Genomic DNA, 105,000 nt, shown 5'->3' with positions numbered 1-105,000 from the left:
TGTTATATTCTAATACTACCTCATAACTGTATGGTATATTATAATACTACCTCATAACTTTATGTTATAGTCTATAACCACCTCATAACTATATGTTATATTCTAATACTACCTCATAACTGTATGTAATATTCTAATACGACCTCATAACTGTATGTTATATTCTAATACTACCTCATAACTGTATGTTATATTCTAATACCACCTCATAACTCTATGTTATATTCTAATACGACCTCATTACTGTATGTTATATTCTAATACGACCTCATAACTGTATGTTATATTCTAATACTACCTCATAACTGTATGTTATATTCTAATACGACCTCATAACTGTATGTTATATTCTAATACGACCTCATAGCTGTATGTTATATTCTAATGCGACCTCATAACTGTATGTTATATTCTAATACTACCTCATAACTGTATGTTATATTCTATAACTACCTCATAACTGTATGTTATATTGTAATACTACCTCATATCTGTATGTTATAGTCTATAACCACCTCATAACTGTATGTTATATTCTAATACTACCTCATAACTGTATGTTATATTCTAATACTACCTCATAACTGTATGTTATATTCTAATACTACCTCATAACTATATGTTATATTCTAATATTACCTCATAACTGTATGATATATCATAATACTACCTCATAACTGTATGTTATAGTCTATAACCACCTCATAACTGTATGGAATATTCTAATACTACCTCATAACTGTATGTTATATTCTAATACTACCTCATAACTGTATGTTATGTTCTAATACTACCTCATAACTGTATGTTATATTCTAATACTACCTCATAACTGTATGTTATATTCTAATACTACCTCATAACTGTATGTTATATTCTAATACTACCTCATAACTGTATATCATAATACTACCTCATAACTGTATGTTATATTCTATCTGCTAAATACACAGATGATGGTCAGAAGGTGACACTGTATGTCAATCTCTTCTTAACTGCTAATTACACAGATGATGGTCAGGTCACACTGTATGTTAATCTCTTGTTAACTGCTAAATACACAAATGGCGGTCAGAAGGTGATACTGCATGTTAATCTCTTATTAACTGTTAAATACACAGATGATGGTCAGAAGGTGATACTGCATGTTAATCTCTTATTAACCGTTAAATACACAGATGATGGTCAGAAGGTGATGCTGCATGTTAATCTCTTATCAACTGTTAAATACACAGATGATGGTCAGAAGGTGATACTGCATGTTAATCTCTTATTAACTGTTAAATACACAGATGATGGTAAGAAGGTGACACTGCATGTTAATCTCTTGTTAACTGCTAAATAAACAAATGGTGGTAAGAAGGTGACACTGCATGTTAATCTCTTAATAACTGCTTAATATGCAGACGATGGTCAGAACGTGACACTCTATGTTAACCTCTTGTTAACTGCTAAACACACAGATGATGGTCAGAAGGTGACAAAAACCTTAACCTCTTGTTAAATGGAAAATGCACAGTTGATGGTCAGAAGGTGACACTGCATTTAATCTCTTGTTAACTGTTAAATACACAGATGATGGTCAGAAGGTGATACTACGTTAACCTCTTGTTAACTGCTAAATACACGGATGATGGTCAGAAGGTGGCATATATGTTAACCTCTTGTTAACGCTAATACACAGATGATAGAAGGTAGCACTGCATGTTAATCTCTTGTTAACTGCTAACTACACAGATGATGGTCAGAAGGTGACACTACGTTAATCTCTTGTTAACTGCTAAATACACGGATGATGGTCAGAAGGTGACATATATGTTAGCCTCTTGTTAACTGCTAATACACAGATGATAGTCAGAAGGTGACACTGTTTGTTAATCTCTTGTTAACTGCTAAATACACAGATGTTGGTTAGAAGGTGACACTGTTTGTTAATCTCTTGTTAACTGCTAAATACACAGATGATGGTCAGAAGGTGACACTGTATGTAAATCTCTTGTACTGCTAAGTACACAGATAATGGTCAGAAGGTGACGCTTCATGTTAATCTGTTGTTAACTGCTAAATACATATATGATGGTCAGAAGGTGACACAGTATGTTAATCTCTTGTTAACCGCTAAATACACAGATGATGGTCAGAAGCTGACACTGAATGTTAATCTCTTGTTAACCGCTAAATACACAGATGATGGTCAGAAGCTGACACTGAATGTTAATCTCTTGTTAACTGCTAAATAAACAGAAGATGGTCGGGTGACACTGCATGTTAATATCTTGTTAACTGCTAAATACACAGATGATGGCCAGAAGGTGACACAGTATGTTAATCTCTTGTTAACCGCTAAATACACAGATGATGGTCAAAAGATGACACTGTATGTTAATCTCTTGTTAACTGCTAAATACTCAGATGACCGTCAGAAGATGTAACTGTATGTTAATCTCATCTTAATTGCTAAATACACAGATGATGGTCGGAAGGTGACACTGTATGTTAATCTCTTGTTAACGGCTAAATACATAGATGATGGTCAGAAGGTGACACCACATGTTTGTCTCTTGTTAACCGCTAAATACAGAGATGGAGGTCAGAAGGTGACACTGTATGTTAATCTATTGTTAACTGATAAATACAGAGTTGAGAGTCAGAAGGTGACACTGGATGTTAATCTCTCGTTAACTGCTAAATACAATGATGGTCGTCAGAAGGTGACACTGTATGTTAATCTCAGTTAACTGCTAAATACACAGGTGGTGGACAGAAGGTGAAACTGCATGTTGATCTCTTGTTAACTACAAAATACACAGATGGTGGTCAGAGGGTGACACTGCATATTAATGTATCGTTTACTGTTAAATACACAGATGACGGTCAGAAGGTGACACTGAATTTAATCTCTTGTTAACTGCTAAATATACAGATGATGGTCAGAAGGTGATGCTGAATGTTAATCTCTTGTTAACTGCTAAGTAGACAGATGATGGTCAGAAGGTCACAGTGTATGTGCAGACCTCAGGTACAGACCTCAGGTGCAGACCTCAGGTACAGACCTCAGGTACAGACCTCAGGTGCAGACCTCAGGTGCAGACCTCAGGTACAGACCCCAGGTACAGACCTCAGGTGCAGACCCCAGGTACAGACCTCAGGTACAGACCCCAGGTGCAGACCTCAGGTGCAGACCTCAGGTGCAGACCTCAGGTACAGACCCCAGGTACAGACCTCAGGTGCAGACCCCAGGTACAGACCTCAGGTACAGACCCCAGGTACAGACCCCAGGTACAGACCCAGGTACAGACCTCAGGTGCAGACCCCAGGTACAGACCTCAGGTACAGACCCCAGGTGCAGACCCCAGGTACAGACCTCAGGTACAGACCCCAGGTACAGACCCCAGGTACAGACCCCAGGTGCAGACCCCAGGTACAGACCCCAGGTACAGACCACAGGTACAGACCCAGGTACAGACCCCAGGTGCAGACCCCAAGTACAGACCCCAGGTACAGACCCAGGTACAGACCCCAGGTGCAGACCTCAGGTACAGACCCCAGGTACAGACCACAGGTACAGACCCCAGGTGCAGACCCCAGGTGCAGACCCCAGGTACAGACCCCAGGTACAGACCACAGGTACAGACCCAGGTACAGACCCCAGGTACAGACCCCAGGTACAGACCCCAGGTGCAGACCCCAGGTACAGACCCCAGGTACAGACCCCAGGTGCAGACCCCAGGTACAGACCCCAGGTACAGACCCCAGGTACAGACCCCAGGTACAAACCCCAGGTACAGACCCCAGGTGCAGACCCCAGGTACAGACCCCAGGTACAGACCCCAGGTACAGACCCCAGGTACAGACCCAGGTACAGACCCCAGGTGCAGACCCCAGGTTCGGACCCCAGGCTCGGACCCCAGGTTTGTGGTTAGTGCATGATTCGTAATTTTTCGTCTTGTCTCACATGCTTTTGTATTGTTTCATTTCACATTTCTTAGTCTTGAGTTCAATGTATCGTGTTTAGTGAACCACTGATCATTTATTTAGCATTTAGTGAAACACTGATCATTCATTTAGCGTTGAGAATCTTTTATGATAGTAATGAAGTTATAATGAATGGGAAATAAACATGATATGTTTACACTCGCAAGGGAGTGAGCGATTTGATAACATGGAGGCTTTTGCGATCCCAGGACGGTGAGGCAACGGCCACGACCAGGACACGTTCGTCCTGCGCTACGAACCGAAGGAATGGAGCTGAGTGGACGATGGTATGTGAGGCCCGTGTGTGTGTGTGTGTGTGTGTGTGTGTGTGTGCGTGTGTGTGTGTGTGTGTGTGTGTGTGTGTGTGTCCTTGCTCACCAGGCCAAGGGTAAAGTAATTTACTTGTGGTCAGAAACAAGAAGTGATTCCACCTGTACGTTCTCCACACCAGAGTGGATGACGCAAAACCAAAATTGGATAAACGTATGATCAAGTTGGACATAACCAGATCAATATTGAATTTAACATGTGGACGAGATATTAAACCAGTTATGTGGACTGAGAATATTGACCGGTCATCAATATGTTGAATATCCCAATGTACAAACTACAGTTGTGGCCAGGTTTCTGGGTTAATGGTGCTTAAGCCACATATGTAGGGAAACGAAAGGTTCATTGAAAGTCATCTCTTAATTAATGTTAATTCATTTATCATTGTCTTTATACATTTAATGTTCTCGTTAAACTTATTGTTTACCTTCTCTGTGGAATCATTCATCAGAGGTTCACATAACGTGTATCCTTGGATGAATAACTCATGATTCATCTGTATTCATACTCACGACAGACTTTCCATCTCTCACCTCTGGTCATGTCCACATCCATGTTATCTTCCAGATCAATGACAACACTTTTGAAATGAGCAGGACAACTGGAAGGTACACTATGAGCAGGACAACTGGAAGATACACTATGAGCAGGACAACTGGAAGGTACACTATGAGCAGGACAACTGGAAGGTACACTATGAGCAGGACAACTGGAAGGTACACTATGAGCAGGACAACTGGAAGGTACACCATGAGCAGGACAACTGGAAGGTACACTATGAGCAGGACAACTGGAAGGTACACTATGAGCAGGACAACTGGAAGGTACACTATGAGCAGGACAACTGGAAGGTACACTATGAGCAGGACAACTGGAAGGTACACTATGAGCAGGACAACTGGAAGGTACACTATGAGCAGGACAACTGGAAGGTACACTATGAGCAGGACAACTGGAAGGTACACTATGAGCAGGACAACTGGAAGGTACACTATGAGCAGGACAACTGGAAGGTACACTATGAGCAGGACAACTGGAAGGTACACTATGAGCAGGACAACTGGAAGGTACACTATGAGCAGGACAACTGGAAGGTACACTATGAGCAGGACAACTGGAAGGTACACTATGAGCAGGACAACTGGAAGGTACACTATGAGCAGGACAACTGGAAGGTACACTATGAGCGGACAACTGGAAGTACACTATGAGCAGGACAACTGGAAGGTACACTATGAGCAGGACAACTGGAAGGTACACTATGAGCAGGACAACTGGAAGGTACACTATGAGCAGTAACTGGAACACTAAGAGACACTGGAAGGTACATATGAGAGAAACTGGAAGTAACATGAGCAGGACAACTGGAAGGTACACTATGAGCAGGACAACTGGAAGGTACACTATGAGCAGGACAACTGGAAGGTACACTATGAGCAGGACAACTGGAAGGTACACTATGAGCAGGACAACTGGAAGGTACACTATGAGCAGGACAACTGGAAGGTACACTATGAGCAGGACAACTGGAAGGTACACTATGAGCAGGACAACTGGAAGGTACACTATGAGCAGGACAACTGGAAGGTACACTATGAGCAGGACAACTGGAAGGTACACTATGAGCAGGACAACTGGAAGGTACACTATGAGCAGGACAACTGGAAGGTACACTATGAGCAGGACAACTGGAAGGTACACTATGAGCAGGACAACTGGAAGGTACACTATGAGCAGGACAACTGGAAGGTACACTATGAGCAGGACAACTGGAAGGTACACTATGAGCAGGACAACTGGAAGGTACACTATGAGCAGGACAACTGGAAGGTACACTATGAGCAGGACAACTGGAAGGTACACTATGAGCAGGACAACTGGAAGGTACACTATGAGCAGGACAACTGGAAGGTACACTATGAGCAGGACAACTGGAAGGTACACTATGAGCAGGACAACTGGAAGGTACACTATGAGCAGGACAACTGGAAGGTACACTATGAGCAGGACAACTGGAAGGTACACTATGAGCAGGACAACTGGAAGGTACACTATGAGCAGGACAACTGGAAGGTACACTATGAGCAGGACAACTGGAAGGTACACTATGAGCAGGACAACTGGAAGGTACACTATGAGCAGGACAACTGGAAGGTACACTATGAGCAGGACAACTGGAAGGTACACTATGAGCAGGACAACTGGAAGGTACACTATGAGCAGGACAACTGGAAGGTACACTATGAGCAGGACAACTGGAAGGTACACTATGAGCAGGACAACTGGAAGGTACACTATGAGCAGGACAACTGGAAGGTACACTATGAGCAGGACAACTGGAAGGTACACTATGAGCAGGACAACTGGAAGGTACACTATGAGCAGGACAACTGGAAGGTACACTATGAGCAGGACAACTGGAAGGTACACTATGAGCAGGACAACTGGAAGGTACACTATGAGCAGGACAACTGGAAGGTACACTATGAGCAGGACAACTGGAAGGTACACTATGAGCAGGACAACTGGAAGGTACACTATGAGCAGGACAACTGGAAGGTACACTATGAGCAGGACAACTGGAAGGTACACTATGAGCAGGACAACTGGAAGGTACACTATGAGCAGGACAACTGGAAGGTACACTATGAGCAGGACAACTGGAAGGTACACTATGAGCAGGACAACTGGAAGGTACACTATGAGCAGGACAACTGGAAGGTACACTATGAGCAGGACAACTGGAAGGTACACTATGAGCAGGACAACTGGAAGGTACACTATGAGCAGGACAACTGGAAGGTACACTATGAGCAGGACAACTGGAAGGTACACTATGAGCAGGACAACTGGAAGGTACACTATGAGCAGGACAACTGGAAGGTACACTATGAGCAGGACAACTGGAAGGTACACTATGAGCAGGACAACTGGAAGGTACACTATGAGCAGGACAACTGGAAGGTACACTATGAGCAGGACAACTGGAAGGTACACTATGAGCAGGACAACTGGAAGGTACACTATGAGCAGGACAACTGGAAGGTACACTATGAGCAGGACAACTGGAAGGTACACTATGAGCAGGACAACTGGAAGGTACACTATGAGCAGGACAACTGGAAGGTACACTATGAGCAGGACAACTGGAAGGTACACTATGAGCAGGACAACTGGAAGGTACACTATGAGCAGGACAACTGGAAGGTACACTATGAGCAGGACAACTGGAAGGTACACTATGAGCAGGACAACTGGAAGGTACACTATGAGCAGGACAACTGGAAGGTACACTATGAGCAGGACAACTGGAAGGTACACTATGAGCAGGACAACTGGAAGGTACACTATGAGCAGGACAACTGGAAGGTACACTATGAGCAGGACAACTGGAAGGTACACTATGAGCAGGACAACTGGAAGGTACACTATGAGCAGGACAACTGGAAGGTACACTATGAGCAGGACAACTGGAAGGTACACTATGAGCAGGACAACTGGAAGGTACACTATGAGCAGGACAACTGGAAGGTACACTATGAGCAGGACAACTGGAAGGTATACTATGAGCAGGACAACTGGAAGGTATACTATGAGCAGGACAACTGGAAGGTACACTATGAGCAGGACAACTGGAAGGTACACTATGAGCAGGACAACTGGAAGGTACACTGTGAGCAGGACAACTGGAACGTACACTATGAGCAGGACAACTGGAAGGTACACTATGAGCAGGACAACTGGAAGGTATACTATGAGCAGGACAACTGGAAGGTACACTATGAGCAGGACAACTGGAAGGTATACTATGAGCAGGACAACTGGAAGGTATACTATGAGCAGGACAACTGGAAGGTATACTATGCACTTGCAGTTTATTCAACGTTATTAAGACCATTCAAGCTAGCAGCAAAGTTTACATCATGCGCTAAAGCTGTAGCGACAGGTTTACTAAGTGGTTTTTTCCTGAATGTTTACCACAAAGTCAGTGTTAGCAAGTTTCGAGCAGACATTGTGGTCAATGATTCATTATACGAAAGCGCTTCATGTTTACTTCTGTTAGAGTCCTGCTCCCTTCTAAAGGCTACTGCAGTCCAAACCGGCGCTACGGGCAGTGGCAGGGAAATGAAGACTCCCTTTTCACTTTTCACTCATAATGTAACCAGGTGCAGGCGAAGGCCAGACACACACACACAGACACACACACACAACCACACACACACACACACACACACACACACACACACACACATATGGCACAAGATCTTAATACCAGTGCGTTCTCTGTGTACAATTACTGGCACAGGTCAGATGTGTGTGCGCGGAGTCCCATTATTGGCACAGGTCGTATTCCCTGCGTGTCGGTGAAGGCGACTAAAAGGGGATTGATCTGGGGGGGGGGGGGGGGGGGGGGGGGGGCTGGATCTTTCATTGGTAAATCCCTTAAGTTAGTAAAGAAATCATTTTATAGAGTTGAGAACAAACCTCCCATTGACACCAAGAATCTTTTAGTTCTCCCTTTTAATAATAATTTCACTTTGCTTCCCATGTTGCTTAAATTCTTTAATGTAAATGTTGCCTTTAGCAACAATAATACTATAAAGAATATCTTAATCAGGAATTCACCAGAAAATTCTCTTGGCTGCATCTATAAAGTGCCTTGTGGAAACTGTGATAAGTTTTATGTTGGTCAGACTGGTAAGGATCTTTCTGTTAGACTTAAGCAACATAAATATAGTATAAGAACGGGACAAGAATCAAATGCCTTGTTTAATCATGTTAAAAACTATGATCATTGTATTGACTGGAGTAACGCCATCTTAGTTGTTAACTCTAACTCTATTACCAAGAGAAATATCATTGAATCTTCTATTATTAAATACACAAAGAATTATAATCTTAATATTAGTGATGGTCTATACAAATTAGATAACTTTATTGTTGATAAAATTTGTAAAATGATAAGTTTATGAAGGCTCGTTGTATGTTTTGGACAATCACATGTTTACCAAATGGCGTCCTAGCTTCGTCTCTTCGATGTATATCAACTGACTGTTATATTTCTCTCTTGTGTCTCCCCTGATGATGTGATTATTACACGAAAGTGCACTTGGGAACTTTTCGTGTTTCATTTTCCCCGTGGACTCATAGGAATGTGTATGTATATGCATCTGTATGTATACATGTAGAATACCGGTGAAGACAATTATCCATGCAGAAGAGCAGGTCGTAATGATGTGGTCAATACGAGGGGCAGACGACTTTGGTCGTAATGATGTGGTCAATACGAAGAGCAGACTACGTTGGTCATCATGATGTGATCAATACGAGGGGCAGACTACGTTGGTCGTCACGATGTGGTCAATACGAGGCACAGACTACGTTGGTCGTCATGAAGTGGTCAATACGAAGAGCAGACTACGTTGGTCATCATGATGTGGTCAATACGAGGGGTAGACTACGTTGGTCGTCATGATGTGGTCAATACGAGGGGCAGACTACGTTGGTCGTCATGATGTGGTCAATACGAGGGTCAGACTACGTTGGTCATGGTGTGATCAATATGAGGGGTAGACTACTTTGGTCATCATGATGTGGTGGACACACACGGGAGGACACACACAGGAGGACACACACGGGAGGACACACACGGGTGGACACACACGGGAGGACACACACGGGAGGACACACACGGGAGGACACACACGGGTGGACACACACGGGTGGACACACAAGGGTGGACACACACGGGAGGACACACACGGGTGGACACACACGGGAGGACACACACGGGAGGACACACACGGGAGGACACACACGGGTGGACACACACGGGAGGACACACACGGGAGGACACACACGGGTGGACACACACGGGAGGACACACACGAGTGGACACACACGGGAGGACACACACGGGTGGACACACACGGGAGGACACACACGGGTGGACACACACGGGAGGACACACACGGGTGGACACACACGGGAGGACACACACTGGTGGACACACACGGGAGGACACACACGGGTGGACACACACGGGAGGACACACACGGGTGGACACACACGGGAGGACACACACGGGTGGACACACACGGGAGGACACACACGGGTGGACACACACGGGAGGACACACACGGGTGGACACACACTGGAGGACACACTGGTGGACACACACGGGAGGACACACACGGGAGGACACACACGGGTTGACACACACGGGTTGACACACACGAGAGAACACACACAGGAGAAAACACACCGTTAGACACACACGGGAGGACACACACGGGTGGACACACACGGGAGGACACACACGGGAGGACACACACGGGAGGACACACACGGGAGGACACACACGGGTTGACACACGAGAGAACACACACGGGAGAAAACACACCGGTAGACACACACGGGTGGACACACACGGGTGGACACACACGGGAGGACACACACGGGTGGACACACACGGGAGGACACACACGGGTGGACGCACACGGGAGGACACACACGGGTGGACACACACGGGTTGACACACACGGGTTGACACACGAGAGAACACACACGGGAGAAAACACACCGGTAGACACACACGGGTGGACACACACGGAAGGACACACACGGGTGGACACACACAGGAGGAAACACGGGTGGACACACACGGAAGGACACACACGTGAGAACACAGAATGGTGGATACAAGCGGGAGGACACACATGGGAGGACACAAGAAAGAGGAAAAGGACAAAAGTACACAGACGGGAGGACACAGATGAGTAAACACAGATCAGAAGACACCTTGTGTAAGCGAACACGGCATCGAACCGAGAACAATGTGTGGTAATACGTACACGAGACCAGGATGTGTACATGTAGACACACAAACACACATGAACATGTACGTACATGAGACCAGGATGTGTACATGTAGACACACAAACACACATGAACATGTACGTACATGAGACCAGGATGTGTACATGTAGACACACAAACACACATGAACATGTACGTACATGAGACCAGGATGTGTACATGTAGACACACAAACACACATGACCATGCACGTACATGAGACCAGGATGTGTACATGTAGACACACACACACATGACCATGTACGTACATGAGACCAGGATGTGTACATGTAGACACACAAACACACATGAACATGTACGTACATGAGACCAGGATGTGTACATGTAGACACATAAACACAAATGAACATGTACGTACATGAGACCAGGATATGTACATGTGGACACACAAACACACATGACCATGTACGTACATGAGACCAGGATGTGTACATGTAGACACAAAAACACACATGAACATATACATACATGAGACCAGGATGTGTACATGTAGACACACAAACACACATGAACAGGTACATACATGAGACCAGGATGTGTGCGTGTAGACACACAAACACACATGAACATGTACGTACATGAGACCAGGATGTGTACATGTAGACACACAAAAGCACATGAACATGTACGTACATGAGACCAGGATGTGTACATGTAGACACACAAAAGCACATGAACATGTACGTACATGAGACCAGGATGTGTACATGTAGACACAAAAACGCGCATGAACATGTACGTACATGAGATCAGGATGTGTACATGTAGACACAAAAACACACATGAACATGTACGTACATGAGACCAGGATGTGTACATGTAGACACACAAACACACATGAACATGTACGTACATGAGACCAGGATGTGTACATGTAGACACACAAACACACATGAACATGTACGTACATGAGACCAGGATGTGTACATGTAGACACACAAACACACATGAACAAGTACGTACATGAGACCAGGATGTGTACATGTAGACACACAAACACACATGAACATGTACGTACATGAGACCAGGATGTGTACGTGTAGACACACAAACACACATAAACATGTACGTACATGAGACCAGGATGTGTACATGTAGACACACAAACACACATGAACATGTACGTACATGTAAACATTCCTCCAGGCATAGCGCAAGTAGGTAACCACACACACACACACACACACACGGGATATCACACGGAAAGTTTCCCACTGTGGGAAGGACAATGACATTTCCTGGAACGCGCGCCCCGTATGATCTTCGAGGAACGCTTGGAGCGAGGAGGGTGGTGTGTGGGTGTGGGGGTGGGGGATACCTGACCTGGTGGGTGAGGTATGCAGCGAGGAGGGTGGTGTGTGGGGGTGGGGGTGGGGGATACCTGACCTGGTGGGTGAGGTATGCAGCGAGGAGGGTGGTGTGTGGGGTGTGGGGGATACCTGACCTGGTGGGTGAGGTATGCAGCGAGGAGGGTGGTGTGTGGGGGTGGGGGATACCTGACCTGGTGGGTGAGGTATGCAACGAGGAGGGTGGTGTGTGGGGGTGGGGGTGGGGGATACCTGACCAGGTGGAGAGGTATGCAGCGAGGAGGGTGGTGTGTGGGGGTGGGGGATACCTGACCTGGTGGGTGAGGTATGCAGCGAGGAGGGTGGTGTGTGGGGGGGGGGGATACCTGACCTGGTGGGTGAGGTATGCAGCGAGGAGGTGGTGTGTGGGGGTGGGGGTGGGGATACCTGACCTGGTGGGTGAGGTATGCAGCGAGGAGGGTGGTGTGTGGGGTGGGGGTGGGGGATACCTGACCTGGTGGGTGAGGTATGCAGCGAGGAGGGTGGTGTGTGGGGGGTGGGGGATACCTGACCTGGTGGGTGAGGTATGCAGCGAGGAGCGGTGGTGTGTGGGGTGTGGGGGTGGGGGATACCTGACCTGGTGGGTGAGGTATGCAACGAGGAGGGTGGTGTGTGGGGGTGGGGGATACCTGACCTGGTGGGTGAGGTATGCAGCGAGGCGGGTGGTGTGTGGGTGGGGGTGGGGATACCTGACCTGGTGGGTGAGGTATGCACGCGGAGGGTGGTGTGCGGGGGTGGGGGGGATACCTGACCTGGTGGGTGAGGTATGCAGCGAGGAGGGTGGTGTGTGGGGGTGTGGGGATACCTGACCTGGTGGGTGAGGTACTGCAGCGAGGAGGGTGGTGTGTGGGGGTGGGGGTGGGGGATACCTGACCTGGTGGGTGAGGTATGCAGCGAGAGGGTGGTGTGTGGTGGGTGGGGGATACCTGACCTGGTGGGTGAGGTATGCAACGAGGAGGGTGGTTAGATTGGGGTGGGGGATACCTGACCTGGTGGGTGAGGTATGCAGCGAGGAGGGTGGTGTGTGGGGGTGGGGGATACCTGACCTGGTGGGTGAGGTATGCAGCGAGGAGTGTGGTGTGTGTGTGGGGGTGGGGGATACCTGACCTGGTGGGTGAGGTATGCAGCGAGGAGGGTGTGTGTGGGGGTGGGGGTGGGGGATACCTGACCTGGTGGGTGAGGTATGCAGCGAGGAGGGTGGTGTGTGGGGGTGGGGGATACCTGACCTGGTGGGTGAGGTATGCAGCGAGGAGGGTGGTGTGTGGGGGTGGGGGTGGGGATACCTGACCTGGTGGGTGAGGTATGCAGCGAGGAGGGTGGTGTGTGGGGTGGGGGTGGGGATACCTGACCTGGTGGGTGAGGTATGCAGCGAGGAGGTGGTGGTGTGTGGGGGTGGGGATACCTGACCTGGTGGGTGAGGTATGCAGCGAGGAGGGTGGTGTGTGGGGTGGGGGTGGGGGATACCTGACCTGGTGGGTGAGGTATGCAGCGAGGAGGGTGGTGTGTGGGGGTGGGGGTGGGGATACCTGACCTGGTGGGTGAGGTATGCAGCGAGGAGGGTGGTGTGTGGGGGTGGGGGATACCTGACCTGGTGGGTGAGGTATGCAGCGAGGAGGGTGGTGTGTGGGTGTGGGGGTGGGGGATACCTGACCTGGTGGGTGAGGTATGCAGCGAGGAGGGTGGTGTGTGGGGGTGGGGATACCTGACCTGGTGGGTGCGGTATGCAGCGAGGAGGGTGGTGTGTGGGGGGTGGGGGATACCTGACCTGGTGGGTGAGGTATGCAGCGAGGAGGGTGGTGTGTGGGGGGTGGGGGATACCTGACCTGGTGGGTGAGGTATGCAGCGAGGAGGGTGGTGTGTGGGGGGGTGGGGGATACCTGACCTGGTGGGTGAGGTATGCAGCGAGGAGGGTGGTGTGTGGGGGGTGGGGGATACCTGACCTGGTGGGTGAGGTATGCAGCGAGGAGGGTGGTGTGTGGGGGTGGGGGATACCTGACCTGGTGGGTGAGGTATGCAGCGAGGAGGGTGGTGTGTGGGGGTGGGGGGATACCTGACCTGGTGGGTGAGGTATGCAGCGAGGAGGGTGGTGTGTGGGGGTGGGGGATACCTGACCTGGTGGGTGAGGTATGCAGCGAGGAGGGTGGTGTGTGGGGGTGGGGGATACCTGACCTGGTGGGTGAGGTATGCAGCGAGGAGGGTGGTGTGTGGGGGTGGGGGATACCTGACCTGGTGGGTGAGGTATGCAGCGAGGAGGGTGGTGTGTGGGGGTGGGGGATACCTGACCTGGTGGGTGAGGTATGCAGCGAGGAGGGTGGTGTGTGGGGGTGGGGGATACCTGACCTGGTGGGTGAGGTATGCAGCGAGGAGGGTGGTGTGTGGGGGGTGGGGGATACCTGACCTGGTGGGTGAGGTATGCAGCGAGGAGGGTGGTGTGTGGGGGTGGGGGATACCTGACCTGGTGGGTGAGGTATGCAGCGAGGAGGGTGGTGTGTGGGGGTGGGGGATACCTGACCTGGTGGGTGAGGTATGCAGCGAGGAGGGTGGTGTGTGGGGGTGGGGGATACCTGACCTGGTGGGTGAGGTATGCAGCGAGGAGGGTGGTGTGTGGGGGTGGGGGATACCTGACCTGGTGGGTGAGGTATGCAGCGAGGAGGGTGGTGTGTGGGGGTGGGGGATACCTGACCTGGTGGGTGAGGTATGCAGCGAGGAGGGTGGTGTGTGGGGGTGGGGGATACCTGACCTGGTGGGTGAGGTATGCAGCGAGGAGGGTGGTGTGTGGGGGTGGGGGATACCTGACCTGGTGGGTGAGGTATGCAGCGAGGAGGGTGGTGTGTGGGGTGGGTGGGGGATACCTGACCTGGTGGGTGAGGTATGCAGCGAGGAGGGTGGTGTGTGGGGGTGGGGGTGGGGGATACCTGACCTGGTGGGTGAGGTATGCAGCGAGGAGGGTGGTGTGTGGGGGTGGGGGATACCTGACCTGGTGGGTGAGGTATGCAGCGAGGAGGGTGGTGTGTGGGGGTGGGGGATACCTGACCTGGTGGGTGAGGTATGCAGCGAGGAGGGTGGTGTGTGGGGGTGGGGGATACCTGACCTGGTGGGTGAGGTATGCAGCGAGGCGGGTGGTGTGTTGGGGTGGGGGATACCTGACCTGGTGGGTGAGGTATGCAGCGAGGAGGGTGGTGTGTGGGGGTGGGGGTGGGGGATACCTGACCTGGTGGGTGAGGTATGCAGCGAGGAGGGTGGTGTGTGGGGGTGGGGGTGGGGGATACCTGACCTGGTGGGTGAGGTATGCAGTGGGGAAGGGAGGTGTGGGGGTGGGGGATACCTGACCTGGTGGGTGAGGTATGCAGCGAGGAGGGTGGTGTGCGGGGGTGGGGGATACCTGACCTGGTGGGTGAGGTATGCAGCGAGGAGGGTGGTGTGTGGGGGTGGGGGTGGGGGATACCTGACCTGGTGGGTGAGGTATGCAGCGAGGAGGGTGGTGTGTGGGGGTGGGGGATACCTGACCTGGTGGGTGAGGTATGCAGCGAGGAGGGTGGTGTGTGGGGTGGGGGTGGGGGATACCTGACCTGGTGGGTGAGGTATGCAGTGGGGAAGGGAGGTGTGGGGGTGGGGGATAGCTGACCTGGTGGGTGAGGTATGCAGTGGTGAAGGGAGGTGTGGGGGTGGGGGATAGCTGACCTGGTAGGTGAAGTATAAGTGAAGCGTTTCATGTCTTCACGTTCAACCCTTGTGGCACGGGTAGAAACGTGCCCCCGTCGTGTACGAGAACACTTGGAGAACAAGAAGAATAATACGATTAGTTCTCACTCTTGCTGTGTCTGTCGACCTGAATGTCATAGTGAAGGAAGGAGGGATAATAACGGTCCATCCTCGTGGGTCGGATCTGCACACACACACCAAGGGAAGCAGCAGCCAGCCACACACCTCCTCCTGTCCCAGCCTTAGTGACAGGGGGACGCACGTAGACAGCTCGGAGGAGGAGCAGGGGAGAGAGAGAGAGAGAGAGAGAGAGAGAGAGAGAGAGAGAGAGAGAGAGAGAGAGAGAGAGAGAGAGAGAGAGAGAGAGAGAGAGAGAGAGAGAGAGAGAGATCAACATGAATACAAACAGATGGTTAAGGAGAGAGAAGGTGCAGAGAGGTGATGGCTGGGTAGTTAATGTGGAAGACAATTTGGGATCCATTGTGGGTAATAGAGAGATGGAGGAAGAGCCACCCACCTCCCTCCCCCAGAGAGGTGAGCAGTACTCTATACAAGTAGGAATATAACCACTGGAGATAGAGCCTGTTTGTGTACCATTGCGCACAGTGTTGGCAGAGGTTAAGGATGCGCACAGTAGTGGCAGAGGTTAAGGACTGCGCTCAGTGTTGGCAGAGGTTAAGGATTGCACAGTGGTGGCAGATGTTAAGGACTGCGCGCAGTGGTAGCAGAGATTAAGGATACAGACAGTGGTGGCAGAGGTTAAGGGTTACGCACAGTGGTGGCAGAGGTTAATTACTGCGCACATTGGTGGCAGAGGTTAAGGACTACACAGTGGTAGCAGAGTTTAAGGACTGCGCACAGTGGTCACAGAGGTTAAGGATGCGCACAGTGGTGGCAGAGGTCAAGGATGCGCACAGTGGTGGCAGAGGTTAAGGATGCGCACAGTGGTGGTAGAGGTTAAGGACTGCGCACAGTGGTGGCAGAGGTTAAGGATGCGCACAGTGGTGGCAGAGGTTAAGGAGAGCACATAGCGGTAGCAAAGGTTAAGAAATATACACAGTGGTGGCAGAGGTTAAGGACTGCGCACAGTGATGGCAGAGGTTAAGGACTGCACACAGTGGTGGCAGAGGTTAAGGACTGCACACAGTGGTGGCAGAGGTTAAGGACTGCACACAGTGGTGGCAGACGTTAAGGACTGCACACAGTGGTGGCAGAGGTTACGGACTGCACACAGTGGTGGCAGACGTTAAGGACTGCACACAGTGGTGGCAGAGGTTAAGGACTGCACAGTAGTGGCAGAGGTTAAGGACTGCACACAGTGGTGGCAGAGGTTAAGGATGCACACAGTGGTGGCAGAGGTTAAGGATGCACACAGTGGTGGCAGAGGTTAAGGACTGCGCACAGTAGTGGCATAGGTTGAGGACTGCGCACAGTGGTGGCAGAGGTTAAGGACTGCACCAGTGATGGCAGAGGTTAAGGACTGCTCAGTGGTGCCAGAGGTTAAGGAATGCACACAATGGTGGCAGAGGTTAAGAACTGCGCATAGTGGTGGCAGGAGTTAAGGACTGCACAGTGGTAACAGACGTTAAGGACTGCACAGTGGTAGCACAGTGTAGGCAGAGGTTAAAGACTGCGCACAGTCGTGGCAGAGGTTAAGGACTGCGCACAGTGATGACAGAAGTTAAGGATTGCACAGTGGTGGCAGATGTTAAGGACTGCGCACAGTGGTAGCAGAGGTTAAGGATACACACAGTGGTGGCAGAGGTTAAGGGTTACGCACAGTGGTGGCAGAGGTTAATTACTGCGCATATTGGTGGCAGAGGCTAAGGACTACACAGTGGTAGCAGAGGTTAAGGACTGCACACAGTGGTAGCAGAGGTTAAGGAATGCACACAGTGGTGGCAGAGGTTAAGAACTGCACACAGTGGTGGCAGAAGTTAAGAACTGCACACAGTGGTGGCAGAGGTTAAGGACTGCACACAGTGATGGCAGAGGTTAAGAACTGCACACAGTGGTGGCAGAGGTTAAGAACTGCACACAGTCTTAGCAGAGATTATGGATGCGAACAGTGGTGGCAGAGGTTAAGGACTGCGCACAGTGGTGGTAAACGTTAAGGAATAGGCAGAGTGGTGGCAGAGGTTAAAGAGTGGGTACAGCGGTGGGAAAGGGTAAGGATTACGCACAGTGGTGGCAGAGGTTAAGGACTGGCAGTGGTGGCAGAGGTTAAGGACTGGCAGTGGTGGCAAAGGTTAAGGAATACGCAGAGTGGTGGCAGAGGTTAAGGACTGGGCACAGTGGTGGCAGATGTTAAGGACTACGCGCAGTGGTGTCAGAAGTTAAATGGAATCCCTTAACTAATAAATACAATTCTCCATACTCATGATGTGTCTCCTCTTTGGGTTAGACCGTCTGGGACACATGACCTGGGGTGACAACACTCGAAACCCGTGTGACAACACTCGAACCCTGTGTATGGCTTTCGTCTTCTGCCCTCGACCCTAGGCGTCTGTCAGCGATGACAGTGTTGCCATCCACATCCTGGACTGTCTCTGTGGTTCACAACCGACGACTCTGGTCCTCTATGTTCTCCTTCCTTCATCCACGGGTTCGAACCCACGTTCGCTCTGTTGCTGTAAGGTTTGGTGTGGCATAATACATCCACCCAGCCAACATTCCTAACCTTCCCCGGCCACACAAGGACATCAAACCCCGCTCACAGTCGTCAACAAATTCGTCCACATTCACCGTCAAATTATTATGGCAATAATAATGATTATTGTTATTATTATTATTATTATTATTATTATTATTATTATTATTATCATTATTATTATTATCATTGTTATTATTATCATGGAGTGAGGTGGTTTATTAGGTACGAAGTCCTGTCCCTGGGCTGCATGTTTATATGAAACAATGTAATGTTTATATGAAACAATGTAATGTTTATATTAAACAATGTAATGTTTATATGAAACAATGTAATGTTTATATTAAACAATGTAATGTTTATATGAAACAATGTAATGTTTATATGAAACAATGTAATGTTTATATGAAACAATGTAATGTTTATATGAAACAATGTAATGTTTATATAAAAAATGTAATGTTTATAGTGATTATATAAGAGACGTGTTGCCGGTGTGGTGCGAATAGGCTCCACCCATTATCATCACACGTCACAAATGTGGTGGTCTGTGCACGCAAGATAAACAATATAGTTTACCACACACACACACACACACACACACACATATATATATATATATATATATATATATATATATATATATATATATATATATATATATATATATATATATATATATATATATATATATATAACCGTTGCTCTCGTATTATAAATGAACCATATCTCAGGTACGACAGTTTGGGCAAGCTAATATTTTGAGGTATCTGGCAACTTGTGTCGGAGGAAGAGGCCATACTTGAAAGATAAATGAATTATCCTTAAATTAGAATTAGCCTTAGAATTGTGAAGGTGATCCAAAGTCTCTCGTTTAGTGATAATAATTTGGTGATAACTGCTTACCAGAAGCCCAGGTAACGAGCCACCTGGTGGAGTGGCAGCGAAGGAGGAGGTGGCTGGCGGTCCCTGGTCACTGGTATATAAGAAAACATGTGTCCTTGAGGCGCTGAGGTGAACAATCTTGTATAGTGAGGATCAGGTGGTGGCTGTGCTCACATCAACCACCTCCTCAGCTCTCCCACACAACTCTTCTGCTAGTTCACAGGCAAGTTGTTTGATGATAGTCTTAACAAGCGTTGTTTACAGTGTATAACAACAAAATTGTCTAGGCGACGTATGATAGTCAGTGATTTCAGGTGTAAACATAAAAGCAATTTTCAGTTCATTTCTGGCGTTTCAAACATGTGTTTACCTCCGTCATCAGCTGATGTTTTCGGTGCGAGCTGAGGTCTTTCGTTAGTTAACTACCCATGTTAACTACCCAGGCAAAGCAGTTGCTACAGGGAGTGCATTAACAACCAGTTAGATCATATCGTCTAACAACCAGTTAGATCATATCGTCTATGCCAGGGACCCTTCCTTAACCCCATGAACACGTCGTCCACTGGTCACACTGTATGAACCATGAACACGTCGTCCACTGGTCACACTGTATGAACCATGAAACGTCGTCCACTGGTCACACTGTATGAACCATGAACACCTCGTCCACTGGTCACACTGTATGAACCATGAACACATCGTCCATTGGCCACATTGTATGAACCATGAACACGTCGTCCACTGGTCACACTGTATGAACCATGAACACATCGTCCATTGGTCACACTGTATGAACCATGAACACGTCGTTCATTGGTCACACTGTATGAACCATGAACACATCGTCCATTGGTCACACTGTATGAACCATGAACACGTCGTTCATTGGTCACAGTGTATGAACCATGAACACGTCGTCCACTTGTCACACTGTGTGAACCATGAACACCTCGTCCACTGGTCACGCTGTATGAACCATGAACAGGTCGTCCACTGGTCACACTGTATGAACCATGAACACGTCGTCCACTGGTCACACTGTATGAACCATGAACACGTCGTCCATTGGTCACATTGTATGAACTATGAACACGTCGTCCACTGGTCACACTGTATGAACCATGAACACCTCGTCCACTGGTCACACTGTATGAACCATGAACACGTCGTCCACTGGTCACACTGTATGAACCATGAACACGACGTCCACTGGTCACATTGTATGAACCATGAACACGTCGTCCACTGCTCACAATGTATGAACCATGAACACGTCGTCCACTGGATCACACTGTATGAACCATGAACACATCGTCCATTGGTCACACTGTATGAACCATGAACACGTCGTTCATTGGTCACACTGTATGAACCATGAACACATCGTCCATTGGTCACTGTATGAACCATGAACACGTCGTCCACTGGTCACACTGTATGAACCATGAACACGTCGTCCACTGGTCACACTGTATGAACCATGAACACGTCGTCCACTGGTCACACTGTATGAACCATGAATACATCGTCCATTGGTCACACTGTATGAACCATGAACACGTCGTCCAGTGGTCACACTGTATGAACCATGAACACGTCGTCCACTGGACACACTGTATGAACCATGAACACGTCGTCCACTGGTCACACTGTATGAACCATGAACACGTCGTCCCCTGGTCACACTGTAAGAACCATGAACACGTCGTCCACTGGTCACACTGTATGAACCATGAACACGTCGTTCATTGGTCACACTGTATGAACCATGAACACATCTTCCATAGGTCACACTGTTTGAACCATGAACACGTCGTCCACTGGTCACACTGTATGAACCATGAACACGTCGTCCACTGGTCACACTGTATGAACCATGAACACGTCGTCCACTGGTCACACTGTATGAACCATGAACACGTAGTCCACTGGTCAAACTGTATGAACCATGAACACATCGTCCACTGGTCACACTGTATGAACCATGAACACGTCGTCCACTGGTCACACTGTATGAACCATGAACACGTCGTCCACTTGTCACACTGAATGAACCATGAACACGTCGTCCACTGGTCACACTGTATGAACCATGAACACGTCGTCCACTGGTCACACTGTATGAACCATGAACACGTCGTCCACTGGTCACACTGTATGAACCATGAACACGTCGTCCACTGGTCACACTGTATGAACCATGAACACGTCGTCCACTGGTCACACTGTATGGACCATGAACACGTCGTCCACTGGTCACACTGTATGAACCATGAACACATCGTCCACTGGTCACACTGTATGAACCATGAACACGTCGTCCACTGGTCACACTGTATGGACCATGAACACGACCATGACTTGTAATGTTTATCATAACGACCATGACTTGTAATGTTTATCATGATGATCATGACTTGTAATGTTTATCCTGATGATCATGACTTGTAATGTTTATCATGACGATCATGACTTGTAATGTTTATCATGACGATCATGACTTGTAATGTTTATCATGACGATCATGACTTGTAATGTTTATCCTGACGATCATGACTTGTAATGTTTATCCTGACGATCATGACTTGTAATGTTTATCTTGATGATGATCATGACTTGTAATGTTTATCATGATGATCATGACTTGTAATGTTTATCCTGATGATCATGACTTGTAATGTTTATCATGACGATCATGACTTGTAATGTTTATCATGACGATCATGACTTGTAATGTTTATCATGACGATCATGACTTGTAATGTTTATCCTGACGATCATGACTTGTAATGTTTATCCTGACGATCATGACTTGTTAATCATGGTGATCATGACTTGTAATGTTTATCATAACGACCATGACTTGTAATGTTTAACATGACGATCATGACTTGTAATGTTTATCATGACGATCATGACTTGTAATGTTTATCATGATGATCATGACTTGTAATGTTTATCCTGACGATCATAACTTGTAATGTTTATCCTGACGATCATGACTTGTTAATCATGGTGATCATGACTTGTAATGTTTATCATAACGACCATGACTTGTAATGTTTAACATGACGATCATGACTTGTAATGTTTATCATGACGATCATGACTTGTTTATCCTGACGATCATGACTTGTAATGTTTATCATAACGACCATGACTTGTAATGTTTAACATGACGATCATGACTTGTAATGTTTATCATGACGATCATGACTTGTTTATCCTGACGATCATGACTTGTAATGTTTATCATGACGACCATGACTTGTAATGTTTATCATGATGATGATCATGACTTGTAATGTTTATCATGATGATCATGACTTGTAATGTTTATCCTGATGATCATGACTTGTAATGTTTATCTTGATGATGATCATGACTTGTAATGTTTATCATGATGATCATGACTTGTAATGTTTATCCTGATGATCATGACTTGTAATGTTTATCATGACGATCATGACTTGTAATGTTTATCATGATGATCATGACTTGTAATGTTTATCATGATGATGATCATGACTTGTAATGCTTATCATGACGACCATGACTTTTAATGTTTATCATGATGATCATGACTTGTAATGTTTATCATGACGATCATGACTTGTAATGTTTATCATGACGATCATGACTTGTGATGTTTATCATGACGATCATGACTTGTAATGTTTATCATGATATCAAGACTTGTAATGTTTATCATAATGATCATGACTTGTAATGTTTATCCTGACGATCATGACTTGTAATGTTTATCATGACGATCATGACTTGTAATGTTTATCATGATGATCATGACTTGTAATGTTTATCATGACGACCATGACTTGTAATGTTTATCATGACGATCATGACTTGTAATGTTTATCATGACGATCATGACTTGTAATGTTTATCATGATGATCATGACTTGTAATGTTTATCATGACGACCATGACTTGTAATGTTTATCATGACGACCATGACTTGTAATGTTTATCATGATGATCATGACTTGTAATGTTTATCATGATGATGATCATGACTTGTAATGCTTATCATGACGACCATGACTTGTAATGTTTATCATGACGATCATGACTTGTAATGTTTATCATGACGATCATGACTTGTAATGTTTATCATGATGATGATCATGACTTGTAATGTTTATCATGATGATCATGACTTGTAATGTTTATCATGATGATCATGACTTGTAATGTTTATCATGACGACCATGACTTGTAATGTTTATCATGACGACCATGACTTGTAATGTTTATCATGATGATCATGACTTGTAATGTTTATCATGATGATGATCATGACTTGTAATGCTTATCATGACGACCATGACTTGTAATGTTTATCATGACGATCATGACTTGTAATGTTTATCATGATGATCATGTCCTGTAATGTTTATCAGAACTTGTAGTTGAAGAGTGCAGGTGGCGTCTGGGATGGGATTACCATTTGTGGTTATTTCCTGCGTTATGGAGAGCGAGGCTTACACTGGGGATGTCCCGCGTCTTAACCTTGTGTATATGTACCATGTCTACACGCACACACACACACACACACACACACACACACACACACACACACCGTTTTTTGTTGGCGTTCCACGACATTAGGAAAAGAAGTTCACTTTCTTCGAGGAAGTGGCGACACCCTCCTCCTGTTTGGTGCGCAGTTATGAGGCTACAGGAGCGTCATAACTGGGTTGTTAGGGTTCTGTGGTTCATCAATAGCACTGAACTGCTCTGTAGCGGGCCTTTCCTTACGACGATCAACCAGGGAAAATGTTCACCGGGGCTGGATAGATTGGATCCTACCCACACTAACCCCAGAAATAGATCTTTCTGTTCTCCTTACTCAAAGTTCTGGTCTCTATTCTTTTTTTTTAGAATTATGTAGAGTCGGTTTCTTATGTTGTTTCAGTGAAATGATTTGTTAAATTTTCCACGATTTAACAAAGGAATTTGGATATATGTTGAACTTGTGTGGCCATCAGTCATATTGTTCACTGAAAGAAAAACACAGAAAGATAAAGTAAAGATAAAGTAAACACAGAAAGATAAAGTAAAGATAAAGTAAACACAGAAATATAAAGTAAAGATAACGTAAACACAGAAAGATAAAGTAAAGATAAAGTAAACACAGAAAGATAAAGTAAAGATAAAGTAAACACAGAAAGATAAAGTAAAGATAAAGTAAACACAGAAAGATAAAGTAAAGTAAACACAGAAATATAAAGTAAAGATAACGTAAACACAGAAAGATAAAGTAAAGATAAAGTAAACACAGAAAGATAAAGTAAAGATAAAGTAAACACAGAAAGATAAAGTAACGATAAAGAAAACACAGAAAGATGAAATAAAGATAATGTAAACACAGAAAGATAAAGTAAAGATAAAGTAAACACAGAAAGATAAAGTAAAGATAAAGTAAACACAGAAATATAAAGTAAAGATAAAGTAAACAGAAAGATAAAGTAAAGATAAAGTAAACACAGAAAGACAAAGTAAAGATAAAGTAAACACAGAAAGATATAGTAACGATAAAGTAAACATGGAAAGATGAAGTAAAGATAATGTAAACACAGAAAGATAAAGTAAAGATAAAGTAAACACAGAAATATAGAATAAAGATAAAGTAAACACAGAAAGATAAAGTAAACAGAATGTGTGGCTTATTGGTTATATAAGTTTCCCAATACCTTCAGGTGGGGTCGAATGACTTAACGCCTTCTTATAACTCAATTTAGTTTGCCTAGACTTACTCTTTATTTATCATTTATGTCTTTTAAAGTCTTTTAAGAAGTCAAATATCAAGCAAACTTAAAACGTATATTCTAGTCTGCTCTTCATCATATAGTATCAATCAAAGTAAGTTCATGATTTAAGACATTTCTCTGATGATGTTAGAGTAAAAGTTCACAAAGGAAACTATATTTTTCCCATTTCTTGGTCATAGTCACTAAACATATTGGCATAAATATATCTTTTATACAAATCTAATTTGTGATGTGGTGATATATAGGTGTTCTGAAAGGGGTTATACTTCAGCGATGAGTAAATTCATGTTCAGAAGGCACACCGTCTGTGAAGAAGCCAACAACAACAAGAAGTATGGACAGATGTGGAGCCACAGTAGGAAAACCAGTTGATCACAGCCACCAAGATAGCAGGACCAAGTTGCTGACCTTGTGGTACCTCACAGGGGACGTGCTGACCCCACCTACGTCGGCTGCCTTCAGACTGAAGGAAGGAGAGGCGGTATGCAGCAGCCCTGAAACCATTATACAGATGGACTCTTGTGTGTGTGAACCATTATACAAATGGACTCTTGTGTGAGTGAACCATTATACAGATGGACTCTTGTGTGTGTGAACCATTATACAGATGAACTCTTGTGTGTGTGAACCATTATACAGATGAACTCTTGTGTGTGTGAACCATTATACAGATGGACTCTTGTGTGTGTGAACCATCATACAGATGGACTCTTGTTTGTGTGAACCATTATACAGATGGACTTTTGTGTGTGTAACCATTATACAGATGGACTGTTGTGTGTGTGAACCATTATACAGATGGACTCTTGTGTGTGTGAACCATTATACAGATGGACTCTTGTGTGTGTGAACCATCATACAGATGGACTCTTGTGTGTGTGAACCATTATACAGATGGACTGTTGTGTGTGTGAACCATTATACAGATGGACTCTTGTGTGTGTGTGAGCCATTATATAGATGGACTCTTGTGTGTGTGAACCATTATACAGATGGACTCTTGTGTGTGTGAACCATTATACAGATGGACTCTTTTGTGTATGAACCATTATACAAATGGACTCTTGTGTGTGTGAACCATTATACAGATGGACTCTTGTGTGTGTGAACCATTATACAGATGGACTCTTGTGTGTGTGTGAACCATTATACAGATGGACTCTTGTGTGTGTGAACCATTATACAGATGGACTCTTGTGTGTGTGAACCATTATACAGATGGACTGTTGTGTGTGTGAACCATTATACAGATGGACTCGTGTGTGTGAACCATTATACAGATGGACTGTTGTGTGTGTGAACCATTATACAGATGGACTGTTGTGTGTGAACCATTATACAGATGGACTCTTGTGTGTGTGAACCATTATACAGATGGACTCGTGTGTGTGAACCATTATACAGATGGACTCTTGTGTATGTGAACCATTATACAGATGGACTCTTGTGTGTGTGAACCATTATACAGATGGACTGTTGTGTGTGTGAACCATTATACAGATGGACTCTTGTGTGTGTGTGAACCATTATACAGATGGACTCTTGTGTGTGTGAACCATTATACAGATGGACTCTTGTGTGTGTGTGAACCATTATACAGATGGACTCTTGTGTGTGTGAACCATTATACAGATGGACTCTTGTGTGTGTGAACCATTATACAGATGGACTCTTGTGTGTGTGTGAACCATTATACAGATGGACTCTTGTGTGTGTGAACCATTATACAGATGGACTCTTGTGTGTGTGAACCATTATACAGATGGACTCTTGTGTGTGTGTGAACCATTATACAGATGGACTCTTGTGTGTGTGTGAACCATTATACAGATGGACTCTTGTGTGTGTGAACCATTATACAGATGGACTCTTGTGTGTGTGTGAACCATTATACAGATGGACTCTTGTGTGTGTGAACCATTATACAGATGGACTCTTGTGTGTGTGTGAACCATTATACAGATGGACTCTTGTGTGTGTGTGAACCATTATACAGATGGACTCTTGTGTGTGTGTGAACCATTATACAGATGGACTCTTGTGTGTGTGAACCATTATACAGATGGACTCTTGTGTGTGTGTGAACCATTATACAGATGGACTCTTGTGTGTGTGAACCATTATACAGATGGACTCTTGTGTGTGTGTGAACCATTATACAGATGGACTCTTGTGTGTGTGTGAACCATTATACAGATGGACTCGTGTGTGTGTGAACCATTATACAGATGGACTCTTGTGTGTGTGAACCATTATACAGATGGACTCTTGTGTGTGTGAACCATTATACAGATGGACTCTTGTGTGTGTGTGAACCATTATACAGATGGACTCTTGTGTGTGTGTGAACCATTATACAGATGGACTCTTGTGTGTGTGAACCATTATACAGATGGACTCTTGTGTGTGTGTGAACCATTATACAGATGGACTCTTGTGTGTGTGTGAACCATTATACAGATGGACTCTTGTGTGTGTGTGAACCATTATACAGATGGACTCTTGTGTGTGTGTGAACCATTATACAGATGGACTCTTGTGTGTGTGTGAACCATTATACAGATGGACTGTTGTGTGTGTGAACCATTATACAGATGGACTCTTGTGTGTGTGTGAACCATTATACAGATGGACTCTTGTGTGTGTGAACCATTATACAGATGGACTCTTGTGTGTGTGTGAACCATTATACAGATGGACTCTTGTGTGTGTGTGAACCATTATACAGATGGACTCTTGTGTGTGTGTGAACCATTATACAGATGGACTCTTGTGTGTGTGTGAACCATTATACAGATGGACTCTTGTGTGTGTGTGAACCATTATACAGATGGACTCTTGTGTGTGTGTGAACCATTATATAGATGGACTCTTGTGTGTGTGAACCATTATACAGATGGACTCTTGTGTGTGTGTGAACCATTATACAGATGGACTCTTGTGTGTGTGTGAACCATTATACAGGTGGACTGTTGTGTGTGTGTGAACCATTATACAGATGGACTCTTGTGTGTGTGTGAACCATTATACAGATGGACTCGTGTGTGTGTGAACCATTATACAGATGGACTCTTGTGTGTGTGTGAACCATTATACAGATGGACTCTTGTGTGTGTGTGAACCATTATACAGATGGACTCTTGTGTGTGTGTGAACCATTATACAGATGGACTCTTGTGTGTGTGAACCATTATACAGATGGACTCTTGTGTGTGTGTGTGTGAACCATTATACAGCTGGACTCTTGTGTGTGTGTGTGAACCATTATACAGCTGGACTCTTGTGTGTGTGTGAACCATTATACAGCTGGACTCTTGTGTGTGTGTGAACCATTATACAGATGGACTCTTGTGTGTGTGAACCATTATACAGATGGACTCTTGTGTGTGTGTGAACCATTATACAGCTGGACTCTTGTGTGTGTGTGAACCATTATACAGATGGACTCTTGTGTGTGTGTGAACCATTATACAGCTGGACTCTTGTGTGTGTGTGAACCATGGTAGAGTGGCATGTGTTTTCTGGGGTTACCCAACCTGTCGTACAGAATTAGGAACGCTTCCTGAGTACATTACCACCCGGGCCCACTGTTCTTAGTGGCTCGTATAATCAACTCCGGATTTCTAACCTGGGACCTCTTTTTGAAAGGCTCCTACGACCAAAGGCTGCGCTGCTTACAGTAGCACGATGATGTATACTCCTTTTGAGTGAAACATTAGTTGACAGACCTTACCTCGAAGTGATGCAACTTCGCACTTGGAAGCGGAGCCTAATTTCACCTTCATCTCCGGATATATATATATATATATATATATATATATATATATATATATATATATATTATATATATATATATATATATATATATATATATATATATATATATATTTTATATTTTATTTATTATACTTTGTCGCTGTCTCCCGCGTTTGCGAGGTAGCGCAAGGAAACAGACGAAAGAAATGGCCCAACCCCGCCCCATACACATGTATACACATACGTCCACACACGCAAATATACATACCTACACAGCTTTCCATAGTTTACCCCAGACGCTTCACATGCCCTGATTCAATCCATTGACAGCACGTCAACCCCGGTATACCATATATATATATATATATATATATATATATATATATATATATATATATATATATATATATATATGTATGTATATATGTATATCATCCCTGGGGATAGGGGTGAAAGAATACTTCCCACGTATTCCTCGCGTGTCGTAGAAAGCGACTAGAGGGGACGGGAGCGGGGGGCCGGAAATCCTCCCCTCCTTGTATTAACTTTCTAAAATGGGAAACAGAAGAAGGAGTCACGCGGGGAGTGCTCATCCTCCTCGAAGGCTCAGAGTGGGGTGCTTAAATGCGTGTGGATGTAACCAAGATGTGAAAAAAGGAGAGATAGGTAGTATGTTTGAGGAAAGGAACCTGGATGTTTTGGCTCTGAGTGAAACGAAGCTCAAGGGTAAAGGGGAAGAGTGGTTTGGGAATGTCTGGGGAGTAAAGTCAGGGGTTACGGAGAGGACAAGAGCAAGGGAAGGAGTAGCAATACTCCTGAAACAGGAGTTGTGGGAGTATGTGATAGAATGTAAGAAAGTAAATTCTCGATTAATATGGGTAAAACTGAAAGTTGATGGAGAGAGGTGGGTGATTATTGGTGCATATGCACCTGGGCATGAGAAGAAAGATCATGAGAGGCAAGTGTTTTGGGAGCAGCTGAATGAGTGTGTTAGTGGTTTTGATGCACGAGACCGGGTTATAGTGATGGGTGATTTGAATGCAAAGGTGAGTAATGTGGCAATTGAGGGAATAATTGGTATACATGGGGTGTTCAGTGTTGTAAATGGAAATGGTGAAGAGCTTGTAGATTTATGTGCTGAAAAAGGACTGATGATTGGGAATACCTGGTTTAAAAAGCGAGATATACATAAGTATACTTATGTAAGTAGGAGAGATGGCCAGAGAGCGTTATTGGATTACGTGTTAATTGACAGGCGTGCGAAAGAGAGACTTTTGGATGTTAATGTGCTGAGAGGTGCAACTGGAGGGATGTCTGATCATTATCTTGTGGAGGCTAAGGTGAAGATTTGTATGGGTTTTCAGAAAAGAAGAGTGAATGTTGGGGTGAAGAGGGTGGTGAGAGTAAGTGAGCTTGGGAAGGAGACCTGTGTGAGGAGGTACCAGGAGAGACTGAGTACAGAATGGAAAAAGGTGAGAACAATGGAAGTAAGGGGAGTGGGGGAGGAATGGGATGTATTTAGGGAATCAGTGATGGATTGCGCAAAAGATGCTTGTGGCATGAGAAGAGTGGGAGGTGGGTTGATTAGAAAGGGTAGTGAGTAGTGGGATGAAGAAGTAAGAGTATTAGTGAAAGAGAAGAGAGAGGCATTTGGACGATTTTTGCAGGGAAAAAATGCAATTGAGTGGGAGATGTATAAAAGAAAGAGACAGGAGGTCAAGAGAAAGGTGCAAGAGGTGAAAAAAAGGGCAAATGAGAGTTGGGGTGAGAGAGTATCATTAAATTTTAGGGAGAATAAAAAGATGTTCTGGAAGGAGGTAAATAAAGTGCGTAAGACAAGGGAGCAAATGGGAACTTCAGTGAAGGGCGCAAATGGGGAGGTGATAACAAGTAGTGGTGATGTGAGAAGGAGATGGAGTGAGTATTTTGAAGGTTTGTTGAATGTGTTTGATGATAGAGTGGCAGATATAGGGTGTTTTGATCGAGGTGGTGTGCAAAGTGAGAGGGTTAGGGAAAATGATTTGGTAAACAGAGAAGAGGTAGTGAAAGCTTTGCGGAAGATGAAAGCCGGCAAGGCAACAGGTTTGGATGGTATTGCAGTGGAATTTATTAAAAAAGGGGGTGACTGTATTGTTGACCGGTTGGTAAGGTTATTTAATGTATGTATGACTCATGGTGAGGTGCCTGAGGATTGGCGGAATGCGTGCATAGTGCCATTGTACAAAGGCAAAGGGGATAAGAGTGGGTGCTCAAATTACAGAGGTATAAGTTTGTTGAGTATTCCTGGTAAATTATATGGGAGGGTATTGATTGAGAGGGTGAAGGCATGTACAGAGCATCAGATTGGGGAAGAGCAGTGTGGTTTCAGAAGTGGTAGAGGATGTATGGATCAGGTGTTTGCTTTGAAGAATGTATGTGAGAAATACTTAGAAAAGCAAATGGATTTGTATGTAGCATTTATCGATCTGGAGAAGGCATATGATAGAGTTGATAGAGATGCTCTGTGGAAGGTATTAAGAATATATGGTGTGGGAGGAAAGTTGTTAGAAGCAGTGAAAAGTTTTTATCGAGGCTGTAAGGCATGTGTACGTGTAGGAAGAGAGGAAAGTGATTGGTTCTCAGTGAATGTAGGTTTGCGGCAGGGGTGTGTGATGTCTCCATGGTTGTTTAATTTGTTTGTGGATGGGGTTGTTAGGGAGGTAAATGCAAGAGTTTTGGAAAGAGGGGCAAGTATGAAGTCTGTTGGGGATGAGAGAGCTTGGGAAGTGAGTCAGTTGTTGTTCGCTGATGATACAGCGCTGGTGGCTGATTCATGTGAGAAACTGCAGAAGCTTGTGACTGAGTTTGGTAAAGTGTGTGGAAGAAGAAAGTTAAGAGTAAATGTGAATAAGAGCAAGGTTATTAGGTACAGTAGGGTTGAGGGTCAAGTCAATTGGGAGGTGAGTTTGAATGGAGAAAAACTGGAGGAAGTGAAGTGTTTTAGATATCTGGGAGTGGATCTGGCAGCGGATGGAACCATGGAAGCGGAAGTGGATCATAGGGTGGGGGAGGGGGCGAAAATTCTGGGGGCCTTGAAGAATGTGTGGAAGTCGAGAACATTATCTCGGAAAGCAAAAATGGGTATGTTTGAAGGAATAGTGGTTTCAACAATGTTGTATGGTTGCGAGGCGTGGGCTATGGATAGAGTTGTGCGCAGGAGGATGGATGTGCTGGAAATGAGATGTTTGAGGACAATGTGTGGTGTGAGGCTGGTTTGATCGAGTAAGTAACGTAAGGGTAAGAGAGATGTGTGGAAATAAAAAGAGCGTGGTTGAGAGAGCAGAAGAGGGTGTTTTGAAGTGGTTTGGGCACATGGAGAGAATGAGTGAGGAAAGATTGACCAAGAGGATATATGTGTCGGAGGTGGAGGGAACGAGGAGAAGAGGGAGACCAAATTGGAGGTGGAAAGATGGAGTGAAAAAGATTTTGTGTGATCGGGGCCTGAACATGCAGGAGCGTGAAAGGAGGGCAAGGAATAGAGTGAATTGGATCGATGTGGTATACCGGGGTTGACGTGCTGTCAGTGGATTGAATCAAGGTATGTGAAGCGTCTGGGGTAAACCATGGAAAGCTGTGTAGGTATGTATATTTGCGTGTGTGGACGTATGTATATACATGTGTATGGGGGGGGGGGGGGTTGGGCCATTTCTTTCGTCTGTTTCCTTGCGCTACCTCGCAAACGCGGGAGACAGCGACAAAGAAAAAAAAAATATATATCGTTACGAAGACGTGTGTGTTTGTATCTATTTCTTATCAGGGCGAGGAGTGATGCCAGAGGCTGGCTCGGAGTTTCTGTCCACCCAGCATTTTACGAGAGTGTAACTACGCTGAGACTCTGCGACCCTCCAACCAATGAGAACCTCTCCTATATTTCTATAGCCAATCGAAATGTAAGGTTTATAGCAGCAAGGGCGAACGCTTGTCTTCTGGTACCCACAACATCCGCTGAGACTTGATTCCTTTCTCTGAAGCCCAGCGAGGTGGGTGGTGTCCCCTGCTGTAGCCTGTAAGCCTGTAAACCTGTAAGCCTGTAAACCTGTAAGCCTGTAAACCTGTAAACCTGTAAGCCTGTAAGCCTGTAAGCCCTGCTGTGCTATAAGCCCATTACCCGAGTGTTGTGCTATAAGTGTTTACTGTGTTACATCAGATTTAGCTAAGTGTTTACTGTGTTACATCAGATTTAGCTAAGTGTTTACTGTGTCACATCAGATTTAGCTAAGTGTTTACTGTGTTACATCAGATTTAGCTAAGTGTTTACTGTGTTACATCAGATTTAGCTAAGTGTTTACTGTGTCACATCAGATTTAGCTAAGTGTTTACTGTGTTACATCAGATTTAGCTAAGTGTTTACTGTGTCACATCAGATTTAGCTAAGTGTTTACTGTGTTACATCAGATTTAGCTAAGTGTTTACTGTGTCACATCAGATTTAGCTAAGTGTTTACTGTGTCACATCAGATTTAGCTAAGTGTTTACTGTGTTACATCAGATTTAGCTAAGTGTTTACTGTGTTACATCAGATTTAGCTAAGTGTTTACTGTGTTACATCAGATTTAGCTAAGTGTTTACTGTGTTACATCAGATTTAGCTAAGTGTTTACTGTGTTACATCGGTTTTAGATAAGTGTAACGATGAAGTTAATTGTGTCACGTCAAGCGTAACTGTCACAAGAAAGAGGTCTCCTGGCTTGAAATCTTCTCTGGAATACTGACTTATGTTCAGTGTTAACGTAATGTTTCATGCTTGATTTATGTGCCTATCTTTGTACACTTGAATTCTTTCATTATAAGTAGATTTAATGTAATGCTGGTCTTTAATTCAATCCCATAACTTTATTATTGTGTTATCCTGAATTGTGCAACTTGACAAATCTATAACGTCCTTGCAAGACAAGGTCAGTAGTATTTGTAACAGATATGTTGCTGGCCACCTGGCCTGAATAAGTATTGAGCTCGTAACAATATATATATATATATATATATATTTTTTTTTTTTTCATACTATTCGCTATTTCCCGCATTAGCGAGGTAGCGTTAAGAACAGAGGACTGGGCCTTTGAGGGAACATCCTCACTTGGCCCCCTTCTCTCTTCCTTCTTTTGGAAAATGAAAAACGAGAGGGGAGGATTTCCAGCCCCCCGCTCCCTTCCCTTTTAGTCGCCTTCTACGACACGCAGGGAATACGTGGGAAGAATTCTTTCTCCCCTGTCCCCAGGGATATATATATATATATATATATATATATATATATATATATATATATATATATATATATATATATATATATATATATATATATATATATATTGGAAAGGATCACAATTTTGCGCGTGATCAAGATATTCCTGAGTCCACAGGGAAAATGAAACACGATAAGCTCCCAAGTGCACTTTCGTGTAATAATCACATCATCAGGGGAGACACAAGAGAGAAATATAACAGTCAGTTGATATACATCGAAGAGACGAAGCTAGGACGCCATTTGGTAAACATGTGATCGTCCAATACGTGTTTTGGACAATCACATGTTTACCAAACATTTCTATGTTATATTAAACAATACATTAAGGGTCTCAGGTTGCCTGGATGAAAGTAAACATTGTGACGGTGTGTTGGTCAAACATCTGAATATCTTGAGGGAAAATTGTCCACCTGTATAATCGTGCAGCCACTGTATGTTGGTCGTCCACCTGTATAATCGTGCAGCCACTGTATGTTGGTCGTCCACCTGTATGATCGTGCAGCCACTGTATGTTGGTCGTCCACCTGTATGATCGTGCAGCCACTGTATGTTGGTCGTCCACCTGTATAATCGTGCAGCCACTGTGTGTTGGTCGTCCACCTGTATGATCGTGCAGCCACTGTGTGTTGGTCGTCCACCTGTATAATCGTGCAGCCACTGTGTGTTGGTCGTCCACCTGTATAATCGTGCAGCCACTGTGTGTTGGTCGTCCACCTGTATAATCGTGCAGCCACTGTGTGTTGGTCGTCCACCTGTATAATCGTGCAGCCACTGTGTGTTGGTCGTCCACCTGTATGATCGTGCAGCCACTGTATGTTGGTCGTCCACCTGTATAATCGTGCAGCCACTGTGTGTTGGTCGTCCACCTGTATAATCGTGCAGCCACTGTATGTTGGTCGTCCACCTGTATAATCGTGCAGCCACTGTATGTTGGTCGTCCACCTGTATGATCGTGCAGCCACTGTATGTTGGTCGTCCACCTGTATAATCGTGCAGCCACTGTATGTTGGTCGTCCAACTGTATAATCGTGCAGCCACTGTGTGTTGGTCGTCCACCTGTATAATCGTGCAGCCACTGTATGTTGGTCGTCCACCTGTATAATCGTGCAGCCAATGTATGTTGGGAGGAGTTCTAAAGTGATTGTTATTTGCAGGATGGCGTCTGGTTGTGTGTCGACCTTGCTGGTGATGGCAATGGTTGTGACTGGCTTGGTTGAGGGATATACCAAGGGTAAACCTCCGGTGCGCAAGCTGGAGGTGCAGCTGAAGCAAGGCCCCATCTTGACCATCAGGGAAGACGCTGGCAACGGGAAGTCCTTCTTCAGTTTTAAAAGCATCCCTTACGCCAGGCCTCCAGTGGGAGACCTTCGGTTTAAGGTAAGACGTGGGTCGCTGGGTCGCACGACGACCTTGTGAGACATCTGGCTTGTCGTACATTTTGCTGAATTATCATAATTCTTGTATCAGAGCGAAGTGTGTTGGAGAGCGCTCCACATGACGTCCCATGTTGCAGGATCCTGTCCCAGCTGGTGACTGGAGGGAACCCAGAGATGGCACCATCGACCCGCCACTCTGCCCACAGCTCTTCCATCGCCAGCCAACTGGAGAAGAGGACTGTCTGTACCTGAACGTGCACATGCCCGACGTAAGGCCAAGAACGTTAGTTAAGACTCACTTGCCGTTCACTGCTAGGATGACGATCATTACCACGGTCATTAATGCCTCTCATGTCTGGCTAACGTCGGGTGTATGGACCAGCGTAGCTGCCACCACCAACATTAGTGATTTCATGTTTATTTCATATATTTTCTTCATCAGTCATGGCTCAAGACTTTAGATTTAGATTCTAATATTGTATTGCCATACTTATGTGTAGTGAAGACAGACGTAGGACACCAAACTTACATGAGGTAGAAGCTGCAGTACCGTCGCATGTAAACACAGATCAATATTACCTTAACCGCCATCATGAACAACCCAGGGATCAACACTACAGTAACCACCTACCTAGACAACCCAGGGGACAACACTACAGTAGCCATCAACCTAGACAACCCAGGGATCAACACTACAGTACCCACCTACCTAGACAACCCAGGGATCAACACTACATAACCACCAACCCAAACAACCCAGGGATCAACACTACCAAAACCACCAACCCAGACAACCCAGGGATCAACACAACAGTAACCATCAACACAGACACCACAGGGATCAACACTACAGTAGCCACCAACCCAAACAACCCAAGGATCAACACTACAGTAGCCATCAACACAGACACCACCGGGATCAACACTACAGTACCCACCAACCCAAACAACCCAGGGATCAACACTACAGTAACCACCAACCCAGACAATCAGGGATCAACACTACAGTAGCCACTGGGATCAACACTACAATAGCCATCAACACAAATAACCCAGGGATCAACACTACAGTAACCACCAACCTAGACAACCCAGGGATCAACACTACAGTAACCACCAACCCAGACAATCAGGGATCAACACTACAGTAGCCACTGGGATCAACACTACAATAGCCATCAACACAAATAACCCAGGGATCAACACTACAGTAACCACCAACCTAGACAACCCAGGGATCAACACTACAGTAGCCACCAACCTAGACAACCCAGGGACCAACACTACAGTAGCCACCAACCCAGTCAACCCAGGGATCAAAACTACAGTAAACACCAACCCAGACAACCCAGGGATCAACACTACAGTAAACACCAACCCAGACAACCCAGGGATCAACACTACAGTAAACACCAACCCAGACAATCAGGGATGAACAGTACAGTAGCTATCAACTCAGACAACCCAGGGTCAACACGACAGTAGCCACCAACCCAGACAACGAAGGGATCATCACTACAGTAACCACCAACACAGACAATCAGGGATCAACACTACAGTAGCTATCAATCCAGAAAACCCAAGGATCAATACTACAATAGCCACCAACCCAGACAACCCAAGGATCAACACTACAGTAGCCTCCAACCCAGTCAAATCAGGGATCAACACTACAGTAGCCACCAACCCAGTCAACCCAGGGATCAACACTACAGCAGCCACAAACACAGACAACCCAGAGATCAACACTACAGTAGCCACCTACCTAGACAACCCAGGGATCAACACTACAGTAACCACCAACCCAGACAACCCAGGGATCAACAGTACATTAGCCACTGGGATCAACACTACAATAGCCATCAACACAAATAACCCAGGGATCAACACTACAGTAACCACCAACCTAGACAACCCAGGGACCAACACTACAGTAGCCACCAACCCAGTCAACCCAGGGATCAACACTACAGTAACCACCAACCCAGACAACCCAGGGATCAACAGTACATTAGCCACTGGGATCAACACTACAATAGCCATCAACACAAATAACCCAGGGATCAACACTACAGTAACCACCAACCTAGACAACCCAGGGATCAACAGTACAGTACCCACTGGGATCACACTACAGTAGCCACCAACCCAGACAACCCATGGATCAACACTACAGTAGCCATCAACCTAAACAACCTAGGGATCGGCACTACAGTAGTCATCAACCTAAACAACCCAGGGATCAACACTACAGTAGCCACCAACCTAGACAACCCAGGGATCAACACTACAGTAGCCACCAACCTAGACAACCCAGGGATCAACACTACAGTGGCCACCAACCCAGACAACCCAGGGATCAACACTACAGTAGCCATTAACCCAGACAACCCAGGGCTCAACACTACAGTAGCCACCAACCCAGACAACCCAGGGATCAACACTACAGTAGACATCAACCCAGACAACCCAGGGATCAACACTACAGTAACCACCAACCTAGACAACCCAAGGGTCAACACTACAGTAGCCACCAACCCAGGCAACCCATGGATCAAGACTACAGTAGCCATCAACGTAAACAACCTAGGGATCAACACTACAGTAGCCACCAACCCAGTCAACCCAGGGGTCAACACTACAGTAGACATCAACCCAGACAACCCAGGTATCAACACTACAGTAGCCACCAACCCAGACAACGCAAGGATCAACACTACAGTAGCCACCAACCCAGACAATCAGGGATCAACACTACAGTAGACATCAACCCAGACAACCCAAGGATCAACATTACAGTAGCCACCAACCCAGACAACCCAGGTATCAACACTACAGTAACCATTAACCAAGACAACCCAGGGATCAACACTATAGTAGACACTAACCCAGAAAATCCAGGGATCAACGCTACAGTAGCCACGAACCTAGAAAACCCAGAGATCAACACTACAGTAGACAATAACCCAGACAACCCAGGGATCAATACTGCATTAACCACCAACCCAGGCAACCGAGGGATCAACACTACAGTAACCATCAACCCAGACAACCCAGGGATCAAAGGACAGTAGACAACAACCCAGCCAACCTAGGGATCAACTCTACGGTAACCAACAAGCCAGGCAACCCAGGGATCAACACTACAGTAGCCAACAAAGGTCAACACAGTCATAATACAGTATCAGTTTCACAAACATTTCAGCACGAGATGTTTTGGCATTGTGGTGTGTGTGTGTGGAAGTGAGTCACAGGGTGGGGGAGGGGGAGGGGGACGAAGGTTCTGGGAGTGTTGAAGAATGTGTGGAAGACAAGAACGTTATCTCGGAGAGCAAAAATGAGTATGTTTGAAGGAATAGTGGTTCCAACAATGCTATATGGTTGCGAGGCACGTGCTATAGATGGTGTTGTGCGGAGGAGGGTGGATGATTTGGAAATGATATGTTTGAGGACAATACGTGGTGTGAGGTGGTTTAATCGTGTAAGTAATGTAAGGGTAAGAGAGATGTGTGGTAATAAAAAGAGTATGGTTGAGAGAACAGAAGAGGGTGTGTTGAAATGGTTTGGTCACATGGAGAGAATGAGAGGAAAGATTGACAAAGAGGATATATGTGGCAGAGGTGGAGGGAACGAGGAGAAGTGGGAGACCGAATTGGAGGTGGAAGGATAGAGTGAAAAAGGTTTTGAGCGACGTGGGCCTGAACATATAGGAGCGTGAAAGTCGTACAAGGAATAGAGTAAATTGGAACTATGTGATATACCGAGGTCAACGTGCTGTCAGTGGATTGAACCAGGGCATGTGAAGCGTCTAGGGTAAACCATGGAAAGTTGTGTTGGGCCTGGATGTGGAAAGGGAGCTGTGGTTTCGGTGCATTACACATGACAGCTGGAGACTGGGTGTCAACGAGTGTGGCCTTTGTTGTCTTTTCCTGGCGCTACCTCGCGCGTGCGCAGGGAAAGGGGGTGCTATTTCATGATTGGTGGTGTGGCAACGTGAATGAATGAAGGCAGCAAATATGAATGTGTATTTATGTATATGTCTGTGTATGTATATGAGTGTATACGTTGAAATGTATAAGTATGTATATGTGCGTGTGTTGTCCTTTATGTATATGCATGTGTATGTGGGTGGGTTGGGCCATTCTTTCATCTGTTTCCTTGCGCTACCTCGCTAACGTGGTAAACAGCGACTGAGTATAATCAATAAGATGAAATACATATATCTATATATCTATCTGCGAAGTGAGAGGGTCAGGGAGAATGGTTTGGTGAACAGAGGAACTAAAAGCTTTGCGGAAGATGAAAGCCGGCAAGGTGGCGGGTTGGGATGGTATTGCTGTGGAATTTATTAAACAATGGGCTGACTGTGCTGTAGACTGGTTGGTGAGGATATTCACTGTATGTATGGTTCATGGTGAGGTGCCTGAGGATTGGCGAAATGCATTCATAGTACCATTGTACAAAGGCAAAGGGGATAAAGGTGAGTGTTCAAATTACAGAGGTGTAGGTTTGTTGAGTATTCCTTTGAAATTGTATGAGAGGGTATCGATTGAGAGGGTGAAGGCATGTACATAGCATCAGATTAGGGAAGAGCAGTGTGGATCAGGTGTTTGCTTTGAAGAATGTATGTGAGAAATACTTAGAAAAACAGATGGATTTGTATGTAGCATTTATGGATCTGGAGAAGGCATATGATAGAGTTGATAGAGATGCTTTGTGGAAGGTATTAAGAATATATGGTGTGGGAGGTAAGATGTTAGAAGCACTGAGAAGTTTTTATCAAGGATGTAAGGCATGTGAACGAGTAGGAAGAGAGGAAAGTGATTGGTTCCCAGTGAATGTCGATTTGCGGCAGTGGCGCGTGATGTCTCCATGGTTGTTTTATTTATTCAATGTTGGGGTTGCTAGGGAGGTGAATGCAAGAGTTTTGGACAGAGGGGCGAGTAAGCCGTCTGTTGTGGATGAGAAAGCTTGGGAAGTGAGTCAGTTGTTGTTGCTGATGATACAGCGCTGGTGGCTAATTCATGTGAGAAACTGCAGAAGTTGGTGACTGAGTGTGGTAAAGTGTGTGGAAGAAGAAAGTTGAGAGTAAATGTGAATAAGAGCAAGGTTATTTGGTTCAGTAGGATTAAGGGACATGTTGATTGGGACGTAAGTTTGAATGTAGAGAAACTGTAAGAAGTGAAGTGTTTTAGATATCTGGAAGTGGACTTAGCAGCGGATGAAAGCATGGAAGCAGAAGTGAGTCACATGGTGGGGGAGGGGACGAAGGTTCTAGGAGCGTTGAGAAATGTATGGAAGACGAGAACGTTATCTCGAAGAGCAGAACTGGGTATGTTTGAAGGAATAGTGGTTCCAACAATGTTATATGGTTGCCAGGCACGGGCTATAGATAGGGTTGTGCGGGAGGGGGGATGTGTTGGAAATGAAATGTTTGAGGACAATATGTGGTGTGAGGTGGTTTGGTCGAGTAGGTAATGAAAGGGTAAGAGAGATGTATGGTAATAAAAAGAGCGTGGTTGAGAGAGCAGAAGAGGGTGTGTTGAAATGGTTAGGACATATGGAGAGAATGAGTGAGGAAAGATTGACAAAGAAGATATATGTGTCAGAGGTGGAGGGAAGGAGAAGCGAGAGACCAAATTGGAGGTGGAAGGATGGAGTGAAAAAGCTTCTGAGTGACCGGGGCCTGAACATGCAGGAGGATGAAAGGCGTGCAAGGAATAAAGTGATTGGGAATGATGTGGTATACCGGGGTCGACGTTTCCGTCAATGGATTGAACCAGGGCATGGGAAGCATCTTGGGTAAACCATGGAAATGTCTGTGGGGCTTTGGTGTGGAAAGGGAGCTGTGTTTTCGGTGCATTACACATGACAGCTAGAGTTTCAGTGTTAACGAGTGTGGCTATTTTTGTCTTTTCTGACGCTACTTCGCTGGAAGGGGTGGGGGAATGATGCCATTTCATGTGTAGCGGGCTGACGACGAGAATGGATGAAGGCAGCAAATATGAATATGTACATATGTATAAATGTACATGTCTGTGTATGTATATGTATGTATACGGTGAAATTTATAAGTATGTATATGTGTGTGTATGGGCGTTTATGTATATACATGTGTATGTGGGTGGGTTAGGCCTTCTTTGTCTGTTTCCTTGCGCTACCTCGCTGACGTGGGAGAGACGATTTGGTATTATGATGATATATATATAAATATATATATATATATATATATATATATATATATATATATATATATATATATATATATATATATAGCTCAACCCACCCACATATACATACACGTACACACAGACATATACATATATACACATGTAGATAATTAATACTGTCTGCCCTTATTCATTTCGGTCGCCACCCCGCCACACATGAATAACAACCTCCTCACCCCACATGTGCGCGAGGCAGCACTAGGAAAAGACAACAGAGGCCACATTCGTTCACACTCAGTCACTAACTGTCATGTATAATGCATCGAAACCACAGCTCCCTTACCACATCCAGGCCCCACAGAACTTTCCATGGTTTACCCCAGACGCTTCACATGTCCTGGTTCAATCCATTGACAGCACGTCGACCCCGGTATACCGCATCGTTCCAATTCACTCTATTCCGTGCACGCCTTTCACCCTCCTGCATGTTCAGGCCCCGATCACTCAAAATCTTTTTCACTCCATCTTTCCACCTCCAATCTGGTCTCCCACTTCTCGTTCCCTCCACCTCCGACACATATATCCTCTTGGTCAATCTTTCCTCACTCATTCCCTCCATGTGACCAAACAATTTCAAAACACCCTCCTCTGCTCTCTCAACTACACTCTTTTTATTACCACAAATCTCTCTTACCCTATTAATACTTACTCGATCAAACCACCTCACACCACAAATTATCCTCAAACATCTCATTTCCAACACATCCATCCTCCTCAGCACAACTCTATCTACAGCCAACGTCTCACAACCTTATAACATTGTCGGAACCACTACTCCTTCAAACATACCCATTTTTGCTTTCCGAGATAACGTTCTCGCCTTCCTCACATTTTTCAACGCTCCCAGAACCTTTGCCCCCTCCCCCACCCTATGACTCACTTCCGCTTCCATGGTTCCATCCGCTGCCAAATCCACTCCTAGATATCTAAAACACTTCACTTCCTCCACTTTTTCTCCATTCAAACTTACCTCCCAATTGACTTGTCCCTCAACCCTACTGTACCTAATAACTTTGCTCTTATTCACATTTACTCTCAGCTTTCTTCTTTCACACACTTTACCAAACTCAGTCACCAGCTTCTGCAGTTTCTCACATGAATCAGCCACCAGCGCTGTATCATCAGCGAACAACAACTGACTCACTTCCCAAGTTCTCTCATCCATCACAGACTGCATACTTGCCCCTCTCTCCAAAACCCTTGCATTCTTCTCCCTAACAATCCCATCCATAAACAAATTAAACAACCATGGAGACATAACGCACCCCTGTCGCAAACCGACATTCACTAAGAACCGATCACTTTCCTCTCTTCCTACTCGTACACATGCCTTACATCCTCGATGAAAACTTTTCACTGCTCGTGACAACTTACCTCCCACACCATATATTCCTAATACCTTCCACAGAGCATCTCTATCAACTCTATCATATGCCTTCTCCAGATCCATAAATGCTACATACAAATCCATTTGCTTTTCTAAGTATTTCTCACATACATTCTGCAAAGAAAACACCTGATCCACACATCCTCTACCACTTCTGAAACCACACTGCTCTTCCCCAATCTGATGCTCTGTACATGCCTTCACCCTCTCAATCAATACCTTTCCATATGATTTCCCAAGAATACTCAACAAACTTATACCTCTGTAATTTGAGTACTCACCTTTATCCCCTTTGCCTTTGTACAATGGCACTATGCACGCATAACCCTCTCACTTTGCACACCACCTCGACCAAAACACCATAAATCTGCCACTCTATCATCAAACACATTCAACAAACTTTCAAAATACTCCCTCCATCTCCTTCTCACATCACCTCTACTTTTATCACCTCCCCATTAGCCCCCTTCACTGATGTTCCCATTTGTTCCCTTGTCTTACGCACTTTATTTACCTCCTTCCAAAACATCTTTTCATTCTCCTTAAATTTCAATGATACTCTCTCACCCCAACTCTCATTTGCCCTATTCATCACCTCTTGCACCTTTCTCTTGACCTCCTGCCTCTTTCTTTTATACATCTCCCAGTCATTTGCATTATTTCCCTGCAAAAATCGTCCAACTGCCTCTCTCTTCCCTTTCACTAATAATCTTACTTCATCCCACCACTCACTACCCTTTCTAATCTGCCCACCTCCCACGCTTCTCATGCCACAAGCATCTTTTACACAAGCCATCACTGCTTCCGTATATACATCCCATTCCTCCCCCACTCCCCTTACGTCCTTTGATCTCACCTTTTTCCATTTTGTACTCAGTCTCTCCTGTTACTTCCTCACACAAGCCTCCTTCCCAAGCTCATTTCCTCTCACCACTCTCCTTACCCCAACATTCTCTCTTCTTTTCTGAAAACCTCTACAAATCTTCACCTTCGCCTCCACAAGATAATGATCAGACATCCTTCCAGTTGCACCTCTCAGCACATTAACATCCAAAAGTCTCTCTTTCACGCGCCTATCAATTGGCACGTAATTCAATAACGCTCTCTGGCCATCTCTCCTACTTACATACGTATACTTATGTATATCTCCCTTTTTAAACCAGGTATTCCCAATCACCAGTCCTTTTTCAGCACATAAATCTACAGGCTCTTCACCATTACCATTTACAACACTGAACACCCCATGTACACTACTTATTCCCTCAACTACCACATTACTCACCTTTCCATTCAAATCACCCATCACTATAACCCGGTCTCGTACATCAAAACTACGAACACACTCACTCAGCTGCTCCCAAAACACTTGCCTCTCATGATTTTTCTTCTCATGCCTAGGTACATATGCACCAGTAATCACCCATCTCTCTCCATCCACTTTCAGTTTTACCCATATCAATCTAGAGTTCACTTTTTTACATTCTATCACATACTCCCACCACTCGTGTTTCAGGAGTAGTGGTACTCCATCCCTTGCTCTTGTCCTCTTACCAACCCCTAACTTTACTCCCAAGACATTCCCAAACCACTCTTCTCCTTTTCCCTTAAGCTTCGTCAATCTTTCCTCACTCATTCTCTCCATGTGACCAAACCATTTCAAAACATCCTCTTCTGCTCTCTCAACCACACTCTTTTTATTACCACACATCTCTCTTACCCTTTCATTGCTTATGTATATATGTATACATTTTTTTTTTCTTTTTTGCTTTGTCGCTGTCTCCCGCATTTGCGAGGTAGCGCAAGGAAACAGACGAAAGAAATGGCCCAACCCACCCCCATACACATGTATATACATACGTCCACACACGCAAATATACATACCTACACAGCTTTCCATGGTTTACCCCAGACGCTTCACATGCCCCGATTCAATCCACTGACAGCACGTCAACCCCGGTATACCACATCGCTCCAATTCACTCTATTCCTTGCCCTCCTTTCACCCTCCTGCATGTTCAGGCCCCGATCACACAAAATCTTTTTCACTCCATCTTTCCACCTCCAATTTGGTCTCCCTCTTCTCCTCGTTCCCTCCACCTCCGACACATATATCCTCTTGGTCAATCTTTCCTCACTCATTCTCTCCATGTGACCAAACCATTTCAAAACACCCTCTTCTGCTCTCTCAACCACGCTCTTTTTATTTCCACACATCTCTCTTACCCTTACGTTACTTACTCGATCAAACCACCTCACACCACACATTGTCCTCAAACATCTCATTTCCAGCACATCCATCCTCCTGCGCACAACTCTATCCATAGTCCACGCCTCGCAACCATACAACATTGTTGGAACCACTATTCCTTCAAACATACCCATTTTTGCTTTCCGAGATAATGTTCTCGACTTCCACACATTCTGCAAGGCTCCCAGAATTTTCGCCCCCTCCCCCACCCTATGATCCAATTCCGCTTCCATGTTTCCATCCGCTGCCAGATCCACTCCCAGATATCTAAAACACTTCACTTCCTCCAGTTTCTCTCCATTCAAACTCACCTCCCAATTGACTTGACCCTCAACCCTACTGTACCTAATAACCTTGCTCTTATTCACATTTACTCTTAACTTTCTTCTTTCACACACTTTACCAAACTCAGTCACCAGCTTCTGCAGTTTCTCACATGAATCAGCCACCAGCGCTGTATCATCAGCGAACAACAACTGACTCACTTCCCAAGCTCTCTCATCCCCAACAGACTTCATCCTTGCCCCTCTTTCCAAAACTCTTGCATTCACCTCCCTAACAACCCCATCCATAAACAAATTAAACAACCATGGAGACATCACACATATACATATATGTATATATTATCCTTGGGGATAGGGGAGAAAGAATACTTCCCACGTATTCCCTGCGTGTTGTAGAAATCCTTCCCTCTCTTTTTTTTTTTTTTTGATTTTCCAAAAGAAGGAACAGAGAAGGGGGCCAAGTGAGGATATTCCCTCAAAGGCCCAATCCTTTGTTCTTAACGCTACCACGCTGACGCGGGAAATGGCGAATAGTATGAAAGATGAAAGATATATATATATATATATATATATATATATATATATATATATATATATATATATATATATATATATATATATATATATATATATATATATATATATATGAAGAATGTATGTTAGAAATACCTAGAAAAGCAAATGGATTTGTATGTAGCATTTATGGATCTGGAGAAGGCATATGATAGAGTTGATAGAGATGCTCTGTGGAAGGTATTAAGAATATATGGTGTTGGAGGAAAGTTGTTAGAAGCAGTGAAAAGTTTTTATCGAGGATGTAAGGCATGTGTACGTGTAGGAAGAGAGGAAAGTGATTGGTTCTCAGTGAATGTAGGTTTGCGGCAGGGGTGTGTGATGTCTCCATGGTTGTTTAATTTGTTTATGGATGGGGTTGTTAGGGAGGTAAATGCAAGAGTTTTGGAAAGAGGGGCAAGTATGAAGTCTGTTGGGGATGAGAGAGCTTGGGAAGTGAGTCAGTTGTTGTTCGCTGATGATACAGCGCTGGTGGCTGATTCATGTGAGAAACTGCAGAAGCTGGTGACTGAGTTTGGTAAAGTGTGTGGAAGAAGAAAGTTAAGAGTAAATGTGAATAAGAGCAAGGTTATTAGGTACAGTAGGGTTTAGGGTCAAGTCAATTGGGAGGTGAGTTTGAATGGAGAAAAACTGGAGGAAGTGAAGTGTTTTAGATATCTGGGAGTGGATCTGGCAGCGGATGGAACCATGGAAGCGGAAGTGGATCATAGGGTGGGGGAGGGGGCGAAAATTCTGGGGGCCTTGAAGAATGTGTGGAAGTCGAGAAAATTATCTCGGAAAGCAAAAATGGGTATGTTTGAAGGAATAGTGGTTCCAACAATGTTGTATGGTTGCGAGGCGTGGGCTATGGATAGAGTTGTGCTGGAAATGAGATGTTTGAGGATAATGTGTGGTGTGAGGTGGTTTGATCGAGTGAGTAACGTAAGGGTAAGAGAGATGTGTGGAAATAAAAAGAGCGTGGTTGAGAAAGCAGAAGAGGGTGTTTTGAAGTGGTTTGGGCACATGGAGAGAATGAGTGAGGAAAGATTGACCAAGAGGATATATGTGTCGGAGGTGGAGGGAACGAGGAGAAGAGGGAGACCAAATTGGAGGTGGAAAGATGGATTGAAAAAGATTTTGTGTGATCGGGGCCTGAACATGCAGGAGGGTGAAAGGAGGGCAAGGAATAGAGTGAATTGGAGCGATGTGGTATACCGGGGTTGACGTGCTGTCAGTGGATTGAATCAAGGCATGTGAAGCGTCTGGGGTAAACCATGGAAAGCTGTGTAGGTATGTATATTTGCGTGTGTGGACGTATGTATATACATGTGTATGGGGGGGGGTTGGGCCATTTCTTTCGTCTGTTTCCTTGCGCTACCTCGCAAACGCGGGAGACAGCGACAAAGTATAATAAAAAAATATAAAATATATATATATATATATATATATATATATATATATATATATATATATATATATATATATATATATATATATATATATGTGTGTGTGTGTGTGTGTGGTTTCAGAAGTGGTAGAGGATGTGTAGATCAGGTGTTTACTTTGAAGAATGTATGTGAGAAATACTTAGAAAAGCAAATGGATTTGTATGTAGCATTTATGGATCTGGAGAAGGCATATGATAGAGTTGATAGAGATGCTCTATGGAAGGTATTAAGAATATATGGTGTGGGAGGCAAGTTGTTAGAAGCAGTGAAAAGTTTTTATCGAGGATGTAAGGCATGTGTACGTGTAGGAAGAGAGGAAATTGATTGGTTCTCAGTGAATGTGGGTTTGCGGCAGGGGTGTGTGATGTCTCCATGGTTGTTTAATTTGTTTATGGATGGGGTTGTTAGGGAGGTGAATGCAAGAGTTTTGGGAAGAGGGGCAAGTATGAAGTCTGTTGGGGATGAGAGAGCTTGGGAAGTGAGTCAGTTGTTGTTCGCTGATGATACAGCGCTGGTGGCTGATTCATGTGAGAAACTGCAGAAGCTGGTGACTGAGTTTGGTAAAATGTGTGAAAGAAGAAAGTTAAGAGTAAATGTGAATAAGAGCAAGGTAATTAGGTACAGTAGGGTTGAGGGTCAAGTCAATTGGGAGGTAAGTTTGAATGGAGAAAAACTGGAGGAAGTGAAGTGTTTTAGATATCTGGGAGTGGATCTGGCAGCGGATGGAACCGTGGAAGCGGAAGTGGATCATAGGGTGGAGGAGGGGGCGAAAATTCTGGGAGCCTTGAAGAATGTGTGGAAGTCGAGAACATTATCTCGGAAAGCAAAAATGGGTATGTTTGAAGGAATAGTGGTTCCAACAATGTTGTATGGTTGTGAGGCGTGGGCTATGGATAGAGTTGTGCGCAGGAGGATGGATGTGCTGGAAATGAGATGTTTGAGGACAATGTGTGGTGTGAGGTGGTTTGATCGAGTAAGTAACGTAAGGGTAAGAGAGATGTGTGGAAATAAAAAGAGCGTGGTTGAGAGAGCAGAAGAGGGTGTTTTGAAATGGTTTGGGCACATGGAGAGAGTGAGTGAGGAAAGATTGACCAAGAGGATATATGTGTCGGAGGTGGAGGGAACGAGGAGAAGTGGGAGACCAAATTGGAGGTGGAAAGATGGAGTGTAAAAGATTTTGTGTGATCGGGGCCTGAACATGCAGGAGGGTGAAAGGAGGGCAAGGAATAGAGTGAATTGGATCGATGTGGTATACCGGGGTTGACGTGCTGTCAGTGGATTGAATCAGGGCATGTGAAGTGTCTGGGGTAAACCATGGAAAGCTGTGTAGGTATGTATATTTGCGTGTGTGGACGTATGTATATACATGTGTATGGGGGGGGGGGTTGGTCCATTTCTTTCGTCTGTTTCCTTGCGCTACCTCGCAAACGCGGGAGACAGCGACTAAGGAAAAAAAATATATATATATATATATATATATATATATATATATATATATATTATCCCTGGGGATAGGGGATTAAGAATACTTCCCACGTATTCCCTGCGTGTCGTAGAAGGCGACTAAAAGGGAGGGAGCGGGGGGCTGGAAATCCTCCCCTCTCGTTTTTTTTTTTTTTTTTTTCAATTTTCCAAAAGAAGGAACAGAGAATGGGCCAGGTGAGGGTATTCCCTCAAAGGCCCAGTCCTCTGTTCTTAACGCTACCTCGCTAATGCGGGAAATGGCGAATAGTTTGAAAGAAAAGAAATATATATATATATATATATATATATATATATATATATATATATATATATATATATATATATATATATATATATATATATATATATATATATATATATATATATATATATATATATATATATATATATATATACATATATATATATATATATATATATATATATATATATATGTATGTATATATATATTATGTATATATAATTATAGTAATTGTATTTGTGCAGGTGAATGAGACAAAGTTGCCTGTGATGGTGTGGTTCCACGGTGGTGCTTACTTGTACGGTGGGATCAAGTACTACCCAGCTCTGCCGCTGCTGACCAAGAATATCGTCCTTGTCGTCGTCCAGTTCCGTCTTGCCACTCTGGGTGAGTACGTAAAGGGTGTCGTGCTCGCTGGTACACCGTCTCGCCACTCTGGGTGAGTACGTAGAGGGTGTCGTGCTCGCTGGTACACCGTCTCGCCACTCTGGGTGAGTACGTAGAGGGTGTCGTGCTCGCTGGTACACCGTCTCGCCACTCTGGGTGAGTACGTAGAGGGTGTCGTGCTCGCTGGTACACCGTCTCGCCACCCTGGGTGAGTACGTAGAGGGTGTCGTGCTCGCTGGTACACAAGGTGGGTCTACAGGATGCTGGGGAGGGAAGTAAGGTGGCTGGGAGATGAGTTAGTTGCTGTTTGCTGATGGCACGGCTCTGGTGGCAGACTCTAGAGTGAAATGCAGAAGCTGGTGTCTGAGTGTGGGAGTGTTGTTCTGGCGTGTAGCATTCACGACAGCAGTCCTGTTGATGTAAGTTGTATGGACGATAAACTTCAGTGTACAGTGAGAGGTATGTTAGTACACAAGTACTCTGGATCATCTTCCGTGCACAGTGAGTAGTACACAAGTACTCTGGATCATCCTCAGTGCACAGTGAGAGGTATGTTAGTACACAAGTACTCTGGATCATCTTCAGTGTACAGTGAGAGGTATGTTAGTACACAAGTACTCTGGATCATATCTCAAAATCAGTATAGTGTAGCATGAAATGTCTAGAGTGAATGGACCCCCAAAATACATTTTTTATATTGATATTTGATGGCCTTCGATTGCCATTTGCATACGTGTTATCAACATGTACATACGTAAGAGAAATTCATAAATATATCTCAATAGGACTATGCCTTTTAACTGTTCGGTGATCTTAACTACCCAGGTAAACATACATCAGTGTCATACATCACATGTTACTGCTCATGTTTGATGTATGTGCTCTGCATCGCGTCTGCCACTGTGGCGAGCCTCCACTTGATCTTACGTAGTACATCACTGACTACACTCTATGTACAGAAAGTCATTTCTCTGTGTATGACACATCACCAGCAGCTAATGATGAGTGGTTGGTTTATTTGGGTTTTAAGCTCACTGACCAACAGGGACATTAACACCATTCCCTTCTTCAGGTTTGGGTTTTAAGCCCACTGACCAACAGGGACATTAACACCATTCCCTTCTTCAGGTTTCCTGTCGTCGGAGGACAGTGTCATGCCGGGGAACCTCGGGCTGAAGGACCAGACGCTGGCGCTCCGCTGGGTGCAAGACAATATCCACGACCTTGGCGGCGACCCACACACAGTCACTGTCTTCGGGGAGAGCGCTGGTGCAGCCTCCGTCCACTTCCAGATGATGAATCCTCAAGCTGAGGGTAAGCAAGTGGTCTTGCTCCACTCCTCCACCACCTCCCTCACGAGTGGTCTGGCTCCACTCCTCCACCACCTCCCTCACGAGTGGTCTGGCTCCACTCCTCCACCACCTCCCTCACGAGTGGTCTGGCTCCACTCCTCCACCACCTCCCTCACGAGTGGTCTGGCTCCACTCCTCTACCACCTCCCTCACGAGTGGTCTGGCTCCACTTCTTCTCCACCTCCCTCACGAGTGGTCTGGCTCCACTCCTCCACCACCTCCCTCACGAGTGGTCTTGCTCCACTCCTCTACCACCTCCCTCACGAGTGGTCTGGCTCCACTCCTCCACCACCTCCCTCACGAGTGGTCTTGCTCCACTCCTCTACCACCTCCCTCACGAGTGGTCTGGCTCCACTCCTCCACCACCTCCCTCACGAGTGGTCTGGCTCCACTCCTCCACCACCTCCCTCACGAGTGGTCTTGCTCCACTCCTCTACCACCTCCCTCACGAGTGGTCTGGCTCCACTCCTCCACCACCTCCCTCACGAGTGGTCTGGCTCCACTTCTTCTCCACCTCCCTCACGAGTGGTCTGGCTCCACTCCTCCACCACCGCCCTCACGAGTGGTCTGGCTCCACTTCTTCTCCACCGCCCTCACGAGTGGTCTGGCTCCATTCCTCCACCACCTCCCTCACGAGTGGTCTTGCTCCACTTCTTCTCCACCTCCCTCACGAGTGGTCTTGCTCCACTTCTTCTCCACCGCCCTCACGAGTGGTCTTGCTCCACTTCTTCTCCACCTCCCTGGTCTTGCTCCACTTCTTCTCCACCGCCCTCACGAGTGGTCTTGCTCCACTTCTTCTCCACCTCCCTCACGAGTGGTCTTGCTCCACTTCTTCTCCACCGCCCTCACGAGTGGTCTTGCTCCACTTCTTCTCCACCTCCCTCACGAGTGGTCTTGCTCCACTTCTTCTCCACCTCCCTCACGAGTGGTCTTGCTCACTTCTTCTCCCACCTCCCTCACGAGTGTCTTGCTCCAACTTCTTCTCCACCGCCCTCACGAGTGGTCTGCTCCACTTCTTCTCCACCGCCCTCACGAGTGGTCTTGCTCCACTTCTTCTCCACCGCCCCTCACGAGTGGTCTTGCTCCACTTCTTCTCCACCGCCCTCACGAGTGGTCTTGCTCCACTTCTTCTCCACCTCCCTCACGAGTGGTCTTGCTCCACTTTTCTCCACCGCCCTCACGAGTGGTCTTGCTCCACTTCTTCTCCACCGCCCTCACGAGTGGTCTGCTCCACTTCTTCTCCACCTCCCTCACGAGTGGTTCTGGCTCCATCTCCTCCACCTCCCTCACGAGTGGTCTTGCTCCACTTCTTCTCCACCCTCCCTCACGAGTGGTCTTGCTCCACTTCTTCTCCACCACCCTCACGAGTGGTCTTGCTCCACTTCTCCACCTCCCTCACGAGTGGTCTTGCTCCACTTCTTCTCCACCTCCCTCACGAGTGGTCTTGCTCCACTCTTTCTCCACCTCCCTCACGAGTGGTCTTGCTCCACTGCTCTCCACCTCCCTCACGAGTGGTCTTGCTCCACTCTTCTCCACCTCCCTCACGAGTGGTCTTGCTCCACTTTTCTCCACCACCCTCACGAGTAGGTCTGGCTCCACTCCTCCACCTCCTCACGAGTGGTCTTGCTCCTTCTTCTCCACCTCCCTCACGAGTGGTCTTGCTCCACTTCTTTCTCACCTACCTCACGAGTGGTCTTGCTCCACTCTTCTCCACCTCCCTCACGAGTGGTCTTGCTCCACTTCTTCTCACCGCCCTCACGAGTGGTCTTGCCCTCCACGTCTTCCTCCACTCGAGTGTCTTGCACCACCCTCACGAGTGGTCTGGCTCCACTTCTTCTCCACCTCCCTCACGAGTGGTCTTGCTCCACTTCTTCTCCACCTTCCTCACGAGTGGTCTTGCTCCACTTCTTCTCCACCTTCCTCACGAGTGGTCTTGCTCCACTTCTTCTCCACCTTCCTCACGAGTGGTCTGGCTCAACATCTTCTCCACCTCCCTCACGAGTGGTCTTGCTCCACTTCTTCTCCACCTCCCTCACGAGTGGTCTTGCTCCACTTCTTCTCCACCTCCCTCACGAGTGGTCTTGCTCCACTCCTCCACCTCCCTCACGAGTGGTCTTGCTCCACTTCTTCTCCACCTCCCTCACGAGTGGTCTTGCTCCACTTCTTCTCCACCACCCTCACGAGTGGTCTTGCTCCACTTCTTCTCCACCGCCCTCACGAGCGGTCTTGCTCCACTTCTTCTCCACCTCCCTCACGAGTGGTCTGGCTCCACTTCTTCTCCACCTCCCTCACGAGTGGTCTGGCTCCATTCCTCCACCACCTCCCTCACGAGTGGTCTTGCTCCACTTCTTCTCCACCTCCCTCACGAGTGGTCTTGCTCCACTTCTTCTCCACCGCCCTCACGAGTGGTCTTGCTCCACTTCTTCTCCACCGCCCTCACGAGCGGTCTTGCTCCACTTCTTCTCCACCGCCCTCACGAGTGGTCTTGCTCCACTTCTTCTCCACCGCCCTCACGAGTGGTCTTGCTCCACTTCTTCTCCACCGCCCTCACGAGTGGTCTGGCTCCACTTCTTCTCCACCGCCCTCACGAGTGGTCTGGCTCCACTTCTTCTCCACCTCCCTCACGAGTGGTCTTGCTCCACTTCTTCTCCACCTCCCTCACGAGTAGTCTGGCTTTTCTCCTCCACCTCCCTCTCCGTGAAGGAGGTGATCGTATCTAACACATACAGGACTTGATCCGATGTGGTGTGGAATTAGCGAAGGCCTGAAACCTAATGATATCTCGGTGCTTTTTAGTATAATCGAAATATACAAATATTAGAACTACGTAGAACTATACTTTTGGCTTCTTTTAAAACATATCTTAACGCTACCCCGCTAACGCGGGAAATGGCGAATATGTGGGGCCTAGATGTGGAAAGGGAGCTGTGGTATCAGTGCATAACACTTGACAGCTAGAGAATGAGTGTGAACGAATATGGTCTTTTTCGTGTGTTTTCCTGGCGCTTCTTCGCTGAAGCAGGGGATAGCGATGCTGTCTCTGGTGGGGCGGGATAACGCCAGGAATGGATGAAGGCAAGCAAGTATGAATATGTACATGTGTATATATGTATATATATGTGTATGTTGATATATGTTTGTATATGTGCGTATATGAGCGTATATATATGAATGCACAGTGCCATTGTACAAAGGCAAAGGGGATAAAGTTGAGTGTTCAAATTACAGAGGTATAAGTTTGTTAAGTATTCCTGGTAAATTATATGGGAGGGTATTGATTGAGAGTGTGAAGGTATATACAGAACATCAGATTGGGGAAGAGCAGTGTGGTTTCAGAAGTGGTAGAGGATGTGTGAATCAGGTGTTTGATTTGAAGAATGTATGCGAGAAATACTTAGAAAAACAAATGGATTTGTATGTGGAATTTATGGATCTGGAGAAGGCATATGATAGAGTTGATAGAGATGCTCTGTGGAAGATATTAAGAATATATAGTGTGGGAGGCAAGCTGCTAGAAGCAGTGAAAAGTTTTTATCGAGAATGTAAGGCATGTGCACGAGTAGGAAGAGAGGAAAGTGATTGGTTCTCAGTGAATGTTGGTTTGCGGCAGGGGTGCGTGATGTCGCCATGGTTGTTTAAGTTGTATATGGATGGGGTTATTAGGGAGGTGAATGCAAGAGTTTTGGAGAGAGGGGCAAGTATGCAGTTTGTTGTGAATGAGAGGGCTTGGGAAGGAAGTCAGTTGTTGTTCGTTGATGATACATCGCTGTTGGCTGATTCGGGTGAGAAACTGTAGAAGCTGGTGACTGAGTTTGGTAAAGTGTGTGAAAGAAGAAAGCTGAGGGTAAATGTGAATAAGAGCAAGGTTATTAGGTACAGTAGGGTTGAGTGACAAATCAATTGGGAGGTAAGTTTGAATGGAGAAAAACTGGAGGAAGTGAAGTGTTTTAAATATATTGGAGTGGATTTGGCAGCGGATGGAACCATGGAAGCAGAAGTGAGTCATAGGGTCGGGGAGGGGGCGAAAGTTCTAGGAGCGTTGAAGAATGTGTGGAAGGCGGGAACATTATCTCGGAGAGGAAAAATAGGTATGTTTGAAGGAATAGTGGTTCTATCATTGTTAAATGGTTTCGAGGCATGGGCTATAGATAGGGTTGTGCGGAGGAAGGTGGATGTGTTGGAAATAAGATGCTTGAGGACAATATGTGGTGTGGTGTGTTTTGATCGAGTAATGAAAGGGTAAGAGAGATGTGTGGTAATAAAAAGAGCGTGGTTGAGAGAGCAGAAGAGGGTGTTTTGAAATGGTTTGGGCACATGGAGAGAATGAGTGAGGAAAGATTGACCAAGAGGATATATGTGTCGGAGGTGGAGGGAACGAGGAGAAGTGGGAGACCAAATTGGAGGTGGAAAGATGGAGTGAAAAAGATTTTAAGCGATCGGGGCCTGAACATGCAGGAGGGTTAAAGGCGTGCAAGGAATCCAGTGAATTGGAACGATGTGGTATACTGGGGTCGACGTGCTGTCGTTGGATTGAACCAGGGCATGTGAAGCATCTGGGGTAAACCATGGAAAGTCTTGTGGGGCCTGGATGTGAAAAGGGAGCTGTGGTTTCGATGAATTATACTTGACAGCTAGAGACTGAGTGTGAACGAATGTGACAATTGTTGTCTTTTCCTAGCGCTACCTCGCGCACATGAGGGGGAGGGAGTTGTCATTTTATGTGTGGCGGGATGGCGACGGGAATGAATAAGGGCAGCAATTATGAGTTAGGTACATGCGTATATATGTAAATGTCTTTCTATGTATATATATATATACGTTGAGATGTATACGTATGTATTTGTGCGTATGTGGACGTGTATATATATACATTTGTATGTGGGTGGGCTGGGCCATTCTTTCATCTGTTTCCTTGCGCTACCTCGCTAACGCTGGAGATAGCGACAAAGTATACATATATATATATATATATATATATATATATATATATATATATATATATATATATATATATATATATATATATATATTTTTTTTTTTTCTTTTTTTTTTTTGCTTTGTCGCTGTCTCCCGCGTTTGCGAGGTAGCGCAAGGAAACAGACGAAAGAAATGGCCCAACCCACCCCCATACACATGTATATACATACGTCCACACACGCAAATATACATACCTACACAGCTTTCCATGGTTTACCCCCAGACGCTTCACATGCCCTGATTCAATCCACTGACAGCACGTCAACCCCGGTATACCACATCGATCCAATTCACTCTATTCCTTGCCCTCCTTTCACCCTCCTGCATGTTCAGGCCCCGATCACACAAAATCTTTTTCACTCCTTCTTTCCACCTCCAATTTGGTCTCCCACTTCTCGTCCTTCCCTCCACCTCCGACACATATATCCTCTCGGTCAATCTTTCCTCACTCATTCTCTCCATGTGCCCAAACCATTTCAAAACACCCTCTTCTGCTCTCTCAACCACGCTCTTTTTATTTCCACACATCTCTCTTACCCTTACGTTACTTACTCGATCAAACCACCTCACACCACACATTGTCCTCAAACATCTCATTTCCAGCACATTCATCCTCCTGCGCACAACTCTATCCATAGCCCACGCCTCGCAACCATACAACATTGTTGTAACCACTATTCCTTCAACCATACCCATTTTTGCTTTCCGAGATAATGTTCTCGACTTCCACACATTCTTCAAGGCTCCCAGAATTTTCGCCCCCTTCCCCACCCTATGATCCACTTCCGCTTCCATGGTTCCATCCGCTGCCAGATCCACTCCCAGGTATCTAAAACACTTTACTTCCTCCAGTTTTTCTCCATTCAAACTTACCTCCCAATTGACTTGACCCTCAACCCTACTGTACCTAATAACTTTGCTCTTATTCACATTTACTCTTAACTTTCTTCTTTCACACACTTTACCAAACTCAGTCACCAGCTTCTGCAGTTTCTCACATGAATCAGCCACCAGCGCTGTATCATCAGCGAACAACAACTGACTCACTTCCCAAGCTCTCTCATCCCCAACAGACTTCATACTTGCCCCTCTTTCCAACACTCTTGCATTCACCTCCCTAACAACCCCATCCATAAACAAATTAAACAACCATGGAGACATCACACACCCCTGCCTAAAACCTACATTCACTGAGAACCAATCACTTTCCTCTCTTCCTATACGTACACATGCCTTACATCCTCGATAAAAACTTTTCACTGCTTCTAACAACTTGCCTCCCACACCATATATTCTTAATACCTTCCACAGAGCACCTCTATCAACTCTATCATATGCCTTCTCCAGATCCATAAATGCTACATACAAATCCATTTGCTTTTCTAAGTATTTCTCACATACATTCTTCAAAGCAAACACCTGATCCACACATCCTCTACCACTTCTGAAACCACACTGCTCTTCCCCAATCTCATGCTCTGTACATGCCTTCACCCTCTCAATCAATACCCTCCCATATAATTTACCAGGAATACTCAACAAACTTATACCTCTGTAATTTGAGCACCCACTCTTATCCCCTTTGCCTTTGTACAATGGCACTATGCACGCATTCCGCCAATCCTCAGGCACCTCACCATGAGTCATACATACATTAAATAACCTTACCAACCAGTCAATAATACAGTCACCCCCTTTTTTAATAAATTCCACTGCAATACCATCCAAACCTGCTGCCTTTCCGGCTTTCATCTTCCGCAAAGCTTTTACTACCTCTTTTCTGTTTACCAAATCATTTTCCCTAACCCTCTCACTTTGCACACCACCTCGACCAAAACACCCTATATCTGCCACTCTATCATCAAACACATTCAACAAACCTTCAAAATACTCACTCCATCTCCTCACATCACCACTACTTGTTATCACCTCCCCATTTGCGCCCTTCACTGAAGTTCCCATTTGCTCCCTTGTCTTACGCACTTTATTTACCTCCTTCCAGAACATCTTTTTATTCTCCCTAAAATTTAATGAAACTCTCTCACCCCAACTCTCATTTGCCCTCTTTTTCACCTCTTGAACCTTTCTCTTGACCTCCTGTCTCTTTCTTTTATACGTCTCCCACTCAACTGCATTTTTTCCCTGCAAAAATCGTCCAAATGCCTCTCTCTTCTCTTTCACTAATAATCTTACTTCTTCATCCCACCACTCACTACCCTTTCTAATCAACCCACCTCCCACTCTTCTCATGCCACAAGCATATATATATATATATATATATATATATATATATATATATATATATATATATATATATATATATATATATATATATATATATATATATATATATTTTTTTTTTTATTTTTTTTTTTTATACTTTGTCGCTGTCTCCCGCGTTTGCGAGGTAGCGCAAGGAAACAGACGAAAGAAATGGCCCAACCCCCCCCCCCCCATACACATGTATATACATACGTCCACACACGCAAATATACATACCTACACAGCTTTCCATGGTTTACCCCAGACGCTTCACATGCCTTGATTCAATCCACTGACAGCACGTCAACCCCGGTATACCACATCGACTCCAATTCACTCTATTCCTTGCCCTCCTTTCACCCTCCTGCATGTTCAGGCCCCGATCACACAAAATCTTTTTCACTCCATCTTTCCACCTCCAATTTGGTCTCCCTCTTCTCCTCGTTCCCTCCACCTCCGACACATATATCCTCTTGGTCAATCTTTCCTCACTCATTCTCTCCATGTGCCCAAACCACTTCAAAACACCCTCTTCTGCTCTCTCAACCACGCTCTTTTTATTTCCACACATCTCTCTTACCCTTACGTTACTCACTCGATCAAACCACCTCACACCACACATTGTCCTCAAACATCTCATTTCCAGCACATCCACCCTCCTGCGCACAACTCTATCCATAGCCCACGCCTCGCAACCATACAACATTGTTGGAACCACTATTCCTTCAAACATACCCATTTTTGCTTTCCGAGATAATGTTCTCGACTTCCACACATTCTTCAAGGCTCCCAGGATTTTCACCCCCTCCCCCACCCTATGATTCACTTCCGCTTCCCTGGTTCCATCCGCTGCCAGATGCACTCCCAGATATCTAAAACACTTTACTTCCTCCAGTTTTTCTCCATTCAAACTTACCTCCCAATTGACTTGACCTTCAACCCTACTGTACCTAATAACCTTGCTCTTATTCACATTTACTCTTAACTTTCTTCTTTCACACACTTTACCAAACTCAGTCACCAGCTTCTGCAGTTTCTCACATGAATCAGCCACCAGCGCTGTATCATCAGCGAACAACAACTGACTCACTTCCCAAGCTCTCTCATCCCCAACAGACTTCATACTTGCCCCTCTTTCCAACACTCTTGCATTCACCTCCCTAACAACCCCATCCATAAACAAATTAAACAACCATGGAGACATCACACACCCCTGCCGCAAACCCACATTCACTGAGAACCAATCACTTTCCTCTCTTCCTACACGTACACATGCCTTACATCCTCGATAAAAACTTTTCGCTGCTTCTAACAACTTGCCTTCCACACCATATATTCTTAATACCTTCCACAGAGCATCTCTATCAACTCTATCATATGCCTTCTCCAGATCCATAAATGCTACATACTAATCCATTTGCTTTTCTAAGTATTTCTCACATACATTCTTCAAAGCAAACATCTGATCCACATATCCTCTACCACTTCTGAAACCAGGGATGGTATTGCAGTGGAATTTATTAAAAAAGGGGGTGACTGTATTATTGACTGGTTGGTAAGGTTATTTAATGTATGTATGACTCATGGTGAGGTGCCTGAGGATTGGCGGAATGCGTGCATAGTGCCATTGTACAAAAGCAAAGGGGATAAGAGTGAGTGCTCAAATTACAGAGGTATAAGTTTGTTGAGTATTCCTGGTAAATTATATGGGAGGGTATTGATTGAGAGGGTGAAGGCATGTACAGAGCATGAGATTGGGGAAGAGCAGTGTGGTTTCAGAAGTGGTAGAGGATGTGTGGATCAGGTGTTTGCTTTGAAGAATGTATGTGAGAAATACTTAGAAAAGCAAATGGATTTGTATGTAGCATTTATGGATCTGGAGAAGGTATATGATAGAGTTGATAGAGATGCTCTGTGGAAGGTATTAAGAATATATGGTGTGGGAGGCAAGTTGTTAGAAGCAGTGAAAAGTAATAATCGAGGATGTAAGGCATGTGTACGTGTAGGAAGAGAGGAAAGTGATTGGTTCTCAGTGAATGCAGGTTTGCGGCAGGGGTGTGTGATGTCTCCATGGTTGTTTAATTTGTTTATGGATGGGGTTGTTAGGGAGGTGAATGCAAGAGTTTTGGAAAGAGGGGCAAGTATGAAGTCTGTTGGGGATGAAAGAGCTTGGGAAGTGAGTCAGTTGTTGTTCGCTGATGATACAGCGCTGGTGGCTGATTCATGTGAGAAACTGCAGAAGCTGGTGACTGAGTTTGGTAAAGTGTGTGAAAGAAGAAAGTTAAGAGTAAATGTGAATAAGAGTAAGGTTATTAGCTACAGTAGGGTTGAGGGTCAAGTCAATTGGGAGGTAAGTTTGAATGGAGAAAAACTGGAGGAAGTAAAGTGTTTTAGATATCTGGGAGTGCATCTGGCAGCGGATGGAACCATGGAAGCGGAAGTGGATCATAGGGTGGGGTAGGGGGCGAAAATTCTGGGAGCCTTGAAGAATGTGTGGAAGTCGAGAACATTATCTCGGAAAGCAAAAATGGGTATGTTTGAAGGAATAGTGGTTCCAACAATGTTGTATGGTTGCGAGGCGTGGGCTATGGATAGAGTTGTGCGCAGGAGGATGGATGTGCTGGAAATGAGATGTTTGAGGACAATGTGTGGTGTGAGGTGGTTTGATCGAGTAAGTAACGTAAGGGTAAGAGAGATGTGTGGAAATAAAAAGAGCGTGGTTGAGAGAGCAGAAGAGGGTGTTTTGAAATGGTTTGGGCACATGGAGAGAATGAGTGAGGAATGATTGACCAAGAGGATATATGTGTCGGAGGTGGAGGGAACGAGAAGAGGGAGACCAAATTGGAGGTGGAAAGAAGGAGTGAAAAAGATTTTGTGTGATCGGGGCCTGAACATGCAGGAGGGTGAAAGGAGGGCAAGGAATAGAGTGAATTGGATCGACGTGGTATACCGGGGTTGACGTGCTGTCAGTGGATTGAATCAAGGCATGTGAAGCGTCTGGGGTAAACCATGGAAAGCTGTGTAGGTATGTATATTTGCGTGTGTGGACGTATGTATATACATGTGTATGGGGGTGGGTTGGGGCATTTCTTTCGTCTGTTTCCTTGCGCTACCTCGCAAACGCGGGAGACAGCGACAAAGCAAAAAAAAAAAAAAAATATATATATATATATATATATATATATATATATATATATATATATATATATATATATATATATATATATATATATATATATATATATATACTTTACATGCTCTGGTTCAATCCATTGACAGCACGTCGACCCCGGTATACCACATCGTTCCAATTCACTCTATTCCTTGCACGACTTTCACCCTCCTGTATGTTCAGGCCCCGATCGCTCAAAATCTTTTTCACTCCATCCTTCAACCTCCAATTTGGTCTCCCACTTCTCTTTTCCTCCACCTCTGTTACATATATCCTCTTTGTCAATGTTTCCCAACTCATTCTCTCCATGTGACCAAACCCTTTCAAAACACCTTCTTCTGCTCTCTCAACCACGTTCTTTTTATTACCATTTATCTCTCTTACCCTTTCATTACTTACTCGATCAAACCACCTCACACCACATATTGTCCTCAAACATCTCATTTTCAGCACATCCACCCTCCTCCGCACAACCCTATCTATCGCCCATGCCTCACAAGCATATAACATTGTTGGAACCACTATTCCTTCAAACATACCCATTTTTGCTCTCCAAGATAATGTTCTCGCCTTCCACACATTCTTCAACGCTTCCAGAACCTTTGCCCCCTCCCCCACCCTGTGACTCACTTCCGCTTCCACGGTGGTGATCGGGTCTGGCGCCTGTATTTTGTGGACAGGAAAGGGAACTGTTTACAAATTTGACCTATGACAAAGCTATCCAGTTTCTAAAGACCTTCACTAATATCAATGATAGAATTATGACCATTGTATAAACTGGAGTAACACAAATTCAGTTATTAACTGTAATTCCTTTACCACGAGAAGTATCATTGAATCTTCTATTGTTAAATGCACAAGGAATTGTAACGTTGATGTTAGTGAAGGTCTATACAAACTGGATAGCTTTGTCGTAGGTAAACTTTGTAAACAGTTCCCCTTCCTGTCCACAAAATACAGGCGCCAGACCCGACCACCACCAACCCGAACACCACCATCCGGGTACATTTGTTTACCAATGGCGTCTCAGCTACGTCTCTTCCTTGTATGTCACCTGACTGTTCTACCATATGCTCTACCATATACTCTTAAAACCTTTGTGGAAGGTATTAAGAGTATATGGTGTGGGGGTAAGTTACTGGAAGCAGTGAAAAGTTTTTACCAAGGATGTAAGGCATGTGTAAGAGTAGGAAGAGAGGAGAGAGATTGGATCCCATTGAATGTCGGTTTGCGGCAGGGGTGTGTGATGTCTCCATGGTTGTTTAATTTGTTTTCGGATGGGGTGGTTAGGGAGGTAAGCGTAAGAGTTTTAGAGAGAGGGGCAAGTATGCAGTCTGTTGAGGATGAGAGGGCCTGGGAAGTAAGTTGTTCGCTGATGATACAACGCTGGTGGCTGATTCGTGTGAGAAACTGCAGAGGCTGGTGATTAAGTTTGGAAAAGTGTATGAAAGGAGAAAGTTGAGAGTAAATATGAATAAGAGCAAGGTTATGGGTACAATAGGGTTGAGGGACAAGTTAGTTATGATGTACGTTTGAATGGAGAAATATTGGAGGAAGTGAAGTGTTCTAGATATCTGGGAGTGGACTTAACAGCAGATGGAACCATGAAAGCGGAAGGGAGTCACAGGGTGGGTGAGGGGGCGAAGGTTCTAGGAGCGATGAAGAATGCATGGAAGGCGAAAACGGATATGTTTGAGGGAATAGTAGTTCCAACAATGTTATATGGTTCCGAGGCATGGGCTATATAGTGGGTTGTACGGAGGAGGGTGGATGTGTTGGAAATGAAATGTTTGAAGACAATATGTGGTGTGAGGTGGTTTGATCGAGTAAGTAATGAAAGAGTAAAAGAGATGTGTGGTAATAAAAAGAGTGTTGTTGAGAGAGTAGATGAGAGTGTATTGAAATGGTTTGGTCACATGGAGAGAATGAGTGAATATTCATAAGTATTTAGTAAGAAGTGTTCTACCATAGCTGATTAGAATTTCTGTCTTTACGAAATACAAATTTGATCGTTTCTATTTCCATTTATGTTTCTTGAATCTCAGTATTACTCTTCATCACACAAGGCTACGTATGGTGGAATAAGTGTCATATTCATTCTTTGGTATTTTCATCTTCCATTCCTAAGTGTGATCTCAAGTTAGATCAAGTGTTCTTGCCAGCACACGTCCCGCCTTGACCCTACCCCACCATTCTCTCACCAGGGTTGTTCCAGAGGGCCATCCTGCAGTCCGGGTCGGCCCTGTGCCCCTGGACCCTGAGGGAAGACCACAGACGGGTAGCCATCAAGGTGGGCGAGTTGTTTAACTGTTCAGCCTCAGATTCGGCGTCCCAGACCCTGGACAGCACCAGACTCCTTGCTTGCCTTCAGAAGGTTCCTGCTTACGAGTTTCTCGACATGTACTCTGCCTTTCATGTGAGTGGCGAACATTTGCTCTTCCTTTACTCCCAAATCCACGATAATAATCTGTAAATATGTATTGCCATTTGGTAAACTGAAAATTCCTCAGACATTTGCAAATCAGTTTCATATAATGTCAGAACATCCTTAAAACTGCATAAAGTTTAGGTGTAGATGTTAGGCCTACATAATCATTGTGTAGACGTGAATAGGTGTCATCATGAGCTGTCCAGTGAATGGCGCTTGTAGGAATGAATCACATGTGAGCCGACAGCTTGGGAACGCATCCTGGGCTGGGCAAACGGTTCACACCAAACCCTATTGTTCATCCTCCTCTCGGGCACAGGGCCAAGGCTATGGAAGGTATTAAGAGTATATGGTGTGGGAAGTAAGTTGCTATAAGCAGTGAGAAGTTTTTTTACCAAGGATGTAAGGCCATGTGTACGAGTAGGAAGAGAGGAAAGTGATTGGTTCCAAGTGAATGTCGGTTTGCGGCAGGGGTCCGTGATGTCTCCATGGTTGTTGAATTTGTTTATGGATGGGGTGATTAGGGAGGTGAATGCAAGAGTTTTGGAGAGAGGTGCAAGTATGAAGTCTATTGTGGATGAGAGGGCTTGGGAAGTGAGTCACTTCTTGTTTGACGAAGATACAGCTCTAGTGGCTGATTCGTGTGAGAAACTGCAGAGTTTGGTGACATGTTCTGGAGAAGTGTGTGAAAGGAGAAAGATGAGAGTAAATGTAAATAAGAGCAAGGTTATTAGGTACAGTAGGGTTGAGTGACAAGTTAATTGGGAGGTAAGTTTGAATGGAGAAAAACTGGGGAAAGTGAAGTGTTTTAGATATTTGGGAGTGGACTTAGCAGTGGATGGAACCATGGAAGTGGAAGTGAGTCACAGGGTGGAGGAGGGGGCGAAGGTTCTGGGAGCGCTGAAGAATGTGTGGAAGGCGAGAACGTTATCTCGGGGAGCAAAAACTGGTATATTTGAAGGAATAGTGGTTCCAACAATGTTATATGGTTGCGAGGCATGGGCTATAAATAGGGTTGTACGGTGGAGGGTGGATGTGCTGGAAATGAAATGTTTGAGGACAATATGTGGTGTGAGGTTGTTTGATCGAGTAAGTAATGTTACGATAAGAGAGATGGGTGGAAATAAAAAGAGTATGGTTGAAATAGCAGAAGAGGGTGTGTTGAAATAGTATGGACATATGGAGAGAATGAGTGAGGAAAGATTGACAAAGAGGATATATGTGTCACAGTAGGAGGGAACAAGGAGAAGTGGGAGACCAAATTGGAGGTGGAAGGATGGAGCGAAAAGGATTTTGAGCGATAGAGGCCTGAACATGCAGGAGGGTGAGAGGCGTACAAGGAATAGAGTGAATTGGAACGATGTGGTATACCGGGGTCGACTTGTTCTCAGTGGACTGAACAGGGCATGTGAAGAGTCTGGGGTAAACCATGAAAAGGTCTGTCGGGCCTGGATGTGGAAAGGGAGCTGTGGTTTCGGTGCATTACACATGACAGCAAGAAACTGAATGTAAACGAGTGCGGCCTTTTTGTCTGTATTCCTGGCGCTACCTGGCTGAATCAGGTGATAGCACTGATGCTTTTCTGCAGGGCAGGGTAGAGAAAGGAATGGATGAACGCGAGCAAGTATGAATGTCTACATGTGTATGTATATGATGTCTTTGTATGTGTATGTATATACACGTATATGTTGATGTTTGTACATATGTATGTATATATGCATATGTGGGCATTGATGTACCAATATGTGTATATGAGTGGATGGGCCATTCTTCGTCTGCTTCCTGGAGCTACGTCGCTGACGCAGGAAACAGCGATTATGTATCAGCAAACACCTGATCCACACATCCTCTACCACTTCTGAAACCACACTGCTCTTCCCCAATCTGATGCTCTGTACATGCCTTCACCCTCTCAATCAATATCCTCCCATATAAATTCCCAAGAATGCTCAACAAACTTGTGCCTCTGTAGTTTAAACACTCACCTTTAACCCCTTTGCCTTTGTACAATGGTACTATGTATGCAGTCCGCCAATCCTCAGGCACTTCACCATGAACCACACATACAATGAATATCCTTACCAACCAGTCAACAAAACAATCACCCTCTTTTTCGATAAATTCCACTGCAATACCATCCAAACCTGCTGCCTAGCCGGCTTTTATTTTCCGCAAAGCTTTTACATCCTCTACTCTGTTTACCAAACCATTCTTCCTGACCCTCTCACTTCGCAGAACACCTCGACCAAAGCACTCTATATCTGCCACTACATCATCAAACACATTCAACAAACCTTCAAAATTTTCACTCCATCTCCCTCTCACTTCTCCACTACTTGTTATTACCTCCCCATTTGCACCCTTCTCTTGATGTTCCCATTGTTCTCGTCTTACGCAATTTATTTACCTCCTTCCAGAACATCTTTTTATTCTCTCTAAAATTTAATGATACTCTCTCACCCCAACTCTCATTTGCCCTCTTTTTCACCTCCTGCACATTTATCTAGACCTCTTGCCGTTTTCTTGTATACATCTTCCAGTCATTTGCACTACTTCTCTGCAAAAATCTTCCAAACGTCTCTCTCTTCTCTTTAACTGACAATCTTACCTCTTCCTCCCACCAGTCACTACCCTTTCTAATCTGCCCACCTCCCACCTTTCTCATGCCACAAGCAATTTTTGCACAAGCCATCACTGCTTCCCTAAATACATCCCATTCCTCCCCCACTCCCCTTACGTCATTTGCTCTCACCTTTTTCCATTCTGCACTCAATCTCTCCTGGTACTTCCTCACACAAGTCTCCTTTCCAAGCTCACTTACTCTCACCACTCTCTTCACCCCAACAAATCTCCTCCTTGGCCTCCACAAGGTATAATCAGACATCCCTCCAGTTGCACCTCGCAGCACATCAACATCCAAAAATCTCTCTTTCACGTGCCTATCAATTAACACGTAAAATAATAATGATCGATGGCCATCTCTCCTTCTTAAGTACGTTTTCTTATTTATATCTCTCTTTTTTACAGCCGGTATTCTCAACCACCTGTCCTTTTTCAGCACACAAATCTACAAGCTCTTCACCATTTCCATTTACACACTGAACACCCCATGTACACCAATTATACCCTCAACTGCCACATTACTCACCTTTGCATTCAAATCACCCATCACTATAACCCGGTCTCGTGCATCAAAGCTGCTAACACACTCACTCAGCTGCTCCCAAAACACTTGCCTCTCATGATCTTTCTTCTCGTGACCAGGTGCATATGCACCAATAATCACCCATCTCTCTTCATCCACTTTCAGTTTTACCCGTATCAATCTAGAGTTTACTTTCTTACACTGTATCACATACTCCCACCACTCCTGTTTCAGGAGTAGTGCTACTCCTTCCCTTGCTCTTGTCCTCTCACTGACCCCTGACTTTACTCCCAAAACACTCCCAAAGCACACTTCCCTTTTACTCTTGAGCTTCGTTTCACTCAGAGCGAAAACATCCAGGTTCCTTTCCTCAAACATACTACCTATCTCTCCTTTTTTCTCATCTTGGTTACATCCACACACATTTAGACACCCCAGTCTGAACCTTCGAGGAGGATGAGCACTCCCCGCGTGACTCCTTCTTCTGTTTCCCCTTTTAGAAAGTTAAATACAAGGAGGGAAGGGTTTCTAGGCCCCCGTTCCCGTCCCCTTCAGTCGCCCTTCTACGACACGCGGAGAATACGTGAGAAGTATTCTTTCTCCCCTATCCCATTGATATATATATATATATATATATATATATATATATATATATATATATATATATATATATATATATATATATATATATATATATTTTTTTTTTTTTATTTTGCTTTGTCGCTGTCTCCCGCGTTAGCGAGGTAGCGCAAGGAAATAGACGAAAGAATGGCCCAAGCCGCCCACATACACATGTATATACATACACGTCCACACACGGAAATATACATACCTATACATCTCAATGTACACATATATATACACATATATATATTTTTTTTTTTTTTTTTTTTTTTATACTTTGTCGCTGTCTCCCGCGTTTGCGAGGTAGCGCAAGGAAACAGACGAAAGAAATGGCCCAACCCCCCCCATACACATGTACATACACACGTCCACACACGCAAATATACATACCTACACAGCTTTCCATGGTTTACCCCAGACGCTTCACATGCCTTGATTCAATCCACTGACAGCACGTCAACCCCTGTATACCACATCGCTCCAATTCACTCTATTCCTTGCCCTCCTTTCACCCTCCTGCATGTTCAGGCCCCGATCACACAAAATCCTTTTCACTCCATCTTTCCACCTCCAATTTGGTCTCCCTCTTCTCCTCGTTCCCTCCACCTCCGACACATATATCCTCTTGGTCAATCTTTCCTCACTCATTCTCTCCATGTGCCCAAACCATTTCAAAACACCCTCTTCTGCTCTCTCAACCACGCTCTTTTTATTTCCACACATCTCTCTTACCCTTACGTTACTTACTCGATCAAACCACCTCACACCACACATTGTCCTCAAACATCTCATTTCCAGCACATCCATCCTCCTACGCACAACTCTATCCATAGCCCACGCCTCGCAACCATACAACATTGTTGGAACTACTATTCCTTCAAACATACCCATTTTTGCTTTCCGGGATAATGTTCTCGACTTCCACACATTTTTCAAGGCTCCCAAAATTTTCGCCCCCTCCCCCACCCTATGATCCACTTCCGCTTCCATGGTTCCATCCGCTGACATATCCACTCCCAGATATCTAAAACACTTCACTTCCTCCAGCCTCTCACCATTCAAACTCACCTCCCAATTGACTTGACCCTCAACCCTACTGTACCTAATAACCTTGCTCTTATTGACATTTACTCTTAACTTTCTTCTTCCACACACTTTACCAAACTCCGTCACCAGCTTCTGCAGTTTCTCACATGAATCCGCCACCAGCGCTGTATCATCAGCGAACAACAACTGACTCACTTCCCAAGCTCTCTCATCCCCAACAGACTTCATACTTGCCCCTCTTTCCAAAACTCTTGCATTTACCTCCCTAACAACCCCATCCATAAACAAATTAAACAACCATGGAGACATCACACACCCCTGCCGCAAACCTACATTCACTGAGAACCAATCACTTTCCTCTCTTCCTACACGTACACATGCCTTACATCCTCGATAAAAACTTTTCACTGCTTCTAACAACTTTCCTCCCACACCATATATTCTTAATACCTTCCACAGAGCATCTCTATCAACTCTATCATATGCCTTCTCCAGATCCATAAATGCTACATACAAATCCATTTGCTTTTCTAAGTATTTCTCACATACATTCTTCAAAGCAAACACCTGATCCACACATCCTCTACCACTTCTGAAACCACACTGCTCTTCCCCAATCTGATGCTCTGTACATGCCTTCACCCTCTCAATCAATACCCTCCCATATAATTTACCAGGAATACTCAACAAACTTATACCTCTGTAATTTGAGCACTCACTCTTATCCCCTTTGCCTTTGTACAATGGCACTATGCAAGCATTCCGCCAATCCTCAGGCACCTCACCATGAGTCACACATACATTAAATAACCTTACCAACCAGTCAACAATACAGTCACCCCCTTTTTTAATAAATTCCACTGCAATACCATCCAAACCTGCTGCCTTGCCGGCTTTCATCTTCCGCAAAGCTTTTACTACCTCTTCTCTGTTTACCAAATCATTTTCCCTAACCCTCTCACTTTGCACACCACCTCGACCCAAACACCCTATATCTGCCACTCTGTCATCAGACACATTCAACAAACCTTCAAAATACTCATTCCATCTCCTTCTCACATCACCACTACTTGTTATCACCTCCCCATTTACGCCCTTCACTGAAGTTCCCATTTGCTCCCTTGTCTTACGCACCCTATTTACCTCCTTCCAGAACATCTTTTTATTCTCCCTAAAATTTACTGATAGTCTCTCACCCCAACTCTCATTTGCCCTTTTTTTCACCTCTTGCACCTTTCTCTTGACCTCCTGTCTCTTTCTTTTATACTTCTCCCACTCAATTGCATTTTTTCCCTGCAAAAATCGTCCAAATGCCTCTCTCTTCTCTTTCACTAATACTCTTACTTCTTCATCCCACCACTCACTACCCTTTCTAAACAGCCCACCTCCCACTCTTCTCATGCCACAAGCATCTTTTGCGCAATCCATCACTGATTCCCTAAATACATCCCATTCCTCCCCCACTCCCCTTACTTCCATTGTTCTCACCTTTTTCCATTCTGCACACAGTCTCTCCTGATACTTCTTCACACAGGTCTCCTTCCCAAGCTCACTTACTCTCACCACCTTCTTCACCCCAACATTCACTCTTCTTTTCTGAAAACCCATACTAATCTTCACCTTAGCCTCCACAAGATAATGATCAGACATCCCTCCAGTTGCACCTCTCAGCACATTGACATCCAAAAGTCTCTCTTTCGCACGCCTGTCCATTATATATATATATATATATATATATATATATATATATATATATATATATATATATATATATATATATATATATATATATATATATATATATATATATATATATATATATATATATATATATATATATATATATATATATATATATATATATATATATATATAGGTTTGCGGCAGGGGTGTGTGATGTCTCCATGGTTGTTTAATTTGTTTATGGATGGGGTTGTTAGGGAGGTAAATGCAAGAGTTTTGGAAAGAGGGGCAAGTATGAAGTCTGTTGGGGATGAGAGAGCTTGGGAAGTGAGTCAGTTGTTGTTCGCTGATGATACAGCGCTGGTGGCTGATTCATGTGAGAAACTGCAGAAGCTGGTGAGTGAGTTTGGTAAAGTGTGTGGAAGAAGAAAGTTAAGGGTAAATGCGAATAAGAGCAAGGTTATTAGGTACAGTAGGGTTGAGGGTCAAGTCAATTGGGAGGTGAGTTTGAATGGAGAAAAACTGGAGGAAGTGAAGTGTTTTAGATATCTGGGAGTGGATCTGGCAGCGGATGGAACCATGGAAGCAGAAGTGGATCATAGGGTGGGGGAGGGGGCGAAAATTCTGGGGGCCTTGAAGAATGTGTGGAAGTCGAGAACATTATCTCGGAAAGCAAAAATGGGTATGTTTGAAGGAATAGTGGTTCCAACAATGTTGTATGGTTGCGAGGAGTGGGCTATGGATAGAGTTGTGCGCAGGAGGATGGATGTGCTGGAAATGAGATGTTTGAGGACAATGTGTGGTGTGAGGTGGTTTGATCGAGTGAGTAACGTAAGGGTAAGAGAGATGTGTGGAAATAAAAAGAGCGTGGCTGAGAGAGCAGAAGAGGGTGTTTTGAAGTGGTTTGGGCACATGGAGATTGAGTGAGGAAAGATTGACCAAGAGGATATATGTGTCGGAGGTGGAGGGAACGAGGAGAAGAGGGAGACCAAATTGGAGGTGGAAAGATGGAGTGAAAAAGATTTTGTGTGATCGGGGCCTGAACATGCAGGAGGGTGAAAGGAGGGCAAGGAATAGAGTGAATTGGAGCGATGTGGTATACCGGGGTTGACGTGCTGTCAGTTGATTGAATCAAGGCATGTGAAGCGTCTGGGGTAAACCATGGAAAGTTGTGTAGGTATGTATATTTGCGTGTGTGGACGTATGTATATACATGTGTATGGGGGGGGGGGGGTTGGGCCATTTCTTTCGTCTGTTTCCTTGCGCTACCTCGCAAACGCGGGAGACAGCGACAAAGTATAATAAAAAAAAATAAATAAATATATATATATATATATATATATATATATATATATATATATATATATATATATATATATATATATATATATATATATATATATATTAACTGTTGTGAGGGTAATGTGATAGACTTTTCTTCAGAATGGAAAAGGATGACTTTAGGAAGGCACTACATGCACGGGTCCCCAGATGTCATTTCCCACACACTTATATTAATACCATACCCTGAGGTAAAACCCACGTAAACATTAGGCATGTTGACTTATACCAAGGAATGAAAATACGATAAAATCCAGATGTCATAAGAACCTCAGTCTGTGTTTGACAGTCTCCGTGTTGACTTCTGGAGTAAGGTGTGTCTTGGTAAGTTCATTTTATAAAGTCGTAAGAGGATTCTTCCTTGTCAACTACAGAGTCAGGTTCCTTGACGGGCAGTCGATGTTATATGTGAATTACATTTCATTACATTTTACGATGAGCGCTTGATCCTCGCGCAGGTGTGGAACAACTGGCCATGGGTGATGGTGCCTCGTGTGGATGGCCACTTCCTGCCCGACCATCCTGCTACACTCCTCAAATCGGGCAGATACCACAAGCATGTGGACATAATCTCTGGCGTCACCCGGGATGATGGCGGTATATTTAGCATAGGTACGTGACCTTCCAAGCTAATATCCTCTACTATATTATCTGTAGTCAACTCTTAAAGTGTAAAAATGCTCAACAAACTTCACCCAGACCTTGTACTGTTATTGCCTCCTCATGGTCGCAGGAATCATTCTAAATCAAACGAAGATTGATCAGCTGGAAGCCAACTTCTCTGTAGCAGGTCCAGTCTCACTCTACATGGGAGACTGGGAAGAGTCATCGCTGGACTACATGGCCCGGCGTACCTATTACCACTACCTGGGACAGACCAAGATAACAGTAGACAAGATTCAGGAGGTCACACAGGTGAGAGAACCAGCGTCTTGTATCAAATACTCAAACGTGAAGATACTGACGTGTTTGCTTTCTGTCATAGTGCAAATGAAGGGTATATCTGCTCAGTTACGTCCTGTCATCATACTGATGAAGGATATATCTGCTCAGCTACATCCTGTCATCATACTGATGAAGGGTATATCTGCTCAGCTACATCCTGTCATCATACTGATGAAGGGTATATCTGCTCAGTTACGTCCTGTCATCATACTGATGAAGGGTATATCTGCTCACTTACGTCCTGTCATCATACTAATGAAGGGTATATCTGCTCAGTTACGTCATTTCATCATACTGATGAAGGGTATATCTGCTCAGCTACATCCTGTCATCATACTAATGAAGGATATATCTGCTCAGTTACGTCATTTCATCATACTAATGAAGGGTATATCTGCTCAGTTACGTCATTTCATCATACTGATGAAGGGTATATCTGCTCAGCTACATCCTGTCATCATACTGATGAAGGGTATATCTGCTCAGTTACGTCCTGTCATCATACTGATGAAGGATATATCTGCTCAGTTACGTCCTGTCATCATACTGATGAAGGGTATATGTGCTCAGTTACGTCCTGTCATCATACTGATGAAGGATATATCTGCTCAGCCATATCTTGTCATCATCATACACGGGGATGGAGGGTCTTTCCACTCAGCCATATCCTAGCTGACCTACACTGAACTTTTCCTAAGCAAGGTCTTCCAGACATACCCTACCCTTCATGCACAAGAAAGGGAAGGGCTTCTTCACTCAGACATATCCTAGCCCGTCATGCACAGATTCAGACAGTGTCTACCCTCTGGCTCCATCATTTTCACAGTACACGTATGTTTCACTGACCTAAATTAAGGAATGTATGAGGAAGGCCAGCCTTACCATACGTCTTCATACATGTACAAGAAAGGAACATCTGTCCACTGAGGCACAGTGTAACTATATGTTCCGTCGGTGATGGTATGTGTGTGTGGAAAGCAAACTTAATCACCACATACAGTTAATAAAGGGTCAAGTTTCTGCAGCTTCATGTCTTAACTACTCAATTGTGTCCGCTTTATTTACCATCCATGAATAAGGCTCTGTCTTCTCAGTTATATTCTGGTCATAAAACACACCATCTACTATACGTTTGGTTATGGTTTTGACTTGATCAAACCTCCTCACACCACATATTGTCCTCAAACCATTTTCTTTCCAGCACATCGATCTTCCTCCATGCATCCATAACCCAGGCCTCGCATCTGTATGATGATGCTGCGACTACATCATACTTTCAGACATACCTATTTTTGTCCTCCCAGTGGATGATCTCTCTCTCTCTCTCCACACATAGAGAGAGAGAGAGAGAGAGAGAGAGAGAGAGAGAGAGAGAGAGAGAGAGAGAGAGAGAGAGAGAGAGAGAGAGAGAGAGAGAGAGCCCATGTATACCTGATATCAAACACACCTTAATCACGGTAAATAGATCTTACCTGATTATTTTGAAGGATTTCTTTCATATAAGTCACATCCTTCTTGCTGGAAGTGTCCTTTTCATGGAAAATCCTTGCTCAAAAATACTAAGCTGTCGTGAAATGTTCTTCAGTCACACCAGAGCAAAGTTTTCATCAAGTTTATGTATAAAGTTCCAGTTGTCACTCATTAGTGGACATGTTTATATTGGCTTGCATTGGAAAGTCGCTGGTGTGATTCAAAGCCCAGTCGTCAGGTAAGTGAAACTTTCTATCATCAACCAAAGCCATGACTCACAAACACAGTAAGTTATTCTTGGCTTAGTGTTGAGTGTCACTGTACAACACAGTAAGTTATTCTTTGGTTAGTGTTGAGTGTCACTGTACAACACAGTAAGTTATTCTTGGGTTAGTGTTGAGTGTCACTATACAACACAGTAAGTTATTCTTGGGTTAGTGTTGAGTGTCACTGTACAACACAGTAAGTTATTCTTGGGTTAGTGTTGAGTGTCACTGTACAACACAGTAAGTTATTCTTGAGTTAGTGTTGAGTGTAACTGTACAACACAGTAAGTTATTCTTGGGTTAGTGTTGAGTGTCAGTGTGCAACACAGTAAGTTATTCTTGAGTTAGTGTTGAGTGTAACTGTACAACACAGTAAGTTATTCTTGGGTTAGTGTTGAGTGTAACTGTACAACACAGTAAGTTATTCTTGGGTTAGTGTTGAGTGTAACTGTACAACACAGTAAGTTATTCTTGGGTTAGTGTTGAGTGTAACTGTTATCAATTCTTGATCATCAGATGAATCACTAGATTGTAACTGAGGGTCGGGTGCCACTATCATAACCTAACTTAAGTTATAGCTTCATGATTTAATGGGCTTAATACTAACTAGTTTTATCAGAGTGATGCAGAAGTGGACGAATACTTTAGAAATATGACAATAACTTTTATTCATGAATATTTCAGCTATTCACAGACCGATTCTTCAAGGTGGATCACATGGAAACCTGTGCCATTCACAGTGTGTGGAGCGCAGCGTCCACTGGCCACAAGGTGTACAAGTTTGAACTGGAACACCGAGCGCAGTTTGGCTTGGCTGACCGACATAACTCCTCACTCACCAAGAACTGTACGTTGACTCTCTCTCTCTCTCTCTCTCTCTCTCTCTCTCTCTCTCTCTCTCTCTCTCTCTCTCTCTCTCTCTGTCTGTCTCTCTCTCACTAATTTCCACATCCATAATTCGATAAAGTCCAGTGAGTGGTAAGGAAATGGTGGTTGATGAGGTAGATTTTCATGTAGCTGAGGAATCCCTGGGTTAGAATCCACATCAACATGTCTGAGGCGATTGAAACGAACACAGTTTCACTGGTTTGTGACTTACGATGAAGCAGTACATCAGTAACCATTAGGGAAGCCACAGCCAGTGTCTTGACCGAAGGTATCTACGCGTCCTGGAGTATTACCCACCTCTGTGTCTTGGCCATAACAGTACAGTAAAGTATATCATGTAGCATTACTACAGTATTATAACATTCTTTGTAGAATTTATTTAATGAGTTTGGTACAACAGTGAAGACTTGAAGGTTTCCAGCCCCGCGGGTGTTAGATAGTGAGATGTGGTCTCTTGTGCTGTTACTACCGTTATATATTAATGATTCCAAGAAACTTGATATGTTATGTATTGTACCGATGTGTGAGCTGCGCTGCTCACTCTGATACATGGCTCAGAAACGACGGATGACGGAAGTGCAAGTGTGGGATCTGGGACCGATGATCAGTAGTAAGTGAAGGAAAGAAATAATTTTGATATATTACAGTCTCTTACTAGTTAACTTCAGCATCTTTCATCACACAATCATAATTCATTGTAACATCGGAAGTCAAGAAGTATGTCATTGTTACATTCAATGTTTTAACACAATTTAAACATAAGTCCAAAGTTTTGATTCATATCAGAGTCGCTATATGTGTATGATGCAGGATCTGTTAACACTAGTGAACACGATGGATTCTGGTGGACCAAATGTTACATCAATACAAGCCAACCTCTCAACCATTGTCATCTCTTCATAGACAAATATCTTATCCAGATATTCACTAATATCTCTACCAGGATCACGTTCAGGTTTGGTACATGGTGATGACATGCTATACCTCCGTTGCAGGGGTGGTACATGGTGACGACTTGCTATACCTCTGTTGCAGTGGTGGTACATGGTGACGACATGCTATACTTCTGTTGCAGGGGTGGTACATGGTGACGACTTGCTACACCTCTTCAACATCCCCAGTCCTGCTCCTGGACCCCTGGCGCTGCCTGCTGACCTCTTCATGCGTGACATCATACTAACACTCTGGACCAACTTCGCTGCCACGGGGTAAGATACAACCACATTGTGAAATGTCATATATATATATATATGGTAGAGGATGTGTGGATCAGGTGTTTGCTTTGAAGAATGTATGTGAGAAATACTTAGAAAAGCAAATGGATTTGTATGTAGCATTTATGGATCTGGAGAAGGCATATGATAGAGTTGATAGAGATGCTCTGTGGAAGGTATTAAGAATATATGGTGTGGGAGGAAAGTTGTTAGAAGCAGTGAAAAGTTTTTATCGAGCATGTAAGGCATGTGTACGTGTAGGAAGAGAGGAAAGTGATTGGTTCTCAGTGAATGTAGGTTTGCGGCAGGGGTGTGTGATGTCTCCATGGTTGTTTAATTTGTTTATGGATGGGGTTGTTAGGGAGGTAAATGCAAGAGTTTTGGAAAGAGGGGCAAGTATGAAGTCTGTTGGGGATGAGAGAGCTTGGAAAGTGAGTCAGTTGTTGTTCGCTGATGATACAGCGCTGGTGGCTGATTCATGTGAGAAACTGCAGAAGCTGGTGACTGAGTTTGGTAAAGTGTGTGGAAGAAGAAAGTTAAGAGTAAATGTGAATAAGAGCAAGGTTATTAGGTACAGTAGGGTTGAGGGTCAAGTCAATTGGGAGGTGAGTTTGAATGGAGAAAAACTGGAGGAAGTGAAGTGTTTTAGATATCTGGGAGTGGATCTGGCAGCGGATGGAACCATGGAAGCGGAAGTGGATCATAGGGTGGGGGAGGGGGCGAAAATTCTGGGGGCCTTGAAGAATGTGTGGAAGTCGAGAACATTATCTCGGAAAGCAAAAATGGGTATGTTTGAAGGAATAGTGGTTCCAACAATGTTGTATGGTTGCGAGGCGTGGGCTATGGATAGAGTTGTGCGCAGGAGGATGGATGTGCTGGAAATGAGATGTTTGAGGACAATGTGTGGTGTGAGGTGGTTTGATCGAGTGAGTAACGTAAGGGTAAGAGAGATGTGTGGAAATAAAAAGAGCGTAGTTGAGAGAGCAGAAGAGGGTGTTTTGAAGTGGTTTGGGCACATGGAGAGAATGAGTGAGGAAAGATTGACCAAGAGGATATATGTGTCGGAGGTGGAGGGAACGAGGAGAAGAGGGAGACCAAATTGGAGGTGGAAAGATGGAGTGAAAAAGATTTTGTGTGATCGGGGCCTGAACATGCAGGAGGGTGAAAGGAGGGCAAGGAATAGAGTGAATTGGAGCGATGTGGTATACCGGGGTTGACGTGCTGTCAGTGGATTGAATCAAGGCATGTGAAGCGTCTGGGGTAAACCATGGAAAGCTGTGTAGGTATGTATATTTGCGTGTGTGGACGTATGTATATACATGTGTATGGGGGGGGGTTGGGCCATTTCTTTCGTCTGTTTCCTTGCGCTACCTCGCAAACGCGGGAGACAGCGACAAAGTATAAAAAAAAAAAAAAAATATATATATATATATATATATATATATATATATATATATATATATATATATATATATATATATATATATATTTATATTTATTTATTTTGCTTTGTCGCTGTCTCCCGCGTTTGCGAGGTAGCGTAGGGATACAGACGAAAGAATGGCCCAACCCACCCATATACACATGTATGTACATACACGTCCACACACGCAAATATACATACCTATACATCTCAATGTACACATATATATACACACACAGACACATACATATATACCCATGCAGACAATTCACACTCTCTGCCCCCATTCACTCCCATCGCCACCTCGCCACACATTCAATTACCATCCCCCTCCCCCCTCATGTGTGCGAGGTAGCACTAGGAAAAGACAACAAAGGCCCCATTCGTTCACACTCAGTCTCTAGCTGCCACGCAATAATGCCCGAAACCACAGCTCCCTTTCCACATCCAGGCCCCACACAACTTTCCATGGTTTACCCCAGACGCTTCACATACCCTGATTCAATCCACTGACAGCACGTCAACCCCGGTATACCACATCGAACCGATTCACTCTATTCCTTGCCCTCCTTTCACCCTCCTGCATGTTCAGGCCCCGATCACACAAAATCTTTTTCACTCCATCTTTCCACCTCCAATTTGGTCTCCCACTTCTCCTCGTTCCCTCCACCTCCAACACATATATCCACTTGGTCAATCTTTCCTCACTCATTCTCTCCATGTGCCCAAACCATTTCAAAACACCCTCTTCTCCTCTCTCAACCACGCTCTTTTTATTTCCACACATCTCTCTTACCCTTGCATTACTTACTCGATCAAACCACCTCACACCACACATTGTCCTCAAACATCTCATTTCCAGCACATCCACCCTCCTGCGCACAACTCTATCCATTGCCCACGCCTCGCAACCATACAACATTGTTGGAACCACTATTCCTTCAAACATACCCATTTTTGCTTTCCGAGATAATGTTCTCGACTTCCACACATTCTTCAAGGCTCCCAAGATTTTCGCCCCCTCCCCCACCCTATGATTCACTTCCGTTTCCATGGTTCCATCCGCTGCCAGATCCACTCCCAGATATCTAAAACACTTTACTTCCTCCAGTTTTTCTCCATTCAAACTAAACTCCCAATTGACTTGACCCTCAACACTACTGTACCAAATAACCTTGCTCTTATTCACATTTACTCTTAACTTTCCTCTTTCACACACTTTACCAAACTCAGTCACCAGCTTCTGCAGTTTCTCACATGAATCAGCCACCAGCGCTGTATCATCAGCGAACAACATCTGACTCACTTCCCATGCTCTTTCATCCCCAACAGACTTCATACTTGCCCCTCTTTCCAAAACTCTTGCATTCACCTCCCTAACAACCCCATCCATAAGCAAATTAAACAACCATGGAGACATCACACAACCCTGTCGCAAACCTACATTCACTGAGAACCAATCACTTTCCTCTCTTCCTACACGTACACATGCCTTACATCCTCGATAAAAACTTTTCACTGCTTCTAACGACTTGCCTCCCACACCAAATATTCTTAATACCTTCCACAGAGCATCTCTATCAACTCTATCATATGCCTTCTCCAGATCCATAAATGCTACATACAAATCCATTTGCTTTTCTAAGTATTTCTCACATACATTCTTCAAAGCAAACACCTGATCCACACATCCTCTACCACTTCTGAAACCACACTGCTCTTCCCCAATCTCATGCTCTGTACATGACTTCACCCTCCCACTCAATACCCTCCCATATGATTTACCAGGAATACTCAACAAACTTATATCTCTGTAATTTGAGCACTCACTCTTATCCCCTTTGCCTTTGTACAATGGCACTATGCACGCATTCCGCCAATCCTCAGGCACCTCACCATGAGTCATACATACATTAAATAACCTTACCAACCAGTCAACAATACAGTCACCCCCTTTTTTAATAAATTCCACTGCAATACCATCCAAACCTGCTGCCTTGCCGGCTTTCATCTTCCGCAAAGCTTTTACTACCTCTTCTCTGTTTACCAAATCATTTTCCCTAACCCTCTTACTTTGCACACCACCTCGACCAAAACACCCTATATCTGCCACTCTATCATCAAACACATTCAACAAACCTTCAAAATACTCATGCCATCTCCTTCTCACATCACCACTACTTGTTATCACCTCCCCATTTGCGCCCTTCACTGAAGTTCCCATTTGCTGCCTTGTCTTACGCACTTTATTTACCTCCTTCCAGAACATCTTTTTATTCTCCCTAAAATTTAATGATACTCTCTCACCCCAACTCTCATTTGCCCTCTTTTTCACCTCTTGCACCTTTCTCTTGACCTCCTGTCTCTTTCTTTTATACATCTCCCACTCAATTGCATTTTTCCCCTGCAAAAATCGTCCAAATGCCTCTCTCTTCTCTTTCACTAATAATCTTACTTCTTCATCCCACCACTCACTACCCTTTCTAATCAACCCACCTCCCACTCTTCTCATGCCACAAGCATCTTTTGCGCAATCCATCACTGATTCCCTAAATACATCCCATTCCTCCCCCACTCCCCTTACTTCCATTGTTCTCACCTTTTTCCATTCTGTACTCAGTCTCTCCTGATACTTCCTCACACGTCTCCTTCCCAAGCTCACTTACTCTCACCACCCTCTTCACCCCAACATTCACTCTTCTTTTCTGAAAACCCATACAAATCTTCACCTTAGCCTCCACAGGATAATGATCAGACATCCCTCCATTTGCACCTCTCAGCACATTAACATCCAAGAGTCTCTCTTTCGCGCGCCTGTCAATTAACACTTAATCCAATAACGCTCTCTGCCCCATCTCTCCTACTTACATACGTATACTTATGTATATCTCTCTTTTTAAACCAGGTATTCCCAATCACCAGTCCTTTTTCAGCACATAAAACTACAAGCTCTTCACCATTTCCATTTACAACACTGAACACCCCATGTATACCAATTATTCCCTCAACTGCCACATTACTCACCTTTGCATTCAAATCATCCATCACTATAACCCGGTCTCGTGCATCAAAACCACTAACACACTCATTCAGCTGCTCCCAAAACACTTGCCTCTCATGATCTTTCTTCTCATGCCCAGGTGCATATGCACCAGTAATCACCCATCTCTCTCCATCAGCTTTCAGTTTTACCCATATTAATCGAGAATTTACTTTCTTACATTCTATCACATACTCCCACAACTCCTGTTTCAGGAGTACTGCTACTCCTTCCCTTGCTCTTGTCCTCTCACTAACATATATCTTATTATTATTATTATTATCATTTTTATACTTTGTCGCTGTCTCTTGCGTTAGCAAGGTAGCGCAAGGAAACAGACGAAAGAATGGTCCAACCCACCCATACATACATGTATATGCATACACGTCCACACACGCACATATACATACCTATACATTTCAACGTTATTATTTATTATTCTATTATATCTTTTCGCTGTCTCCCTCGTTAGCGAGGTAGCGCAAGGAAACAGACGAAAGAATGGCCCCTCACATCCACATACACATGTATATACATGCATGTCCACACACGCACATTTCTATACCTATACATTTCTACGGATACATATATATACATATACAGACATATACACATGTGCATAATTCATACTTGCTGCCTTTATTCATTCCCGTCGCCACCCCGCATGCGCGCTAGGTAGCGCTAGGAAAAGACAACAAAGGCCACGTTCGTTCACACTCAGTCTCTAACTGTCATGTATAATGCATTGAAACCACAGCTCCCTTTCCACATCCAGGCCCCACAGAACTTTCCATAGTTTACCCCAAACGCTTCATATGCCCTGGTTCAATCCATTGACAGCACCTCGACCCCGGTATACCACGTCGTTCCAATTCACTCTATTCCTTGCACGCCTTTCACCCTCCCACATGTTCAGGCCCCAATCGCTCAAAATCTTTTTCACTCCATCTTTCCACCTCCAATTTGGTCTCCCACTTCTCGTTCCGTCCACCTCTGACACATATATCCTCTTTGTCAATCTTCCCTCACTCATTCTCTCTATATGACGAAACCATTTCAACACACCCTCTTCTGCTCTCTCAACCACACTCTTTTTATTACCACACATCTCTCTTACCCTTTCATAACTCACTCTATCAAAGCACCTCACCCCACATATTGTCCTCAAACATCTCATTTCCAACACATCCACCCTCCTCCACACAACCCTATTTATAACCCACGCCTCGCAGTCATATAATATTGTTGGAACCACTATTCCTTCAAACATACCCATTTTTGCTTTCCGAGATAATGTTCTCGCCTTCCACACATTCTTCAGCGCTCCCAGAACTTTCGCCCCCTCCCCCACCCTATGACTCATTTCCGCTTCCATTGTTCCATCCGCTGCCGCATCCACTCCCAGATGTCTAAAACACTTCACTTCCTTCAGTTTTTCTCCTTATAAACTTACCTCCCAATTGACTTGTCCCTCAACTCTACTGTACCTAATAACCTTGCTCTTATTCACATTTACTCTCAGCTTTCTTCTTTCACACACTTTACCAAACTCAGGCACCACCTTCGGCAGTTTCTCACCCGAATCAGCCACCAGCGCTGTATCATCAGCGAACAACAACTGACTCACTTCCCAAGCCCTCTCATCCACAACAGACTGCATACTTACCCTTCTTTCCAAAACTCTTGCATTCACCTCCCTAACAACCCCATCCATAAACAAATTAAACAACCATGTAGACATCACGCACCCCTGCCGCAAACTGACATTCACTGAGAACCAATCACTTTCCTCTTTTCCCACTCGCACACATGCCTTACATCCTCGATAAAAACTTTTGACTGCTCCTACCAACTTGCCTCCCACACCATATATTCTTAATACCTTCCACAGAGCATCTCTATCAACTCTATCATGTGCCTTCTCCAGATCCATAAATGCTACACACAAATCCATTTGTTTTTCTAAATATCTTTCACATACATTCTTCAAAGCAAACACCTGATCCACACATCTTCTACCACTTCTGAAACCACACTGCTCTTCCCCAATCTGATGCTCTGTACATGCCTTCGTCCTCTCAATCAATACCCTCCCGTATAATTTACCAGGAATACTCAACAAACTTATATCTCTGTAATTTGAGCACTCACCTTTATCCCCTTTGCCTATGTACAATGGCACTATGCATGCATTCATCCAATCCTCAGGCACCTCACCATGAGTCATGCATACATTAAATAACCTTACCAACCAGTCAAAAACACAGTCACCCCCTTTTTCAATAAATTCTACTGCAATACCATCCAAACCCATTGCCTTGCCGGCTTTTATCTTCCGCAAAGCTTTTACTACCTCTTCTCTGTTTATCAAATCATTCTCCCTAACCCTCTCACTTTGCACACCACCTCGACCAAAACACCCTATATCTGCCACTCTATCATCAAACACATTCAACAAACCTTAAAAATACTCACTCCATCTTCTCACATCACCTCTACGTGTTATCACCTCTCCATTAGCCCCCTTCACTGATGTTCCCATTTGTTCCCTTGTCTTACGCACTTTATCTACCTCCTTCCAGAACATCTTTTTATTCTCCCTAAAATTTAATGATACTCTCTTACCCCAACTCTCATTTGCCCTCTTTTTCACCTCCTGCACCTTTCTCTTGACCTCCTGCCTCTTTCTTTTATACATCTCCCAGTCATTTACATTAGTTCCCTGCAAAAACCGTCCAAATGCCTCTCTCTTCTCTTTCACTAATAATCTTACTTCTTCATCCCACCACTCACTACCCTTTCTATCTACCCACCTTCCACTCTTCTCATGCCACAAGCATCTTTTGCACAAGCCATCACTGCTTCCTTAGATACATCCCAGTCCTCCCCCACTCCCCTTACGCCATTTGTTTTCACCTTTTTCCATTCTGTACTCAGTCTCTCTTGGTACTTCCTCACACGTCTCCTTCCCAAGCCCACTTACTTTCACCATTCTCTTCACCCCAACATTTTCTCTTCTTTTCTGAAAACCTTCGCCTCCACAAGATAAGGGTCAGACATCCCTCAAGTTGCACCTCTCAACACATTAACATCCAAAAGTCTCTCTTTTGCGCGCCTATCAATTAACACGTAATCCAATAACGCTCTCTGGCCATCTCTCCTATTTACTTACGTATACTTATGTATATTTTTCTTCTGAAACCAGGTGTTCCTAGTCACCAGTCCCTTTTCAGCGCACAAATCTACAAGCTCATTACCATTTCCATTTACAACACTGAACACCCCATGTACACCAATTATTCCCTCAACTACCCTATTACTCACCTTTGCATTCAAATCACCCATCACTATAACCCGGTCTCGTGCATCAAAACTACTAACACTCACTCAGCTGCTTCCAAAACTCTTGCCTCTGATGATCTTTCTTCTCATGTATATACATACACAGACATATACATATATACACATGTACATAATTCATACCTACTGCCTTTATTTATTCATTCTCGTCGCCACCCCGCCACACATGAAATGACTACCCCCTACCCCCCGTTCGCGCGCGAAGTAGGGCTAGGAAAAGACAACAAAGGCCACATTCGTTCACATTCAGTCTCTAGCTGTCATGTATAATGTACCGAAACCACAGCTCCCTTTCCACATCCAGGCTCCACAAAACTTTCCAGGGTTTACCCCAGACGCTTCACATGTCCTAGTTCAATCCATTGACAACACGTCGACCCCGGTATACCACATCGTTCCAATTTACTCTACTCCTTGCACGCCTTTTACCCTCCTGCACGTTCAGGCCCCGATCGCTCAAAATCTTTTACACTCCATCCTTTCACCTCCAATTTGGTCTCCCACTTCTCCTCGTTCCCTCCACCTCCGACACATATCCTCTTTGTCAATCTTTCATCACTCATTCTCTTCATGTGACCAAACCATTGCTATACACCCTCTTCTGCTCTCTCAACCACACTCTTTTTATTACCACACATCTCTTACCATTTCATTACTCACTCTATCAAAGCACCTCACCCCAAATATTGTCCTCAAACATCACATTTCCAGCACATCCACCCTCCTCCACACAACCCTATCTATAACCCACGCCTCGCAGCCATATAACATTGTTGGAACCACTATTCCTTCAAACATACCCATTTTTGCTTTCCGAGATAATGTTCTCGACTTCCACACATTCCTCAACGCTCCCAGAACTTTCTCCCCCTCCCCCACCCTATGACTCATTTCCGCTTCCATTGTTCCATTCCCTGCCAAATCCACTCCCAGATGTCTAAATGATGTCTAAAGATGTCTAAAACACTTCACTTCCTTCAGTTTTTCTCCTTTCAAACTTACCTCCCAAATGACTTGTCCCTCAACCCTACTGTACCTAATAACCTTGCTCTTATTCACATTTACTCTCAGCTTTCTATTTTACACACTTTACCAAACTTATTCACCAGCTTCTGCAGTTTCTCACCCGAATCAGCCACCAGTGCTGTATCATCAGCGAACAACAACTAACTCACTTCCCAAGCCCTCATCCACAACAGACTGCATACTTGCCCCTCTTTCCAAAACTCTTGCATTTACCTCCCTAACAACCCCATCCATAAACAAATAAACAACCATGGAGACATCACACACCCCTGACGCAAACCTACATTCACTGAGAACCAATCCTCGATAAAAACCTTTCACTGCTTCTAGCAACTAGACTCCCACACCATATACTCTTAATACCTTTCACAGAGCATCTCTATCAACTCTATCATATGCCTTCTCCACATCCATAAATGCTACATACAAATCCATTTGCTTTTCTAAGTATTTCTCACATACATTCTTCAAAGCAAACACCTGATCCACACATCCTCTACCACTTCTGAAACCACACTGCTCTTCCCCAATCTGATGCTCTGTACATGACTTCACCTTCTCACTCAATACCCTCCCATATGATTTACCAGGAATACTCAACAAACTTATATCTCTGTAATTTGAGCACTCACTCTTATTCCCTTTGCCTTTGTACAATGGCACTATGCACGCATTCCGCCAATCCTCAGGCACCTCACCATGAGTCATACATACATTAAATAACCTTACCAACCAGTCAACAATACAGTCACCCCCTTTTTTAATAAATTCCACTGCAATACCATCCAAACCTTCTGCCTTGCCGGCTTTCATCTTCCGAGAAGAGAATATGAACATCCGGAGAAGAGTACATGAATCGAGTATTATAAACCTATGATCCAGGACCATCGTAACGAATGTTCTTTCCTTGGGTATGGACCAGATTTTGACCTTGAAATAAGCAATAATTCGATCTCTTGCAGAAACCCGACACCCGACGGGTCGCTGGGCTTCAGGTGGTGTCCGGCATCCGAGACCAATCAGTGGTACCTGGCCCTTAACACCTCCCCCGTCATGAAGAGAGACTCTTCGGAAAATGTGAGTATATCCTGGGTGTTGGTGGGTCCTGAACCTGGGTGTTGGTGGGTCCTAAACCTGAGTGTTGGTGGATCCTGAACCTGGGTGTTGGTGGGTCCTGAACCTAGTGTTGGTGGATCCTGAACCTGGGTGTTGGTGGGTCCTGCACCTGGGTGTTGGTGGGTCCTGAACCTGGGTGTTGGTGGGTCCTGAACCTGTATGTTGGTGGGTTCTCAACCTGTATGTTGGTGGGTCCTGAACCTGTGTGTTGGTGGGTTCTCAACCTGTGTGTTGGTGGGTCCTGAACCTGGGTGTTGGTGGGTTCTCAACCTGTGTGTTGGTGGGTCCTGAACCTGTGTGTTGGTAGGGTCCTCAACCTGGGTGCTGATGGGACCTGAACTTGGATGTTGGTGGGTCTTCAACCTGTGTGTTGGTGGGTTCTGAACCTGGGTGTTGATGGGTCCTCAGTCTGGGTAATGGTGGGTCCTCAACCTTGGCGTTGGTAGGTCCTGAGCCTGTGTGTCGGTGGGTTGTGAACGTGGGTGTTGGTGGGTTCTAAACCTGGGTGTTGGTGGGTCCTGAGTCTGTGGTGGTGGGCTCTCAACCTGAGTGTAGGTGGGTCGTCAACCTGGGTGTTGGTGGGTCGTCAACGAGGGGTTCGTGGGTCCTGAACCTGTGTGTTGGTGGGCCCTGAGCCCCGGTGTTTGTAGACAATAAGCCTGTGTGTTGGTGGGTAATGAGCCTAGGTGGTGGGTCCTGAACCTGGGTGTTGGTGGGTTCTGAACCTGTGTGTTAGTGAGTCCTGAACCTGGGTGTTAGTGGGTCCTGAGCCTGGGTAGCGGTGGGCTCTTAGCCTGAGTGTCGGTGGGTCCTGAGCCAGGTGGTGGCGTGTTCTGAACCTGGGTGGTTTTGGTGGGTCCTAAGCCTGGGTGTTGGTGGGTCCTGAACCAGAGCGTTGGAGGTTCTCGAGCCTTGGTGTTAATGGGTCCTGAACCTGGGTGTTGGCGGGTCCTGAGCCTGGGTGTTGGTGGGTACTGAACCTTGGTGTTGATGGGTCCTGACCCTAGGTGTTGGTGGGTCCTGAACCTGAGTGTTGGTGGGTCCTGAGCCTAGGTGTTGGTGGGTCCTGAACCTGAGTGTTGGTGGGTCCTGAGCCTAGGTGTTGGTGGGTCCTGAACCTGAGTGTTGGTGGGTCCTGAGCCTAGGTGTTGGAGGGTTCTGAACTTGAGTGTTGGTGGTTCCCGAGCCTGGATGTTGGTGGTCCTGAACCTGGATGTTGGTGGTCCTGAACCTGGGTGTTGGTGGGTCCTGAACCTGAGTGTTGGTGGGTCCTGAACCTGAGTGTTGGTGGGTCCTGAGCCTAGGTGTTGGTGGGTCCTGAACCTGAGTGTTGGTGGGTCCTGAGCCTAGGTGTTGGTGGGTCCTGAACCTGATTGTTGGTGGGTCCTGAGCCTAGGTGTTGGTGGGTCCTGAACCTGAGTGTTGGTGGGTCCTGAGCCTAGGTGTTGGTGGGTCCTGAACCTGAGTGTTGGTGGGTCCTGAGTCCTGGTTTAGTTGTCTATGTGTTGGTGGGTCCTGAACCTGAGTGTTGGTGGGTCCTGAGCCTAGGTGTTGGAGGGTTCCTGAACCTGAGTGGTTGGTGGGTCCTGATCCTAGGTGTTGGTGGGTCCTGAACCTGAGTGTTGGTGGGTCCATGAGCCTAGGTGTTGGTGGGTCCTGAACCTGGTGTTGGTGGGCTCCTGAGCTAGGTGTTGGTGGGTCCTGAACCTGATTGTTGGTTGGGTCCTGAGCTCGGGGTTGGTGGGTTCCTGAACCTGAGTGTTGGTGGGTTCCTGAGCCTAGGTGTTGGTGGGTCCTGAACCTGAGTGTTGGTGGGTCCTGAGGCCTAGGTGTTGGTGGGTCCGGACCTGTGTGTTGAGTGGGGTCCGTGAACCTGAGTGTTTGTGGGTCTGAGCCTATGTGTTAGGTGGGATCCTGATCCTGAGTGTTGGTGGGTCCTGACCTGTGGGTTAGTGGGTTCCTGAGCCTAGTGTTGGTGGGTCCTGAGCCTGTGTGTTGGTGGGTCCTGAACCTGAGTGTTGGTGGGTCCTGAGCCTAGGTGTTGGTGGGCCTGAACCTGAGTGTTGGTGGGTCCTGAGCCTAGGTGTTGGTGGGTCCTGAACCTAAGTGTTGGTGGGTCCTGAGCCTAGGTGTTGGTGGGTCCTGAACCTGAGTGTTGGTGGGTCCCTGAGCCTAGGTGTTGGTGGGTCCTGAACCTGAGTGTTGGTGGGTCCTGAGCCTAGGTGTTGGTGGGTCCTGAACCTGAGTGTTGGTGGGTCCTGAACCTGGGTGTTGGTGGGTCCTGAGCCTGTGTCTTGGTGGGTCCTGAACCTGGGTGTTGGTGTGTCCTGAACCTGGGTTTGGTGGTGTCCTGAACCTGTGTGTTGGTGGGTCCTGAACCTGGGTGTTGGTGGGTCCTGAACCTGGGTGTTGGTGGGTCCTGAACCTGGGTGTTGGTGGGTCCTGAACCTGAGTGTTGGTGGGTCCTGAGCCTAGGTGTTGGTGGGTCCTGAACCTGAGTGTTGGTGGGTCCTGAGCCTAGGTGTTGGTGGGTCCTGAACCTGGGTGTTGGTGGTTCCCGAGCCTGGATGTTGGTGGGTCCTGAACCTGGGTGTTGGTGGGTCCTGAACCTGGGTGTTGGTGGGTCCTGAACCTGGGTGTTGGTGGGTCCTGAACCTGAGTGTTGGTGGGTCCTGAACCTGAGTGTTGGTGGGTCCTGAGCCTAGGTGTTGGTGGGTCCTGAACCTGAGTGTTGGTGGGTCCTGAGCCTAGGTGTTGGTGGGTCCTGAACCTGAGTGTTGGTGGGTCCTGAGCCTAGGTGTTGGTGGGTCCTGAACCTGAGTGTTGGTGGGTCCTGAGCCTAGGTGTTGGTGGGTCCTGAACCTGGGTGTTGGTGGTTCCCGAGCCTGGATGTTGGTGGGTCCTGAACCTGGGTGGTGGTGGGTCCTGAACCTGAGTGTTGGTGGGTCCTGAGCCTAGGTGTTGGTGGGTCCTGAACCTGTGTGTTAGTGGGTCCTGAACCTGAGTGTTGGTGGGTCCTGAGCCTAGGTGTTGGTGGGTCCTGAACCTGAGTGTTGGTGGGTCCTGAGCCTAGGTGTTGGTGGGTCCTGAACCTGAGTGTTGGTGGGTCCTGAGCCTAGGTGTTGGTGGGTCCTGAACCTGAGTGTTGGTGGGTCCTGAGCCTAGGTGTTGGTGGGTCCTGAACCTGAGTGTTGGTGGGTCCTGAGCCTAGGTGTTGGTGGGTCCTGAACCTGAGTGTTGGTGGGTCCTGAGCCTAGGTGTTGGTGAGTCCTGAACCTGAGTGTTGGTGGGTCCTGAGCCTAGGTGTTGGTGGGTCCTGAACCTGAGTGTTGGTGGGTCCTGAGCCTAGGTGTTGGTGGGTCCTGAACCTGAGTGTTGGTGGGTCCTGAGCCTAGGTGTTGGTGGGTCCTGAACCTGAGTGTTGGTGGGTCCTGAACCTGGGTGTTGGTGGGTCCTGAGCCTGTGTCTTGGTGGGTCCTGAACCTGGGTGTTGGTGTGTCCTGAACCTGGGTGTTGGTGGGTCCTGAACCTGTGTCTTGGTGGGTCCTGAACCTGGGTGTTGGTGGGTCCTGAACCTGGGTGTTGGTGGGTCCTGAACCTGGGTGTTGGTGGGTCCTGAACCTGAGTGTTGGTGGGTCCTGAGCCTAGGTGTTGGTGGGTCCTGAACCTGAGTGTTGGTGGGTCCTGAGCCTAGGTGTTGGTGGGTCCTGAACCTGGGTGTTGGTGGTTCCCGAGCCTGGATGTTGGTGGGTCCTGAACCTGGGTGTTGGTGGGTCCTGAACCTGGGTGTTGGTGGGTCCTGAACCTGGGTGTTGGTGGGTCCTGAACCTGAGTGTTGGTGGGTCCTGAACCTGAGTGTTGGTGGGTCCTGAGCCTAGGTGTTGGTGGGTCCTGAACCTGAGTGTTGGTGGGTCCTGAGCCTAGGTGTTGGTGGGTCCTTAACCTGAGTGTTGGTGGGTCCTGAGCCTAGGTGTTGGTGGGTCCTGAACCTGAGTGTTGGTGGGTCCTGAGCCTAGGTGTTGGTGGGTCCTGAACCTGGGTGTTGGTGGTTCCCGAGCCTGGATGTTGGTGGGTCCTGAACCTGGGTGTTGGTGGGTCCTGAACCTGAGTGTTGGTGGGTCCTGAGCCTAGGTGTTGGTGGGTCCTGAACCTGGGTGTTGGTGGTTCCCGAGCCTGGATGTTGGTGGGTCCTGAACCTGGGTGTTGGTGGGTCCTGAACCTGAGTGTTGGTGGGTCCTGAGCCTAGGTGTTGGTGGGTCCTGAACCTGAGTGTTGGTGGGTCCTGAACCTGTGTGTTAGTGGGTCCTGAACCTGAGTGTTGGTGGGTCATGAGCCTAGGTGTTGGTGGGTCCTGAACCTGAGTGTTGGTGGGTCCTGAGCCTAGGTGTTGGTGGGTCCTGAACCTGAGTGTTGGTGGGTCCTGAGCCTAGGTGTTGGTGGGTCCTGAACCTGAGTGTTGGTGGGTCCTGAGCCTAGGTGTTGGTGGGTCCTGAACCTGAGTGTTGGTGGGTCCTGAGCCTAGGTGTTGGTGGGTCCTGAACCTGAGTGTTGGTGGGTCCTGAACCTGTGTGTTAGTGGGTTCTGAACCTGAGTGTTGGTGGGTCCTGAACTTGAGTGTTGGTGGTTCCCGAGCCTGGATGTTGGTGGGTCCTGAACCTGTGTTAGTGAGTCCTGAGTCTGGGTGTTAGTGGGTCCTGAGCCTGTCTTGTGTGGTCCTGAACGTGGGTGTTGATGGGTCCTCAAATTGGGTTTTGATGGGTCCTGAAGCTAGGTGTTGGTGGGTCCTGAGCCTAAGTGTTGGTGGGTCCTTAACCTAAGTGTTGTTGTGTCCCAAACCTGAGTGGTAGTGGGTCCTCAACCTTGGTGTTAGTGGATCGTCAACCTGGGTGTTAGTGGGTCCTGAGCCTGTGTCTTGGTGGGTCCTGAACCTGGGTGTTGGTGGGTCCTGAACTTGAGTGTTGGTGGGTCCTGAGCCTGTGTCTTGGTGGGTCCTGAACCTGGGTGTTGGTGGGTCCTGAACCTGGGTGTTGGTGGGTCCTGAACCTGAGTGTTGGTGGGTCCTGAGCCTAGGTGTTGGTGGGTCCTGAACCTGGGTGTTAGTGGGTCCTGAACCTGAGTGTTGGTGGGTCCTGAGCCTAGGTGTTGGTGGGTCCTGAACCTGGGTGTTAGTGGGTCCTGAGCCTGTGTCTTGGTGGGTCCTGAACCTGGGTGTTGGTGGGTCCTGAACCTGGGTGTTGGTGGGTCCTGAACCTGGGTGTTGGTGGGTCCTGAACCTGAGTGTTGGTGGGTCCTGAGCCTAGGTGTTGGTGGGTCCTGAACCTGGGTGTTGGTGGGTCCTGAGCCTGTGTCTTGGTGGGTCCTGAACCTGGGTGTTGGTGGGTCCTGAACCTGGGTGTTGGTGGGTCCTGAACCTGAGTGTTGGTGGGTCCTGAACCTGAGTGTTGGTGGGTCCTGAGCCTAGGTGTTGGTGGGTCCTGAACCTGGGTGTTGGTGGGTCCTGAACCTGGGTGTTGGTGGGTCCTGAACCTGGGTGTTGGTGGGTCCTGAGCCTGTGTCTTGGTGGGTCCTGAACCTGGGTGTTGGTGGGTCCTGAACGTGGGTGTTCGTGGGTCCTGAACCTGGGTGTTGGTGGGTTCTAAGCCTGGATGTTGGTGGGCCCTGAGCCTGTGTGTTGGTAAGGCCAGGGCATGGGTGTTTGTTGTCCTTAAGCCAGGGTGTTGGTGGGCCCTGAACCTGGGTGTTGGTGGGCCTCTGCCTGGGTCTTGGTGGGTCCCGTTATCAGACATACCAGGTAACGTATGTTGTATTTACTCATGTTTGTAATTTGTTACTTGTATCCCCTGAAGGCCGGCGGGTCAAGGGTCAATCGTTTTCTCTGCTGCTGTTAGGAATGACCTCAGTGCGAGGGTCAGTATTGACCTATGACGTTGGTGAGGAGGTCATTGTTAGCCTCAGGTATTGGTTCAGTTCACTGATTTAGTAGGAGCCTTTCTAGCACACTCTAAACCCTTGATAACGTACTCTAAAAGCCAAAACACTCTTAAACTTATAGAAAATTCGAAATCATCTCAGTGTTGCACGTTTACATTTACATTCGTACACGTCCCCAGATGCTGGAGTTTTGGAGGAACATGCCGACCAAGAAGAACATGTTGCTACATCCGGAACGCTTCGTGCAGAACAAGAGCTGCCCAGCGGAAGGCCCCTGTGGTGGGACAGACCACAGCCCACAGTACCAAACACAAGAGCAGAAGCCCATTATATTTCGGCCATAGACTCAGAATCATTTCATGTTATGCTGGAGGATAAGAATTGTCCTCTGGAGACTATGGGAGACTTGACTTAAGTCATTACTCTCACATACCATTGAAAATAATGGCTTGTTATCATTTTTAGATTTCCTGATTCATAGCGATGGAAACATGTTTAAGTTTAGCATACACAGATAATCTACTAATGTATGTTCATATATCATTATTACTGATCTCAACATGACAGTTAAATTACCATCATTCCTGTCTATGTTCCTTAGGGCATTCCGTATGTGAATGCAGTCCAGTGTTTAATGAAAATATATTTTATTGGATCCAAGTTAAAGTACCGTAGATCTTTCATTGATAAATCTCTTAAGTTGGCAAAGAAATTTTCTATAGAGTTCTTTTTGCATCTCATGTTGCTTGAATCCTTTAGTGTAAATGTTGCTTTCAGTAACAACAATACTTACAAAGAATATCTCAATCAGGAACTTACCAGACAGTTCTGCAGGATGTGAGTATAGAGTACCATGTAAAAACTGTGATAGGTTTTATGTTAGGCAGACTAGTAAAGATCTTTCTGTCTTTAACGCAACCTAAACATAGTATAAGAACAGGACAAGAATAAAATTCATTGTTTAATCATGTTAGAAACTATGATCATTGTATTGACTGGAGTAATGCCATCTCAACAATTGACTTTAGTTCTTGCACAACGAGAAATATAATTGAATCTCCGATTAGTAGATACAAAAAGAATTATAACATTAATATGTGTGAATGTCTATACAAATTGGATAGCTTTATTGTTGATAAAATTTGTAAACAGTTCCCTATCTTGTCCACACAAAGCAATTTTATGATACGCCACACTTGAACGCACCCAATCTCCATTCGGGTAGCCACTTCTTTACCAAATGGCGTCCTAACTCTCTTCGGTGAACAACAACTGACTTAGATTTCTTTCTTGTAACTCCCCTGATGATCTGATCATTAAACGAAAGTGCACTTGGTAACTTATCGGGTTTCATTTCCTTATGGATAAGAAAGGAATTTAGTTGATCACATGCTTATTTGTGATATTTTCCAATATATATATATATATATATATATATATATATATATATATATATATATATATATATATATATATATATATATATATATATATATATTTATATATATATATATATATATATATATATATATATATATATATATATATATATATATATTTATATATATATATATATATATTTATATATATATATATATATATATATATATATATATATATATATATATATATATATATATATATATATATATATATATATATATATATATATATATATATATATATTTATATATATATATATATATATATATATATATATATATATATATATATATATATATATATATATATATATATATATATATATATATAGGGTGCGTAAGACAAGGGAGCAAATGGGAACTTCAGTGAAGGGCGTAAATGGGGAGGTGATAACAAGTAGTGGTGATGTGAGAAGGAGATGGAATGAGTATTTTGAAGGTTTGTTGAAAGTGTCTGATGACAGAGTGGCAGATATAGGGTGTTTGGGTCGAGGTGGTGTGCAAAGTGAGAGGGTTAGGGAAAATGATTTGGTAAACAGAGAGGAGGTAGTAAAAGCTTTGCGGAAGATGAAAGCCGGCAAGGCAGCAGGTTTGGATGGTATTGCAGTGGAATTTATTAAAAAAGGGGGTGACTGTATTGTTGACTGGTTGGTAAGGTTATTTAATGTATGTATGACTCATGGTGAGGTGCCTGAGGATTGGCGGAATGCGTGCATAGTGCCATTGTACAAAGGCAAAGGGGATAAGAGTGAGTGCTCAAATTACAGAGGTATAAGTTTGTTGAGTATTCCTGGTAAATTATATGGGAGAGTATTGATTGAGAGGGTGAAGGCATGTACAGAGCATCAGATTGGGGAAGAGCAGTGTGGTTTCAGAAGTGGTAGAGGATGTGTGGATCAGGTGTTTGCTTTGAAGAATGTATGCGAGAAATACTTAGAAAAGCAAATGGATTTGTATGTAGCATTTATGGATCTGGAGAAGGCATATGATAGAGTTGATAGAGATGCTCTGTGGAAGGTATTAAGAATATATGGTGTGGGAGGCAAGTTGTTAGAAGCAGTGAAAAGTTTTTATCGAGGATGTAAGGCATGTGTACGTGTAGGAAGAGAGGAAAGTGATTGGTTCTCAGTGAATGTAGGTTTGCGGCAGGGGTGTGTGATGTCTCCATGGTTGTTTAATTTGTTTATGGATGGGGTTGTTAGGGAGGTAAATGCAAGAGTCTTGGAAAGAGGGGCAAGTATGAAGTCTGTTGGGGATGAGAGAGCTTGGGAAGTGAGTCAGTTGTTGTTCGCTGATGATACAGCGCTGGTGGCGGATTCATGTGAGAAACTGCAGAAGCTGGTGACGGAGTTTGGTAAAGTGTGTGGAAGAAGAAAGTTAAGAGTAAATGTGAATAAGAGCAAGGTTATTAGGTACAGTAGGGTTGAGGGTCAAGTCAATTGGGAGGTGAGTTTGAATGGAGAAAAACTGGAGGAAGTGAAGTGTTTTAGATATCTGGGAGTGGATCTGTCAGCGGATGGAACCATGGAAGCGGAAGTGGATCATAGGGTGGGGGAGGGGGCGAAAATTTTGGGAGCCTTGAAAAATGTGTGGAAGTCGAGAACATTATCCCGGAAAGCAAAAATGGGTATGTTTGAAGGAATAGTAGTTCCAACAATGTTGTATGGTTTCGAGGCGTGGGCTATGGATAGAGTTGTGCGCAGGAGGATGGATGTGCTGGAAATGAGATGTTTGAGGACAATGTGTGGTGTGAGGTGGTTTGATCGAGTAAGTAACGTAAGGGTAAGAGAGATGTGTGGAAATAAAAAGAGCGTGGTTGAGAGAGCAGAAGAGGGTGTTTTGAAATGGTTTGGGCACATGGAGAGAATGAGTGAGGAAAGATTGACCAAGAGGATATATGTGTCGGAGGTGGAGGGAACGAGGAGAAGAGGGAGACCAAATTGGAGGTGGAAAGATGGAGTGAAAAGGATTTTGTGTGATCGGGGCCTGGACATGCAGGAGGGTGAAAGGAGGGCAAGGAATAGAGTGAATTGGAGCGATGTGGTATACAGGGGTTGACGTGCTGTCGGTGGATTGAATCAAGGCATGTGAAGCGTCCGGGGTAAACCATGGAAAGCTGTGTAGGTATGTATATTTGCGTGTGTGGACGTGTGTATGTACATGTGTATGGGGGGGGTTGGGCCATTTCTTTCGTCTGTTTCCTTGCGCTACCTCGCAAACGCGGGAGACAGCGACAAAGTATAAAAAAAAAAAAAAAAAAAAAAAAATATATATATATATATATATATATATATATATATATATATATATATATATATATATATATATATATATATATATATATATATCGGGAGCGGGGGGCCAGAAATCCTCCCCTCCTTGTATTAACTTTCTAAAATGGGAAACAGAAGAAGGAGTCACGCGGGGAGTGCTCATCCTCGTCGAAGGCTCAGAGTGGGGTGCCTAAATGTGTGTGGATGTAACCAAGATGTGAAAAAAGGAGAGATAGGTAGTATGTTTGAGGAAAGGAACCTGGATGTTTTGGCTCTGAGTGAAACGAAGCTCAAGGGTAAAGGGGAAGAGTGGTTTGGGAATGTCCGGGGAGTAAAGTCAGGGGTTAGTGAGAGGACAAGAGCAAGGGAAGGAGTAGCAATACTCCTGAAACAGGAGTTGTGGGAGTATGTGATAGAGTGTAAGAAAGTAAATTCTCGATTAATATTGGTAAAACTGAAAGTTGATGGAGAGAGGTGGGTGATTATTGGTGCATATGCACCTGGGCATGAGAAGAAAGATCAAGAGAGGCAAGTGTTTTGGGAGAAGCTGAATGAGTGTGTTAGTAGTTTTGATGCACGAGACCGGGTTATAGTGATGGGTGATTTGAATGCAAAGGTGAGTAATGTGGCAGTTGAGGGAATAATTGGTATAAATGGGGTGTTCAGTGTTGTAAATGGAAATGGTGAAGAGCTTGTAGATTTATGTGCTGAAAGAGGACTGATGATTGGGAATACCTGGTTTAAAAAGCGAGATATACATAAGTATACTTATGTAAGTAGGAGAGATGGCCAGAGAGCGTTATTGGATTACGTGTTAATTGACAGGCGTGCGAAAGAGAGACTTTTGGATGTTAATGTGCTGAGAGGTGCAACTGGAGGGATGTCTGATCATTATCTTGTGGAGGCTAAGGTGAAGATTTGTATGGGTTTTCAGAAAAGAAGAGTGAATATTGGGGTGAAGAGGGTGGTGAGAGTAAGTGAGCTTGAGAAGGAGACCTGTGTGAGGAAGTACCAGGAGAGACTGAGTACAGAATGGAAAAAGGTGAGAACAATGGAAGTAAGGGGAGTGGGGGAGGAATGGGATGTATTTAGGGAATCAGTGATGGATTGCGCAAAAGATGCTTGTGGCATGAGAAGAGTGGGAGGTGGGTTGATTAGAAAGGGTAGTGAGTGGTGGGATGAAGAAGTTAGAGTATTAGTGAAAGAGAAGAGAGAGGCATTTGGACGATTTTTGCAGGGAAAAAATGCAATTGAGTCGGAGATGTATAAAAGAAAGAGACAGGAGGTCAAGAGAAAGGTTCAAGAGGTGAAAAAAAGGGCAAATGAGAGTTGGGGTGAGAGAGTATCATTAAATTTTAGGGAGAATAAAAAGATGTTCTGGAAGGAGGTAAATAAAGTGCGTAAGACAAGGGAGCAAATGGGAGCTTCAGTGATGGGCGCAAATGGGGAGGTGATAACAAGTAGTGGTGATGTGAGAACGAGATGGAGTGAGTATTTTGAAGGTTTGTTGAATGTGTTTGATGATAGAGTGGCAGATATAGGGTGTTTTGGTCGAGGTGGTGTGCAAAGTGAGAGGGTTAGGGAAAATGATTTGGTAAACAGAGAAGAGGTAGTGAAAGCTTTGCGGAAGATGAAAGCCGGCAAGGCAGCAGGTTTGGATGGTATTGCAGTGGAATTTATTAAAAAAGGGGGTAACTATATTGTTGACTGGTTGGTAAGGTTATTTAATGTATGTATGACTCATGGTGAGGGGCCTGAGGATTGGCGGAATGCGTGCATAGTGCCATTGTACAAAGGCAAAGGGGATAAGAGTGAGTGCTCAAATTACAGAGGTATAAGTTTGTTGAGTATTCCTGGTAAATTATATGGGAGGGTATTGATTGAGAGGGTGAAGGCATGTACAGAGCATGAGATTGGGGAAGAGCAGTGTGGTTTCAGAAGTGGTAGAGGATGTGTGGATCAGGTGTTTGCTTTGAAGAATGTATGTGAGAAATACTTAGAAAAGCAAATGGATTTGTATGTAGCATTTATGGATCTGGAGAAGGCATATGATAGAGATGCTCTGTGGAAGGTATTAAGAATATATGGTGTGGGAGGAAAGTTGTTAGAAGCAGTGAAAAGTTTTTATCGAGGATGTAAGGCATGTGTACGTGTAGGAAGAGAGGAAAGTGATTGGTTCTCAGTGAATGTAGGTTTGCGGCAGGGGTGTGTGATGTCTCCATGGTTGTTTAATTTGTTTATGGATGGGGTTGTTAGGGAGGTAAATGCAAGAGTTTTGGAAAGAGGGGCAAGTATGAAGTCTGTTGGGGATGAGAGAGCTTGGGAAGTGAGTCAGTTGTTGTTCGCTGATGATACAGCGCTGGTGGCTGATTCATGTAAGAAACTGCAGAAGCTGGTGACTGAGTTTGGTAAAGTGTGTGGAAGAAGAAAGTTAAGAGTGAATGTGAATAAGAGCAAGGTTATTAGGTACAGTAGGGTTGAGGGTCAAGTCAATTGGGAGGTGAGTTTGAATGGAGAAAAACTGGAGGAAGTGAAGTGTTTTAGATATCTGGGAGTGGATCTGGCAGCGGATGGAACCATGGAAGCGGAAGTGGATCATAGGGTGGGGGAGGGGGCGAAAATTCTGGGGGCCTGGAAGAATGGGTGGAAGTCGAGAACATTATCTCGGAAAGCAGAAATGGGTATGTTTGAAGGAGTAGTGGCTCCAACAATGTTGTATGGTTGCGAGGCGTGGGCTATGGATAGAGTTGTGCGCAGGAGGATGGATGTGCTGGAAATGAGATGTTTGAGGACAATGTGTGGTGTGAGGTGGTTTGATCGACTGAGTAACGCAAGGATAAGAGAGATGTGTGGAAATAAAAAGAACGTGGTTGAGAGAGCAGAAGAGGGTGTTTTGAAGTGGTTTGGGCACATGGAGAGGATGAGTGAGGAAAGATTGACCAAGTGGATATATGTGTCGGAGGTGGAGGGAACGAGGAGAAGAGGGAGACCAAATTGGAGGTGGAAAGATGGAGTGAAAAAGATTTTGTGTGATCGGGGCCTGAACATGCAGGAGGGTGAAAGGAGGGCAAGGAATAGAGTGAATTGGAGCGATGTGGTATACCGGGGTTGACGTGCTGTCAGTGGATTGAATCAAGGCATGTAAAGCGTCTGGGGTAAACCATGGAAAGCTGTGTAGGTATGTATATTTGCGTGTGTGGACGTATGTATATACATGTGTATGGGGGTGGGTTGGGCCATTTCTTTCGTCTGTTTCCTTGCGCTACCTCGCAAACGCGGGAGACAGCGACAAAGTATAAAAAAAAAAAAATATATATATATATATATATATATATATATATATATATATATATATATATATATATATATACATATATATATATATATATATATATATGTATATATATATATATATATCCCCGGGGATAGGGGATTAAGAATACTTCCCACGTATTCCCTGCGTGTCGTAGAAGGCGACTAAAAGGGGAGGGAGCGGGGGGCTGGAAATCCTCTCCTCTCGTTTTTTTTTAATTTTCCAAAAGAAGGAACAGAGGGGGCCAGGTAAGGATATTCCAAAAAAGGCCCAGTCCTCTGTTCTTAACGCTACCTCGCTGACGCGGGAAATAGCGAATAGTTTAAAAGAAAGAAAGAAAAGAATATATATATATATATATATATATATATATATATATATAAATATATATATATATATATATATATATATATATATATATATATATATATATATATATATATATATATTATTATTATTATTATTATACTTTGTCGCTGTCTCCCGCGTTTGCGAGGTAGCGCAAGGAAACAGACGAAAGAAATGGCCCAACCCCCCCATAAACATGTATATACATACGTCCACACACGAAAATATACATACCTACACAGCTTTCCATGGTTTACCCCAGACGCTTCACATGCCCTGCTTCAATCCACTGACAGCACGTCAACCCCGGTATACCACATCGCTCCAATTCACTCTATTCCTTGCCCTCCTTTCACCCTCCTGCATGTTCAGGCCCCGATCACACAAAATCTTTTTCACTCCATCTTTCCACCTCCAATTTGGTCTCCCTCTTCTCCTTGTTCCCTCCACCTCCGACACATATATCCTCTTGGTCAATCTTTCCTCACTCATCCTCTCCATGTGCCCAAACCACTTCAAAACACCCTCTTCTGCTCTCTCAACCACGCTCTTTTTATTTCCACACATCTCTCTTACCCTTACGTTACTCACTCGATCAAACCACCTAACACCACACATTGTCCTCAAACATCTCATTTCCAGCACATCCATCCTCCTGCGCACAACTCTATCCATAGCCCACGCCTCGCAACCATACAACATTGTTGGAACCACTATTCCTTCAAACATACCCATTTTTGCTTTCCGAGATAATGTTCTCGACTTCCACACATTCTTCAAGGCCCCCAGGATTTTCGCCCCCTCCCCCACCCTATGATCCACTTCCGTTTCCATGGTTCCATCCGCTGCCAGATCCACTCCCAGATATCTAAAACACTTCACTTCCTCCAGTTTTTCTCCATTCAAACTCACCTCCCAATTGACTTGACCCTCAACCCTACTGTACCTAATAACCTTGCTCTTATTCACACATATATATATATATATATATATATATATATATATATATATATATATATATATATATATATATATATATATATATATATATATATATATATATATATATATATATAGAGTTGATAGAGATGCTCTGTGGAAGGTATTAAGAATATATGGTGTGGGAGGCAAGTTGTTAGAAGCAGTGAAAAGTTTTTATCGAGGAAGTAAGGCATGTGTACGTGTAGGAAGAGAGGAAAGTGATTGGTTCTCAGTGAATGTAGGTTTGCGGCAGGAGTGTGAGATGTCTCCATGGTTGTTTAATTTGTTTATGGATGGGGTTGTTAGGGAGGTAAATGCAAGAGTCCTGGAAAGAGGGGCAAGTATGAAGTCTGTTGGGGATGAGAGAGCTTGGGAAGTGAGTCAGTTGTTGTTCGCTGATGATACAGCGCTGGTGGCTGATTCATGTGAGAAACTGCAGAAGCTGGTGACTGAGTTTGGTAAAGTGTGTGGAAGAAGAAAGTTGAGAGTAAATGTGAATAAGAGCAAGGTTATTAGGTACAGTGGGGTTGAGGGTCAAGTCAATTGGGAGGTGAGTTTGAATGGAGAAAAACTGGAGGAAGTGAAGTGTTTTAGATATCTGGGAGTGGATCTGTCAGCGGATGGAACCATGGAAGCGGAAGTGGATCATAGGGTGGGGGAGGGGGCGAAAATTTTGGGAGCCTTGAAAAATGTGTGGAAGTCGAGAACATTATCTCGGAAAGCAAAAATGGGTATGTTTGAAGGAATAGTGGTTCCAACAATGCTGTATGGTTGCGAGGCGTGGGCTATGGATAGAGTTGTGCGCAGGAGGATGGATGTGCTGGAAATGAGATGTTTGAGGACAATGTGTGGTGTGAGGTGGTTTGATCGAGTAAGTAACGTAAGGGTAAGAGAGATGTGTGGAAATAAAAAGAGCGTGGTTGAGAGAGCAGAAGAGGGTGTTTTGAAATGGTTTGGGCACATGGAGAGAATGAGTGAGGAAAGATTGACCAAGAGGATATATGTGTCGGAGGTGGAGGGAACGAGGAGAAGAGGGAGACCAAATTGGAGGTGGAAAGATGGAGTGAAAAAGATTTTGTGTGATCGGGGCCTGAACATGCAGGAGGGTGAAAGGAGGGCAAGGAATAGAGTGAATTGGAGCGATGTGGTATACAGGGGTTGACGTGCTGTCAGTGGATTGAATCAAGGCATGTGAAGCGTCTGGGGTAAACCATGGAAAGCTGTGTAGGTATGTATATTTGCGTGTGTGGACGTGTGTATGTACATGTGTATGGGGGGGGGGGGGCTGGGCCATTTCTTTCGTCTGTTTCCTTGCGCTACCTCGCAAACGCGGGAGACAGCGACAAAGTATAAAAAAAAAAAAAAAAAAAAATATATATATATATATATATATATATATATATATATATATATATATATATATATATATATATATATATATATATATATATATATATACATACATATATATATATATATATATATATATATATATATATATATATATATATATATATATATATATATATATTTTTTTTTTTTTTTTTGCTTTTTTTTTTTTTTGCTTTTTCGCTGTCTCCCGCGTTTGCGAGGTAGCGCAAGGAAACAGACGAAAGAAATGGCCCAACCCACCCCCATACACATGCCTTGATTTAATCCACTGACAGCACGTCAACCCCGGTATACCACATCGCTCCAATTCACTCTATTCTTTGCCCTTCTTTCACCCTCCTGCATGTTCAGGCCCCGATCACACAAAATCTTTTTCACTCCATCTTTCCACCTCCAATTTGGTCTCCCTCTTCTCCTCGTTCCCTCCACCTCCGACACATATATCCTCTTGGTCAATCTTTCCTCACTCATTCTCTCCATGTGACCAAACCATTTCAAAACACCCTCTTCTGCTCTCTCAACCACGCTCTTTTTATTTCCACATATCTCTCTTACCCTTACGTTACTTACTCGATCAAACCACCTCACACCACACATTGTCCTCAAACATCTCATTTCCAGCACATCCATCCTCCTGCGCACAACTCTATCCATAGTCCACGCCTCGCAACCATACAACATTGTTGGAACCACTATTCCTTCAAACATACCCATTTTTGCTTTCCGAGACAATGTTCTCGACTTCCACACATTCTTCAAGGCTCCCAGAATTTTCGCCCCCTCCCCCACCCTATGATCCACTTCCGCTTCCATGGTTCCATCCGCTGCCAGATCCACTCCCAGATATCTAAAACACTTCACTTCCTCCAGTTTTTCTCCATTCAAACTCACCTCCCAATTGACTTGACCCTATATATATATATATATATATATATATATATATATATATATATATATATATATATATATATATATATATATTATTTCTTTATTTTTTATTATACTTTGTCGCTGTCTCCCGCGTTTGCGAGGTAGCGCAAGGAAACAGACGAAAGAAATGGCCCAACCCCCCATACACATGTATATACATACGTCCACACACGCAAATATACATACCTACACAGCTTTCCATGGTTTACCCCAGACGCTTCACATGCCTTGATTCAATCCACTGACAGCACGTCAACCCCGGTATACCACATCGCTCCAATTCACTCTATTCCTTGCCCTCCTTTCACCCTCCTGCATGTTCAGGCCCCGATCACACAAAATCTTTTTCACTCCATCTTTCCACCTCCAATTTGGTCTCCCTCTTCTCCTCGTTCCCTCTACCTCCGACACATATATCCTCTTGGTCAATCTTTCCTCACTCATTCTCTCCATGTGCCCAAACCACTTCAAAACACCCTCTTCTGCTCTCTCAACCACGCTCTTTTTATTTCCACACATCTCTCTTACCCTTACGTTACTCACTCGATCAAACCACCTCACACCACACATTGTCCTCAAACATCTCATTTCCAGCACATCCATCCTCCTGCGCACAACTCTATCCATAGCCCACGCCTCGCAACTATACAACATTGTTGGAACCACTATTCCTTCAAACATACCCATTTTTGCTTTCCGAGATAATGTTCTCGACTTCCACACATTCTTCAAGGCCCCCAGAATTTTCGCCCCCTCCCCCACCCTATGATCCACTTCCGCTTCCATGGTTCCATCCGCTGCCAGATCCACTCCCAGATATCTAAAACACTTCACTTCCTCCAGTTTTTCTCCATTCAAACTCACCTCCCAATTGACTTGACCCTCAACCCTACTGTACCTAATAACCTTGCTCTTATTCACATTTACTCTTAACTTTCTTCTTCCACACACTTTGCCAAACTCAGTCACCAGCTTCTGCAGTTTCTCACATGAATCAGCCACCAGCGCTGTATCATCAGCGAACAACAACTGACTCACTTCCCAAGCTCTCTCATCCCCAACAGACTTCATACTTGCCCCTCTTTCCAAGACTCTTCATTTACCTCCCTAAGAACCCCATCCATAAACAAATTAAACAACCATGGAGACATCACACACCCCTGCCGCAAACCTACATTCACTGAGAACCAATCACTTTCCTCTCTTCCTACACGTACACATGCCTTACATCCTCGATAAAAACTTTTCACTGCTTCTAACAACTTTCCTCCCACACCATATATTCTTAATACCTTCCACAGAGCATCTCTATCAACTCTATCATATGCCTTCTCCAGATCCATAAAAGCTACATACAAATCCATTTGCTTTTCTAAGTA

General features: G+C 44.9%; 1 protein-coding gene across 3 annotated transcripts; it reads left to right on the top strand.

Moving 5' to 3' along the window:
• The first annotated feature begins 19,675 nt into the window (after positions 1–19,675).
• On the top strand, positions 19,676–94,281 carry LOC139762293 (carboxylic ester hydrolase-like). 3 transcript variants are annotated; one of them, XM_071686880.1, is made up of 13 exons: positions 19,847–19,990; positions 33,112–33,334; positions 35,749–35,971; positions 36,108–36,239; positions 50,091–50,232; positions 51,361–51,546; positions 64,200–64,411; positions 72,722–72,875; positions 72,997–73,178; positions 75,629–75,791; positions 76,908–77,040; positions 86,858–86,972; positions 93,122–94,281. In XM_071686880.1, the coding sequence occupies exons 3-13, from the start codon at positions 35,750–35,752 to the stop codon at positions 93,284–93,286; spliced, it is 1,806 nt and encodes a 601-aa protein (XP_071542981.1). In that variant the 5' UTR covers positions 19,847–19,990; positions 33,112–33,334; position 35,749; the 3' UTR covers positions 93,287–94,281. The 3 variants fall into 3 exon arrangements, with proteins under 3 accessions (XP_071542979.1, XP_071542982.1, XP_071542981.1); XM_071686878.1 differs by lacking the exon at positions 33,112–33,334 and having other exon boundaries at positions 19,676–19,990; XM_071686881.1 differs by lacking the exons at positions 33,112–33,334; positions 86,858–86,972; positions 93,122–94,281 and having other exon boundaries at positions 19,833–19,990; positions 76,828–76,924.
• Positions 94,282–105,000: the final 10,719 nt, after the last annotated feature.

Source organism: Panulirus ornatus, chromosome 43 (genome assembly GCF_036320965.1).
Source record: "Panulirus ornatus isolate Po-2019 chromosome 43, ASM3632096v1, whole genome shotgun sequence".
In the NCBI taxonomy this organism is placed as follows: domain Eukaryota; kingdom Metazoa; phylum Arthropoda; class Malacostraca; order Decapoda; family Palinuridae; genus Panulirus; species Panulirus ornatus.
Note: the sequence above shows the minus strand (reverse complement) of the source record. Positions and strands in the feature narration are given on the sequence as shown.

Excerpts from the sequence above, each read along its gene's own strand:
- LOC139762293 (XM_071686878.1), top strand. The coding sequence starts at position 35,750 with ATGGCGTCTGGTTGTGTGTCGACCTTGCTGGTGATGGCAATGGTTGTG. Across the intron at positions 72,876-72,996 it reads TGGCGGTATATTTAGCATAG|GAATCATTCTAAATCAAACG; the intron begins GTACGTGACCTT and ends TCATGGTCGCAG. Across the intron at positions 77,041-86,857 it reads ACCAACTTCGCTGCCACGGG|AAACCCGACACCCGACGGGT; the intron begins GTAAGATACAAC and ends GATCTCTTGCAG.